General features: G+C 37.1%; 1 protein-coding gene across 2 annotated transcripts; it reads left to right on the forward strand.

Moving 5' to 3' along the window:
• Positions 1 to 46,267: 46,267 nt before the first annotated feature.
• On the forward strand, positions 46,268 to 83,456 carry PLPPR4 (phospholipid phosphatase related 4). Of its 2 annotated transcripts, XM_060085654.1 has the most exons (7): positions 46,268 to 46,360; positions 67,404 to 67,589; positions 73,459 to 73,588; positions 75,724 to 75,919; positions 77,787 to 77,844; positions 78,584 to 78,757; positions 82,131 to 83,456. In XM_060085654.1, the coding sequence occupies exons 1-7, from the start codon at positions 46,283 to 46,285 to the stop codon at positions 83,454 to 83,456; spliced, it is 2,148 nt and encodes a 715-aa protein (XP_059941637.1). In that variant the 5' UTR covers positions 46,268 to 46,282. The 2 variants fall into 2 exon arrangements, with proteins under 2 accessions (XP_059941637.1, XP_059941627.1); XM_060085644.1 differs by lacking the exon at positions 78,584 to 78,757 and having other exon boundaries at positions 46,283 to 46,360.
• The last annotated feature ends 60,723 nt before the right edge of the window (positions 83,457 to 144,179 follow it).

Here is a 144,179-nt window from a genome sequence, read left to right on the forward strand (position 1 = left end):
ACAGTATGGAGGTCCCTTAAAAAACTAGAAATACAATTACCATATGACCCAGCAATCCCAGTACTGGGCTTATATCCAGAGAAAACCATAATTCAAAAAGACACATGCACCACAATGTTCATTGCAGCTCTGTTTACAATAGCCAGGTCATGGAAGCAACCTAAATGCCCATCGACAGACACAGGGATAAAGAAGATGTGGTACATATATATAATGGAATATTATTCAGCCATAAAAGGAACGAAATTGGGTCATTTGTTGAGACGTGGATGGACCTAGAGACTGTCATACAGAGTGAAGTAAGTCAGAAAGAGGAAAACAAATATCGTATATTAATGCATATATGTGGAGTCTAAAAAACGCTACAGATGAACCGATTTGCAAGACAGCAATAGAGACACAGAAGTAGAGAACAAACGTATGGACACCAACGGGGGAAAGCAGGGAGGCAGCGGCGTTGGTGGTGGGATGAATTGAGAGATTGAGATTGACATATATGCACGAATATGTATAAAATAGATAACTAATAAGAACATGCTATTTAAAAATAAAATTAAATTAAATTAAAAAAGAAAAAGAAAGCATGTATATGATGGGTTGTATGTGCTTGTGTAAAAAAAGGGGAAGATTTCTGTCCTTGCAATCACTTAGCAGATTGCCTGTGATGTACATTACATTCTCGTTTAATGCTTATTTAATAATAAAAGTGGTTTGTTTCTCAACTATCTTTGTGAAGAGGATTTTTGTATTGGAAGATATTTTTCTTTTTGATTATATTTCCCTAACACAGGTAGGGTCCAATCGACTGCTTAGTTAGCTGGAGTTTCAGCAGGGAACCCTCAGCCCGGATGACAGAGCTAAGATGTTTATTTACCCATCTACCCCGATCCCACCCCATTTTCCCTGCCTCAGTGTGAAGGAGATTTTGAGCTGTTCCTCTTTTCCTAAAATTGTACAAATATATGGTGGTCTCTGTGCTGCCTTTAGACAGTAACCATGTTAGTTATTGTAGAGTCATTTATGAGCCGAAAAAAATTGAAGTAAAACTTTGTTTATGTTAAAATTTTTTTGAAAATAGAATTTTTATACTTGGTAAATCCTAATACCCTAGATTTTAATTAATTAATTAATTGATTGATTTTTGGCTGTGTTGGGTCTTCGTTGCTGCGCGGGCTTTCTCTAGTTGCGGCGTGCGGGGGGTACTCTTCATTGTGGTGCACGGGCTTCTCATTGTGGTGGCCTCTCCTGTTGTGGAGCATGGGCTCTAGGTGCGTGGGCTTCAGTAGTCGTGGCTCATGGGCTCTAGAGTGCAGGCTCAGTGCTTGTGGCGCATGGGCTTTGTTGCTCTGCGGCATGTGGGATGTTCCAAGACAAGGGCTCGAACCCATGTCCCCTGCATTGGCAAGCAGATTCTTAACCACTGTGTCACCAGGGAAGACCAATACCCCAGATTTTTAAGCAGAACAACAAGTATATCAACAACCACCACCACCCCAACCAGTTTCAGACCTATTCCTCTGGTCAAACGTGGAGAAAAATTTTCTCCCTTCTCCTTATTGTTTTTAATTGTAGTAAAAAACCAAACACATAATATGATATCTACTCACAACAATTTTTTAAATGTATAGTGCAATATTATTAACTACATGAGTATTGTTGTACAGCAGATCTCTAGAACTTTTTCATTGTATGTGACATAAACTCTACACCCAATGAACAATAACTTCCCATTCCCCCCTGCCCCCAGCCTCTGGCCACCACTATTCTACTCTCTGCTTCTATAAATATGACTACTATAGATCCTCATATAAGTGTAATCATGCAGTATTTGTCTTTCTGTTGCTGGTTAATTTCACTTAGCATAATGTCCTTAAGTTTCATCCATGTTGTAGCATATGATAGATTTTCTACTTTGTTAAGGATGAATAATATTCCACTGTATGTATATACCACGTTTTCTTTATCCATTTATCCATAAATGGACATATAGGTTTTTTCCACCTCTTGGCTCTGCAAATAATGCTGCCGTGAATGTGGGAGTGCAAACTTCTCTCTGAGATCCTGTGTTCAAGTAGGATTGCTGGATCATACAGTAGTTCTTTTTATAATTTGTTGAGGAAACTCCTTACTGTTTTCCATAGGGGCTGCACATTTTACATTCCTAACAACTGTGCAAAAGGGTTTCAATTTCTCTACATCCTTTCTCGCACTTATTTTCTGTGATTTTGATAATGGCCATCCTAACAGGTGTGAGTTAATATCTGATTGTGGTCTTGATTTGCATTTCCCTGATGACTGGTAATGTTGATCACCTTTTCATATACCTGCTGGCAACTTGTATGTCTTCTTTGAGAAATGTTTATTCAAGGTTTTTGATCATTTTTAAATTAACTTATTTGGGTATTTTTGTTACTGAATTGTATGAGTTCCTTATATATATTTTTTATATTAACCCCTTATCATATATATGGTTTGCAAATATATTCTCCCATTCTACAGGTTTCCTTTACACTCTGTTGATTGTTTCCTTCCCTTTATGCAGAGGCATTTTAGTTTGTTATAGCCTCACTTGCCTATTTTTGCTTTTGTGGCTTATGCTTTCAATGTCATAGCCAAGAAATTATTGCCAAGACCAATGTCATCAAGGTTTCCCCCTATGTTTTCTTCTAATTTTATAGTTTCAAGTCTTTCCCTTAAGTCTTTAATCCATTTTGAATTTATTTTTATGTATGGTGTAAGATAAGGGTCCAATTTCACTCTTTTACATGTGGATATTCCCAACACCATTTGTTGAAAAGACTATTCTGTCCCCGTTTATCAAAGATCATTTACTGTATATGCATGGGTTTATTTCCTGGGATCTTTATTCTATTTCATTGGTCTATGTCTGTCTTTATGACAATATCATACTGCTTTTACTACTCTAGCTTTGTAATATGTTTTGAAGTTAGGAAGCATGAGACCTCCAGCTTTGTTCTTTTTTTCAAGATTGCTTAGTTATTCAGGACCCTTCGTGGTTTCATATAAATTTTACAATTGTTTTGTCTATTTCTGCAAAGAATGCTGTTAGAATTTTTACAGAAATTGCATTTAAAATGTAGATTGTTTTGGGTAGTAAGGACATTTTAATAATCCTCAAACCCTTCCCAAAAAATTGAAAAGGAGGGAACATTTCCAACCTCATTTTATGGGGACAGTATTACCCAAAGCCAGACAAAGATACTATAAGAAAAGAAAACTATAGGCCGATAGCCCTCATGAACATACATGTGAAAATCCTAAATAAAATACTAACAAGCTAAATTCAACAGCACATTAAAAGGATCTTACACCCTGTGAAATGAAATTTATCACTGGGAGGCAAGGATGTTTTCACATATGCAAATCAATGCATGTGCTTCACCACATTAACAGAATGAAGGGTAAAAATCACAAGATCATTTCAATAAATGCAGAAAAAGCATTTGATAAAATTCAACACTATTTTTTGATTAAAAAAAAACTCAAACTTGGAATAGAGGAAATTACCTCAACATGATAAGAGTAATTTACAAAAAGCCTACGGGTAGTATCATACTCCACAGTGAAAACCTGAAAGCTTTTCCTCTCAGATGAGGAAACGTGTCACGGATGCTGATTCCAACCACTTCAATTCAGCATAATATTGGACGTCTTAGCTAGAGCAACTAGATAAGAAAAAGAAGAATTAAAATGATCTCTGTTTTATTTTATTTTATTTTTATTTATTTTATTTTTATTTTTTGCAGTATGCGGGCCTCTCACTGTTGTGGCCTCTCCCGTTGTGGAGCACAGGCTCCGGACACGCAGGCCCAGCAGCCATGGCTCACGGGCCCAGCCGCTCCATGGCATGTGGGATCTTCCCAGACCGGGACACAAACCCGTGTCCCCTGCATCGGCAGGCGGACCCTCAACCACTGCGCCACCAGAGGAAGCCCCGATCTCTGTTTTTAAATAACATAATCTTATGTGTAGAAAACCCTAAAGATTCCACCAACAGAATCATTAGAACTAATAAATGAACTTAGCAAAATTGCAGGATACAAAATCAATATACAAAAATCAGTTGCACTTATATACACTAACAACAAACTATCCTAAAAGGAAATTAAAAAAACAATCCATTTGCAATAACATCAAAAAGAATAAGACATATAGGAATAAATGCAATCACGGGGAAGAAAGACTTGTACAATTAAAAACTACAAAACATTGCTGAAAGAAATTAAAGAAGACACAAATACATGGAAAGAAATGTTCTCGCTTTTGTGTGGTACACATTGGTACCCTATATGTTGATTAATCCTTATATTCAAACACATGTTTAGCCTGTTCAGCTCTGTCCAGAGTCATCTACATGTTAATGGAATCACTTTGCAATTGTCAGTGGGTCAAAAAGGCAACCTCTGGATTAGATGAAGCAGGTTAGGTGGGTGGCTTGAGGTGGAACAGAGAACCTGAAGAGGCACAGTGGAGAAAAGTGATAAAGAAGGGACGGGGAAATAAAGAATCCAGGGAAAGTACTGAATCTTAGGAAAAGAAAGAATTGATAAAGTTTATCTTGCTGAACCCAGTGAAATGGTTGCAGAAAAGTAAAATTTTCAGGACATTCTAGACCAAGGATTCAAAATCAAAATAGCTTATTTAGAGGTATCAGGGGTAAGTTATGAGATTTACCTATTGCTTGAACCAGGAGTTATCACTGAAAGCAGCTCAGAAAGGGTCCTGAGTAAGGGAAGGAGCAGTGACAGGTATTACCTAACAGAGTAAAGCCCTAGAAAAGAAAATCAATCTTAAGTAGTAATATTAACTACAGTGATACTGTCGATCTAAAATTTGCCTGCTTCCATGTAGTTTATTCATAAAGAATCTTTATTCAATTGCAAAGTAATTTCTACTATACAATTAATTGAGATTGTGCTGATTCCCAAAGTCATTGAAAAGGAAGACCCAGGCCCTGTTCCTCAAATCTGAAGAGGCAAAGTGTCCTTAGTCCTTTGAATGATGCTTTTAGAAGAGACTAGTAGAAGAGTTGAATTTAAAAAAAAAAAAACAGTGTTTTCAGACACTTGACCTCATTATCTATTATGCCACATTTATCTCCATAATTTCCATCCTTCTCAATAGAGGTTTTATTGTTACCCATAAAACTGTGTCCGGAAGAGAGTGTGAAAGTCAACCTCTCCTACTGCCATGTCTGATAAGGAAAGGACACTGAGAAAAGGTACCATAAGGGGACTACAGCTGCAGTCGGCAACATTGTTTCTCCTCCTATCCCTTGCAGAACCCCTTAATGAGCAAACAAAACTGGTTCTTACTCTTTAACTGCTCTTTCCAAAGACCTCAGAATGAAAGAACCGCTGGCAAGCTCAGAGCCAGTGAGGATAATGGAGGCATTACTTACAAAAACAGCGTCAAATATTTGCTTCTCAAAATTGGAGGGTTAGTCTGACTTAGGAAAAATACCATATAATCAAAACCAAATTTGCTGTTTATGTTTGTGGCTAATTGAAATCTATTCATGAAAGAACTTTCTAGCTGCTAAAACAAAAATCTCTGATGTGCATTTGGATTTCTTATGACATATGTTTGTTATAGATATTATCTGACTTCCCAATTTCTCATAAGAAAGGCTTTAAAGAAAACACAAACTGCCATACTTGAAACTCTCCAACTGTGGTTTATTCATCATTCTAGCTACCATACAATTTCCAAAGTTCCAATTACAATGATTTATGTTCTAAGGAGACAGCTTTTTCACTTAGCAACTCTTTAAAAAGCATCAGTGACGCTGAGCAAACAGGTAACTTATTTGGCATGTGGGTTTTATGACTCATGGCATTTTCTGTATCGTGTCCATTGCTTCACAGAGAATTTATATTGAAGAACCAGCATGTAGCACTCAATCAAAGAGCATGCAATGGTGATAATTATTTTATTGGTGTCCATGTCATGAATCTCTCTAGAAAGAACAACCCTCATTTTTAGTCATAAGAAAAAGATATTGATGCCCTTGAATAGGACATTTTAATAATAGTTCCATTATGCAGTTGAAAAGCATCTTGTCTTCCTCAAATATCTTCCCACACCAACTCATTTAATTCTCAAACCAACTTTTTAAGATAGATGAGCAATTGTGACCTCTATTTTATAGATAATAATAATAATATCAACTTACATCTATATAGTGCTTTCTAGTTTGTGAAGTGCTTTTATTGTCCTTCACAATTACATCTGAGGTAGGTAGTATGCTCCGTATTTTCTCGAGTTTGTTGTTGAGAAAAGGCTTAAAAGGTTGCTCACACAGCAAGTTCCCAAGTATTTGTCCCTGTTACTGCTCCTACAGGTGGACTATTATATCCTCTGGGAATTCTTTGAAGGATCACATAAGTGTTTATCAACAATAGTTTAACTAACTTCAAATGTATTTGGAACTCTTTACTTAAGCAAACATTATCAGAAACTTTAAACAGTGTCTCAGTAACCCATGGAAAGATTGATTAACCATTCCAAGTGTGAATGCCAAATTTGTTAGATGTTAATCCTTAGGCAGAATTCCTCTTGGCCAGCAACTATTGCTTCTCCAATCTCAATGCTCCATACATATACGAATAGAACAAGAAAACTCTGCCTTTCCAGCGATCTGCAGATAAAGACTTATCAATAGCAAGGTCCAAGATTGGTCTGGGATCATAGTTTACATTTGTTTAATGTAAAATATATAATCTTATATCTGTTCACTCTAGGAGTGGTGATATTTGCTTCCTATAGAAGGTTGTGGTGAGTCAGTTGATGGTCAGGCCCTAGACATGTGTTCTGAATTCACAAAGCAGATGTTAACACCTGCCCTACCAATCCCTCAGCCAACAAATATTTGCTAAATTTCTACTATTTACCAGTTGAAGTACCAAGCATGTGAAAGATTTAAGCATGTATGAGCCAGAATCCTTGAATTGTTAAGAGGACCAAGAAATCATATATGTGAAAATCATTTGTATTCCATAAATACTTATTAAACACCTACCTATTAAACACAGGCCCTGCCCTCACAGAATTTATAATCCCTAAATAAATAAAATGCTGCTATTATTATTACTAGTAATTCTTATTATTACCATAATATCATTTATTGCTAATAGTGATATTTATGACAATAATTTATAAACTAATATTCAGATTAATACTCTCATCAGTATTTTTTCAAAAAAGCAAATAGTAAGAACTAACTAGTTAATAACAATCCACAAGATTTAATTCAATCTTTTCAAAGTACTACCCTAGGCCTTGAAACCATATCTAAATGTATTGGCTTTTTTTTTATACAAAAGGTGATATTTTGCTGTGGACCCTTGGATTAAATTCAATCTTTTCACTGTTATTTTCATGGTGTGTTGTGTTAAATCTTGAAAATATATTTATTTAATCTCTTGGCTATTGTTTGGTGGCAAAAGATTTCTTTCCCCTGCTATGAGCATGTATTTATTTGCTTTGTCAGACATGAGGGTGAGGGCACTGAGTGAAGAATAGAGGCCAAAGGAGTGCGGACATGAGTGGGATGCTGAAGTTCTAGTTCAACCTTGGTTAGAAGATGTCCTTGTGCCTGAAAGTAGGTGTAAGGATTTAGGCTGAATGCAGAAGCACAAGCAAGCAGGATGTAAGTATAAGGGAGACCAGCTAAGTAAAAGTGAAAAATAGCGCAGCCATATTTCCTCAGTGCAACGATCAGTCCCAGAAAACTAGAAACATTCAATCCACTGAGTATCATGCTGCTGGGGCTGTTTTTACGGATGACCTTTGCTCACCACTTGCCCCACAGCCTGCCCATTGAATCACAGTGAAGGCTGTGCACAATCTCTGCGTTTCTCGCTGAATTGTTGGAGATTGGGATCAGTCTCTATGGCAGGGGCGGGGCAGATGGGGACAGAGTAGGGGAAAAGAGGCACAGCCGTACTTCACTCAGCAGCAGGCATTTTTAGACCAGGCCCATGTACTTTTTGGTACCCTTCTAGGTCCCCCCAATTATTTACAAGCCTCTAATCATTCTTGTCTTCACTCAGTGAAGGAAAAAAAAAAGGATCATGTTTTAGTCACACTCCATGCTACACCAAAGTAGGGAAGCTAAGTCACTGTGCTTACAAGAGACTAAGGGTGGGCTTCCCTGGTGGCGCAGTGGTTGGGAGTCCGCCTGCCGATGCAGGGGACGCGGGTTCGTGCTCCGGGAGGATCCCACGTGCCGCGGAGCGGCTGGGCCCGTGGGCCGTGGCCGCTGAGCCTGTGCGTCCGGAGCCTGTGCTCCGCAACGGGAGAGGCCACAGCAGTGAGAGGCCCGCGTACCAGAAAAAAAAAAAAAGAGAGACTAAGGGCCTTCTAATAAACCAGCTGTCACCCTTCCGCATGCACACATGCACGCACACACACACACGCGCACATGCATGCGCACACACGTGCACACACACACACACTTCGGCCTTAGTGGAGGAGAAGGCTCAGGGTCTCCCCTCGGCCCTGGCTGCTGATGCATGATTGACAGCCCCGACATGCCCCCTCTCGCACTTCAGCTCTCTGAGCTTTGCTGCTCCTGCCCTGCCCTGCCCTCACACCTGTGTCTCACTTCTGTCGTTCCCCTGTGGAACTGCGCCCTGAATATGCATTTGACTCAATCTGACCTTGTTTGGTATTTATATAAACTCTGAGTTTCTGTTAGATGTCCTGAATTTCTGTTGACTTCTTCCCTATCTTTACTGCTAATAAATAACCACCTTTCCTCACAATACACAGAGACACACACCCACGCACACAGACACACACACATGCACACACACACAGAGACACTCACACACACACACAGACACATACACAGACCAAGAAGAGTCTCCAGTTTTCAAATCCCGAGCTTGTTTTCATGCCATTAATGTCCTCCTTGACGTCTTGATCCAAACGTGACCCAGTTGGAGTGCTGGCCAATTTTACAGCTTCTTTGAGTCACATTTTAAGCCTCATTACTGGGCTTAAAATGATTTGCAGCGCCTCCCACTCTGAAATATAAGCTTTTTAAAAATAAAGTTCCACTATAAATAGAACTGCTCTGAAATTTCATGTGGCACGTAATTAAGTGGTACACATTTAAGTACTCAGCTGTTTTGTAATTCTACAGGACCTGATGGTGTTGCACTGAAATCCAGAAAGTACACTGCCCTTATTCTGGGCATCATCAAACCTGGGAGGAGGGCAGCCACAGATTTAGTTCACTGGGGTGTGGTATGAATAAGCAGCACTTGGAAGCAGGGGACCCCACACCAAATGCATTTTCTTTCTCCAGCTCAGAAGCATCATGACATCAGTACCTAGAATCTTGGTTGCACCTCCTGATAAACAGGGCTGGGCCTGTCCTCCTGCTGTCACAGTAGGCTGTGCATCTGCTGATAAGGATCAGAAAAATTTATAGCTCACGGGAGAAGTGGAGCTTCTCCCTGGGCAGCAAATCTACTGACAGGCACATGGGCTTTTCTGTCTTTGGCAAGCTGGAAGCACAGGGCTAGAAGAGCAAGTAACAGATAGAAGAAAAAGCTGGCTAAAGTCTCTTACCTGCGACTGTACCTGCAGCTCCCTTTGCCTCTGCAGAGTGCCAACCACAGTTACATTAGCAGGCTGCTAGTGTGGTACCATTAATATTTAAAGGGGGAAAGGGAAAGGGAGGAGGGAGGGAGGGAAGCTCCAGAAGTCATTTTCATTTCTGAAAGAGGTCAGAGAGTATCTCGAGAGTATCTCCTTTCCTTCTCTCATGACTAATTGCTTTTGAGCCTTGGGACTGAATGCCAAGGCCTAAAATAGGCCTTTTCTGGGCAAGAATAGGAATGCAAACAGGAAAAGAATGGGGCAAAGAATAAAGGAAAAAAGATGTAAAGGAGAACAGACCAAGGAGAAGATGAAGGGAAGCGGAGGAGATGAGCATGTGGCAAGAAAAAGAGTAAAGCAAAAGGGAAAGAAAAAAAGAAGGTGACCAGATGGCGAAGCAGAACAGAAAGAGCTGAGCAGACCTGAGTAAAATCAAGCACTTGTTCAGTAGTCTTGGAGGAAGATTTTCCCATTTTCCTAAACAGGGGAAAAACAGACATGAATGAGCATTTACCACTGTGAACATTGCTGAGTGCTACAGCATCATGGGAAGTACCTTGACCTGCTTTGGCCAAGGAAAGAAATTATAGAAACATATTATTTAAGTGCTGAAAGGGAATTTAGAGGTCATTTAATTCAATCTCTTATTCAATGTAAGATTTTGCTATAACTTTTCAGATAATTAGCTCTCCGTCCTCTTCTTATAGATCTTTTAAAATGAGAGAGTCACTACCAGAAAAGTTGTTTGTGTCCATTTTAGATAATGTTCAGATATGGAAAGTTCTTCCTTCTTTTGAACAAGAAATTGCTTCCAAAAAATTGGGAAGCAAAATTTGTCACCCCAAAATGTGTCTTTTTGGCATGAGAGTTAATTTAGGTTGATTATTTTTAAGAAACAGAAGACCCAGGAAGTTTTTCTTGTTACCTCCTCCTTAACTGCCTAAAAGAATTTAGATAAAGGGCTTGTTGCAGGCATAGAGTTATTACCAGAGATGTATGTAAAGAATATGGGCTGGGCCTCCCTGGTGGCGCAAGTGGTTGAGAGTCCACCTGCCGATGCAGGGGATACGGGTTCGTGCCCCGGTCTGGGAGGATCCCATATGCCGCGGAGCGGCTGGGCCCGTGAGCCATGGCCGCTGAGCCTGCGCGTCCGGAGCCTGTGCTCCGCAACGGGGGAGGCCACAACAGTGAGAGGCCCGCATACCGAAAAAAAAAAAAAAAAAGAATATGGGCTGGTGTGGTGGGGAAAACTCAGCAGAGCCTAGAAATAAGAGTCCACTGTGTCCATTGTCTCTGCTTGGCTCAGGAAACATTAATTTACCAAACATTTGCTTTTCCATGTCAATGTGAATAGTCTTTCTCCCCTTTGAAGTGCCTAAACCACTACCCCTTACCTCCTCTTTTGTCTTTAGCTGAAGATGGTATTTAAGGTCAGGGTTTCTGCTATTTTGGCTAGTTACTCAGTTTTCCTGGGTCTCTCCCATACTTACATGTTATTATATTTTTGTTTGATTTTCTTCTGTTAATCTGTCTCATGTCAATTTAATTCTTAGAGCAACCAGAAGAACTCAGAAGGGCAGAGGAAAATGTCTTTCTCCTCAATACTTCCAATGGTGTACTTCTGTGGGCACAAAGAGAAAAAATAGAAAAGAAAAAAGTAGGAAGGAAGGGAGGGAAAGTATAGTGGAAGATCACATGATAACTAAAAAGAATGTATAAAGAAAATAAATGAATATTAAAAAGAGATGGAAATTGTGACTCTAAAGAGAAAGGAAAATTGAAAATAAAAGGAGGCTATACGAAGGTATCCACCATTGAAAGAGGAGAGATGATAGAAACAGAGAAGACTCTTTTGTCTTCTAATTAATTTTATTTTAATATTTCTCTCATGACTTTTATAACTTTTCCAAAATAGAACTTTATTGTTCTGGAGAATAATGGTAGCAGCTTAATTGTCTTTTTGTGTTATAATTCTGAAAGTGTTATTTTTCTCTGATTTTCCAAACACAGCCATAATCTCTACAATCCAGCTTTTGATTCAAGAATGATGAAGCTAAATTTGTGATTCTTCTGTCTAACACGGTCATTACACGGTTGGAGATACAGTAATTGCTTTTTTTGTTTTTCAAGTGTTAGTGATTTTCTGTACTATAAATAACTGGATGTTCTCTAGTTGTTCATAAACAACTTCCATCTGGGGTCCAAAATTATAATGGGTTTGGCTTGATATGTATTTATTTATTGCCAGCATCTGACATCTATTAAAAAGAGAGGTTTTATCTACTGACCTGTTCCTAGTCACATGTTCCTGAATTTCCAAATAATTTCAAAATGCCCTGTTCATTTGTGTTTCTTTAGAGCAAATACATCTTTACAGAAACAATATTCATTTTAAATTTATTCCCTACACAACAGTAAGGAAGCCATGAGTACATATTATTACTGTAGAGGGAATCTCTTCACATGTAGCACATTAGATAAAAGAATTGTGAAGACAATGCTGCAATAAGGAGATTATTGCTCACTTGTGGGGTTTTTAAAAAGTTCGATTTTCCTATTTGTCAGAAATCTTTGAGTTAAAGAAACATTTGAGAGGCCAGTACTGCTGATGAAGAAAATAATGTTCTTAATATGTTATCCAAAGTAAATGCTTTGTTATGAGAGCCCTCTAAATTTTATATAAAATTCTCTCTAATCAGCTTGAATAAACTATTTGACATGAAAATTACACAGAAAGCTCTCATTTGGATGTTAACTGAATGAGAAAATATCTCCTGTGGTCTTTACACTGAAACATTTTTCATCATTTGTTTTTAAATTTATAGTTTTTCATGAAAAATAGCAGCATATTGAGAAATCCAAAAAAAATATTGTCTTCTCCAATGTTAGGAGGACAGATTTGAAATCCAGGAGAAGAAAAACATTTTTTATCACCAAACCGAAATAAAAAGCTATGAGATGGGCTTCCCTGGTGGCGCAGTGGTTGAGAGTCCGCCTGCCGATGCAGGGGATACGGGTTCGTGCCCCGGTCTGGGAAGATCCCACATGCCGCGGAGAGGCTGGGCCCGTGAGCCATGGCCGCTGGGCCTGTGCGTCCGGAGCCTGTGCTCCGCAATGGGGGAGGCCACAGCAGTGAGAGGCCCGCGTAAAGCAAAAAAAAAAAAAAAAAAAAAAAAAAAAAAAAGCTATGAGATTTTCTTGTTTCAAGAGATATAATTCACTCACATGGATGCTAATGGTAAATGAGTACTGTCATCAGATAAAGAGCTGTTCATATGCTGTGATAACTTTTGAGACAGCTCATAAAGTGTTATCCATGATGGTGGCTGAAATTTTTCAGGTTAAAGAGTATCTATACTACTGAAAACTACCAACTTCAATAACAAGATCTGAGAGCAAGTAAAAGTCATATTCTCCCACCCCAGCATTCAATCTGTCTGCTTCTTTCTACATTCGTATTTCTGACACCCAAATTGGAGATCTTATTTATGAAGTGCATGATGATTAGTATAGAAACTAGATTAATCCATATCAACATGGATATTCTGACTTTTTCTTCTTTCCACACATTCTTTTCTCTGAGAGTTGAGTTGAATTATATTGAAGAAGAGACCTCCCTACATTTATCTCTTTCAATTTTCTACCAATGATGCTTTTTCCAAATTTTCCAAAATACTTTCTGCTGCCTTAGCTTTTTAGCCATTATCCACTTACCCTGTGACCTTGCCCAGCCATTCAACCTCTACAGCGTTTGTCTTCAAAGGACACCTTGCTAGGATTACACATTAGGCAAGAATCTTCAAGATCCTTTCTAGAGCTTTTGCCATGTTGTATCTTGAAGTCTGGTCTACATCCATAATTACTCATTCATGTTTTAAAAATCCAAAAATTACAAGTTATGATCTGTAAAAATGTTCAGGGTGGAAAAAAAGAAGAGAGATACAAAGGATAACTAAATATTCTTGGTAAGGAGATTAGGTTGATCTATACTCATAGTGGTATCATTTTTACAAACACTATGAAATGGTTATTTTTATTAAAGAATGCCATGATGTTTATTTTCTTAAAACAGAATAATAACTCTTAAAAAAGAAAGCAAAATTGTGACATCAGGAATAATTTCTTTTTCTACTGAAAAATAACAAAAGGAAAAGCATTTTTTTTCAGTAGAAGTACCCTGGAGTTGATATCTTCTTTTATGTAGGAGGCAACAGATAGGCTGCAAATCATTTAAGGAAAATAAATTATTTAACTCATTTTATATTGTAGGTATTTTTCTAGGAGTAGATGAAATAATACCTAATAGGACACAGTCCTGGCCATGGTTTCTTGGTATTAATAATGTCAGGGAGGAAGAAATTTTCCTCTACCCTTCTAGGTTTTTCTGGCTGGTCTAAGAATTGAATTGGTATGAGACAGATTAATTAGGAGAAAGTCAAAGAAAAATTTAATGAAATGTATACATAGGACAGACCCAGGAAAACTGAGTAACTCTCCAAAACAGCCAAAACCTTCACCTTAAATACCATCTTCAGATAAAGGCAAAAGAGGAAGTTGGGGGTAGGGTTTTGGGACTTCGAAAAGGAAGAAGCAGTTGACATGGAGATGGAAAAGCAAGCGTTTGGTAAGTAAATGTTTGCTGGGCCATGCCGGAGACACAGAATAGACTCTGATCTCTTTAGAGTTCCCTGTACCACACCTAGCCCGTATTCTTTGTAGTCTCTGGTGATAGCTCTATTCCAGGAAGAGACCCTCCATCTAAGTTATTTTTAGGCAGTTAGGGGGAAGGTCAAATTTTCTTCCTGAGTCTATTGAGCTTTAATTGTTTTCAGCCTGAAACAATCAGCATGCCAGAGACTTTTTGGGGTGGCACATTTTGCTCCCCTATAGTAAGAAGTTCTAGACACTGTCCAAATATTAAGGAAGATACTAGGCTTAATGCAATCAATAAATGGTAAATGAAAGAGGTTATGGATGGCTTTGGGAATTTCCATACCCATCAGAAAAGTTATATAATTCTAAAAGTCACTGGAACCAGAATTTGGAGAAAGCATTAGTCAGAGAAGGTGGTAGGTATTACTATTGTCTCTAGCATTCCCTCACACTGCTTTATGTGGATATTTCTATGTTCTTAAGCCTTGAGAATGCCTGTCTTGTAGATGAACAAGAGCTTCAAATTTTATCCTGCTTAGATGAAATGGGACAGACAATAGTAAAATGGCCTTAGATTTTAATTCCTACATTTAAAAAAAAGTGTCAAAATGAAGTTGATTTTTTTAAGCCTTCAGCAGCAATAATGTATCACTAGCAACTCGACTTGAGGTCTTTGGTCAAACTTGTGACACTGCAAAACCTGTTTCCCACTGAGGTATGATTTTAGAAAAAGGCCCAAACTCCATGCTGGATGTGAGGGATTTCAGAAAGAAGCTTGAACCAAAATGCCTGCTGTTGCAGCACTGGAAATCCATTTTTTAAAAATGTTGTTCTTTCATTCATTTAATCATAGTTCCACAGACATTTATTGATATACTACTGTGAGCTAGGCACTGTAGTTGACACTAAAAGTAAAAGATCCCATAGGACTGAGGGATGAAATACAGAATTGGAAAGATTTGGTAAAGATGATGATTAAGCTGAGTTTTAAAAAGTGCTTGGGCAAGACGACATATATATTTCTACCTTACTTCTGTAGGCATGAAAGAATCAGATGGCCTGTGCCGAGTGGCCAGAGATTCTGGGGCAGCTAAACCACATTTGGAATTTGTGCAAAGGAGGAAAGGAATAGTCACTAAAATTCAGGGCAAAAGCTTTGAAACGGAAAGTATAAGTGCTGCCAACTTGTTCAGCAACAGTCTTTTTTGAGAGAAAACCATTCCTAGTAGTGAAGTGTTCAGGAAATTAAAACTTATGATACTTTCCATACAAACTCCTCCTGTATCAGATGGGCATGTCTTTTGCTATCTACTCCCGGCTACAGTTGCTTGATTCCCTAGTAGCCTTGACATAAGCAGAGCTTTAACCCACTAATTCTTTTACACGTGAAAAGTCCTTCTCTGCTTCTAGATATATTTCAACCTCCAGGGGCCTGTCCCAGGGAATAGCATCTGACAAGGGCTTTGTCCACATGCTGCCCATCAGTTAGCCAGTGGGCACGATGGGGAAGGAGACCCTCTTGCTGTGCAGTCAGGTGCTTGTGTCAGACGTCCCTGAAGGAGATCTCGTGAAGTTGTACCTCTTTATTCCAATCCAACGATGAAACAATGGGGTTGCACCCAGCAAAGAAGCAAATGATCTTTTGAAAATAACTGGTTGAGCATCAAGATGATACCACCTAGTTATAAAGCTAATTTTTAAACATATTTGATTTAAAGTTATAGCTAAATATTCATAGTCATGGGGAAATGCTCATGCTATATGACTAAATGAATAGAGTGGCCTACAAAGCAATATGTAAACAACATTTTTTTTTTTAGAAATTGTACATATAATTTGAATGTGTAAATATATGTGATATTTGAAGGACTCACAAAATGTTTAAAGTGATAATCTTGGGCTTCCCTGGTGACGCAGTGGTTGAGAGTCTGCCTGCCGATTCAGGGAACACGGGTTCGTGCCCCGGTCCAGGAAGATCCCACATGGCGCGGAGTGGCTAGGCCCGTGAGCCATGGCCGCTAAGCCTGCGCGCCCGGAGCTTGTGCTCTGCAACGGGAGAGGCCACAACAGTGAGAGGCCCGCGTACCGCGAAAAAAAAAAAAAGAAAGTGATAATCTTTTGGCAATAGGAGTAAAAGTATTTTTCCTTTGTGAGGTCTTCTGTTTTCAAGTGGTTTGTGTTGTTGCATTGAGGACTTTAATATCAGAATGCTGTATACTTAATAATTTGATAGAATTAAATAATACAAGATTGGAATCATGCACAGGAGAAGCATATATCTGCATGTAGCAATGGTTATGGAAAAGTGGCCACCTGGCACCTTTAGAGTCATAATTTCATTTGGAACTGGAATTTTTTGTTATTAAAAAGTAAAATGTATCTGAAAACAATGTTTGCCTTCATGGAGTGAGAAGGAAACCATCTCTAAAATCTGTTTTAGGAAAAATAAAGTTATGGTCTGTTCAGTCTGGTGTCCTTTGCTAACAGGTATTATAATAAAACAGGAACATGAATATGCATTATCTTCTGATTTTCTCTTCCTCAAATGTGCCATCAAGCACATTTTGTAGACCTCTCTGTCTTTTCTTATTTCAGAACACCAGATGGACATGGAAGCACACAGTGTGTTGTGAAACATTTACTCCTCCCACTCAAGATTTGTTCTGACAGATTCTACTCCATAATTTCCCTTAAACTGCCATTATGGAATTAACCCACTGCCAGTAAATGTAATGGTTGGTAACTTATTACAACAGAAACTAAGCTACTGACACTGAGTCAGGATTCTCAGAATGCTAATTTGACTCACTTTGGACCCATCTTGTATTTTCTATTATTAAAAACCCAATGGAATAAGTTATCATTTTGAAAAACTTTAGTTTGACATGAAAACATGGAGAGGTTAATGGAATTCTTGCTGCAGGTACACTTGTTGATATTATTAGTTTATGCTCTTGGAATAAATGCTTACACAGCACTATAGATTTTATCCAAAGTTGTATTTTCCTGCAACTCTCTTGGGTGATGTTAAAATGCTATTCTGCTTGTATGGTACTTTCTCTTATATTTTTAATGCAAAATCACAAATAAAAGAGTGAAAATTTCTTTTTATTTGATTCATTTGTAAAGAATGCATTGTTCTTTGAAACTAGGTTGGAAAGAAATCTAGTACATATTATCTTTTCCTAGGGAAGAATATAATTTTAACCTCAGTATTAATTCTCAGCTATGGTTGATGCAAAATACTTTAAGCATCTTTCCTTCCAATATTAAAAACAGCAAATGCAGGTAATAATTTCAAGTGTGGAGCCATTATTATGTTTCTAATGTAAATTACTGCCTGAGAGATTGCTGAGGCTTTTTTATAAAACATTTAGGCATATAAAAACACTTTTTCATATATATATATGTATATATATACACACACATATGTGCGCACGCACACACACGACATACTCACAGATCGCCATGTAACACTTTGATTTTGCTACATATTAAGGCTGAGTCTCTTTTTGTGAACCATCCCTTTTGGAGCAGGAAGGGACTCCTGGGGATAATGCAATCCAACCCTCTTATTTCCAGATGCAGAAATTGAGAACTTGAGAGGTTAATGATTTGCCACAGCAAACAACCAGTTAATGGCAGAGTCTGGTCTAGAAATCACGTAGCTAGACTCCTGGGCCGAGAGCTGGTAGGCAAGTTTGACCCTGCCTGCAAGTTAAACACTCCTGGATCACCGAGGTATCATTTTGTAAACTATTACTTTAAGTCATTAAGACTCTTTATTTCTAAGCATCTGAGAAGCAATTTCAGGAGTGGTGCCCTAATAGGCCTTGAGAGTTAATGGAGTTTCCCAAAGTGTCCCTTTTGGTCCTCGAGGGAAGTACACCAGCAAGAATAATCTAGTTCATTGTGTGCAAAGCAGCACAAAACACCATATATTTTGAAAATAAAAATATCACCTTACATATGTATGCTTCTGAAAGAAACTCTAAAACACACACTGATGGTTTGTGTATCTTAGAAACACAAAGAGTGATAGCTTATTTTCTTTATGGAATTATTAAAAAGCAATCCAACACTACTATATTTTTTTCTTTAAAAGAGTATCTAAAGTTGTTGATGAGGGGAATGCTGCAGAAATTAATTATTTTTAGATGTCAGCAAAGCATTGGATGGTCTTCTGTGATATAATAATGGAGAAGAAAAAAATGAATAATAGTAGAGTTATGTAGATACATAGTTGATTAAATAATGATAACCAAGGAAATGGATTTATGTCACCTAAGGAAATCATTCACATCCAGCAAATTTCTTTGCTTGAAAATATAGAGACAATTTTTTATCAGACACTATGATTATTATTATTCACTCTTGTTCCAAAAAGAAATTTGGCATACTTTGTAATGGTTCCCATACTAGAACATGAAAACATTATTTAGAACAAGAAAAGAGAATTGAGATGTGAGAAAATTTAAGCCAGAATGAGATTAGTACTCCCAACACATGCTATAAATGCCACTCATTCTCCAGAGAGCCGTGGAAAGTTCACTTCATTTCTTAGTATTTCACAATTAAGAGAGAGAGTTTTAGAGTCAGGCATTTAGGCTTAGTTTCTCCATCTATGATAAAGGGATAATAATAATACCTACCTCTTATGGTGAGATTGAAGATTAAATGAGATAATGCCTTTAAGATCTTCAACACAGCTCTAGATAAAGAGTATGTAGTTCAATTAATATTTATTGAATCACCTCATTGAATCACCTCAAAGACATATAATCAAATTATATGTCTTTTAATTATGAGTCTCTCATACCTATTTTAGTACTTGAAACATAAAAGGTGCTCCATAAATGTGTGTTGAGAGAAAGAAATCTGCAAATTACATAATGTTTTTACAGATAGCCACTTTAGAAGATGGTAGATCAATGTCCATAAATTTTTAAATACACTGTAAATGTGGGCTTACCTGCTAAAGGGGAGTAAAATATGCCACCCCAAAATATGCCTCTTTGGCATATTGATTATTTTAAAGAAACCGCAGACACGGGAAAATCTCTGAAAACTGAGTAGAAGTTACCTTTTTGTACGAAACGTTTACATTTATTGGGGAAATATCCATTTGTAAGAGCATCTTCCTTGCTGTACCAGGAAGAGGAGTGTATCTAAATCTCTAGAAACTATTATCAATGAAGAAGACTACAACTTAAATCTACATAACAGTCATATTCTTGTTTACTGTTCTTTTCCTGATAACCTCTCAAACTGACTCCCTACTCCCAACATCTTCTTTTGTCTTTAGCTGGAGAGGTATTTAAGGTGAGGGCTTTGGCCATTTGGAGGAGTAACTCAGTTTTACTGGGTATCTCCTATGGATCCTAGAGGTATACATATTATTAAAGTTTTGTTTGTTTTTCTCCTATTATTCTGTCTCATATCAATTTAATTACTAGACCAAATAACTTAGAAAGGAAGAGGGGAAAACTTTTTCCACCCCTAAAGTTTTGGAGACCCAAATGGGACAATAAACCAGCTGAACACTGCTCACTCTGGGGTTGCTGTAACCGAGAGATCCTAGGACCTCTAACAGAAGCAGGCAGAAGGTAAGAATCCTTACCACATCCATCTCTCAGATCTCAGTCTCCAGAGTCTGATGTGAGAGTGGTGAAAGTCCTTTTCTTTATCTAAATTTAGATTAGCAGGAGAAAGTATTTGTGGAATTAGTTTCTTGGGTATAGCTACTCAGGTATTTGATGAATACTCTTGGCTTTTATTGATCCATTTTCTCTCAGAGATAGTCACTGTTTTTCTTTGTCTCTGTCTCTTGTGTTATTTGTCATCCTTTTCTATGTCCTAAGAGTTTGGCTTTGTCACCAGTGAGAATATCTCTCTGGTCTTTGCCAGCTGGTAGGTACACATATCAACATGCACCTGGTCTCCCGTCAAATAGACTGTGGTTCTGAGACATGAAGTCACAAGCAGCACTCTTTGTCCAACTGTGTCACAGGGAAGTTTATCATTAGAGGTCCTGATCCATAAAGCGCTTTTGTCATCTCAGCCTTTGTTGTTTGTTAGTGCTGGGAAAGTCCCATTTTAGTAGCACCTGCCTGGTGTCACAGATTAGCAGATTTGCAACTGGAGGCATATCACATTCTCATGGGAAACTGGAGACAGCATTCTCACTACACCATTTTTCCACCTGTAAAAATGAAGGTCTTTTTCTTTCTTAGACAATCTTTGTGAGTGAACTTCCTGGATCTTGTGAGGTCTGCATCTTTTGCACTCTGTTGTGGGATGCCTCTTATGTACTTGGTTAAGCCACTAAAAAGGCTTATTGATTTGGGTCACTATTAAGATCCTACTTGTCAATGGTCAGATGATGGATCCCTTGAATTGGAAATTTAATTAACATTTTTTTTGGAAGGAGGTCTTGTCCTAGACAGTTGTTTTATTGGTCCCTTGGTAAGACCAAGTTAAAAAATGAATATAAAGACATATAAAGGCTAGCTTCAGGGACTCCTTTAATAATATGAAAGAACAGAAATTATAGTTAGAACAAAAAAAAATAAACTCCACATTCAATGTAAATTCCCCCTTCTAAAAATACCAAGAGTCACCTTCTAGGGTACCTAGGATATTTTATATCTAAGAACTGCAATCCCAGAAACTGTAGATATCTACAAAAATGGCAAAATCTTACTAAGCTTATTTGGTGTCATGAGAACTTGGCTCAGTAATTGTCAGGTTGGAGGTTCCGAAATATGTCTAGACAGAAATGTGAATTGAACTTCATTTGTGGCTGGTGTCCTACCAAATTGTTGCTAGCCCTCAGGGGAATTATAACCTAGAATTACAATGGCCATTATGAAGAATGTTTCAATTAGATAAGATCATATAAGAAGTACACTTAAAAGTGAGGGCTTCTAAACCAAACAAACAGAATGTGATGTCTATTTTAATTGGTATGCAGAAGCCTCCAAAATGCTTCAAAATTCCAAAGTAGCTTCATTGAAAGATTTGTTATAAAAGGGTAATGAAAAGTTAAAGATATGAGGTATCTAAAACAAAGACTGTAAGATTGATATAAATCTTACTGTCCCTCTTCACTGCCAAAACCAAAACAGAATTAGGAAACCTGTAAATTTCTGTTTTTATTAATTAAAAAGTCTTTTGCAAAAGTACAGGTTGTGATTAATCTAGATTGATAACAATCCACATGAAAAATTTGGGGGTTTAATTAGACATCAAGCCAATACAGGCTAATAGTCTTAAACTGCTAAAAATGCACTGGATTATTATTAATAATAACAGCACTTATTGAGATACATATATTAGGCTATTCAACCCTTATGACTACACAGAGTTATTGATAGTTTGCAGATTAGGAAAGAGTGGATTAGAATGGATTATTTGTTTTTTAAGGACACACAGCTATCTTTCAAATTCTGCATCTAACCCCCACTGGCTTAATCACACACTACATGCACTTTGCATGTGACATGTTGTTTAGACCAAGGTGAGAAAGGCTTATTGCATGCTGTAGTGGTAGGTGCTCATTTAAAACTATACTGACATACTGAATGATCCAGAGAAGGGGTTACCTCACACGAGAACACTTGATCAGGCAGAGATTTAGCACTTAGAAGAGAAGATTTTTTTAAATTGGGGTATAGCTGATTTACAATATTATATAAGTTTTAGCTATACAACATAGTGATTCACAATTTTTAAAGGTTATACTCCATTTATAGTTATTATAAATTATTAGTTATATTCCCTGTGCTGTACAATATATCCTTGTAGCTTATTTATTTTATATGTAGTAGTGTGTATCTCTTAATCCCCTACTCTTATATGGCCCCTCCTTCCTTCCCTCTCCCCACAGGTAAACACTAGTTTCTTCTCTATATCTGTGTCCCTGTTTCTTTTTTGTTATATTCACTTGCTTGTTTTATTTTTTTAGATTCTACATATAAGTGATATCATACAGTATTTGTGTTTCTCTGTCTGACTTATTTCACTTAGCATAATACCCTCCAAGTCCATCATGTTGTTACAAATGACAAAATTTCATCTTTTTTATGGCTGAGTAGTATTCCATTGTGTATATTTGTGTGTGTGTGTCTGTGTGTGTGCACGTCACATCTTTTGTATCCATTCACCTGTTGATAAAAACTTAGGTTGCCTCTAAATTTTGGCTATTGTAAATAATGTTTCTATGATATCTTTTCAGGTTAGTGTTTTCATTTTCTTCATATATATGCCAAGAGTGGAATTGCTGGATCATATGGTAGTTCTAATTCCAGTTTTTTGGGGAAACTCCATACTATTTTTCACAGTGGTTGCACCAATTTACATTCCCATTAACAGTGTACAAGGGTTCCCTTTCTCCACATCATCACCAACACTTGTTATTTGTGGTCTTTTTGGTGATAGCCATTCAGATAGGTGTGAGTTAGTATCTCAAACTAAACAACTCTATTTGCCATCAAATACTGAAGTTCTACCATTTAGGAAGCACTTTCAGAGGTGCTTTCAGAAGTGCCTCTCTTCTTAGTGATGAGGAGTAGTTGAGTTCAATACAAGGGAGACAGTTTTTTTTTTTAATTAGATATGTCCAACAATAGATGATATTTCTTCATAAAGTAATACATTTCTAATTACTGGAAGTGTTCCTCCCCTATAGACTTTAGCTTTATATACTATATTAAAAAAAAACAATTTATTACTCAAGAATATTGCTTGTTTTTCAGCATTAAAGTTTTCTTTCTTCCTACTGGCCTTTACAATTTACAGTTGTTCTCCCACACATCACTCTATAGAGAATACTTAAAAGCCGACTTTGGCCACAACTGCTTGACCCCTGTATTTGCCAAGGACCAAACTTCAGGTTTCTCACTTATTCACAGCTTCCTGGTCTTCTGATTTTCTGGTTCTGTCTTGATTTTTGATGAACAGTTTAGACTTACCTTCTCTGATCTATGTCTTCAGTTTCCCGGCTCAGTCTGGCCTCAACTCAGGATAATTATTTGACTTCAGCAAATCCCTTGTCTGTAGGTAAAAAACAAGTGATTTGCCTGGGCACTTGCTCCCAGGCCCTTTCCACCAGATTTCCAAGAGCCAACTAGGATTCCATTAAATTACTGCCCAGGGCCTGGTGTAGCTGGCAACGGGGTTGGGCAGTCTCAGGGCTGATACCAACCCATGCTGGGAAGGGCCAGGTCTAGGGTGGCTGGTTTCAAAGCCCAGGGTTCCTAGGGCTGGTCCTGGCCTGCTGGTGGTGATGCCAGATACCAGGGTGGCTTGATGGGAGATTTGGGGGAGCATGAGCTTTGTGCCTGCCCCCTGGTGGGTGGGATTGGGTCTCCACAGATTGGTTGTTCAGCCTAGGGGGTCCTGGGATTGTTGCCAACTGCCTGGTGGCCTGGTGTTTGCCAGCACCAATGTCCTCATGGTAGAATGAGCTCTCCCAAATGGCTGCCACCAGCATCTATGTCCCCAGGGGATGTTCCAGTTGCCTCCTGTCTCTCTGGGAGGCTCTCCAAGATTAGCAAGTGGGTCTGACCTAGGCTCTTTTCAAATTACTCTCTCTAAACTAGGTCTTGGAGCATGCACTCATTAAGAGAGGAGTCTCTGTATGCTATAGCCCTCTGGCTTTACCATATGTGAGCCCCACTGGCCTTCAAAGCCAGATGTGTAGGGTTCATCCTCCTGGTGCAGGAAACCTGGACTGGGGAGCACAATGTGGGGCTTGGACACCTCACTCCTTAGGGAGAACCTCTGCAGTTGTGATTATCCTCCCATTTGTGTGTTGCCTACCTGGGATTGTGGGTCTTGACTATACCATGTCTTCACCCCTCTTACCTGTCTTATCATGATTTCTTCTTTATATCTTTAGTTATGGAAAATCTTTTCAGTTAGTCTTCACTTTGTTCTCACCCATAGTTGCTCTGTAAATATTTGTAATTTTGGTGTGCTCATGGGAGGAGGTAAGCTCAGGGTCTTCCAACTCTGCTATCTTGGCCACTTGCCCCTTAGAATTAGAATTCAAAATCCAATCAAACTATAACTCAAATACGGCAAAAAAGCCATTGGAAGGTTTTAGATAGAAAGTTTATATCTTAGGTACACTTTTTGGAAAAAATACTTAAGGATGTACTCTAACAAAATGAGAACTGTATTTTTAGGAAAGCAGGATGTGTACTACAAGAAACAGTGTAAATAACCTAGGAATGTGAGAAAAAGAAATCCCAGAAACAGCTCTGAAGCTAGCCTAGAAATCAATTTAAATTATAACAGAAAATCAGAAAGCCCTCAGAAGAATATCTTAAATAAGGAAGTGGATTTGAATATGTGAATTATATGTTCAATTAAGAATCTGGAATTATTAATGATAAGACAAACATATATTTTCTATGTAATATATTAAATAAATCCTGTCTACTAGTAAAGTATGAAATAAGAAATGCTGGGGAAAATGACAGCTGTAAAAGTAACCATTGTTCAAAACAATAAACCTAAATAAAGATTTTGAACACATTTTGAATAAATAATGGAGAATGAGAAAAAATAATCCATATGAAATTGCTCTTTGGAATATTCTCTTTTGATTAGCAAAAATAAAACAGTATAAGGTAATATTTTCTTCTTTATAAACACAATCACATTATTGGTTCTTCAATGAATAATTATTTATGTGTTTATAATATTGGACTTTTTCTTTCAATTTTTAGAATCACCCTATAGATAAAATACTGACATTTCAAGTATAGTGGTAAAAGAGAATGTAAATGTAAGCAATAATAATAAAATTGACAGAATTTAGAAGGAGAAAAGAGTTACAAAAGATGTAGGATGAAATCAGAATTATATGGATATTTTATACTGTCTAGAATTGATGGTCCAAGAAATGGAGGTTTAAATGTATCATTTATGTTATAAATAAACCCACTAGATGAACTAGAATGTACATATAACTAATAAAATGAGAAGAGAACAAGGGTCAATAATATTATCCAAAGTTGGTGAATCCAGAAATAGATGTGTAGGTGATATCAATAATCCCCAGAAGGAGTTTAAAACAACAGTTGAAACGGTTAACTCGGAGTTGAAGCGGGGGGGGGGGGGGCAGGTGGAGAGCTGCTTCTTTTCATTCTGAGTGCTTTTGAACTTTGGGGGCTTTGAGCATGTTGGTTAACTATATCTGGTTCCCCTCTCAGTGTCGAATCAACTGAGAAATAATATATTAGCTCTATTGCTGATGAAACTGGAATCAGAGAATATAGACGTGTGGACATAATGGGTTTCCCATTTCTCCATTCTTTCCTCCTTCCTTCCCACACAGTCCTTCACAGATAGGGAAGCTGCATAACCAGGGAGACAGCTTACTCCTGGGAGTTTACAACATATGAAAGAGAGAGAGAAAGGGAAAAAAATACACACTCAATGTCTTCCTCATCTCACCTGAGATGTCAGCTTTTTTTCTCACTCAGAAGAGTAGAGAAATGTTTCAGAACTGGAACTATTCCTTGGGAAGGTAGCTTTTCATCAATGGAAATAAAAATGAAAGTGCTCTATTTATCATCTATCATCTATCTATCTATCATCATAATCTATCCATCTATCGTCTGTCTATCTATCTATCGTTTATCTATCTCTGTACCTTGACAAAGGGCATATCTGTGTCCTACTGGAGGAAGATATCAGGAATTTGCTGGGGGGTGGATCAGCCGCCATCTTCATAAATCCACTCCCTAAATGCAAAATTTCTGAGACAACTGACCATATTTCAGAAATTCTAATTGGGCAAAAATTAATAAACGCCAAAGGCATGCTACAATTATACTGAAAATTCATGTGCTCTTTTTTCTCACATAAAATTTTTCTCAGTCATGTTTTCCAATATAGAGAGGCAATTCCTCAATTACTCTCATCACTGATTCTACACTTGTAGCTTTAAGGTCTTGCCTCCTAATAATTTCCTGTATCTGGCTCCTCCTGAGTGTCATTTACTCTCTGATATGTTGCCTTTTTTCTCTTAGGTTAGGCCATACTTGGTTCTAGCCATCCTTTCTGATTTATTAATGACCACAATCTGCCCTTTTTTGAAGTCTCATCGTTGAGAACGATTTGCTTTGAATTCATCTTGTTTTCCCTTTCATGACTGTGTAGCCTGGTTACTCCCAAACTTCTAACCTTGTCACTAAAATTTTAACCTTTTAAGAGGGTTACTACTTTATTTTTCTTTTATTCTCCCACTTCTGTTCTGTCTCTAATTTCAAAATTTACTTTATCCCCTTAAGCAATTTAGTTTCCTTTGGGAAATCTAAGCAAACTTGATTCCTACTGACACTGTCCAAACTCCAGCCCGCTTATAACCCTTAGCAGTCTATCAGTAATTATAATAATTACATTGACTTAATTCTGTCCCTGAGTCCAAAAAATGATATCTCTCTAGCTCCCCCCTCCCTTTTTTTTTTTTTTTGCGGTATGTGGGCCTCTCACTCTTGTGGCCTCTCCCGTTGCAGAGCACAGGCTCCGGACGCGCAGGCTCAGCGGCCATGGCTCACGGGCCCAGCCGCTCCGCGGCATGTGGGATCCTCCCGGACCGGGGCACGAACCCACGTCCCCTACATCAGAAGGCGGACTCTCAACCACTGCGCCACCAGAGAAACCATAGCCTTCTTTTTCTGATGTTGGCAAATCCCTTTGTGGTGGAACCCAAATACTTCAGACTGAATTGTCTCTCCAAAATTTATATGTTGAAACCTTAACCCCCAATGTGACTATATTTGGAATAAGGAAGTAATTAAGGTTAAACGAGGTCATAAGGGTAGGGCCCTGATCCTCTAGGATTTGTATTCTTGAAAGAAGAGATATCAGAGAGATCTCTCCTCACCTCCCTTCCATGCAAGTACACAGAAAAAACTGAACTGTCTGCAAGCTAGGAAGAGAACTCTCACCAGAACTGAATCTGCTGGACCTTGATCTTGGGCTTTTAGCTTCCAGAATTATGAGAAAATAAATTTCAGTTGTTCAAGTCAGCCAGTCTGTGGTGTTTTGTTATGGCAGCCCAAGATGACTAATACACAAAACTCTGGGTCTCTGATATAAATACAAAACATAAATAGAGCTTATGAAGTTAAAAACTTAGCTCAACATGAGCACACTAGTGATGAATTTAAGAGTTTAAGAGGTCAGCCTTTCCACAGTCCCTCCTTGACCCTGGATAAGGTTCAAGACAGGATAACGTAGAATGGAATTTGGAGTCATAACAAAGTGCCAACTACCTATGGCTGGCCCTCTACATTTAAGTTAGAATCTCATGCACTAGGGCCCTGAGGGACATATGAATCTTATCTGCCTTTGCAGTATAGTTTTGGCCTAAAGTTCTAAATAAGAATCAAAACAGAGCAAAACTGATTCCATCCTCCCATGCCAAGAAGATAAATTAAAAAACCTGCATAATGATATACTTCCTTTTCTGATATTCTAACCCTTGTCTCAGCTGAACTTGCTATAGAAGCCGTAGCCTGCTGTGCCCATTGAGTCATTTTGGTTATAGCAACCTGAATGGACTGTACTTACTAAGATCTACAGGGCCTTGGCTTGTTAAAAACATCTGTTGGGGCTTCCCTGGTGGCACGGTGGTTGAGAGTCCGCCTGCCAATGCAGGGGACGCGGGTTCGTGCCCCGGTCCGGGAGGATCCTACATGCCGTGGAGCAGCTGGGCCCGTGAGCCATGGCCGCTGAGCCTGCGCGTCCGGAGCCTGTGCTCAGCAACAGGGGAGGCCACAACAGTGAGAGGCCCGCATACCGCCAAAAAAAAAAAAAAAAATCTGTTGGCTTATGACTCCGGTCACCACAGTGACTTCAGAAGGCTCAGTTTCTTCATGTAGTATTTGTTCACCAAATCTTGTGACCACATCAAACTTTTCAAGAACCATGCATTGGGTTTTCAATGTCCTAAATAATCAAACTCCTCCATTTTTTCCTAGGATTTTATTCTAAGAAAGAAATAATCAGTTCTAGATTTTTTTTATGAGAAACAAATTTGATAGCAACTTAAATGTCCAATAAAATATAAAGAGTTTATACACTAATATGTTAATAATTATCACAGTGTAGTGGATTTTGTGTGTGTTTTCCTGGGTTTTCTAATTTTCATGTATTGAACATTTATTAATGTAACATTTGCTTTGTGAATAAAGAATATAAGATGTCAAGAAAAGGAATCATTAAAATTTTGGGTACATTTTCTTTATCATGTACCTCCTGTTGCCAAAACTGAGTTCAAACACTCTGCCTCCAATGATTGTGACAAACAGCTTGAAAAGCTCTTTACTTGGACTTAGGAAAACAATGGACTATCTGTGTCTGGCCAGATTATGCTTATGATTACAATGCCATCTTCTCTTAAAAGAATGGCTACTTAACCCAGATGAAAGGCCATTCACAAGCATGCCCTAAATAAGTGGACACAACTGTTTTGAAACTGTTTTGGCAATTGATGCTAAATTGTATTCTGTTGCATGTTTTAGACTCAGAAATATTTGAGAAAAAGAATACACAGACCAAAAAAAAGGGAATACAAGCTTAACAAAATTTCCATATTTTTAAATTTATTGAATCACTTTTCTAGCAATTATTTGTATTAGACTGTGGAGGCAAAGATGACTCATATTCTATGTATGTCCTCAAGTAATCTACAATCTAATGAGAAGTACCAATATGCATATAAACAATTGTACAACAATGAAATAGATGCTGGAATAAACTATGAAAATAGATACCAAGTGCAATGGGAAGAGAAGGGAGAGACTGACAAACCATAAACCTAAAACAAATTGTCCATGTTTTTTTCTTTCTTTCTTTGGTGCGTAATAACATAGTGGGCAAAGAGAAGTCTCACTGTACAATTCTAATATAGACTACTCTATGAAGAGTATCCCCTGCAGTTACGTATCATGGAAGCCCTAGAAAAGGAAACCATCTTGGCCTTTGGGGGTTTATAAAGATCTCCACATGGCAGCTTAGAATCCACCACTTCCTAGCCCTATCACTTAGTAATGTTTTCATTGCAAAAGCTTAAGTTTATGATTTATGAAAGACATCATTATCTCAAATTACAAAAACTGAAGTTAGACACTCTCTAATTCTTCTTGAGAAGTCTATTAGCAGCACTCTGATTCTCTGTTGTCATGGATGATCTGTTCTTTCTTCCGGAAAACTGAAGAAGGTGAGGGAGAAACCACGCAGGTAACTCAGGGAAGAGCATGCCAGCGGCAGATGCGCAGGCTTCCTCTCAGCAGGCTGGACTTCTTCCTGTAAATCACCTTTTCAAATGTATCGGTTGACCAAGAAGTTCATGCCAGTTTTCCCCCCACATCTTATGGAAAAAACCTGAACGAACTTTTGGCCAGCCCAATACTTTACCAAATAACCTTCCCTGGCCTTCATGCATGAAACAGTGACCACTCCTCGTACAGCCCAGCCTATCCCCCTTACCTTTCTTTATTTTTCACTCCATTATGTTCACTACCTGACATATATTTATTTTTTTATTTGTCTGTTCCCCTCCATTAGAATGTAGCTCCTTGCAGGGCAGGGACTTGGTTTTTTTTGTTTACTGGTCTATTCCTCATGCCTAGACTGTTCTTGCATGTTCAGTAAATATTTGCTGAGTGAATGAGTGAATGGAAAGCTAGTATAAGGGCATGGTTACTGTATCATTTTCATTGTGTACAAGGCATGCACTTTGTGCCCATTCTGCTGTTCTGAAGTGGGACTTTTTTAACTCCTGCTATCTGATTCTCTCTCTTAATTAAGTAATGGAATCCAGGAAAAACTGTGGTGCTTGGCATGTACTCTTATCTAGGCTTTTTTGATGTCCTCTGCTTCAGCGCATAGTATTTTACTTTGGGGAATTAATTTCCCAGCATGCAAAGCACCACTGTAAATCTCTCCTGGTTGGTTTTTGGGAGTTGTAGTCTCTGAATGAAAGTAGGAATATGGGGCTAGTTGTGCAAAAAGCATAAATTTACAAGAAAAGCAATACCCACTCACTTTCCTGGCTTGTAAAAAACTATTGCTTGAGCCAGGGGTCATTTGGCTGAAGAGGAATTTAATTTTTTTCTATCTTCTTTCAGGTGGGAAGAATTACTTGATTTCCTGAGACAAAGCCAAAGGTACTGATTATATTTTTCAACTAATGGTAATTCCACCCTGGTTCTAATGAAAGACTGACTGTTAAAATTGTCAATTTTGTATTTTTTTTATTATTCCATCATTTATTTTTCTTTTCTCATAGGTATGTTTTCTGGAAAATATGCTATGTTGCAATCCATTAACCATAAGATTTTTTTACCCTGAAGTCAGAAATGATCAAATAGAGGCTAGTAAACATTGGTTAGTGATGTTAAAGAAAAAAATAATTCTTAGACTGAATTAGGTAAAATATATAAATTTTCTTTCAACTTTCATATTCCATTTACAGTAAACACATCTGAAGTTGATTAAAAGAAAAGATGCTTTACAAATATAAAAATGTTGCCTTACATTTATATCTATATCTACATCATCGATCTCTATGTCTGTCTAGATCTATATGTAATCTATATCTAATTTATATAACTATATCATCTATATCTACATTACTTTTTAAACTCACCTTTCTTAAAGCTCACTTTACTCCTCTTCTAATTTTTTCTCTTCTTCCAAGACCATGGAATCTTCCTCTAGAGTTGGTGGGGTGCCAAGTGTGGTAGGGTAGACAGGGAAAATGATAAACTTTTTCTTTCTCATTCTAAGTTTCTTTTCTATACCAAGATCTGCCTTTTTAGTTCACCGCAATATATTTCATCTGTTTTCCAAATAAGTTAGTGTATAATATATTAGCTATTTTGAGTAGAAGAAAATATTATGAACTGTTATAAATTACTGGCAATAAAAAATGCATTAGAATATCAAAATTCTGATAGAAGAAAATATTATGAACTATTATAAATTACTGGCAATAAAAAATGCATTAGAGTATCAAAATTCTATCTCATTCCAAGTGTATCATCAGTCAGAGTTCTCAGTTGCAAGCAACAGAAACCATCTCTAGCTGATTTAAGCAGAAAAGGAATATATTTAATAAAGAATCTCAGTATCACCAGATAAGCTGAAAGCCAGGCTTGGGAAAGAAGAATGAAAGAAAGATTTTGCAGCCAGAATCCCAGGCAAAGTCGTTCCAGCTGAAATAGCTTTTGCTGTGTAATGAATCATTCCACAATTTAGTGGCAACCATTTGTTTAGCTTACAGTTTTGTGGTTTGACAGTTCGGACTGGGTTCCCTCACAGGTCTGTCATCAGCTGCCAATGAGCTACATGGCTCTGCTTCTGGTGGTTGGCTGGTTGTTGGAGGACACAATAGGGCTATGTGATTCTCATCAACCAGCAGACTAACCCAGGCTCATCTATATACCTGCTACATAGGGTTCCAAGAGAATGAGAATGTGACATTCTTTTGACTTTACAAAAGACAGATATAATTCCCACGCACCTTGACTCTTATTGTGGTGTAGCAGATCCCAAAAATGCAATTTACTGGTATTTACTATGTTGAATTTAAGCAACTAAATTAAATTAATTAATATCAATTTATCTTCCACAGATGGAGATGTGCTGGTCAAATTCATAATTATAAATGTAATAATGATTAACTGTAAAAATATTAATCACTTTATGTGTAATAATTATTTTGTCTATTTATATGGTCATTTGTTTCATATTTTAGTACTTTGAGTGATATTTGAAATAGATTCGGCACAAACATATAAGTTTTTACTTGAAGTTAAAGGGAAAACTCCAAAAATAAATAATTTCTCATTTTATAGTGTTCCTTTTACTTCCTATATCATATAAATTTCACTTGATAAACAGAGTGTTCCTAAGTGAATGAATAAGGTATGGTTTAGAGTCATTTGCTATGTCTTGGTACTATATTTTGATATATTTGTAAGAAATTGAGAAAACAAATGTGCTCATCTATTCAAGGAACTTCACCCAGTACTAAAGGTAGAGATAAATGAGCATAGTTCCATTCTCAACAAGTTCATACTAGGCTAAGGGAAGTTATGCAAAATCAAATGCTTAGAAAACAGATATCAGTCTTCAAAGTTTTTTTCTCATCTACCTCTTAAAATAATATGAAAAAATGCTCTTACTTGCACATTTTATGTTATTAAATTTTGATTTGATTAATTATGCAGAGGCAGATATATGCCAGAATGTGGCTACCTCTCTCGTACAAAATTGTATTGTGTATGAAGGCAATGAGTAACAGGTCAGTGGAATACAACATTATTTCCATTAAATCTAGTCATATTCCATTCTAGTCAATAGGATTCAGTGTTTAAATGACATTAAGACCAGGTTCCATCTGCTTTTCCTGGAAAATTGCTTAATTTACTCTAATTTGCATGCTGTTTTAAATAACTTTGAAAGAACTCAGCACAGATTGAACAAATTAAAGATATTCATTTAATGTGGCCTTTGCCATTTTATGGCATTTGAAGGCTTAAATTTTTCTCTGAATAATATTTGTAAAGGCACAGGAATATCTGAAATTTAAATGTAATATTAAACTAGTACTCTAATGTATTTTGTGACATATTAGGAAATATTTTTAATTTCTTTCAAATCTTTAAACATAAACTTTAGACTTTATTTTGTGTTCATATTTTTTCTGTGTGTCTGAAGTCATGTCAGAAATTCACTGTCCTCAGTGAATTCACGTCCCTAGAATGTGACATTGAAGAATCAAGCACTCGATATTGCAGCGGGGCAGGATGTTGTTTACAAACTCAGCCATAAGAGAGATGGGTGAAAATGGTATATGAAGAAAGAGTCATGGTCCATTATGAAGATAGTAAAAGCAACCACATGGGCTCAGAGTAAATGCAGAAACTAAAATTGGGAGTTAGAATAAATGGAGTGAAGCAAAGTTGTGAAAGCTGTTGAATATCAGGGGTCAGCAAAGTTTTCTGTAAGGGACATTAAGAGTAAATATTTTAGGGCCTCCCTGGTGGCGCAGTGGTTAAGAGTCCGCCTGCCGATGCAGGGGATACGGGTTCGTGCCCCGGTCTGGGAGGATCCCACATGCCGTAGAGCAGCTGGGCCCGTGAGCCATGGCTGCTGGGCCTGCGCATCCGGAGCCTGTGCTCCGCAACGGGAGAGGCCACAACAGTGAGAGGCCCGCATACCGCAAAAAGAAAAAAAAAAAAAGAGTAAATATTTTAGATTTTGTGGGTGATATAATCTATGTCACAACTACTGAACTCTGCCACCTGAGCACCAAAGCAGTCGCAGACAATACAGAAAGGAATGGGAGTGGTTGTGTCCTAGTGACACTAGAAAAGAAGGCTGGATTTGGTCTGTGAGCTGGTCAGTCACCAACCCTGCTCTGGAGAGACCAAGGCCCCCAGGGGCTGATTTGCTGCTCAAAGGGTTCAGTCCACTGCCAACACCAGAAGAGAGAGAATCACAAGCCTTACTTGTCTGTGGCATTTTAGATCCATCTGCTGCCACAACCTTGCCATCCACAGCCCAACTCGGATTAGCCTAAGGCTGCTGAGGTTCCCTCAGTGACTCAGAACACTGCACAGGGTACAGCAGCGCCCCACTTTGGGGTGACCAGGTTAGAGTTCTCTTATTTTGCAATTGCTCATCCATTGTTCCTCAAAGCACCACACCATGTCAGGGTCAAGTCCAGAAGGGCTTCCCACCTTAGTTACATACCCCTCCAAAACTAGCCCTTCTTCGACAACTCTTGGGTCCTATTATTTTGGACAGGGGTCACCAAATCAGAAACTCTTTCCTTCCAGCGTGTTCCTCCTGTGAGTTTTTATGTCTCCTCCTGCCAGGAGACCTCTTGTTTAGGGCTACATTAGGTCACCTGCAGAGTCTCCCTTAACTTTTATCCAGTAAAATAGGTGTCAGAGTCTGGGTCTCTTTCTTCCATAATGATCATTACTTTTTTTTTTTTTTTTTGTGGCTGTGTTGGGTCTTCGTTTCTGTGTGTGGGCTTTCTCTAGTTGTGGCGAGCCGGGGCCACTCTTCATCGTGGTGCGCGGGTCTCTCACTGTCATGGCCTCTCTTGTTGTGGAGCATAAGCTCCAGATGTGCAGGCTCAGTAGTTGTGGCTCATGGGCCTAGTTGCTCCACGGCATGTGGGATCTCCCCAGACCAGGGCTCGAACCCGTGTCCCCTGCATTGGCAGGCAGATTCTCAACCACTGCACTACCAGGGAAGCCCTGATCCTTACTTTTTATAAAACAGGTTCATCTCTCAGCATACCAAAGAAAACAGAAAAGCAGCTTTCCTGGCCACAAAACTTTGTGACATCCTTCTCTAAGGTTGTTGGATCCTGCTTAATTTACATTTGTATATGTCCACCCTTTTAAAGCAAAGATCTGCTCTAAGGTGACTTCTCTCTTTGCCTGTAGAATAAACTAGCAGTTTGTCATCATAAAAAGAAAAGTTAACCCTCTTACAAAGAAGCTCTTATTCAGGTGTGAGGTCATTTTCTTGGGATGCAAGAAGCTCTTTCTGGAAGGACGAGGCTTTCTAAATTGAATAAAACTAAATTATCCAAAATGCAAGTTAAAAGAACACTGCACATTTTGATTTTTTTAAATTGCTAGTACTCTACTTACCTTTATCCTGACATCACCTCACAAGTGTTAGCTCATCGCACAACTTGCACAATTCACCAGTCAAAATTTGCCAACTTCAGTTAACCCCAATGAGGTGTGTATGTGGACAAGTTATGTGTGGTCACAAGTAGTGAAGCTCCAGAATCACTACATAAGAGTGGTTCAGGGACACCTTTATCATCATCCCTTCCTACAAGTTATGCAGTGATGAATAACTTGTGTTGAGGCTTCCTTTGTAGTCCAGGGGTTCTCAACCCCAGGGCCACGAACCAGTACCGGCCTAAGACCTGTTAGGGACCGGGCCACACAGCAGGAGGTGAGCGGCAGGCGAGCAAGTGAAGCTTCATCTGCCGCTCTCCATCGCTCCCCATGGCTCCCCATCTCTTGCATTACCACATGAACCACCACTCCCCTCCCCATCCATGGAAAAATTGTCTTCAATGAAACCTGTCCCTGGTGCCAAAAAGGTTGGGGACCGCTGTTGCAGTCTATTGTGATACATTACAGGATGATGGCATGCTAGGACTGTAGCTTGACATCAGTTAGACACTGACTGCTAACACCTCTTTTTTTTTTTTTTTTTTTGCTGTACGCGGTCCTCTCACTGTTGTGGCCTCTCCCGTTGAGGAGCACAGGCTCCGGACACGCAGGCTCAGAGGCCATGGCTCACGGGCCTAGCTGCTCCATGGCATGTGGGATCTTCCCGGACCGGGGCACGAACTGGCATCCCCTGTATCGGCAGGCGGACTCTCAACCATTGCGCCACCAGGGGAGCCCCAACACCTCATATTTTATTCCCAGAGAACAACTCTTACAATATCATTAGTATCATTCTTATAGAGAATCTATTACACAGAGGTTTTTGGTTATAGGTGATGGGAATTCAATGAAAAGAAACTTAGGCAAAAGTGGTTGGGGAAGGAGCTGGTTACTGACTAATGTAACTGGATCTCCCAGAAGATTGTTTTGCAGCTGGTCTTGTGGGTAATTGAATTCAAGGACTCAAAACTCTCAGAAATCTCTCTGTATCTTTGATATCTTCTTCTGTCTTAATTCAGCCTGACTCTCTTCTACTATTGTAAGCCTTTCTTCATTTGGTCGAGGAAACATAACTACAGGCAGTTTGGGATTTAACACTCATTCAATCTTGCCACCAAAAAGGAAAGGGCATTCTTCACTCCTAACTCCAGTTAGGAAACTCCTGGGAGAGTACTCTGATAGGCTTCCACTTGTTTTATGACCATCTCTGGACAAATCTTCATTGCTAGAGGATAGGGTATCATACATGATAGACCTCACTTCAGTTGTGTGCTCACACCATGACCAATATGGTGAATTCTGTGACAGTAAATGCCCCAATGCCTCACAACCACACATTAGCTTGTGTTTGGAGATGTCCTATCTCAGGAGTGGGCTTAAACCAAAGCAGCACATGTTTCCTATGCCTAGAATCTATAAAAGCTAAAAATTGGATAAGATAATATTTCACTAGATTACAAATCAGTGACATAAAATTCCATGTGAAAAAGTGAGTCGAATCTGAGAATTCTAGAGTTTGAATGAGCACCATCTACACATCTGAAAAGACAGACAAGATCCTCTCCACACTTATGTGAAATCAAATGTGTATTAATTTTGCACATCAAATTAAAGTCCAACATGAATATGGTTATTTTTCAAATATCAATGAACAAATCTTTATCAAAGGTGTAAGTAAAGGAGTAAAAGTTGCTTGAAATGTATAATTTTCATGTAGTCTATATATTACTATGAAATTAAACTGTAATCTGTTTCATTTTAAAGTTCTGAGACATCTTCATTTTAAAAGCCTATCTTGCTTTAACTCTTTTCATAAGTGCTTCAAGTACATACTGCAAGAACAAAAGTGGTGTGAGTGGCAGCAAAGGTTCAAAACTTTTACACTTCATTACATCATTTTACATTGCTTTACATTGCTCCCATGTCTGGGAAGATGTTTCCTTTCAGTAATTCCTTCTAAAATCATCTTGACTCCTGCCCTAATTTTTCTTATAATTGGTTATAAAACATAGCATGGTGACTATAGTTGATAGTATTGTATATTGCATATTTGAAATATTGCATATTTGAAAGCTGCCAAGGGAGGAGATCATAAAAGCACTCATCGCAAGAAAAAAACCTGTAATTATGGATGTGTAACGTTAACTAGACTTATTGTGGTGATCATTTCACAGTGTATACAAATATTAAATCATTATGTTATACATCTAAAACAAATATAATATTATATGTTAATTAGACCTCAATAAAAAGAAAACATAATGGTTATCATTACGACAGGCAAATGAAGAGGGCACATAGAGAAATCATCATTTAGGATAACAAATAAAATAGAAGTTCTAGCCCACAGAGAAGTTTAACAGCTAAGGAGGCCAGGATAGGCCAGAGGATCTATGCAAGAACCACACAAGTGCACAGGTGCTCAGAGAAAGAAGAAGACAACTAGCGTATGGATTATGAAAGATGTTTGGAGCAGTTAGAGCTCGAAGACAAGCCGAAAAAGCTTCCTAAGAGATGTGTCTCTTCAGTAGAATTGAGGAGAATTTGATCTGCAATATTTAAGAGCGATCCCTGTTGGCTAGACACTGGGCAGAGAAGAGAGGAGGATGAAAATCTGCTGATTGGAGCACACTTCTTAGCAGCTACAGACAGATGCTCAACATCCTCTTTTGGACTAATTATTACACAAACTCTATGTTATCAATGAATAATTATGGAAGGATTGAGAGAACAGGAGTCACTCTGGACTAATTAAAATAAATTCTCTTTTGTGTGTGTCAGACTCATTTCAAACTTCTTGGGAGACTTGTCAGTGTACTCAAAGTGTTGGGAGAGAGGAGAGAGAATGGGGGAGAGTGATTATTCCTATGGAATCATGACTCATAAAACCCTAAATTAATCAATAAGTGTGTACTCAGAATCTCTATGTTGTTCCAGAGCTGTGCTAGCCACCGCAGGGGAGAGTAGATATTATGGAATTTATTCATTCAGTAAATATTCACTGAACTTTTGATATGTACAAAATATTATGCTGAAAGTTCAAGAGAAGAAAAGAAAGGTGAGTTATGCATGCTCCATAGTTCCAAGAAGCAAAATATCTTTGAGGAAAAATAAGACAATTAATACAGAATATAACATGATCTACAATGTCCAAGGAAGGTCTTAAAGGATCATAGACATGGAAAAGATTGAGGAAGCTTAATCAGGAAGTTGCTTTTTGTCTGCAAATTTTGAGGGTGGGAAAAGGAAGCACATATAAAAGACTTCAATTCAGGAGAGTATGGTTTATGCAGTACCATATAGGTTGGGGTATCTTGAGTGTAGAGTCTGCATAGGGGAGAATGGGAGGTGAGACAAAAAGATTGGTGGAGGCCAGACCAAGGAAGCCCTTAAATGTTAGAGTAGAGGCTGGAAAACCATGAAGCATTTTAGAGCAAATGAGTAGCATAATCAAAATTGTGCTTTAGGAGAATTATCCTGGTGCAAAAGTAAAGAACTGATCAGAAAATGAAGCGCTGAATCCAGGGAAATTGGCCTGGGGGCTATTATAATGTCATAGAGATAATGAAGAATTGAACAAAATGGGGAGATTAGAGGTGGAAGGGAAGGAGACAGATAGAAGAGAAATGGTAAGTGCCTCTCCCCCAGTTCACTCCTACAGTTGGGAGTACAAGATTAGAATGTATCAGATAAAACAAAAGAGTTCATAATCAAGGGCTAGAGTGTGCAGTGCAAAATAAGGACCACTGGTGTTCAGAGAGAGGTCACTGAAAGTTGGGGCAGCATGAATAAAATTCAGAAATGTGAGATGTTAATATATTTCAGGGGAGGGGAAGAGCCTATGAGGAGGCACAGGGACAGAATGAACATGGTCCAAGTATGGGTCAAACAAGCTCATCGGAGGAGAGGACACAGTCCGCAGAGGGGGAAACAAGGCTGTTTAGCTGAGACAAGTCAGGTCTTGTGGGGCACTTATCCAGAGGAGTGTGGTCTGGCAGAAGATCTTGGAGGTCACAGTCGACTTTTGTAGGAAACCAGACATTAATTGATGCCAGTGGAAATAGGTAAGAGATGAATATGAAAGAACAAAATTTCATTGGAAGTTCAAAAGGGTTTGGAGACTATAGGGGAAAAAGGCATGAATAAATCCAAGATGATGATAAGATTTTTAGACTGAGTGGTTGGATCTATCTTATACTTTAATTAGTTGCTGCTTGTTACATACGAGTAAGATGGTGGAGAACCATTTGCAACGTTTGACACTGAAAGAAAAGGAAGAGCCAATTTATGTTCATGTGTATTTCTCAATCTTTTCACACATGAAATTTTGTATTAATAGAGCACACCAGGGTAAACTAAAGAAACTGAGGGCATCTATATAAAACTTGGTGGAAAATTAATTACATTTTATAGTATGTAAGAATGAAGACACATCAAGTTTTAGGGAAATAATTTAAATATAAAATTTCCAAATAAAATCTATTCAATTTTTTAATAAGAAACGAGTTATTTCCATAAGATGATTTTTGTACAAGGAAAGGCTACATTTTCTGATCAAAAATTTAAATTTTGGGTACTTAACTTTTTGATAGTCATCATTGAAGAGAAACTTTGCACAAGTAGCTAATAAAAATCTAAAATCATTGCTTTGCAATCATTGAAAATATAGCAACCCTTGAAATTACAATACATTGAAAAAATCCAACAGCTCGGCTTTCACTGACAAAAGTAACCTTTAATTTTTTCGTGATAACTTGGATGTTTTAAAATTCAGTTAAATATTTTTATGTCAACTGTTTCAAAACAAAAATGATGCTCTTATTTGCAGAATGTGCATGTATTTGGGGGCAGTTGCTATGCAGATAGCTGGGGCACCCTACAGAAGTCACACTGGTAACCCATGGACAAAGTTAACAGACCTAAAACAAAGGTACTAGCCACTGACTTCAGCTGTACCCATGAAGAGACTGATGGTTCTTTCCACTCTCTCATCACCCCCAACATGGCACACCGAGGCCATGCCAGTAAACATGCTCTGCAGCTGACTGTCCAGGTGTGTGTTTAGTGGTTCTGTGCTCTGCTCAGTGGGTTTTCAGGTGGTGGGGCTCCTTCTTGTCTCTGTTCAGCGCATTGGGATGGAGCATCAAGTTCTGATGCTACTCTTCTGGTTTTCTCGATTGCAACCTTCTGGGCAGGCTGTCAGAGGATGCTCCACCACCCAGGATGCTCCCAGGATGCTCTCAACCAGAAGCAACCTGCACTGATGTTCTTGCACAGATCTTGCCATGCCCCTGAAGAGATAAATTTTTTGTGGGACAGTTGTGATCCATTCCCAACACATTAATATGCCAATGCACAACCAGAGCAAAGCTCTGTAATGCAATTTTGCTTTGTTCCTTGAGTCACTGCTATGGGATTTCTTGGGATAGCCACTACTGCCAGAACAAGGACATATTCTGTGGAATGACATTCACTAGAATTGTGCAAATCACCTTTGACCTTGCCCTGACAGTGAATCACAGGGGACCATGATGGGCCAGTCATTGATAGTAAATATAAGATTTGATTGAAAAGTATCTCCTGTATTTCCTGCCAGAGAATACTGTTAGGGGTTTTTTTGTTTTGTTTTTGCTTTAGGTCTTAAGTTAATCTTTTAGCAAATGAATGTCTTGTGATCTCTTCATATTAGTTAGGGGTTTTGGGTCACAGAAGTGGACTCTGGATAAATTAATGAAAGAATGAGAGAGGGAGAGAGGAAGAGAGACAGAGACAGAGAGAAGAATTTATTTGAAAGGATATGGGATGTGCCAAGAAACAAAACAAAACAAAACAAAAAAGGAGAAAAACCAGACTTCTGAAAGGAAGGAAACAAGGGCAGTTTGAGAATTGAAAGACCAACATTAATTGCTATTCTCTCTGCTTCTGCTGTGGATCAATACCAAGAACTTTCTGTCTCAGTATGTCTCCCCTCAAGTTTCAAGTTCCTGGGAATAGAGTCTAGGAACTCCAGAGAGGGCTGAATACCTTCATTACAGGCAGAGCCCTGACTGTGGGCAGTGGGATGGTCCATCAGGAAAATTCAAGAAATTGACTCAAGAAGAAGGAACAATGGGTCTTGGACAAACAGAAACAACAGATGTCCGCTTCACCATTTTAACTCCATTTTTCGGTGAGAAAACTGAGTCCCTGAGGTAAAATGTTCTTCTCCACATCCTCACAGTTAGCCAAGGATGAGGCCAGAACTGTAACATCATTTTACCATCTTCTGAAACTTTTCTCATTCCAGTACTTTTCCTCCTTCACACATCTGCATATTCAGTTCGTTTAAATCTCTCTCTCTTAGAAAAGTGAAATAAAAGCTTACATTGTCTTCTTGAAATGCTATGAAGTGAGCTGATTTCTGGGAAACACATTACTAAATTAAATACACCTTTTTATGATCTTAAATATAAATGTCAGACAAATATCCTGAGGATGAATATTTGCCGGGAAGCTGAACAAGAGCTTGTATTTGGCTGTGGGCAACCAAAGCCAATACATAGGAAAACTACTTTCTTATCTCAGGACTTTGACAGTGTTAATGATGATGTCAAATGCATTTTCAGGCATATTTTTTCCAGGTTATTTGTGCTGTGAAGTACACTGTCTTGTGAAATGTCAGAGTGCTGTTTTTTCAGTGGGTGCCATTTTTCATTTGAATGCATTGGAACAGGATTTCCACGGAAAATATTCAAGTTCTGTGAGATACATTAAATTGTTTTTAATGCCACTATTATTATGAGGATCTGCAGCTAGCATACCTGAAGCAACATTCCACATTCCACATTCCACATACAAGTTCTGTCCTTGGCCTAAAGGTGGATTTACATGGTGAAGGTGGGATGGAGCATGTTTTTTACTTCAGGAATGTCCTCTAGGAGCCTCGATGCCATAAGTGGCTTGAATGTCAACTCCTCCCAAGGTCTTCCTTGGTCACCATACTTAAGTTTCTCATGGTAATTACAACTGCATCCTAATGGTTTCTTCAGCAGTATATATCACAAGGTGTAATTATATGTTTTTTAAGAGAGGCAGTATGTGCAGCCTTTAAGATCACAAAGCTGTAGCAACCCACTGGGTTCAAAATCTCAGCTCCAATGATTATAGTAATTATACTTGTTGCACTTGCATAATCATAACTAAACTCTCCAACTCCCAGGTTCTTTTACTGAAGTCATATGACACAGTGGTACCCATTTTTAAGGATGTTGTGAGAATTAAATGAGGTAACATCTGGAAAGCATTTTTAACATTACCTTGTCAGCAGTGAGCATCATGTGTTTTCTATTGCTATGACTAGTGTATTATCTGTGTCTCTCCCCTCTCCACCTGTATTCGACTGTGAGCTCTCTGAAGGCAGGTACCATATCTATTTTCTCCTGTGAGTATCCAGAAAGAAAAATGCCTCTGGCATAGTGGGGAAATCAATCAATATTTGTAGGCTGAATGGATGAACGTATGAATGGATGGACCAATTTGACAACTTACCAACTGCTTTCACATATATTGTCACATTTGAGCTATGGAACATTGCTGTTAGTTGGTACCAATACTTTTCTCATTTTATAGATTAGGAAACCGAAGCTGAGAGCTATTAAGTGACTTGCTCAAGAGAAGATTTCAAACATAACAAATAAGGTTTTCTGACTCCAAATCTCATTCTCCTTTGGTTCAACTATTTATTTATTTATTTATTTATTTATTTATTTATTTATTTTCCATCTCTGAATCTTGTCTAGAAGATTTTTCTATAAAATAAGGAAACAATTTGCCCTGTTTACTGCATCGTTTTGAGCATCAAAAGTTTAAGTAGGTAAAACGCATCAACCATTACTCCAATGTAAGGCATTATTACCGTGTTTAGCATTTAAGGTATTGCATAAAGTAGCTTGATTGTTTTTTGAAATGATTTTAGATGGGAAAGAGAATGTTTTAAAAGAAGGAAAGAAGAAGGAAAGAGAATCTGGGCAAGGGAGGGATAAAGAATTTGCAATAGCAATTGGTTTTGAATTCGGAAGCATTTCCTGATCCCTGACCATGTGGTCAGGTCAAGCTGGTCAAACTACCTAGAGAGGAAAGGAGAGTACCTTTCTTATGTCTCAATACTTTCTTGAAGTTTAAGGTGTGGTCAGCATGCATCTCTGATATTTTATCACATATTTTCAGCTCCTGGCCAATGAAATTAAGGAGCTATAGTTTTTGCCTTATGTTTCACTTTCCCTTCATATGTAAATGCTGAGTTTCCAGGATGATAAATTCAGGAATGTTCTAACTTGTTTTTTACATCTACCAAGAACTGTAAATTCTGTTTGGATACTAAGAAAATGGAAAAAACAATACTCACACACAGTAACTTTGGTAGTAGTGAGAAGTATAGCTGATCGATAACACGATAATAAACAGAATCAGCTAACAATTCTTGAACATTTAGCATGTGGAAGAAGCTATGTTACATGATTTTATATGCATCATGTAATTTAACTGAGTTATTCATTTCTTTAACAAATATTTACTGAACATCTGTAATTTGCCAGGAACAGTTCCAGTAGCCAGACACATAATGATAATGAAATGCTTGACCTTATAGAGTTTACATTCTAGTGGGAGAGGAAAGCAATGAAAAAATTGGCCAATAAATACTTTATAAACTAGTTATAGATAGATAAACTAGATAGTTTAGATAAAATAGATAGCTATAAGTTCTATGAAAAAAAGGAATATAATGTGTAAGAGTAGAGTAACGGAGGCCTGGGGTGATTAATGCTGCTTAGGTGGAGCAAGTGGTCAAACAAACATTCCCTGAGGAGTTTAAACTTGAGCAAAGGTATGAATGGAGCCAGAGCTTAAACCATGTGATGTTGGCAGAACAGCGTTCCTGGGCAAAGGAACTGTAAGTGTAAAGTCCCTGAGGCAGTACAAAGCTAGAGTGGGACTGCCAGACAAATAAGGCCAAAAGCAATATGAATGAAGTCCATGAATCAGGCAGGGTCCTTGGATAGGGCTTTGAGGAAGAGGTGGGGAGTTTGGTTTTCTCCTGAATGTAATGGAAAGCTCTTGGAGGGTTTGGGCAGAATGACACAATTAGATTTACTTGTCAAAAGATCATTCCGGCTGCTGTATAGGGAGTGGTTTGTAGGTTATAGGGGTAGCAAGAGTGGAAGCTGGTAGAACACTTACAAGACTATTGTGCCAGTCCAGGACAGAGATGATGGTAGGTGTGGAAGGTGGAGGTTGGAGGCCAGTAGTCAGCTTTGGAAGATGGCATAATTCTCTCCTGATTACCTACATTCTCTGAGTGAAATAAAAGTAGAAGTCATTAGCTGAAAATGTCAAGATTTGAAGAGACTGGAGAAGGTATGAGTTAGTTCTCAGAGAGTGAGAACGTGAACAGACTATGGAAAAATTACTAGGATTGTGAGGTAGTGGGGACTATTTGAAGTTTGTCATGAGTCCAATGTGACACAAGATGACATGGTCGTGTGTTCTTCTCCATCCACCTTCAGTTATTCTGGTAAAGGCAGAGAACTGGGCTTAACTGGGGCTGGGATTTTGCCAGGTGAGTGTGGTGAACAAGGAGTGGGAACTGAGAGATTATACTGTTGGACTCTGAAACCTAAGCCTGGTAGAAGGTGAGGGCATGAGGTGGTAGTGGCTGTGGTAGATCAGAAATGTGCACATTGGTAGATCAGATTGTCCCGATGCTGCCAAAGATCTACTGGAGTATGCAATGGACTGAGTATTTGTTTCCCCTCAAAATTCATATGTTGAAACCCTAACCTCCAAAGTGATGGTATTTGGAGGTGGGGGTCTTTGAGAGGTAATTAGATTTAGATGAGGTCATGAGTGTGGTGCCGTCATGATGGGATTAGTGCCCTCATAAGAAGAGACCAGAAAAGTAGCTCTCTTTTTCCTCCATGTGAGCATATAGCCAAAAAGAGAGTCCTCACCACAACCTGATCACACTGGCACCCTGAACTGGGACTTCCAGCTTCCAGAATGGTGAGGGAAAAATGTCTGTTTCTTTTGCTACCCAGTCTATGTGTTTGTTTATTTGTTTGTTGGATAGAAGGCCAAGCTAAGGCTGGCAATTGAAGAAGTGAGTCAAAAAGTGAGGTAGGAATTGGCCCTCAGATGCTCGAAGTGGAGACTTTGAAGATACTGGAAATGACCAGGGGCATGTTATCATGGAAGTGGGTTATCTTAATTACTATAATACAACGTTTTATATTTTCTGGGCTTTTTTCTCTTCTGTATCCTTGGACTCTTCTGGGTTGCCAAAATAATGACAAAGTTGAGACAAGCCAAGAATATCACCAAAAAGTGAAGGACTTAATTTGTATTCTTAATGTCTGAGAAGTGCCTACTTTTACGGTTATGACTGTAGTACTGACGTGGTTCCGGGGGTGTGATGATGAGGTAACAGCACACCCTGGCTTTTGGGCTCAGTGAGGATGCGCACACATCCGCCTTCATTAATGTCTCACCATTCCCAGACAGGCAATAGTGAATGTTTATCAGTAGGTGAGTCGGCATATCCTAGGGAGCCAGAGAGTCTCCTAGGCAGAGAGTCCTCAGTCGGGGAAGTCATTCCTGGATAGCAGCCAGCTCTCAAAGAGTTCCCACCACGGCCTACTTTTCAGTATGCGATCCAAGTTTTAATTTCGCGCAGATAGAGGTCGGTTTTCGCGCTGTGGGTCAGTGCGCAAGATCCTGGCTTCTGCTCTCCAGCAATCCTGAAGTTAGAGTTCCTGGAGGGATCCAGGAGGCTTCCCAGGGGGGCGTGGGTGCCTTGTCTCCTCGGCCTCGCTGCTGCAGAATCCAGGGTTGCGTCCCTCTTTTCCGATTCTTGACGTCAAGCCCCGACCGCCGCGAAGCCTCGCCAGGGCGGTGGAGAGCAGAGGGAGGGTGGCGGGGAGGGGAAGCCATTGCAGCAACAGCTTGGAGGAAGGAGCTGGACGTCTCCGCCGAGAAAAACCGGGGGTGGGAGCCAGAGTAGGGGAGGCAGAGGGCCTGCTGTCTCTAGGAGCCGCTGGGTTGCTGCAAAGAGGGGCGGGGAGAGGCGGGGGCTCTGCCTGCACCGCGCTGGCTCCAGCGGTGCCCGCGGGGAATGTGACATCAGCGGCGCCGGGCGCTTGCGGGTGGAGGAGGCATCTCGCCTCGGCTGCGCTGTGCACACCTCGCCCCGGGGAAAACGCAGACCCGGGCAGGCGGCAGGGATGTCGGCGAAGGAGAGGCCAAAGGGCAAAGTGATCAAGGACAGCGTGACCCTCCTGCCCTGCTTTTATTTCGTGGAGGTGAGTTGGTTCAGCGCCTTGGCATAATGCAGATCCTCCGGGTGGCTCCGGAGCCAGTTCGGGTCCCGGACGGTGTTGGAGGCGCGGAACCCGTGCCTGGGTGCGCGCTGCTGCCCCTAAATGCCCCACGCTCCCCCTTCCCCCAGGTTTCTCGGGAGCTTCCCCGAGTGTGCCTGTGAGTGCCCGCCAGCCAGGGGTGATTAACACTAGCGATGCCACTGCTAGGTGGCCTGCAGCCGGGAGATACCTGTGTGAGTGAGTGTGGGGCTAGTTCCCTGGCCCTCCTGGACCGCCTGGGTGCACAGCGTCGTCAGTGGCCCAGAGGGGCCATGATACCGATATTTCGGGATTTGTGTCCTCACCCTGCGACTACGTACCTAGAACTCTGTGAGCTTTCTATAAGAATTCAAATACACACAGCCATGCCCGGGGTGTATGGGGGCTGGGGGTGTTTACATAGGATTAGGAATATTGATTGCTTTATTACACAAAAAACAAAACCAAAATCCCTATCCCTATTAAAATTACTATGGTGCTCACATCAGCTTCTAAAATTGGGTCCACATCTCTAGGCATCAATTGGTTGGCCCTTTTCCATGGTTAACAAAAATTATCTGCATATACACAAATATATGTATATGTATGCATATGTATATGTATGTATATGTAATATTTTTAAAATAAGTGACATCATCTGATTTTACATGATTTGTACGTGTGCATTTTTCTGTGCTGAGCAGTATTACAGATAAGCAGTTAACATGCAGATGTATTCATAAATGAACCACTAACTTACCAAAATGCAGCATTTAAGAAGGAAAAAATTATGGGAGGGTTATAAAGATTGACAGGTACAGTGATTCCAAGCACTGTGGTCCGTTGCATTAGGAAGACATTTTTAAGCAAGAGGTTTATTAAATCATAGGTAGAGAAGAGATGTATTGGATAGGTTTAGTGAAATCATATGGTTTTAAGCATAAAACTATTCTGTACAATTAGAGCCTGGATTGCATAGAGAATTATAAGACTGATGGTAATTTATAAATATCCTTCTTTGGCTGTCTTTTCAGCCAAATATGGAGGTTTAGCACTTCCAGGTACAGATAGTAGATTCTGTATTTGATGATTGTGAGGCTTATCTGTGTTGAGGGATAGTCACTGTCTTGAAACTTGGGAGAATAGACATTGTCAGATTGTTTTTATAGATAGCAGTATACGTGTAAGTTTCTCTTAGGTCTTGCAAATTTTAAAAATGGTTTCAGTGTTAAGAAAGATGTACGTGATTTGCATAAGTCTCAGAGAAATGATGGGTGACTCCTTCATCCATGACCCATAGAAAAGAAGGAAAAAAATTGACCTGTTTATTTAAAGTAATTAATTGATTCATTTATTTTTGCCCTTCCTCTTTTCACAAGGGATTTTGAAGCCATGGTTTAGATAATTTTGTTGAAAGTTAATGAAGAGTTTTATCGAGAAAAAAAATGTGGGCACAGAAGATTCCATGTTGAAAGGGGTAAAGGAATAGCGAGATAGGATCCCTGCCTTGAAGTTAAATCCTGTCAGGCCACTTGTCGCATTGCTAATCCACTGTGGTTTTGTCCAAAAGCACTTTCATTCACGTCTGGATCTATTACATCTGTCTAGGAGACATCAGTTAATTGCTGGCTTCTGCCTCCAGGACGGAGGACCTGAGGTCAGCTAGAAGCTGACCACATTTGGATTGCAGCTGTATGGCTTTGAGGAAAATACTTTCATGAAAGAGGACGCAAACCAGAGAATTAAGGATTTGCCTTAAAAGAATCTATGTGTGCACTTTTGAGGTACCTTTAACAGGAGTACATTATCTTTTAATCTAAAATTTTAAAAGTAAAAATGCCTCATAATGCATTTGAAATGTGTCTGTAGGAACAAACATCTCACAAATGTTAATTCTTTTCCATGAGTGGAAATAGCCCAAAATCATTACCTTCACTTTGACCCATTCAGATACCCTCTACAAATTCCTTAGCAGGGCAAGTTATAGAACAATTACTTGGGGACAGTTCATGGAGTTTCAACACGCATTTATGACATTATGTCTTGAGGGTAACAGATTTCAAAGGGAGAGCCACGAAATTGGATTGCAAATGATCTCTCTGAAATTTAAATGCATGATGAACCTCTAAAGAGCCTCCAGAAAATGGGGGAAGACATTAGTACACCAATTATTTAAGGGATTGACAGAATGCACTACTGAACTCCTTTGGAATGACTCATTTTGAGGCCAGTGAGAATGAGCTTTGTAGCTGCTTTGGAGGATGAATAAATATAGCATGAATTAACATGTCAGTAAAGTGCTCTAGAGTAATGGCACTTTGCTTCCAACATAGTTTCCCCAGACCTTTGTAATTAAAATGGAAAAGTGAAACATGAGTGAATCTTTCATCACATATCAGCACAAAGAACATATTTCAATAATTTAAGGAACAAAAAGAGGCAAAAAGGACCAGAATTTGAGGAGAAAATAGGACCTAAGAATTAAGTTAGGTTCCTACCATATACCATACGAAAATAAATTCTGGACAGACCAATGATTTAGATTTTTAAGAAACAGTTAAAAAACTAAATAATAGGGCTTCCCTGGTGGCGCAGTGGTTGAGAGTCCGCCTGCCGATGCAGGGGACACGGGTTCGTGCCCTGGTCCAGGAAGATCCCACATGCCGCGGAGCGGCTGGGCCCGTGAGCCATGGCCGCTGGACCTGCGCGTCCAGAGCCTGTGCTCCGCAATGGGAGAGGCCACAACAGTGAGAGGCCCGCGTACCGCAAAAAAAAAAAAAAAAAAAAAAAAAAAACCAACTAAATAATAATAATAACACAGAAGTATATTTTTAGATTTTACAGTGAGAAAGGCCTTTCTTAACATATTACCAAAGTCAGAAATAATACAGGAAAAGCCTAACACATCTTTCTACCATCCCAAATAAAGTTTCTCTGTAACAGAAGATGCTCTAAAGAAAGTTTAGAAAAGAAAACAGTCTGTGGATCTCAAGTCAGTGACACCATGGAGAGTTTAAACTTTGCCTTTCTTCAAGTAGTTCAGGCTGTTTCAAATTGCTATTCATGATAGACATGAAATATGAAGAAACTAACTGGGAAACTGAGGAGCAACTTTCATTCCAACCAGAGGAGGCTAAAATCAAGTTAGACTGAAGTAAGGCAGAAAAACCTGGGCCTTACAGACAGATTGACCCGGTTCATATATCCCCTATGCCACATACTACTTGGATAATTCTGGCCAAGTTACTTCTCTCATCCTCAGTTTCTACATATGTAATAGAAATTATATGAAGTAATATAAATATATATATTCATATATAATAGAAATTATAATAACCATATATCTCAGACTATATTATGAGGTTAAAGCACGAAAGATACCATATATCATACCTGAGCTAGAGTAGGCACTCAGGATGTATCAGTTTCTTTTGCATGGTGTCAGGGTATAGAGATTGTATCCTATATATAGGCCAAGGTGTTCAGTCACTAAAATCAAGTAATCATGTCCCAGCTGACCACCAAACTCGATGTTAAACAAACATTAAGTTAATGGATAGAACTAATTTTTTCTTACATCTTTGGTTTATGCTGCCAATTGTTTATGCTGATAAAGGGGTTTATGGTTGATAGTAATTAAAAATATCAATATTACATAGTGATTTGAACACACTGTGATTTCCAAGATGGTACCTCACTTTATGAACAAGTTTGACAATTCAGTTTTGCATTGTTCGATGTGGGAAAAGAAAAGTCAAATTATGAAAGGAACTCTCAAACAAGCATATCCAAAGCTTTATCAGGTTGAACAGAAAACAAGTTAAAAGGAACATTCCACTGAAGAAAAGGTTTCTCTTGCCTTTAAAGTTCCAAAGCACTCTCCAAGTGATGGCTGTATCATTTACAGTGCAATTGCACCCGGCAGCACACCTAGAAATAGCAAAAGGTCTTTCAGCTTACTAACCCAATATTATACGTGAGAAGGCTGGTTGTCTGTGTGCCTAATGAATTTCCTTTACGCCAAGCGTTACAATGGTCCCACCTGTGCTCAAACTCACGATTTCATTCTCATTAGTCATCCTGTTTCAAGATATGGGTTCACATTAACTCAGTATGTAATACAAACAAATGATAAATTACCCTTTAAACCAAAAAGATACAAGTTCTTAATAAATAAATAGGAAAAAGATTCTTCTCATTTAAACATTCTGCTTTATGGCATACATTTTTATTACTAATCTAATGTTTACTTTATGGAGGTAAAAGAGCAGTGTTTGACCTATATGCAAAGTATTTTTATAAAGCTATAGATGCAGATAGTTTGAAATTTCTTGTTTTTCATACACATACACGCACACGCACACGCACACACACACAGGCGTGCACAAACCCAGAGGGAGTAGGAATAGCCTCTCTCCACTGAGTGTAAAATAACCGTACCTGAAGTATTACAGATTCAAAATATTTTAAACACGACAGACTTGAAATTATACAGAGAGTTTTCACTAATTTGAATATTGTACTTAACAATGGATATGTTTCAGGATTTTGTTCATGCAGGTTAATTACTACAGTTTAGGGTCAGTAAACTAGACATTGTGTTCAGGAGTAAAAGCCATCATTTCTCTGTTACCATCCTGCCTGAAGAAGTTCAAAAAGCCTTTGTTTGAGCAAAGATAACCTGGTTAGTTCAGTCTGAACGTCATGCCTAGACATTATTGTGTCTTGACACACCTTAATATGTTTTTTACTTTTTTCCCACTGGAAAGTGTCCACTGTATCTTAATTGTAGCAAACAATAATTCACAAGATTTCTGTTTTAGCTCAAGATCTATGTGAAAATTATATAACTCATATGATCTTGCTGGGAAATATAGCTAGCTGATTTCCTTTTACATAAACTTTAGCATCAGTAGGAAGCACAAAATGACAACATTTCTGCATTGCACATACCAAAATAGTAGCTGTAGGTTTTTTCCCTTTTCTAGATGACATAGATAGTCCACTCAAAGAAGTAGTCCAAACCCACCAACAGAGATGAGCTGACAAATCTTTCCTCCTCTTTTAGGGTCACGATGTGCAAAGTCCTTTGGTGAAAAACAAAAATGAAGTTCAGATGATAATAGAGCCCTAAGTTTCACAGAGACTAAATGAGGACATTTCCACAAATACCGAGACCAAGTATTGAACATAGAACCCCCCGTTAGGGAATTCTATACTATTCCTAGGCTCCCCCACTACCTTACTGTGTCTTCATGGACAAATCACTCATAGTAATCTTTGCCCTACTTTCCTCTAGTAGGAAAAAATGGGTGCCTTCTACCAATCTCAAAGGGATATTAATAATAATGATAACAGTAAAAACAAGGAATAGTCAATTTCAAGCCTCCTTTATATGACAGACCCTGTATACATTATCTTTAATCCTGAGAACTGGATTATTTGTATTAAGGTAATATCGAGAAGGCATTATTATCCTTATATTTTTATTTATTTTTTTTTATTTTTTTCCTTGTGGTACGTGGGCCTCTCACTGCTGTGGCCTCTCCCATTGTGGAGCACAGGCTCCGGACGCGCAGGCTCAGCGGCCATGGCTCACGGGCCCAGCTGCTCCGCGGCATGTGGGATCTTCTCGGACCGGGGCACGAACCCGTGTCCCCTGCATCGGCAGGCGGACTCTCAACCACTGCGCCACCAGGGAAGCCCTACCCTTATTTTTTTTTAAATCAGCAAATTGTAACTCAAAGAGCTAAATATCTTTCTGGGGACACAGCAATTAAGTGAAGGAGCCACGATTTGGGTGCTTGTCCATCTCCATCTCCTCCTGCATTACCATTACCCCCACTCCACCTCACACATGACTCTAATGATAATGCTAAACTTAATGAGGGAGTGGGATGGGGAGACCTGTCTCTGCTGTGACTTGGCTAGCTTTGTGGTATCTGAAGGCATGTATGTGGAAGATGCCTGTTGAGGTTCTTTCTGTCTGAGTTGTGGAATATTTTCTCTTCATTCAGCTACTGAACTTGGCTTTGTTAATGCTATCTCTCACCTAGAGTAACTGAATTAATTCTAATATGGTGTGTAGATGGCACAATGACTGTCTACCTAAAAAGCTGCTTCTGGGCTTCCCTGGTGGCGCAGTGGTTGAGAGTCCGCCTGCCGATGCAGGGGACACAGGTTCGTGCCCCGGTCCGGGAAGATCCCACATGCCGTGGAGCAGCCGGGCCCATGAGCCATGGCTGCTGAGCCTGGGCGTCCGGAGCCTGTGCTCCGCAACGGAAGAGGCCACAACAGTGAGAGGCCCGTGTACCACAAAAAAATTAAAAAATAAAAATAAATAAAAATAAAAAGCTGCTTCCTTTGGGAAAACACAAATGGTACCCATGAGGCTTCCACAGAGGAAGACTGAACACGGAGCTCTGGGTAGAGTGAGAGTGAAGAGTTGGAACTGAAAGAAAATTTAGAAAAGTAGACTGTGTATGTCTATGAGAATGATAGAGCATGGAGGAAAGAATTCCTAAGAGAACAGAAACAGAGAGAGGCCAGGCCAAGGAGGATTAGGAGAAAAAGCATGAGAAAAATAGAAGATAGGAGTGAAGGGCATGCGAGGGTAATGGGCAGCTGTGAGCAAGCCATGGAGATTCCTTTAGGCATTTGAGTTGTCTTAAGTTAGCTTGTTAAATAAAAAGCATTTAGGGCACAGTTGTTACTGTTTACTTTAGGAATGTGTTACAAATATTATCACAAGGATTTTCTCCCAGTATGTGTATACCTCACAGGCTATTTCTCATGCAAGCGCTCAACAACAACAACAAAAAGTGAGGAAATGTCTTATTACAGAATTGTCTAATAAAATCATGTACTCCCAGGACATTTGGTTTGATTCTCCTATCACAACATTGGTTTGATTCTCCTATCACAAATGAGAAAACTGTGGCTTGAAAAGGTTAACTGAGTTACCTAAAAACACACTATGGTTAATATCAGACAAGAGTAGAGCCTGTCTCCCAACTTCTAGTGCTCGTTTCTAATTATACTATTTGTAGAATTCCTTACATTAGAGGGTTTCCCCCTGGATTATAACACAATACAGGTCATTCTAATCCTACACGTGAACAAATTGTGCCGGCTCTTTGAAAGTTCCATCTAAGTACTTTTATGTATTTCATAATACCACATTGCATTAAGCATGTTAAAGCAATTACAAATGGATCTTCTGCTTTTCTAAATTTTTAGGCTCTTTGAAAAGCATGGTTATGGCTAAAAATCATAAAATTGGAAGTGATATTTTTCTTTCTCACTGCCCGACTGTCTACCTATAATTTCATAATTACTTCTCTGGACATGAGGTCTCTGACAGACAGTAAAGGAAAGTGGAAACGTTGGAAGGAGTGTAGGTACAATTTACAACATCAGTAACAAAATAACTGAATTTTCTTTTACAGTTTAATGTAATTTCTTCATATACATTGATCCATTTGATCCTGAGGAGTAGATATTAACTCTGTTTTACAAATTAAGTAACTGAGACTCATGAAGGTCCAAGAACTTGCCTAAAACCCAAGCAGTGCTCTTCTCCCCTGTGGGCCACAAGGAGAAAAATGTTTGTATTTAAACTGTGAAATGTCTAATTATGAATCTCTCAGCTTTCTTTGGTTTCTTCTAGAATTAATTAGCTGAGACATGTACTTCCAGATTACTATGGAATAGAGTCATTTCCTCAGAGTGAAGTGGATTTTGGAATGTGAAAGCCTAGGACAGAAATGCTAATTTTGACACAATTAGTGTTGAGTTGTTTTCCCTTTCAGTAATTAGGCACTGAATCAATTGCCTCTTAGGTCCATCACTGTTTGGTTGTTTTTAATCAAAAAACATTTACGTTAATCAACATAAAGGAGGATAATTGCTTTCTTATTTGCTATCATAAGATGGCTTCCATACATTCTTCTAAAACCGACATTAGACCACTGAGGTATAAATTAAAGAGAAGGGGAAATACAGGTATTTAAAATCAATGTGTGTTCAGGAAAAGGAAAACAAGGTATCAGTACATTTAGTGGACTGTGGTTGGGGAGTGAGAATCATGGAAATATGTGTGGATATATTGTCTACAACTTAATGTCCTCACCAAAGCCTGTGCTGTAGGATTGCCTTAGTGGTAACATTGCCATTTAATAAAGTTCTAATCATGCTTCAGAAACTGAGCCTTCATGGATAGTCTAAAAGAGAAGAATCTTATATTAAATACACTCCAAAAAGGGGTGCCAAAGTAAAATACCAGGGTGTATTCTGATTGTACTTCCATGAAAATTCATTTAGTCATTGAATAAATATTTATTTATTTCTTATTATGTACCTTTTGGTTAAATTAATGGAAATAATATGGAATCATTACTGGCATACTTCCTAATCTATAGTAGGATTTCAATAAAGTTTGTCTGAATGGATGGAGTAAAACGCGACTGATAGTTATAAATTTTTCCTTAACTTTTCTTAAATAGTGGAGACATTTTTATCTATATAATAAGTGGTGATGAAGGTTAAATCAATCTCCGAGGTCTGTGAGGCTCATTTCTTAATAATGCTCATTTTATGATCTAGAGCATACCTATAGATTAGTTGAGATTTGAGGCATCATTCAAAGGATTTTGAGATGCCTTTTCAAAGAGAGGCATCATTTAAACAAAGGACTTCTAGTTTTAATTTTCATAGAAAATTATCTTAGTTATATAACGTATACATGCCAGCAAAGACCTTTTTTTTTTTGTGGCTATGTGGAACAAATGATAACATTTTTTTTAGTAAAAAATGTGCTTCTTTGTCAGATATAGTTGTATCCCATATTATATTGTATTTGTTTTATATATTTGTTCATGACTTTTTGATGCATCTCACAATGAAACATAGTACAATTATACTTAATTTAATCACAGCTTTAAGATGTTGGAAAATAAAAGTTCTTAATGTCCCACATTAAGAGCCCCTCTTCAATATGTCTTATATTCGTCAATCCCTTTCACAGATACATTCAAGTAAATAAGGTCTTAAGCAGCCTTGGAAAAGCATTAATCTTGAAGGTGGGCTCATAATTGCATTTAAGTATGATCTAACTATGTAGGAGACAAGCTTGGAAAAAGAGAGTGATTCATGATACATTGTTAAATTCTCATCTCTGAAAGTAGATTAGAAATCCTTCTCTGGATAATTTATGGATCAAATGAAATATATCAGGCACATAGTACACACTCAATAAATGTTTGTTAGATAAATTAATTATTACATAAGAGAAAATATAAACCTTTATAGTGCTTAAATAAAATGGTTTAAGGATAAACTTGATACCTGAATTTAGTAAACAACTCAAAAAAAGTAATTTAAAAATATTGATGTCTTTAATTGACTAATTTATGTGCATATAAGATTATCACATTAGATCTAAAAATCATAAATTTGTTTATCTTATTCCATATCTCAAATACAGAATTTTTGGTTAATTTCATTTCTCTGACATTATTACAATGACAATATTTTTTTTTCTTAACTCCTATTTTGTTTGGTATTAAGAAATATATGTTGGACCCCAGAGGTACTATGTATTCTTTTATAAGACTGTTCAGGTCAAAATATATTTGCTTTTTCTATATAAATAAAGTAATCCCACTAATAGTGAAAATAGTGAAAGTTGTCAGGTGACATTCACAGTATATAAAGAAAATGTACATTATACTATTTTCTGCTATTTCTCAATGTCTTGGGGAAGGTAAGGTCAGTGTTAAAAATTTTTAGCAAGAGGTAGTAGGTATAATGACTACAAATGTGAACTCAGCTGCTAGATTTCTTGAGTTTATAATCTAGCTAATAAACTGTATGATCTTTCACAAACCATGTAATTTTTCCATGTTTCAGTTGCTTCTTCTGTACGATGGGGATAATAAGAGTACCTTTATCGAAGGGGTATTGTGGAGATTGGATGAGTTCAGAAATGTAAAAGTATGAACTTTAAATGGTACCTGGCAAATATTAGTAGCATTAAATTGTGATTCATACCCATGTTCTTAAAAGACAGGTATATGTTCTAAGGGTAAAGAAATTACAGCTGTAAGGAAAGATTTCAAAGCAATTACTTTGTGTGTGTGTGTGTGTGTGTGTGTGTGATACGCAGGCCTCTCACTGTTGTGGCCTCTCCTGTTGCGGAGCACAGGCTCCGGACACGCAGGCTCAGTGGCCGTGGCTCACGGGCCCAGCCGCTCCACAGCATGTGGGATCCTCCCGGACCGGGGCACGAACCCACGTCCCCTGCATCAGCAAAATGCTTTCCAAGGCAATACAATACTTGTGTCTAATTATGCAAATCAGGACCTGAGGTTAAAGCTGGTGACGGCAGAGCTTACTACTCCAAGCTTAATGATAGATCAATATTCAGGTAATAAAACAGCCACATGCCATTATTTTAAACTTTACTGTTAGATCATTGAGTGATTGTAATTAGTCTTTTTAGAGCTGTAACGATGTAATTTATATTTGGGCATAAAGACATAGAACACATTTTTCCCATTAAACCTAACATATATGTTAGATCTGTTCTCTCTTCCCTATTAATTACTATTGCTATTTGGAGGACTCAATTTGAGCTTTTTGTGTTCTTTAATGTTAAAAAAATTATTAGAATTCTAGAAATTCACAGTAGGAGCATTTTCTATGGTGGAAGTAAGCAAGGATCTTTTAACTTGGGGATTTTTCTTTCATCATGTTAACCACACTATGAGAACTGTGTAAACAGTTCTGTTCAAATCATCATCCATACATGCATTAATCTGGTACATTGAGGGTACCCAGTATGTCAGGTCCTGCCTAATATAAGGCCCTGGGGATAGAGAAGTGAAAGAGACAATTTCCCTGTTCCCAGGGGTCTTTTCATTGAATATGAGAGAAAGGTGAAGGAGCAACTGTCATTCCATATGACAGTTGCTATGACAGAGGCATTCATCGGGCCACCTCTGTGCAGTTAGAGAAAGTGATCCAGAGGAAACACGACAGGAAAGCATCTGGAGCTTGAAATGTGCCCAATTCTTGATATTTTATATTAGAAGTCATTCACTAGGGAAAACAGAAGTGAAGATGAAAGCAGACCACATCCAAGATATAATTAAAGTTTCTTGAGATATTACCAAAAAAATTAAAGTGACATTGGAGAAAACTGCACAGGAAAGAACATTCAAGACCTTGGAATACCATAAAATTAAGAACATGGTTTGAGAGTGCCTGCCACCCCTTCGCTCTTGGTGCCATCAAACCCCTTGTACACATGGCTATCTCTCACTTCTGTCCTTTAAATTGGCATTTCCATTGAAGCCTGGGGCTACTTTTTCCTGAAAAGCACCAGACTAGTGCCAGATGGCAATGGTGAAATGTACCAAAGTCGCAGCAGGGTGTAGTGGGACTCATGCTTCCAGGAATTTAACAGATCATGTTCCAATTGCTATAAGCCAGGCATGCTGTTTACCTTATATGGAGCAGGGTCTTCATGTTAAAATGTATCTTAAAATTCCCAGAGAGGTTGTGAGTATTAAATTAGATAATTTATGGGGAAATGTCTAAATAAAAAGTCAATAAATGTTCTTTTCTTTTTATGTAAGAGGAGGTGTTCAATAAATTCTTTCAGTAACAAAGTGAAACGACCTCTAGAAAGGATAGATATTAGATTTGCACAAAAGAAGCAATTTTCACATTTGAGTGATAGGAAGTCCTCAGAGAAACTGTTTAATAAGAGTATTTAAGAGTTAAGAGCAAGGGAGACTTTTTTCAAACCATGCGCACCCTCTGCAAGCCCTCTTCCCATTTGGGAATTGCAACCATTGTGGCAATGTCGAGAGGGAAACCATTTTGAGACCCGTGAGCAAAGCAGTTTAGAACATGTTTCCTGGACTTAGGCACCTGGGTAGGAATCTGGGTGCTCTCACTCACCAGCTTTCTGACCACTGGCCAATTTATGTGACCTATCTCTGTCTCAGTTTTCTCATGTGTAAATTATGGATAGCAATAGACAATTTATAAGGTGTAGATTGAATGCAGCAATCTATTATATAACTTAGCACTGTCTCTGGCACCTAAGTCCTCAACACTTTCTATGTATTATTAAGAAATTGTCCATGTTTTCTGTTTATTTAATAGTAATGTCCTGATTTCTTTCAATTAAATTCAGCAAATATTTTCTGGACACCCCAAATTTTCAAAGCACTGTGTGAATTACAAAGGCCTCACTTTGCAGTATCAGATCTTAAGGGAAGGGCTGGTAATATACAGATAACTACAATTCAAGGCAGACTAACAGGTCTTACAATAAAGATATATATGGAGTCCATGAGGCAGAATCTTCAGTTCTGAGTGGAGAGCATGGGGAAGGTTTCAGGGAGAAAAAATTATGTGATCTTACCTTTTATGAGGACAGTTTTTATGGGAAACAAATGTGAAAATTTAATGTAGAGCAGAGACTAGAACATGTCTGTTTGGAACATCAATGTAATGGGAACATAGGTGTTCATGGGTTGAAAGAGTGGAGAGTAGGTAAAGAGCAAAATTAAACAAGAAAGGCAGATGGAGGCTATAATACAAAAGATCATGCAGAATACAAAAGGTCATTCTAGGAAATTTGTACTTTATTTTGTAATTAGTGGGGCACTATTAAAGGCATGATTAGATGTGAATTCTAGAAAAACTAGCCTGGAAGCATTGTGGAAGATGAAACAAATTGTAGAGAGAACAGTGGTAAAAAATCTAATACATTATATATGGTAGTGAGACTGTCAAAGAAATGTGAGGAATGTTTTTTACATCATGACAGCACATGGAGAATTCTAGAACTAAATGGCAATGTAAAAAGCCCCTCATTTCACTGATGACAAGTAAGACCCAGGAAGGTTAAGTGAATTGCTCCAAATCCCAGAAGCTAGTGGAATAAATGAGGGGAGAAACTGGGTTTTGCTGGTTTTGAGACCAGCATTGATTTTCCTCAATTACACTGCCCTGTTTTACTTGGTATCTATGCATGTCATATAAGCCACATCCATTCTATTTGTGAAAACTAGATTTTTAGACCTTGAATAATGTAATAGACTCATTCTGACCTACTCTTAATGACCCTACAAGTGTTAGTGTGCTTTTTATAATCTATATAGTTAACCTAAATATGCTACAATTATGCTGAAGTAGTTTTATAAACCACAAAGCCCTATATTATTAATTATTATTATTGTCCATGTTTAAAGGAAACATTGATCTGTATTAGCTACAAGGCACAAATGCTAAGGAATGTCATTAAAGATTGTACTGTAGGAAATGGAAAATTCTATCATCACTGTGTGTGTTGACCTATGACAACATGCTTATCAGCCACCAGCTTTAATAAAATTACTTTGATCTGCTAATATTTCTTCCTGTTTTAATTTCATTTGTATATAATGTATTTATGTTTTAAAGTTCACATTTTATATGACTTGGGTATACTTATCAGAATTGATTCCAAGCCTCCCATTTAAAATTTGTTATTAATATAAAAAACATTCTTTTTCTCTTAGGTTATCTCTTGCATATGAGTAGTATGAAGATACACAATTATATTCTTTGGTTCTTGTGACATTAGTCATATCAAAACCAAGTTAATTTAACTTTGAAGTTTCCTGTGCAAGTGTTGTTCTTCAAAAGTAAAGATGATATTATTTAAATCATCATACATCAATGATGTTATTTAAGTCATCATGTATCAATGCCTCTCAACCTGCAGCCTTGGACTCTCTTTAGCCCAAGATTGGTATCTTACTCTCTTTTTGACATTTTGGTAACTAAGAGGCATCTCAGTTTTCCTATTTCCAAAACAAAACCTTAGATTCCTCCTACTCAAGCTTCTCCCAGCCTTCCCCATCCCAGTAAATGACACCCCCAGCCCAAATGCTCAAGCCCCAAATCCTTGAAATCAACCTTTACTGGTTTTTCTTCAATATCCAACTCATCAAGAAGTCTGGTCTTTTTCTCTCCAAAGTTATATCCAGAATCTGGAAATTTCTCTACATCCTAGTAAAACCTGCCATCATCTCTTGCCTGGATTACTGCAATTACCAAGTATCCACTAGCAGGTAAACTCCAGAGTGCAGGGAGCTTTCTTTTGTTTACCATTATATTCCTCACCCTTAGGGCAGTGCCTAGCACATACCAGGCACTAGATAAGTATTTGTTGGGTTTTGAAGAGGCTTCTAATTTTTACCCTGCTTCTATCTTTGACCCATCACAATCATTCTCAACCCAACTGCCAGAGTGATCTTTGTAAAATATATTTCAAGTCTTACTGCACCTCTGCTTCAACTCTCCAAAGTTACTTCCAAACATACTTTGAATGAATAAAACACTAATTCTGCCATAGCCTTCAATTCTCTGCAAAGTCTGGTCCCAAATCCATCTCTCTGACTTCATCTTATATCACTGCTCCCTTTTTTTTTTTTATGACATGTCACTTTAAATTTTTTATTTATTAATTTATTTTTGGCTGTGTTGGGTCTTCGTTTCTGTGCGTGGGCTTTCTCTAGCTGCAGCAAGCAGGGACCACTCTTCATCACGGTGTGCGGGCCTGTCACTGTCAGGGCCTCTCTTGTTGCGGAGCACAAGCTCCAGACACGCAGGCTCAGTAGTTGTGGCTCACGGGCCCAGTTGCTCCGCGGCATGTGGGATCTTCCTCGACCAGGGCTCGAACCCGTGTCCCCTGCATTGGCAGTTACATTCTCAACCACTGCGCCACCAGGGAAGCCCAATCACTGCTCCCTTTTGACTATGCCTCTTACCTGGTTTTTATATGGCTAGTTCATTCTTGCGCACTCAAGTCTTTGTTTAAATGATTCCTGTTAAGTAGGCCTTCCTTGATCTAAAATAGCAATCCATGCACTCAGTTACCACAGCCCCCTGTTTTATCATCTTTATAATATATGTTCTTTCTAGTATTACAATTTTTAATTTTTTATCTGCCTTCTTCAGCAAGAATGAAATCTTCCTCAGATTAAGGACTTGGAGTTTTATCATAGCTGTATTCCCAGGATGTAGAACAACTCCTAGAACTAGTAGGTTTCAATAGATATTTGTTGATTGAATAAGTAAATGAGCCATAGATATCATATATAGTAATTGACCCTCTGTGACTATGATCCCACCAGTTTATGAGTATCTCAGAGCACTCTGAATTTACCATGGTTATGAAAAAGGAAAAGAATGAAATTGGCATGTCTATAGGCTAAGAGCAAGTGAACTACCTGAATGAGAAGTAAAAGTTTGTTATTATCAATATGCTAAAAGCAAGTAAGCTATATGACTTAGATAAAATGTCATGATAGAGTCCATAAAATGTTTCACTAACATTGATATATACCTTATATGTCTTTTTCAAACTGGCATCAGAAAAATCAATATTATCTAGCAAATGTCATCTTTTGAAACACATTTCATTTGCCCTGTTCTCTAAAACGGTTATACTTTTCTCTTTAAAAATTGCTCTATTATTTTTACTCACAAGTTCCTTAGCAGAAGACAATTATAAGAGTAAATCTTTTCTTTTTGAAACCTGTTTTCCTAATCTTCAGATAATTTCCCTTCTCTGTATTGCTGCATAAAAGTAGCATCGTTCACACTTTTTTCTTGGCTACAACATAACTAGAGAATAAAATTCCTAATGCCTGATTATATAGACCTTTTAAAATCTCTTTTTAAATCTCATTTTAAATGCAATCAAAAGATGATTTTATTACATATATATCAATTCTATATCTATGCCAAAGCTAGCACACACCGTCTGTTAAATTTCTTACATTCAAAAGAAGGTTGTTGGGCTTCCCTGGTGGCACAGTGGTGGAGAGTCCGCCTGCCGATGCAGGGGACGTGGGTTCGTGCCCCGGTCCGGGAGGATCCCGCGTGCCGCGGAGTGGCTGGGCCCGTGGGCCATGGCCGCTGGGCCTGCGCGTCCGGAGCCTGTGCTCCACAACGGGAGAGGCCACGGCAGTGAGAGGCCCGCATACCGCAAAAAAAAAAAAGAAGAAGGTTGTTGTGGAGTACCTCAAAAGGTAAAAGATACCTTTGAAAGACAAGGATGTTCGAAGCAAACATTGTCATTTAATCCATCACACTGACCAGTAGTAAAATACAGTATAGGAAAACAATGTCTAAAATTACTTTTTCCTCAAATATTATAAACATTTTGTTCAAATCCCTCTTTCTTAAACACCAAAATTGATGTAAAAGACAAAGAATAAAAGATACTTTTTTAATAAAAGTCAGAGAAACAAATGTCAAAAGGGAAGAAAAATATGATTCTTATTTTGAAGACAGAAGAAGGTCTTGAAACATGTTTCAATAGAACTATAAAAAATATTAATATATGGATAGAAAAATACATGGATAAAAAACTGGAAAAATTGGCAGTTTCAAGAAGTCTGATGTCTGAAAGGACTAAAATACATAATATTAATGAAGAACATATTTTTTTCATATGTTAATTTATTATATGTATGCATATATATTTGAAAGACACTATGATATATATTACTAGTTTAAATATTAAAACAAGTAAGCTTAGGTCTCTATCTTAAGGAGATTTTCGTTTGTGAAGCAGGACAAAAGCTATAACTAATCTATACCAGATAACTATAATAAAGAACAGTGTATAGAAATTTTGTAAAAAGAAGTACTGGGGAATTAAGAAAGAGGAAATTACTCTCAGAATGGATCACCAAGTAAGGCAAGTGAACAAGGTGACATTTGATGAGTATATTATTGTTAATAGTTATAACAGCACCAATAAAACTAACATTTACAAACTAGTCTTCACTCCAGGTATTGTTGAATATGACTTGTAATACTTCATTTAATCCTTTAAACTGCCTGTGATGATGGGTACTAACAATGTACCTGTTTCATAGATAAGAAAACAGGTTTAAGAAAACCATTTCCAAGGTCACAGTGGTAGTGAACAGAAGAGCTTATTTTCAAAGAACCTCCTAGGTGACTTGAAAACCATATGGCCCCACTGGATTCACTACAGTATGTAGAATTCTGAGTGTCTCTCCCCACTTACACACACACACACACACACACACACACACACACACACACACACACAGAATAGCACATTAATTCCATGGCTATGTAATAACTTCACTGGCACATTTGAGCAGATTCTGAAGTAATTGACAAAATTCAATGGTGAAGAATGTCCTTAATAGGGAAGATTTACTTAATTTTTAGATTTACCAAATTGATAAAGTTTTGTTCACCTTTCTATAGAAGACATCAAACTCACTTTACTAGGGCATGAACATTTAAAAATGAGGTTATCATTTGTTATCTGGGTGATGTCTTATGTAGAAGACCTAAAATATGAACTAATGGCATCAAGGAAAGAAGGTAGATCATCAAATCTGGTTAAATATTTAACATTCAAATTAAAGGAGAGAAATTTAATCTAAACTTATTGAAACCATATTTTCAAGATAAAGTTTATGCTAAGTGATACATATTTTTAACTACAGATTTGCAGATAGAAACTCTTCATCAAACAGAACTGTAGGCTACACTGTACCCCCATTCTTTGATGCTAATTGTATTTCATTACCCTAAAACTCTACTCCCATTTTTGGAAGGGTAGAGGTTACAATTCATGGCTTCAAAATCCAACTTCTGCCACTTGCTAGAGGAGACTGGGCTTATCTACCTGCAAAGTGTGGTTAATAGTAGCACTTATGTTGTAATAGAAAGTTTTTAGTTAAATGAGTTAATATCAATGAATAAAATTAATTGAAATTTCTAAAACAGAAAATTGTCTGGCACATTAAGTGCTATTTCAAGTATTTGTTAAATTAAAACTAAAATATATTTAAGTGGATTTAAATGGAAAATATGAATTGTTCACATGAACCATGAAGTATTGACTTATTGGTCAAGACTGGAAGCTACCATTCCTTACAGGAGAGGGAAGTGGTGAGGAGGAATGACCAGATATTCAGAGTGGTCAAATGATAATGGATTCTAATAAGAAAAATGTGTTTTGACATGCTTTTTGCTCTCTTTATTGGAAAGCATCCATCTGAAAAACAGAAAGTGCCAGATTAATCTTCATACATTATTAATTTTTCCAATAGACCTAATTCTCACCTCAAAAAAAAACCTCTTGGGAATAGAAGACATAATGCTGCCTTGTAAATTTGTTTATTTTTTAAACCAAATGAACAGAAATCATGGATGGTCAATAATATTTTTATCAAAATTTGCTCTGTTTTGTTAAATAAATATTGTATCCTCCACAAGCAACAAAGTCTTAAACTAGATAATTTTTTCAGTGTTACAGAAATCTGCATCTTCAGATTCTGGAAGGACTTGCATCAACAATATATTTGCAGTATTTTTTCTCTAGCCAAGAGCAGGTGTCTCACTAAGCTTACGATCCTTGATGACCAAGGCCATGTCTTGTTTGCCATATTATAGTAAGGGCCCACATAGTACCTGGCACACTGTAGGTTGAAGGAATGAATAACTGAATCCATAAAACAAAGTCTAAAAAGTAAATTGTGCCTAGTTTAGGTTTAGCAGACAAACTAGAGGATGTCCAGTGAAATTAGAATTTCAGATTAACAACAAATAATTTTTAGCATAAGTATCTCCCAAATATTGCATGGGGCACACCAACACTAAAAATGATTTATTACTTACCTGAAATTCTAATCTTATTGAGTGACCTGTATTTTCATTTGCTAAATCTGGTAAATCTTGTCTAGCTATGGTAATGAATTAATATTTACTTGTTTATTCAGTTAGTCATTTATCAACAAGTATTATTGCTTCATTAAATTGTTAAATGATGTATTGCATGCCTGCCATGTTCCAGGAACAATGCTATGCCTTGGGGACCCAACAATATATAACACTGGCAGACTCTTACTTCATGGAGCATGTATTTCAGTGAGAGACGGGGGGAGAAGAAAAATAAATAAGTGAAGTATTCAATTGACAAGACAATTTCAGTTATGAAGAAATCAAGCAAGATGATAAGGGTTTAGAGGGAAAGATGGATCAATGACTACCTTGGACAGTACAGGAAGTCATCATTAAAAGATGAGGAGAGGCCAGTCAGACACAGAGCTGGGGGACAGCACAAAAGGAAGAAGAAACAGCAAATGCAAAAACCCCTAGGTAGAAATGAATTTGACTGTTACAGAAAAAGAGTGAAGACCATAGGACTATATCAAACTAAAAAGCTTCTGCACAGCAAAGGAAACCATCAAAAAATGAAAAGGTAGCCTACCAAAAGGGACAAAATACTATAAATCATATACCTTATAAGGGGTTAATGTCCAAAGTATTTATAAGGAACTCATACAACTTAATAGCAAAACAAATAACCAAAACCCAAAAAAACAAAAACAAACTAACAAAACAAGCAATTTGATTATAAAATGGGCAGATGCTCTTAATAGACAATTTTCCAAAGAACACATATGGATGGCCAATAGGTATATGAAAAGATGCTCAACATCACTAATCATGAAGAAATGTAAATTAAAACCACAATGAGATACCACCTCACACCTGTTAGGAGGGCTATCATCAAAAAGACAAGAAATAACAAGTGTTGACAAGGATGTGGTGAAAAGAGAACCATTGTGCACTGTTTGGTAATGTCAACTGCTGCAACCATTATGGAAAACAGTATGAAGGTTCCTAAAAATATTAGAAATAGGACTACCATATGATCCAGCAATTCCCCTTCTGGGTATTTATCTGAAGAAAACTAAAACACCAACTGGGAAAGATGTATGCCCCCACTATGTTCTCTATAGTATTGTTTACAGTAGCCAAGACATGGATGCAACCTAAATGTCCATCAATGGATGAATAGGTAAGGAAAATATGGTACATATATACAATGGAATATTATCCAGCCCTCAAAAAGAAGGAAATATTGCCATTTAGGACAACATGGATGGACTTTTAGAGCATTATGCTAAGTGAAATAAGGCAGCCAGAGAAAGACAAATACTGGATGTTCTCATTTATATGTGGAATCTAAAACAACAACAGCAGTAAAAAACCGAATTCATAGCTACAGAGAACAGACTGGTGGTTGCCAGAGGTGGGGAATGGGCAGTGGGGAAAATGGGTAAAGGGGGTCAAAAGTTACAGACGTTCAGTTATAAAACAAATCAGTCCTGGGGATGTAATGTACAGTATGGGGACTATAGGTAATAATATTGTATTTATATTTGAAGGTTGCTAAGAGAGTGATCTTAAAAGTATTCATCATAAGAAAAAAAAATTGTAACTATGTGTAGTGATGGATGTTGACTAAACTAATTGTGGCGATCATTTTGCAATATATATAAATATTGAATCATTATGTTGTACACCTGAAACTAATATAATGTTTTAGGTTGATATATGTCAATTATTTCTCAATTAAAACAAAAGTGAAGTCCCATTGGATTGTAGTGAGTAGGGACCTGGGGAATAGTATAAATATGGTATAAAAAGATGTAAGAAACTGAAGCAAGAGCCAGATCATGCAGAAACTTGCATTCCATGGTGTGACATTTGGATTTTATTCAAGTAGAATGGGAACCACTGGAGTAGTTAAAATGGGGAGTGTTATGACCTAAAACATTTTCAGAATATTTGGAATGCTGGGTAGAAAATGGATAGTTGGGGTGGGGAGGGTAAGCATGAAAATGAAACAGCATTTAAGAGGTGATCCAAGAGCAAAGGGGAGGCATGACATGGGTTCAGAGCAGGCTGGTGACAGAGGTGGATGAATTGGAGCTTTATTTTGAAGGCAGAAGCAATAGTAAGTATGAACAATTTTAATTCTGAGATCAGAGAGGAGCGGTGAAAGGCAGAAATACATGTTTCTTATTTCAAGATGTACTGATTCTATGTATGACCTGTGTATAAGAATAAATTGATCTCCTATGTCCTTCATTCTCAGTTGCCTATATTGGCATCATCGGTGGTTAGTCTGTATTTCCTGGAACTCACGGATGTCTTCAAACCTGTGCACTCTGGATTCAGCTGCTATGACCGGAGTCTTAGCATGCCATACATTGAACCCACACAGGAGGCAATTCCATTCCTCATGCTGCTTAGCTTGGCTTTCGCCGGACCTGCAATTACGGTAAGAATTGCCCCCAAATTGTGTTTGTCAGCCCCAGAAGAGGAAGAATGACCACATTTATGTAATAATTGGGTTAAAAGTAAACCAAAAAAATTCTGATATGTTTCCTCATTAACGTATTTTTCATGTGTTCATGTCATATCTGAAGTCTGGGAAACTGAGGAAGAAACAATTCTATAGCAAACAAACTTTCTTCTCAAAAGTGCATGTTGCTCTCACTTTTTACCAGGTTAGCACTTTTTATTGATTCTGAGCACTGGGCATCCACAACTGTACAGTGAAGAGGGCACAACTCACATTCCTGCCCCCTGCCCCACACACAAAATAAAATACTTTAGATTCAGAACAAGCACTTGTATTTTAAAATATATGACATAAAGAAATGCCTTAACCTACTGAAATTGAATTAGAAACATAATTGTTTTTAGTTTGCTAACATACACATTGTGAATAACACACTTTTCAATAAATTCATTAATAAATAACACTGGCCTAGCTTTTACACCATCTCTTATACCCCCAGAATCTACCTAAAGGACAAGAAACATGTTTCAGCATTAACATTTATTTCTAACAGTAGGAAATCTTACTTTACTTTTATCATGCTCATGAATGACAGAGGAAGTGGTTCTTAAATAAAGAGCTGTATATGAATGGAGTTTTTATAAGATTCCCTAATGAATTGGTCTATTCTGGTTCAGTACAGCAGCAGTTTTAGAAAAGTCTCTGCACAGACCTATACTTTTATATAGCTATGGAGAAGCCACCACAATGAGAAGCTGGCACACCACAGAGAAGAGTAGCCCCCACTCTCAGCAACTAGAGAAAGCTAGTGAGGAGCAATGAAGATCTAACACAGCCAAAAATAAATAAATAAATTTATTTATTTATTTAAAAAATTCCCCTATATTAAATAATCATAACATGCTATCTACATTATAAATAAATTATATAAAATATTCTCAGAAGATAAAACTGGAACTTAATTTTCCCTAGAACTTTATCATACTTAAAAGATCTTAAAATACTTCATAAATAAATGAGTTATTTGAGCTTCAATAACTCTGGGGTGATTGGAACATTAATGATGTACTTGGAAGTAGCTGAGACTCAAACTAATAAAAACATATTTAAAGTGCATTATCTCAGAATAACAGCATTTGCTGGTCATTCCTCTAAATGACTTATAAGAAATCTACATCATCCAGTCATTTGACAAGAGCAGAAAGAATATATGCTTTAAATCTAGTAGACCAGAAAGCATTTCTCCTAGTTGGAATGTAATACAGAAATTTATTGTAATTGATATAGTATTTGAAATAAAATACATAAGATACTGTACAAATGCTCATGATTCTGCTGAAAAGGCTATGTTGATATTTAAGCATTTAAATAATTTGCTTTTTATATACCCAGAAGTCTTTCTTCCCTAGGGTGTTTTACTAAGTGGCTAGGAAAGCAAGTCTAACTGTGGCTCTCCCTGCCAGCATCGCTGATCTCACATTGATCCCTTTGCTGACACTGTTACATGTCCTGGAGACAATGACCTTGGCCTCATCATCGTGTTCCTTCTTCTCTGACTCCCTCATTTCCAGTAATAAATTCTCAGTATGCAATTAAGGATGCTTTCTGGGGGATTCTGGGTCAATGCTTTCTTTCTTGAGGCTTGAGAAGTGAAAGAAACAAATGCCAACTCCTTCCACAAAGACTGCCTGAAGTCCTGGGTCTCTACAGGGCCTCCATAGCTGCTGCAATGCCTCTCAATGGCACAGGAAGCAAACTAGGGAAATATTTACAGCACAGCATCCCTAATTTTCCCCATATCATTCAGGATATTCCAGGATGCAGTCATTCTTTTCTTCCACACTGGCTTCATGGATTTTGAGTAAACAACTTGATGGTAAAACAAATCCTGACTTTATGGGCATCGGATACTGTCTTCCACACCTTTCTCTCTAAACATATATGATATCTTTTCTAAATTTCTTTCTAATTTCATTTTCCTCTGTTTTTAAGGCCTTCTCCCAAAACACTGGTCCTATTGTGTCTGTAGTCATTCTGTTCTAGAACCATAATTCTGTCTCTAATCTTACTACATACGTTTCTGTTCCAACTCCTTTCCCCCCTCTTCCTGAAAGTGGAAATAACAGACTCTAATCCCTGACTTTCAAGGATGCCACTTTCTTTTTATCTTTATGGCATAGTATTAATCTGCTCCAAAATGGAGTGGTGGGGGAAGCAGAGAGGCAGGCTGAATTCTTCCTTTGGAAATGGCTTTCAGAGCCCATTTGCATGAGGAGAGGCACTTCCTATTTTCACTCATTCACATGAAGAGAAGACAAAGCAAAACAAAAGACCACACATGGGTAATATTCTTTAAAAGGACGTTTATATGAACAAAAGGGAGATCAACTGATTTTTTTATACAGGCATTTACATATAAATCATTTAATGTTTGCTTCTCAGTTTTTTTTTTTTTTTATGCTTTGAAGGGTGTTTTAAAAATACCTTGTCTTCGTGATGTTGTACAAGAAACTGAAAAAATTTCTCGGTGTCTGTGAAATGCATATTCTTATTTCTCCGAAATAGTACTTAAATTGGAAAATTTCATTCTTAATATTAACTTTTCATTTACTTTTAAGTGATAATGAAACAAGCATTTTGTTTAGTCCTTTGGAGATTGTTTCTCAGGGAAAATAGCACAGAATATCTAAGCTTATCATAAATCTTCATGAAGTCTACATGAATAGAAAACACGTATATGTTCTCTTCCTTGGAAGTAAAATTTTATTGCATATGATTAAAGGATAGGTATATCTAATTTTATAGAAGAATTGTATTGAAGTTTGATTATAGTTTCTAGAAGGTAACCTAAGCTTTAGGAGACTATACAATCTCCTTTAGGTGGCTATTCCAAGGGCAGTATCCATGTAATAATAAGCAATATATTTCCTCTCTACATCTCCCCTGAAGCTGAGTCGCTTCAGAATATCTTCCAAAAATCTGTCCATGATATATTTGACATGCAAAAAAATGGTACTGTTTCTTTTCAGGCTTTTATACAGCATAAATAGAATATTGTGAGAAGATGCTTGTCATAGACTGTTTTATATTTACAAATGACAAGATCAACAAATAATTTTCTTGTCAACACCTAATCCCTGAAACTAAATTGCATCACAACAGTGTGCCATTCAGAACTGGGAAGCAAGCAGGAGCATTTGGAAATACATCAGGAAGAAGCTCCCCTTTCCCTGAAGAGAATTCTGTCTTTAAAGCAAATTAAGGGACTTCCCTGGTGGTCCAGTGGTTGGGACTCTGTGCTTCCAATGCAAGGGGTGCTGGTTCAATCCCTGGTCAGGGAACTAGGATCCCACATGCCATGAGGCACAGACAAAAGATTTAAAAAAGTAACTGCAAATTAAATCATTTTGAAAATTCATACAATGACATGTAGGTCAAGGTTAAATGAATAGTAGTGTGAGGCGAAAATTAACGTGCTCCATAGAGAGAGGGAGAGTTGGGTGAAGTCAAAATACTGACAAGAAACCTCTATCCATAATCAAGCCAAAGAATATGAAAGCGCTCTCCTGACATATGAGTTTTGAGCATATTAAACAACTAAATTAAAACTCCTGAAGTCTCAAGATCCCTTGAGATAATAACTGTGGTGTTGTATAAGAAAAGTTTCCCTAATGGCACTGAACAAATAAATTCTTCTATAATTTAGCATTCATGGATAAGATGTGAATCACTATTTACATATATGATTACAAAGAAAGAAACAAAATTATTCACAGAATTATCATTGAGGAAGTGAAGATGAAATCAATCCCTTAATGCATTTCAGAACACATTTCAGAAATGAGTGGTTACTTTTTTTGAAATGATGAATTTGAGATAACCATGATATTATTCTACATGCATGGTGGGTCATGTCACGTCTTTCTGTGCAGAATAACCTGTTGTGTTTCTATGTCTAACTTAAAGTGATAATGCAATATGATATTTTTTAAGATGTATAAATAATTAACTTAGTATTCAATGATCTGAAAAAAATTCCTCTTGATTATTTCTATTTGATTGTTCATAAAGGAGTTTATCATGTATGCCACAAGATTTTCACACATGTATGGTGATTGGTAGAGTTTCATTAGGAAAATTATTTTTATACAAATAAATGTTCTTTATAATTGTACACATACCATATTGCCTATGGTACTAAATATAACAGATTGAACATTTGAAGCATAAGGTCATAGACTTACAGTCATTAGTTTAAAATAAGATAATTTTAAGTATTTTATAAAATAAGTGTTAAGTTGGTATTGAGAACTGGGAAGTTTCCCCTGGAAAATGTGTTTCAGCTCATAATCATAGTGATAATGTTTAAAATGATATGATCACATATCTAAGGCACTGCCATTCCCTACTTTTCTCAGTTCCACATTTTTACCCATATCAACTTTAATTTCACAATAATCTCTTTGGCACAGTAACCCCAAATATTTGAGATTTTTTTCATAAATAAAACTCATAATCTCAAATCTTGCTTTTCTTATACAGAAGAGCTACCAGCTCAAATGCCCAAGGTAATTAGCCAACGAGAATCCCACAGCGAAGGTAACAAAAGCAAATCCCACAATGCCAGGCACTTTGCTAGATAGTGAGGATAAAAGGTAAAAAAGAAATAAATGGTCTTCCTTCAGAGGGTCATAGCCAAGTGAGAAATAATCAAATGAATAATCAAAGTGCACTAATCAAGCTATGGCAGAGGGAAGGGCAAGATACTAAGGGAGCCACATAGAAGGGGACATAATTCAATTTAGGGTATAGTAAAGAATTTCAGGGAAAAGTTCCTGAAGGAAATGATGACTAAATATATTGAGTTTCTTCACTGATGTCCTGTGTCCTAGAATCCTACAGCAAGTGCCCTGTTCCTTATCTTAAGTATGGTCCTCTGTTCACTGTAAACACATTTTCTAAATATTTCATACCTAAGTCATATTACTCAGTATGAGTGGATAACTCTTCAGAAATTAGCCACATCAATTCCATTTCAATTGTCCTGGAGGGTTTTCACCCAGAAGTTCCTGCTTACCTAGATTCTCTTATAATCTACATTCTCTAATAAGATAGTTACTAGCCACATGTGGTTATTTCATTTTAAATCTAATTGATTTACATTTTAAATAATTAACTAAGTACAATGAAATGAAATTAAAAATTCAGCTCCTCAATTGCAGTAGCTAAATTTCAAGTGCTCAGTAGTGGTTACCATATCGGACAATGCAGAAAATATGTCCATCATCACAGAAAATTTTACTGGACAGCTCTGCTTTAGGAAGCACCTTTCTTCCCTCATGTTTGCTTCTCATGGGTTGGTCCTTCTGCTCAATCCCAAATTATTTTATTGAAACAATATGCTAATAAAATGTTCCTGATTCTAACTCTGGTACTTATTTTTTTCTCCCCTCAGACACCTTGTTTTCATGGTTTTAAGAATGAAATGTCAAGATTCTAAGAGTTACAGCAGAATCAGTCACTATGTGATTAATCAGTTAGGTGTCACTGGGTATTGCTAGGCATAGGGTCACAGTCTGAGTGCTGCAACTGTGTTAAAATGCCAGGATGCTGTCACACCCTTGACCAGTATGTAGGAGAACAGAAGATCCAGCAGTGCTCTTTACAGTGCCCAGATTGCTTACTTCTCACTGCTTCCTCAAATACTCAGGAGACATTGCTCACATCTTTAAAGATCTTACAAAAAATACATCTTGACTTTATTGAAAATATGGCATGTTAAGAGATAACTTATATTTCATTTGTACCCGTTAAATCCATTTTGAACAACCTCTTGTCTTTGCAGATTATGGTAGGGGAAGGAATTCTCTACTGTTGCCTGTCCAAAAGAAGGAATGGAATTGGCCTGGAGCCCAATATTAATGCCGGAGGCTGCAACTTCAACTCTTTCCTTAGAAGAGCTGTCAGATTCGTTGGTGGGTGTAGGAAACCACAAAGAAAGGAAATGGTTTTCAAATAGAAATGTTATATTTAATTACAGATATTAAGTCCTTAAAGCTATAATTTAGATGTATAATGTCAAATACATGATGAATTTTACATTATTTTTAAAAATCCCATTAAAACACCCAAAATTGAGTTTTGTATCTAAAATGTGTTATTTACAGTTATAATCTCTGTTTGAGAGCCAACATGCCATGCATTTCAGTATATTTTTGTCTTAGCTCTGGTAGAAGCATGAATTTACTTTAAAATAGTTCCTTGGATCTGTGTTCATTTTTTAAAATGGAGAATAAATGTCAGCAGGCCAGTATGAATGGATAACCCTTCAGAAACTCCTTTAGCCACATCAGTGATTCCATTTCAATTGTCCTGGAGTGTTTTCATCGAGAAGTTACCGCCCATGAAAATGTCACCATAGAGTACGGCATCAAGGCTATTTTTCCTTGGTTATATCGTCTAACTTTACCTCCTATTTTTTGAGACCTATAGGAAATCAGTGGGTCTGCATCAGAATCAAGCCAGATCTAAGCCTTCATGTCTTCTGATTAGCATGTGACTATCTTAATATTGTTTGAGTAACAGACCTTTTTTTTTAACTGAGTTGAAAAGTCAAGCCAAAGTACATCACCCCAATGTAAATGCTTTAATTGATTCCCCGTAAATCAGTAAAAAGTTATTTCTACCTTTAATGTCTCAGCTGAAAGGAATAGGTAGCTTCATTTAATACCTAGTAGATAATTAAATACAATCACCTCCCCCGCTAGAGGAAAAAATCTGGTCTAAATCATGCCCTAGACTCTGCCCCACTATGAAAGGCACATCTTTGCCACACAAGGACTATACGGCAAGAATAATCCCTTTACCGAGGTCATGAACTAAGACAAAGAAGTAAAACTTCAGGACATATAGCTGATCTCAGGAAAAGTTTTCGTACTGTAACAAAATGCTGTGGCAAAGGGGCACATAACCTCTCTGAAAAGCCTCATGATGGTGAGGATGGGCCATCCTTTCCTAGAGAAGCATGCCCCAGAGTCAGCAATGCCCATCCCCTGGGGGGCCTAGAGATTCTCATTCTCCAAAGGTAAAAATGAGTGGGTTTCCTCACTTATCCATACTCCTCTCCAAGATCGTACATGCTGCTAGGAATTAGAATGTATAAATAAAAGGCCAGTGTCATGAATCCAGGTGAGTGGGTAGAGAAATAATTGGGAGAGTGGTTTTTAGGTGACAATAAGCAGAGAAGGAAAATGCAAAAAGAGGTAACATACAGGCCAACCATCTTGGTCTAGAGGAATCCACTGATGAGTTACCCAGGTGCCTGTCACAGTGATTTCTATGAGTAAATCATAAATCAGAATCCAGGCTATCAAGTCAGAGTGACTCCAGGGTGTCTAGACAATGTAGAGGGAGAAGGTGAGTTCAAATCATGTGTATGTGAGCAGAGCTAGATTCCCAAGGATAAAGCCAGGCAAGGGACTTGAAGCAGGAATGGAGTTTGAGTGTACAAGCCTGCATCAGGGTTTGTGAGTTTATGGTTTCATACTGGGCCCAGGAGATAAAAGAAAGATAGAATTTCAACTGGGATATTTAAGAATATCATCTCCGAATTTCAAACATGAAGGAAGCCTCTCTACAGCTCTGTACTTGTATGATTATTGTTTCCATGACAAGGTTGGTCTGCCCTTTTCTCTGTTTTAATTAGAATTCCTGGTATGATTAACATTTTTGGCAACTGTGGCTGCAGATAGGGACTACTGGGGAGAGAGAGCCCTGGAAGCTCAAACATGCTAAGCAATTTACAACGATTTTGAATTTTGCTTCATTGCCCATATTTAATTCTTCTCAAATCACACAGTTGTCACCTTAACATTAAGCACTAGCTTGGTAACAGTTTCTTTCCTAGCATTAAGCACTAGCTTGGTAACAGTTTTAAGCATTAAGCACTAGCTTAAGCATTAAGCACTAGCTTGGTAGTGCTTAAGCACTACCAGCATTAAGTACTAGCTTAATGCTAGTGCTTAAGCACTAGCATTAAGCACTAGCTTGGTAACAGTTTCTTTAGCATTAAGCACTAGCTTGGTAACAGTTTCTTTCCTTTTGCTTATAGGTGTTCATGTGTTTGGACTCTGCTCTACAGCTCTCATCACAGATATCATCCAGCTGTCCACAGGCTACCAGGCACCATACTTTCTGACTGTGTGCAAGCCAAACTATACCTCTCTGAATGTATCTTGCAAAGAGAATTCCTACATTGTAGAAGATATTTGCTCAGGATCTGATCTTACAGTTATCAACAGTGGCAGGTTAGAAATGGAGATTATGAAAATTTCCATGTCAGTGTTTTCATTGTTCATTAATAGCTTGGGGTATCATCGCAGGCATATATTTTTCAATCATAATGATTTTGGTTTTATTTTTCTTTTCAATTCAGTGATCTCTTTAGGGATAATACCATAGAAACCCACTGGTGGTTCATTCTGAATCCTTCTGTCTGTCTCCAAATTTCAGCCTCACATTCATGCCACTCATCTTCATATCACCAAACCCCAATCATGTTCTGTGATTTACCCTATACTACTTATGATTTTAGGTTATCACAATTCGTTTATTTTAGATATTTATAGTTAGTCATGGCTTATAGTCAGTATGTGTCATGTAGTGACTTAAGTGGAAGGCTAAATATCTATGATATTTCCAGCTTCATTATAAATTTTATTAAAAAAAGAAATCATGAATTTTCCTTTTGGTAGAGTTTTAAAAGAAATAGCATCTAGGACTGCATATGTCTCCTTTGAGTAAACTCAGAAAATCTGTACAGCTTCTGACCTTGCATTTCAGAAAATAAAAACTGAAAAACCCAAGAAACTACCAAGACATTAAATTGTTTTCAATCAATAAAGTAAAAAAAAAAAACAAACTTATATGGAAAGAGAAGTTCAAAAGAAATAAATTACAGAAGGATGAAGGGCAACAAAAAAAGACATAAGAATTATATTTTTCACTCACTGAGTTCCCAAAAATTGAGTCAAAAATAAGTTAAGTAGGGCCTCCCTGGTGGTGCAGTGGTTGAGAGTCCGCCTGCCGATGCAGGGGATACGGGTTCGTGTCCCGGTCCGGGAGGATCCCATATGCCGCGGAGTGGCTGGGCCCGTGAGCCATGGCCGCTGAGCCTGCGCGTCCGGAGCCTGTGCTCCGCAACGGGAGAGGCCACAACAGTGAGAGGCCCGCGTACCGCAAAAAAAAAAAAAAAAAAAAAAGTTAAGTACACTTGAAGAATCAGAGCCTTATATTACATAATTATATACATTCACATTCTTACGATCCATTCAATTCAATAATTTTGAACCTACATTTAAGACCTATGCTCTCTATTCTTTCTCAGTTCTTTTACATTTTCTTGTCTGAATGGTGTTTCTTGTGTTGAATGGTAGTCCTTTTTATTGGGTACGAAATAATTAGGAGGACATTAATAAAATGGAATTTTATTTTTTCCATTTTTTATCCATTAAAAGAAATCTCTATTCTCCATCTGTCTGTCCTTTACAGTGTCTCTCTCACTATCCTCTGTTCTACCTCTCCCACCTTGCTTCTTATTTCACTAAATAATATACTCTGTGATTTTGGAGATAATGATTATTTTAAAGTGGGATAGATAGAGAAACATTTTATTAAAATTAGACTTTTTCAATGCTCTCTAGAGTGTAAAAAAACACATCTAGACCTGCCGCTGTGAGAAAATAATTTTGTCTCTTAAAGTTGTATGTAAATGAAACCATATATTTAAGAGCATAGAAAAAGTTTAAAAGCTTTAAAATCTTAGGTTTTATAAACCTTTAAGCTGACATAATTATAATACCAATAAACAATTATAATGCTTTCCATTCCATTTCTACTTTCAACCATCATTCCAATGGTATAAAGAAGTGATTCCTAACAAAGCTAACACTTTACATTGGAAAGTGCATCACTACTCTACTTTAATACTAATGGTGATTAGCAGTGTTTTTTTATCACTCAGATCTTTCTCCAGAAAACTAAACAGAAATTAAAGTTATTGCTTATTATCTTGAGGCTTTTAAGTTGAACACTGTAACCACCCAGTGCTCTTGAGATGATTGTTAGCAGTGTATCAGAAACAGAAGGCATAATTTGACTCTTTTCCTTTGGCAGAAAATCATTCCCTTCACAACATGCGACCCTTGCTGCCTTTGCAGCTGTGTACATTTCGGTAAGTAACTGGGTCTTTTTTGTCAAACTGCATCCTAGAGAAAATCAGAGAAATGAGTGTTGTCTCCAATGACTAATTAGATTATATAGCTGTGTAATAGCAGAACAGTAAACTTTAGCACAGCAGTCCTTCAATATAATGGCATCAGAAATAGAAATTGGATGCTACTATAAACAGTAAGATAATTTTTTGACACAGTCATAATGTTTATTTAGCCTAATATCTCTTTAATGTAATATTATACTTCACGGGAGGGTATTGTAAAGTACATGAATGTTATAAATTCTAAAATTGAAAGAATTGCCTTAAGTACACACACACACCACCACATTTTTGTTTCAGTTTTTATGTAACAGTGAGTTCTAAGTCAGTGTTGATAAATGCTATACAATGAATTGTCACCATATCTGATTAATAGTCCACTAGATCTTATGTGAAAAAAATGGATTGAAATTATGTGACAAGTAACGTGGAGACTAACCAGTTATCTGGCTACTTCTATGGCTTCAATTTTTTCCCAGACTTTTGTGTAATTATATGAGAGGTCTGTTATTTATTTGATGAATTTTGTCATGTATTTCCTTTTTTTCAGGTATAGAGTATAGCCATAGCATGGGGAATGGAACAGTAAAATTGATGTCACATGTATCAGACTTTTGAGTTTACCTTTTTATTTGATTATAATTGAATAGTAAAATGACCTTTCTTACATACTTAACCCAGTCCTTTCATTTTAAAGATGTACTTCAATTCCACACTAACGGATTCCTCTAAGCTTCTGAAACCTCTCCTGGTCTTCACCTTTATCATCTGTGGAATCATCTGTGGGCTAACACGGATAACTCAGTATAAGAACCACCCAGTTGATGTTTATTGTGGCTTTTTAATAGGAGGAGGAATTGCTCTGTACTTGGTAAATAATTTATTACTATTCAATAAAGCACAGTTTAAAATGGAAAACATGCAGAAAATTTGTTTTGCACTGTAATAATTTACTTGCAATATAGTTTCTATCTATGAGAAAATCTCTGACTGCATCTCCATTCTAAGCCAAAACATATATCTCACTTTCAGTAAAATAATTTACTAAACTCTTAACATTGGCCAGAAACTGTGATTTTAGAAAGATTATTGCATTTTACACTTACCCCTCCCACAAAAAAAAAGTCAGGGACTACTATTACTAGTATAATTTTATAGATAAGGAAAGTAAAGTTAGTGAAAGTTTAATGGAAAATTATATACTTTGCCCAACAACACAAATGTAGCATCTGGATATAACTATGATCCAACTAATATTGAATTCTTTAGCAGTACTCTATTTTCAAGCCCGATCTTCCTTCAAGAATATCCTCAACATAAGGAAACTGAGATTGTCCATTTCATTCATTCATTCATGCATTCATTCATTCATTTTACATTTATTAAATATCTGATCCATGCCAGGTACTATACTGAGCATCAGAACACTAATAAATAAGGTACATCTTTTATGAGTTTCAGTGCAAAGATTAATAAAAGTATAAATGATTACAACATGTTAAATTATGTATTAGGGTATGAACAAACAGCTCTGAGGATAGCAAACTGCCCAAGGAAGTTAGGGAAGTCTTCATAGAAGTGATACAGTTTTTTTTTAAAAATGAGAGTTTCTTAGGATAAAGATAGGAGGACATCCAAGCTGAAGAAACTGCATATGCAAAAAGATGGACATGTGAATGAGCAAGTCTAAGTGGAGGGTGAGGGAACAGAAAGAATGAGAGATAATGGCCAGGTTTCTAGCTTGGAAGACTGGCAGATGGTGACTTCATTAGCCGACCTGGTAAATGATAGAGGAAGCAAATTGGTGGAGGGAAAGGAGGTGGACAAACTCAATTTAAGGATCAACAGGCAGTTGAATAGTTGGGTCCGGAGCTTAAAGTAGCAATGCATGGTGGATAATAGATTTGGGAATCATGGACATTATCGGTGGAATTACCATTATAGTTACGGCAGTATATAAAATTGCCAGGTCCTAAGAACAAAAGGAGCCAGGGAAGCACCAATATGCAAGCCACATGCAGAAGAAAAAAGGCAATAATGAAAGAAACTAAGAGGATCTACAGAGAAATAAAAAATTAACTGTCTATTGGAGCCATTCTAAATCTTGTGGTCTTGGTGTACTTGTGAAAGGCATTATGAGAAAATGCTTACAAAAAATAGTAAACGTACTGAAGTGAGCATTGATTTTTTTTTTCATTTTTATATACTAGCATAGTCAGGATCGTCACTTCAAATCTCATACTGCCTCATATACTTTCTTCGGTGGAGGAGAAAGCCATCAAATGAAAGTTAGTGTGTCAGGAATTGTGCATAAGCCTGTGTTGCTCATGAGAGTGTTCATTGGCAACAGGTGTTACACAGTATGACTGAGAACTGTTTCTCTCCAGTTCATGCATTGCTTTTGTACATGTCTGATTTTCATGGTTTCCTGGAGTCCCAAGGGTTTGGGCTTGAATCTCAATTCTCCTGCTTTTGGCCAAGTTTTCTTCACCTATAAAATGAGGATAATAACTCTCTGCCTCATATCGTAAGAAGGATTAAACAACTATATTTATTAAGCCCAGTGCTGGGCACTGAATTTTGAACAATATAAGCAGAGGTTATGTACAGTCTAGTGGAGGATGGTCCTAGACTTACGAATTTAAATACAATCATTTTTTAAACTAATTTTTATTGGAGTATAGTTGCTTTACAACATTGTGTTAGTTTCTTGCTGTACAGCAAAGTGAATCAGTCATACGTATACATATATCCACTCTTTTTTATATTTCCTTCCCATTTAGGTCATCACAGAGCACTGAGTAGAGTTCCCTGTGCTATACAGTAATTATTAATGGAACATTAGGGAAGGACTGTTCATCCTGGAAACTCTGGCAGTGAGAGCGTAGATTGGCATTATTTAGAAGATTTTAAACAGGAATTAAAGTACTTGGAGAGGCAGAAGCTTGGCTTTATTCCATTCTTGTTTACATTCTGCCCTGAAATTGTAAATTTATCAGTTCTAAGCCAATGCTGTTGTTCATTTTTAGGCACTCTATAAAATGTCAAATCCATGAAATTCCTTCCATTTGATTTGAAAAGCAGACAGTGGCTACCTTCTATTGAAATTAGCTTGCAAATAGGTATTTGCTACTGGCTCTTATCTCTAAACTAAACATCTCAAAAACTGAAAATCCAGCAGGGATTAGAGCGTCTATGTGTCAAAAGCCTAGAATTTCTGAAGCTGAACTTTAGCCTTTTTCAGATTTTTATCCCCCAAATCTGAAACAAACAAAAAATTGACGACCTGAGTATGAAGACAAGATTAAATAAAGTTTGGTTCAAATTTACTGTAATAGTACTGAGTTGATCAAATATTGCTTTCAAAATTTAAGACCAGGTTTAAATCAGGAAAGAACATGAATGCCCCAATCTAGTGACAGTTTCTGCCCTCTCTTCCCAGAACATTCTGGAAAATGCTGAACAGAGGTCTGTGCTCCATGTGAGTTGTGAAAATATGTGTCTCTGGCCCCACTACAAAACTGATATCATGTTTTATGAATGATTCATTGTTCTGTATTTCCACATCTCTTCTGCTTTCCATCATGAGGTATGATTGAAAATGGCAGACAAAATAAATCAGTTAAGCCATTTGAGGTGTCACTCAACAAGTGGTTCATAAATCCAGAAAAATGAATTCCTTTGAAAAGGGGAAGAATGCCCTGATTTCTCTCATTGTCTGACTTCTCTTCTCAAAACAGAGGACAAGATTGTTAAAAAACATTCCAGTGGGATGGAGAAAGGAGAGAAAATCCAACTAATACTAAAAAGTAGTGGGGCTTCCCTGGTGGCGCAGTGGTTGAGAGTCCACCTGCCGATGCAGGGGACACGGGTTTGTGCCCCGGTCTGGGAAGATCCCACGTGCCACGGAGCAGCTGGGCCTGTGAGCCATGGCTGCTGAGCCTGTGTGTCCGGAGCCTGTGCTCCACACTGGGAGAGGCCACAGCAGTGAGAGGCCCATGTACTGCAAAAAAAAAAAAAAAAAGTAATGGACTCCATAGTTCTGAACAGTTAGTTCAGTGATATATGATATAACTTAAAAACTATTTCCTGAGTAATTGTACCTTTAGGTTTTGGTTATTTGTATTAGTCAATGGTTTATAGAGAACACACACTTATTCATATGCCTCAGTACATCCTCCAAGGCAAACTCCCAGTAACCATGTCTTCTAATGCATGATATTTATTGTTTCTTCCAACTTCAGGGTCTGTATGCTGTGGGGAATTTTCTGCCTAGCGAAGAGAGTGTGTTTCAGCACAGAGAAGCCCTTAGGTCTCTGACAGACCTCAATCAAGACCCCAGCCGAGTTTTATCTGCTAAAAATGGTAGCAGTAGTGACGGAATTGCTCACACAGAAGGCATCCTCAACCGAAACCATAGAGATGCTAGCTCATTGACAAACCTCAAAAGGGCAAATGCTGATGTAGAAATCATCACTCCACGGAGCCCCATGGGGAAGGAAAACATGGTTACCTTCAGCAATACCTTGCCTAGAGCCAACACCCCATCCGTGGAAGACCCTGTGAGAAGAAACGCCTCCATTCATGCCTCTATGGATTCTGCTAGATCCAAGCAGCTCCTCACCCAGTGGAAGAATAAGAATGAAAGTCGGAAGTTGTCCTTGCAGGTTATAGAGCCCGAGCCTGGACAGTCACCACCCAGATCCATTGAAATGAGGTCAAGCTCGGAGCCATCAAGGGTGGGGGTCAATGGAGACCACCATGGTCCCGGCAATCAGTACCTCAAGATCCAGCCTGGCACCGTCCCCGGGTGTAACAACAGCATGCCTGGGGGACCAAGAGTATCCATTCAGTCCCGGCCCGGGTCCTCACAGTTAGTGCACATCCCTGAGGAGACGCAGGAAAACATAAGCACCTCCCCCAAAAGCAGCTCCGCTCGGGCCAAGTGGCTGAAAGCTGCGGAGAAGACCGTGGCCTGTAATAGAAGCAACAGCCAGCCTCGAATCATGCAAGTCATAGCCATGTCCAAGCAGCAGGGCGTCCTCCAAAGTAGCCCCAAGAACACTGAAGGCAGTACAGTCTCCTGCACTGGCTCCATCCGCTACAAAACCTTGCCAGACCACGAACCCAGTGGGATCGTGAGGGTTGAGGCTCACCCGGAGAACAACAGGCCCATCATACAGATCCCGTCCACCGAAGGCGAAGGCAGTGGCTCCTGGAAATGGAAAGCCCCTGAAAAGGGCAGCCTTCGCCAAACTTATGAACTCAATGATCTCAACAGGGACTCCGAAAGCTGTGAGTCCCTGAAAGACAGTTTTGGTTCTGGAGATCGAAAGAGAAGCAACATTGATAACCATGAGCATCACCACCATGGAATCACCACCATCCGCGTCACCCCAGTAGAGGGCAGCGAAATTGGTTCAGAGACCCTGTCCATTTCTTCTTCCCGCGACTCCACCCTGCGGAGAAAGGGCAACATCATCTTAATTCCTGAAAGAAGCAACAGCCCCGAAAACACTAGGAATATCTTCTACAAAGGAACTTCCCCAACACGGGCTTATAAGGATTGAGGGATGGCCATTCAATCATTTGGGCCACCCCCAAAAGACCACGCGTAGATTCTACCAGTGCTCTGTTCCAGCGAATCGAGAACCTTCTCACCAAACTAGATTATACACCATTAGCCCGGAACTCAGTAACTCTTGAGAACTACTCTACCCAAGCTTGTAGACTTCACATCAAGGGGAGGGAAAAGCACAATGCAAGAACCTAACTAATGTGATAATGTGAAGACTCTTCTTAAGACCTAACTTCAAACTCAAATGGTATGCAGAGGGTAGTATCAAAAGAAAGTGGTTTCCTTCAATGTATACTATTGTACTTCCTGAATGTGCCAACTTTAGGGATCTTTCTTTATAATTAGCTGTGGGAATCCAGAACACATGTTTTCCCTATAGCAGAGGCCATGCAGTATTATATATTCATTTTGCAGAATCTGCACCAAAAGCTCAACACGGGTGGTGCTGATTATTGTAGTACGTATGCCATGTAAACTCTCAAATTCTATTTAGCTGTGAAATAGTGGTGTGCAACTCCTTGTCAGAGAAATGCTACTGTATTAAGAAGTTTTTGGCTTCTTTGTGTTAGAATAGGACACCCTGCAGCTTTTCTGTAGTGGCTCTGTCACAGTCAAAAAAAAATGAAAAGGTTTTGTGCATTTCTTCAAAATTATGCCTTCTTCAACAACAAAAATTGATAGGGATATTTTCAGTGAAAGAGAATACTTTTCTGCATAGCTTTTTGCTGCTTACTTTTTATTTAAATATAGTTACTGCTAATGAAAAATCTGTTTTTAGTGAGTAAATTTGCATAATTTAAAAAATACTGTTTTAGAGTCTTTTGAAATTGTGATCATATTTTGCATTTTATGCTTTCTCCTTTATTTATTGATTTAAGTTTTTTATGTTATAGATATGTTGTTCTATTTTTAAAGCAAAAATAACAGTTGACATTCTTTGAGCAAAATATACTGCTGTGAATTTATAAACAAGAAATATGAACCAAAACTTGACATTGTGGGTTACATTGACAGCAGTGTTGGTCATGTCTAACTTTAGATGTTTCCAGCCAACTGGCTTAAGTTGATATATATATATATATATATATATATTTGTGTGTGTGTGTGCAGTACACGGGCCTCTCACTGTTGTGGCCTCTCCCGTTGTGGAGCAAGGCTCTGGACGCACAGGCTCAGTGGCCATGGCTCACGGGCCTAGCTGCTCCGTGGAATGTGGGATCTTCCCAGACCGGGGCACGAACCCGTGTCCTCTGCATTGGCAGGTGGACTCTCAAACACTGCGCCACCAGGGAAGCCCAAGTTGCTATCTTAAGTAATCCAAAAATTTCTTTTTGTTCCAGATTATTAACTTTTTTTATATCCTAATAACCAGTAAATTAGAGTCACAGTAGTTGGGTTTTACCGTCTTCTCTAAAGTATTTTTGTTAATTGGATAACAGGGAGAATCTGAAAAAGATGTAAACTGTTAAGAAGAACATCACAGTATACATTAAGAATGTATTTCTTCAAAATATCTAGATAGACACAGTTTTTGTGCTCAACATACAAATGACAGTTTTTGCTACCTATCCTGAATGAAGCTTTCAAATTAAATCAAAGAAAACCAATATTATCAATAATAAGAAGATAAAACCAAAACATTTTGAGGTGTTTTCCACGTTAAAATTTTAAGTATGAAGAAATACTTGGTTCCTGTAATTTAGTATTAAACCTTTTTACACTATTTCTGAAGAATTCTAATGTGCATTTGATGATTGCCAAGGGGACAAAAGGTAACAACAATGCTGGCTGATCTGATCTCAGTTTAGTTTTCAGTGAGAACAGAAGTAGTTGTTTAGAGATGAGTTGTACCACATTCTTATCAACTTCTACTGGAAAAGGACAGAGATTTGTAGAGTAACCAACCTCCTAAAGCATTAGGGGTTTAGCTGAAACCAGCAGAATTGAAAACTCTGGCAATAAATTACAGATTCTACTATACCCCTTCTGGCAATTTCCATCTCAGAGAGGGGAGTGGGAGTACAATGTTGCCTTCCCCACTTCTTAACCACTACCACCACCATTATGACACTCCTACTGGCTTTTGCCAATTTATAGAGAGGAAGGGGGACTGGTTTTAGTGCTCTGAAGGAAAAAACAAAAGCTGCAGCATTTCAGGTGCAGTATGATATTTCCTAATCTTTCCTATTTCTTAACAGAAGATTTTAAAGTACTTCTCTAGTCATCGAAGTTTTTTTTTCTTTACATAAATATTGATATATTCATTTTCTACTCAAAGTGCCAAAGGCTACAGTTTTTAATGACTTAAATTGTACCACACTGTTAAGGAAATATAATGATAGTCGCTAGAACTCAGACCTCTGCATGTATATTTGATAACACATCTTTTGTAAAAAAAAAAAATTACAAAAAAATTGTTTACATTCCACTGGTACCTTAATTTAAAATAAATGAGACTAACAGGTGTTATCTCTTCTTAGTGTTCTATTTATCTTATTTGCTAATGAGAGCACTTCTTCCTTTGTTAGGCTGTGCTTTATTGATAAAATCAAGTATTGAATAAAGAGAGTTAATTATCTTTTTAAAGTAAATAAAATTATGAAAATATATATGATATATATAAAAATTATTGTGTTTAATAAAATGTTATGCAATGTTTTCCAAACTGATAAAGTTTGTAAAGTGCTATAATGTATTTTGTTAAGTACAGATCAGAGCTATTGTGTGAGTATATTGTACTAACATCATAGAAATAAAGATTAGATTTCTTCATCAAAATTGGAGCATTTTGGTCTTTTGCTTCAGATGGAGTATGAATGGATAATAACTTGACTTATAGGAAAATAGCTGAAGAAATAAGAATGACTCAGAACTGATTATATTCATAATTATTTAGAAGAAAGAGTATTGCACAAAGAAGGAAAAGCTTCTCAAACTATGATATAATGTTTCCTTATCTTTTAGAATTTTGATTTTATGCTTATAAAGAAGCTCTTAGATTTTTTAGACATAGATTTTTCACATATCAATGTTATAGAGTATTGAAAAAGAAAATATGAAAGAGTCAGGGTCAATTGTTCTCAATCAATTTTTTACTAAGAGTAGTTGATGTGCATTATTACCCTCTGAGTCAGCTTCTCTTAAAAAGAATGCTTTATTATTAACTCCAGGATTGTTTTCCAAGCCATTAACACCTGTTATATGAGTTGTACTGCTAATACTTTGTCCATCTCCCTAGAAGGTATTAACACACAAGTTTTTAGACCACAGCCAGGACTTATGATTTAATCAAATTATCCTTAAGTGGCTGGTTCACTAAAACATGAAGTTACAGTTGTCCAGTGATGCCACAAAGTTCATGCAAGTGCCAACAGCAACCAAATTCATGCATACCATGCAACTACACCATGATAGTCACCTGGCCAAGAGTCATTTTAATATGTTACTGATTATAGAAAACATACTTGGTTTAGAAACATTAACATGTGAAAAATTAATGTGTACCTTATAACGGTTGAAATATAATATTAAGCCTCTCTGGATTTTGAATTTTTCATCTCTGGAATGGGGACATTCAGCTATATTATCTTTTCTAAAGGATATCCTAATGTTCTTTCTATGTATTACTATTATGTATTTTATCCAGAGAGCAAAAACTGACAAGAAAATAGGAAATAACTTGCTGGTCTAAAATGACTAACAAGTATTATCATCTTTGACCACAAAGTTTATATAAGCAAGTCAATGGGGTTGCTAAAAGCCTACATCAACCATTTTACTGCATAATATATCAAAATAGGTGATTTATATACAGGTACCCCTGATCCTAGTACCTTTCTCATGATGTATCAGGTAAGTGGATTCTAGGTTATATACATAAGAAACTATCATTAGAGCAATATCTTTTCTGCCTTTTAAAGGTCAAGTCTTTACTTGATATCTATGGGTCATTTCATATTGCAGTTCAAATGGAATATGGAAATTTATGCATGATTCAGAGAGTAATTTAGTTAAAATAATTGAAGGAAACCAAAAGGAATTGAAATGGTTTAATCTAAAAGGAAAATGTGGCCTGGAAAATAGGTAATGGTCTGTTTGTGACTGGATATTTCATTTCCCCTGCTTATTAAATGTATCTCCTGTCTTTATTCTGTAGAAAGCTTCTAAAACACTCTAGGATCAAATGCTACAGTTTGAAGGAAATATAGATTTCAGTAATAGTATATGATATTACAGTTAAGACCCAATTATAGGAAATTCCCAGTGACCATGCTTCCTAATTGCAATATATATATATATATATATATATATATATATATATATATATATATATATATATATATATGAGTCCTCTGATACAGAAATGACTTCCATTTCACTGACCATACAATGGTCAATGAAAGTCCCTGATTGCTAGTGTTTGTGCACTATTGTCAATGATAAAGAGGGGCAAACTGAACAAAACTATAGCTCTGCCACCAATTCTATTTAACAAACTTGTTGAGTGCCCATCTTATCTCCTTTATTCCCCCCTACCTTAAGATTCTCAGCCATTGCCTATGAGAAAAATCCATCTAAACTCTAATGTTAGCTTTTAAAAATAGTACAATTGACAAGTAGGTGAATGAGTTTGAGGAAAAAAATATGAAAATTGTATTAATATAAATCTCCCTTTCTCTTAATCACCTCCATACACTTTGTACCTGGCTACTACCTTATAGAAAACAAGCTAGATATTCTCTATAGTAGGAACTTCCCCCTCTACCCCCCATTGTGTGGTTTGTACCTTCTAGCCTGTGATAGCCTTCTGAAAAAAGATATGAAGATATGTCATCTTTGAGTATTAGGAAAACTAATTCACTCCACCCCCAGCCCAATCTTTCCTATTCTGTGTCTAAATTAAATAATCACAGATATTTCTGGAAGTATAAAAAGAGGTATTAAAAAATAAACTCAAAATGAGTCAAGGACCTAAATGTAAAATGTAGAAATATAAAATTTTTAGTGAAAAACACAGGAGAAAATCTGTAGGATATAGAACAAAGACTAGCTGCTAGTCCTTGGTTGGATACAGTGTCTGCAAATGCTTTTTTCCAGTCTGTAGTTTATCTGTTCATCCTTTTAACAGGGTCTTTGAAAGAGCAAAATTTTTAAATTTTGATGAGGTCCAATTTATCTTTTCTCTTTATGTGCTGTTTTTTGAAAGTCAAGCCTAGAATAAAGTTAAAAAATCCTCAAAACTCAACAGTAAAAAATCAGTAACACAGTAAACAGTAAAGACTAAAAGAGAAAAACAGTAAAAATTAAAAAATGGGCAAAGGCATGAACAGACATTTCAAAAAGGATATGCAGATAGTAAATAAGCACACAAATAGATGTTCAACATTATTAGCCATTTGAGAAATACAAATTAAAGTCATAATGAGATATTACTACATACTTATAAGAATGACTAAAATTTAAAAAATAATGATAATACCAAATGTTAACAAGAATGTGGAGAAACCGCATCACTTACACATTCCTGGTGGGAATGTAAAATGGTATAATCACCTGGAAAATAGTTTGGCAATTTCTTTAAAAAAAAAAAAACTAAAAATACACTTACATTACCCAGGAATTGCACTCTTGGGCATTTATCCCACAGAAATAAAAATTTATGTCCATAAGAAAAATGGTACCTATGTATTCATCTCAGTTTTATTAATAATAGCCAAAAACTGGAAATAATCTAGATGTCCTTCCTTGGGTGAATGGTTAAACAAACTGTTATACAACCATACCATGGACCACTACTCAGCAATAAAAAGAAATGAACTATTGATACACACAACTTGAATGAATTTCCAGGGAATTATGCTGAATGAAAAAGCCAAAAGGTTACACCCTGTATGATTCCATTCCATATAATACAGATATGAGCAGCCAGTAGTTGGAGAAGTAGCTTTTCCCTCTGTAACTCATGGCTTCCAAAGTTTCTCTAGTTGTCATGATTTCCCAGCAGGATTGGCGGTGGGAAGGAGGGAGTCAAGGATAAGCAGCTTTCTCTTTAAGAAGATGACACTGAAGTTGTATCTGTCATGTATACTCTACCCAATTGGAGCAAACTAGATCATCTTGCTGCAAAAAAGGCTGGAAGGTGTAGTTAGTCTCTAGCTGAAAGGCCTTATTACCAGCTAAAAGTCTGTGTCTTCTCTAACTAGATGGAAAAGGATGAGAATATCTCCTAGATGAGAATGATCAATCTCTGTCATACAGCTTCAAGACTCTTCACAGTACAACCTACAGACCTTTATAGGCCACTACTTCTCCATACAAACCTATTGGTGCAACAGGCTTCACTTCATTTGTGTGTGTGTTTGCCTTTGTACATGTGGTTTATTTTTAACTCTCCTTCCAGAGAGTCTTTGCACTGCTTTTTAAATCTCTTTTGCCCTTCAAGACTAAATCTCTATCTTCCCTTATACAACTTTAGAGCTAGAAGGGATTTGAGATATCACTCATCCTTTTAGGTATAATCACTATAATTATCTATGTTTTACACATGAGAAAAGTAAAACATATGAGAAGTGATATACTCAAAGTCACACTACTGGTAGAGGTCAGGAGGGCACTGAGAGAGGGAAACAACTATCTTCTGTTCACTTTGTAATCCCTAATGTTTAGCACTTCACCTGCCACATAGGTTAGACACTCAATAAACATTTGAAATGAATGAATGAATGAAACATTATGACACCAGAGTTGGTACATTTTTCAAAAAGGTTAAGCTATCTCTCCCTTTTGAGAATATTTATAGATCTGTGTTTTGCATGGTCAATGTTTTCACAATTATATAGTTTGTACAATTAATCACCTTAATTAACAAGACATTGAATATTTACTACACACTAAACTGTAAGCTCTTTATAAGTAGCACCTAACACAATAGGTGATCAATAAATATAAGAATAATTGAATGAATACAGTATGTTCTACCTACTATGTATAAAAAATTTATGAAAATAAGTAAATAGAATATATTATACAAAGGAAAAAATATGAAGGTGTTTGGAAGAGAAAAAAAATGGTTGTCCATTTAATTGTTCCCTGAAGTCCCATAGTTCTCAGATATCCCTTCACGACTTTGAAGCCAAATTTATCTATATTTTTCTCTTTTTTCTTATTTGAAGCATCTTGTAAAAATGTTGACATGTTGTTTAGCCAGATTTCTTGGAACAAGCTGTCTCCTCACAATAGATATGATTTTGCAAAAGTTGTTTGTTCAAACGTTCCCACCTCCACAGTAATCTACATAGAGGCAAGTGCCAATAAAGAATACTTACTCTATCATTAAAAGAGAAATGTAGAAAGCCCTCTTTGTAGTCAGCATTCAAGGTTATTTTTCAAATTCAAAATTAGATATTAGAGTCCAAGGACTAGAGTATCAATAATTTATTTAGATCTGGCATGTCCACTGGTCTCGTATTGTCACCCAATTTGCCACTAGGATATCACAATTATTTTCAGAATTATGGCATAGTGAAAGAGTCTTTGGGGCCAGGCTGACAAGTATTCAAATTCCAGCTCTACCTACTGTGTGCCTCAGTTTTCTTTTCTGTATAATAAGGATAATAATTTAGCATTGTTATGGAGATTAAATGAATAAATATAGGCAAAGCATTTAAAACACAGTGTGGCAGTATATTAGTTCTTAATCTTGGGCATTATTTTTTGACTTCTTTATCTCTAGTCCTCATCTCTCCCTAGAACTCTAGAACCAAATATACAACTGCCTACTTGATTGATATCTCTACTTAAATATCTATAATTATCTCAGATTTAACATTCTCAAAATACATTTTCTGATTTATATTCCCAAATTTATTTCTCCATCTTAATAAGAGCAAAGTATCCTCCCCCACTACTATGGCTAAAGAAAAAAAATATCTAAACTATGACTTAATCCATTCTTTTCCCTTACCATTCATCATGGTACTGCCATGAGTAGTGAAGAGGAAACACATTTTAGAAATGGAGAGCACTGAGTACAGTCCTGGCTCAATCACTCAACAATTCTGTGAACTTGAGCAACTCTCCCACCCTTCCTGAGAACTCTGCATTTATTATTTTTTTAATTATAAATTTATTTTAAAATGCTTTGTTGTGAGAATTAAGATTATAAATGTGTACACCAACTGTCATTTTTGTCATCCTTTTTAAGAGTCATGTCCTAGTATTTTTAGGAAATAAAGGCTGATCGTTATCTCAGATCATGTCTTGAGTTTTCCACCCACCAGTTGCTGCTCAGCCTGCTGTGCTGTTATGTTCTTACTTCTCGTCTTGTCACCACCAAAGACGATTAGACATGGTGGCTTAATACAATACTGTTCTTTTCACTTAGGTTTAATGGGAGGAAGAATGAGGAAAGGCAACATTCTTGTTACTGCTCCATTCTTTTGTTCTCCACACTACCATACATGTGAGTCTATACTGATGTAACCAAGTAATCATAGGGAATTATCAGTATAAACATAGGAGGAAAAAATATTAACAATTTGTGCTAAAAATTAGTTTCCTATAATTAAAGAAAAAAATCTAGGAAGTTAAACTCTTCATAAAGGTCCATGATTGATTGCCTCAGTTTCTCACTCTGCCTCAATTTCTTTATTATTGAAACACCTTTTCTTTTTTCTAATCTCCTTTAGCGAATCTCTCATTTCCTACCAACAGGGGCCAGTTTCAGCCCATTCCATCTATCTTTTCTTAAGTTTTATGTGTTAGAATGAGGTCCTAGGAAGAGAGGTTCTAGGAACAGTGTGGCAAGGACTTTGCCTAAGTTCCACCAAGAAATTTAAATTTGGACCCTTTGAGAGTCAGAATGAGTTGCAGATAGGACAATTGATTCTTTCACCAGTTAACTATTGAATCAATCTCACTCTTTCTCTCTCTGTGTGTCTCTTTATAAAGTGAATATTTTTATATTTTATAAAGTGAATATTATCCTTCCTTTCTTTCCTGAGCACTGCTATCTGTTTTCATTCTCTTATGTTTTCCTATGACTCTTTGAGTTTTTATATCTCTTCTCAGAGAATTGTTTATTTCTTGATATTCAAGAACAAGTGTTCATTAATCTTTATGACAATATTTTCCTTGGTTTAGTCTTCACTGATCTTCAGTTTATCATGTTTCTTTCTGTCCTCCTGGATATCTAGTCCCCCTCTAAAAAACAAACAATAAAAAACAAAAACAAGAAAACCCAAACCTTTACATACGTCCCAGGCCGGTCCCTTTCTGATTAAGCCTCAAGTTAAAATCAGAGTTGTCTTTGGGAAACTACCCTTTGTTGAAAGACTGTGCAGAGACATCTTTACTGCCCTGTTATCTTAAACAAATATTCCAGGATTTTAAAAAATTAAACTATTTTTTTTACAGAAGTTTTAGTTTCACAGCAATATTGAGCAAAAGGTACAGGGATATTACACATACTCTCTGCCCCCCCACATATGCATAGCCTCTCTATTATCAATGACCCCCCAGTAAAGCAGTACATTTGTTACAATAGATGAGCTTACACTGGTGCATCATTATCACACAGAGTCCATAGTGTACATGAGGGTTCACTCTTGGTGATGTATAGTCTATGGGTTTACACAATGTATAATGTATAATGACATGTATCCACCATTATAGAAGGGTACTCCACCTATAAATCCTGCTCTCCCCCTTCCCCAACTCCTGGAAACCATGGATCTTTTCTTGGTTTGGTTTGGTTTTGTATTTTTCATTGCCAAATAATTGACATATAACATTATATTAGTTTCAAGTGTACAATATAATGATTTGATATTTCTATATATTGTGAAATGATCACTCACTGATCTTTTAACTGTCTCCATAGTTTAACCTTTTCCAGAATATCATATAATTCAAATCATACCATATGTAGCCTTTCAGATCAGCTTCTTTCACTTAGTAATGTGCATTTAAATTTCCTCCATGTCTCTTCATGCTGGATAGCTCATTTGTTCTCAAAGCTGAATGGTATTCTATTGTCTGGATTCCACAGTTGATTTATCTATTCATTGACTGAAAGATATCTGGTTGTTTCCAAGTACTGGCAATTGTGTACAAACTGCTATAAGCACCCATGTGCAGGTTTTTGTGTGGACATTAGTTTTTAAATCCTTTGAATAAATACTGAGGAGTGTGATTACTGAATTGCAGGGTAAGAGTGGGTTTAGTTTTGTAAGGAACTGCCAAACTGTCTTTCACAGTGATTGCACCATGTTGCATCCTCCTCAGCAATGTATAAAAATTCCTGTTACTCCACATTCTAGGCAGCATTTGGTATTGCTGCTGTTCTAGATTTTGGCCATTCAAATAGGTGTGTGGTGGTGTCTCTTTGTTGTTTTAATTTGCATTTCACTGCTGGCACATGATGTGGAGCATGTTTTTATATGTTTGTTTACCACCTGTATATCTTCTCTGATGAGCTATCTGTTAAGGTCTTTGGCCTATTTTCCAATCAGTTGGTTTGTATTCTTATTGTTGAGTTTTAAGTGGTTTTTGTATAATTTGGATAATGGTTCTTTATCAGATGAGTCTTTTGCAAATATTTTCTCCCAGTCTGTGGCCTTTCTTTTCATTCTGTTATTTCTAACATTCCTGCCATGCCTGGTTTTGATGCTTGCTCTGTCTCTTCAAATTGTGTTTGTTGCATTTTGGTATGCCTTGTAATTTTTCTTGATAGTTGAATACGAATTTTGAGAATCAAATGGATGATACATGTACAATTTCTTTTAAAACCACAGACTAATAAATGACATGAATATAAATTAGAGAATAATTTAGGGTTTGTTAAGAAATTTACTTTTCTTTGAATGAGCTTACATTTTTATTTGGAGATACTTTGTGGGTTTTTTAACCATTTTTAAAATTGAAATATAGTTAACTTACAATGTTGTGTTAGTTTCAGCTGTACAACAAAGTGATGCAGTTTATATATATATATATATATATATATATATATATATATATTCTTTTTCAAATTCTTTACCATTATTGGTTAATATAATATATTAAATATAATTCCCTGTGCTATGTAGTAGGTCCTTGTTGTTTATCTATTTTATATACAGTAGTGTGTATATGTTAATTCCACACTCCTAATTTATCTGCCCTGCTATCCCCTTTACATTTTAACTTCCTCATTATAAATAGTTGAGGTTGTAAATCCAATGAGTTGTGATATATTCAAGTAAATGGTTTCAGTGAACAGTTCAAGTATATCTGTGGCTTGACAAGGTATGTTCAATGCTTGAGTATTTCTACCTGTAATTCAGCTGGCTGCCACCAGGAGATAGGAGTGCCATTTGTGTTATGTAACTAGACTATCTCAGTATAGTAATTGAAATTACAATGAATAAGCTACTTGATATTTATTAAAATCATAATAAATCTACTGCTCAAATATTAAATAAATACATTTTTATAATAACAAAGAAAATGGCATTTAGAGCAGGACTTTAAGAAATATAAGATCCAGCCATAAAGCACTGTTGGTTTATTTACACTAATATTAGTCACTGTATAAATCAACAGTTAGGGGAGAACACAGTGCACTCCATTCTGCACCAGGAAGGAGTTGCTTTCCCAGCCCTTGAAGCCACTGCTGCCACCTCAATGTGGAACCAAAGTGGCTCCTTTCCTCTCCTCCTGTCAAAACAAAGGGACTCAGGGCCACGCAGGTTCCAGCACAACTGCTTTAAGAGGCACTGCAAGTGTTGCTGTTGCTGTCGCAAGCTGTGCTCAATGCTGTGACAAACTAGAAACCAGATAGCAGACATTCTTTGCACCTGTGCAGAACCCCAGCACCAACTCAACAGGTGCCTACCACCTGCAGTAGCAGTGTACTTGAGTCCTCAGGATGGCCTCATAGAGTAGACACTGTTATTCTTTCCACTTTACAGATGAGCAAACTGAAGAACTGTAAGATTGAGAACTTGCCCAATGTCATAAGTTAGGACTCAAACCCAGGCTCTTTAGGTGCAGAGCTTGCCCCACGACCGACTGCCTGTAGATAATATATCCCTTATTATTTTATTATTATTGGCTTATATTAATTTTAAAATGTATTAATTTAAAAAATATTATTAATTATAAAAATCATAAAAAAGATAATGCTATTATGAAAACATTCCAGTTCAAGTCCCCAAAATTGAACTGTACTCAGTTTATAAAGGACTCTGAAAATATCATGACCTGAGTCATTTAATAAGGCCTTTAGCCTTGTTTCAAAAAATTTAAAAATGGACTTCCGGGTAAGATGGCGGAAGAGTAAGACGCGGAGATCACCTTCCTCCCCACGGATACACCAGAAATACAGCTACACGTGGAACAACTCCTACAGAACACCTACTGAACGCTGGCAGAAGACCCCAGACCTCCCAAAAGGCAAGAAACTCCCCACATACCTGGGTAGGGCAAAGCGGAGAGATTCCCGCACAGAGGAGCAGTGCCGAGCGGCACTCACCAGCCCGAAAGGATTGTCTGCTCCCCCGCCGGGGCGGGCGGCGCTGGAGCTGAGGCTCGGGCTTCGGTCAGAGCGCAGGGAGAGGACTGGGGCTGGCGGCGAGAACTCAGCCTGAAGGGGGCTAATGTGCCACAGCTAGCCGGGAGGGAATCCGGGAAAACTCTGGAGCTGCCGAAGAGGCAGGAGACTTTTTCTTCCCTCTTGGTTTCCTGGTGCGCGAGGAGAGGGGATTAAGAGCGCCGCGTAAAGGAGCTCCAGAGACGGGCGCGAATCGCGGCTGAAAGCGCGGAGCCCAGAGACGGGCGTGGGACGCTGGGGCTGCTGCTGCCGCCGCCAAGAAGCCTGTGTGCGAGCGCAGGTCACTGTCCACACCGCCCTTCCGGGAGCCTGTGCAGCCTGCCACTGCCGGGGTCCCGGGATCCAGGGGCGGCTTCCCTGGGAGAACGCACGGCACGCCTCGGGCTGGTGCAACGTCACGCCGACCTCTGCCACTGCAGGCTCGCCCCGCACTCCGTCCCCCTCCATCCCGCCCGGCCTGAGTGAGCCAGAGTCCCCGAAGAGGCTGCTCCTTTAACCCTGTCCTGTCTGAGCGAAGAACAGACGCCCTCCGGCTACCTACACGCAGAGGCGGGGCCAAATCCAAAGCTGAGACCCAGGATCTGTGAGAACAAAGAAGAGAAAGGGAAGCCTCTCCCAGCAGCCTCAGAAGCAGCGGATTAAAGCTCCACAATCAACTTGATGTACCCTGCATCTGTGGAATACATGAATAGACAACAAATCATCCCAAATTGAGGAGCCAGGAGTCAGTGCTGTGCCTCTGAGTTGGGAGAGCCAACTTCAGGACACTGGTCCACAAGAGACCTCCCAGCTCCACACAATATCAAATGGCGAAAATCTTCCAGAGATCTCCATCTCAACACCAGCACCCAGCTTCACTCAACAACCAGCAAGCTATAGTGCTGGACACCCGATGCCAAACAACTAGCGAGACAGGAACACAACGCCACCCATTAGCAGAGAGGTGGCCTAAAATCATAAAAAGTCTGCAGACACCCCAAAACACACCACCAGACGTGGACCTGCCCACCAGAAAGACAAGATCCAGCCTCATCCACCAGAACACAGGCAGTAGTCCCCTCCACCAAGAAGCCTACACAACCCACTAAACCAAACTTAGCCACTGGGGAGAGACACCAAAAACAACGGGAACTACGAACCTCAAGCCTGCAAAAAGGAGACCCCAAACACAGTAACATAAGCAAAATGAGAAGACAGAAAAACACACAGCAGGAGAAGGAGCAAGATAAAAACCCACCAGACCTAACAAATGAAGAGGTAATAGGCAGTCTACCTGAAAAAGAATTCAGAATAATGATGGTAAAGATGATCCAAAATCTTGGAAATAGAATAGACAAAATGCAAGAAACAGTTAACAAGGACCTAGAAGAACTAAAGATGAATCAAGCATCGATTAAAAACACAATAAATGAAATGAAAAATACTCTAGATGGGATCAATAGCAGAATAACTGAGGCAGAAGAACGGATAAGTGAGGTGGAAGATAAAATAGTGGAAATAACTGCTGCAGAGTAAAATAAAGAAAAAAGAATGAAAAGAACAGAGGACAGTCTCAGAGACCTCTGGGACAACATTAAATGCACCAACATTCGAATTATAGGGGTTCCAGAAGAAGAAGAGAAAAAGAAAGGGACTGAGAAAATATTTGAACAGATTATAGTTGAAAACTTCCCTAATATGGGAAAGGAAATAGTTAATCAAGTCCAGGAGGCACAGAGAGTCCCATACAGAATAAATCCAAGGAGAAATACACCAAGACACATATTAATCAAACTGTCAAAAATTAAACACAAAGAAATCATATTAAAAGCAGCAAGGCAAAAACAACAAATAACACACAAGGGAATCCCCATCAGGATAACAGCTGATCTCTCAGCAGAAACTCTACAAGCCAGAAGGGAGTGGCAGGACATACTTAAAGTGATGAAGGAGAAAAACCTGCAACCAAGATTACTCTACCCAGCAAGGATCTCATTCAGATTTGATGGAGAAATTAAAACATTTACACACAAGCAAAAGCTGAGAGAGTTCAGCACCACCAAACCAGCTTTACAACAAATGCTAAAGGAACTTCTCTAGGCAAGAAACACAACAGAAGGAAAAGAACTACAATAACGAACCCAAAACAATTAAGAAAATGGGAATAGGAACATACATATCAATAATTACCTTAAATGTAAATGGACTAAATGCTCCCACCAAAAGACACAGACTGGCTGAAGATAAAAAAACAAGACCCATATATATGCTGTCTACAAGAGACCCACTTCAGACCTAGAGACACATACAAACTGAAAGTAAGGGGATGGAAAAAGATATTCCATGCAAATGGAAACCAAAAGAAAGCTGGAGTAGCAATTCTCATATCAGACAAAACAGACTTTAAAATAAAGACTACTAGAAGAGACAAAGAAGGACACTACATAATGATCAAGGGATCAATTCAAGAAGAAGATATAACAATTGTAAATATTTATGCACCCAACATAGGAGCACCCCAATACATAAGGGAAATATTAACAGCCATAAAAGGAGAAATCGACAGTAACACACTCATAGTAGGGGACTTTAACACCCCACTTTCACCAATGGACAGGTCATCCAAAATGAAAATAAATAAGGAAACACAAGCTTTAAATGATACATTAAACAAGATGGACTTAATTGATATTTATAGGACATTCCATCCAAAAACAACAGAATATACATTTTTCTCAAGTGCTCATGGAACATTCTCCAGGATAGATCATATCTTGGGTCACAAATCAAGCCTTGGTAAATTTAAGAAAATTGAAATTGTATCAAGTATCTTTTCCGACCACAATGCTATGAGACTAGATATCAATTACAGGAAAGAAGCTGTAAAACATACAAACACATGGAGGCTAAACAACACACTACTTAATAACGAAGTTATCACTGAAGAAATCAAAGAGGAAATTTAAAAATACCTAGAAACAAATGACAATGGAGACACGACAACCCAAAACCTATGGGATGCAGCAAAAGCAGTTCTAAGAGGGAAGTTTATGGCAATACAATCCCACCTTAAGAAACAGGAAACATCTCGAATAAACAACCTAACCTTGCACCTAAAGCAATTAGAGAAAGAAGAACAAAAACATCGCAAAGTTAGCAGAAGGAAAGAAATCATAAAAATCAGATCAGAAATAAATGAAAAAGAAATGAAGGAAACGATAGCAAAGATCAATAAAACTAAAAGCTGGTTCTTTGAGAAGAAAAACAAAATTGATAAACCATTAGCCAGACTCATCAAGAAAAAAAGGGAGAAGACTCAAATCAATAGAATTAGAAATGAAAAAGGAGAAGTAACAACTGACACTGCAGAAATACAAAAGATCATGAGAGATTACTATAAGCAACTCTATGCCAATAAAATGGACAACCTGGAAGAAATGGACAAATTCTTAGAAATGCACAACCTGCCAAGACTGAATCAGGAAGAAATAGAAAATATGAACAGACCAATCACAAGCACTGAAATTGAAACTGTGATCAAAACTCTTCCGACAAACAAAAGCCTAGGACCAGATGGCTTCACAGGCGAATTCTATCAAGCATTTAGAGAAGAGCTAACACCTATCCTTCTCAAACACTTCCAAAATATAGCAGAGGGAGGAACACTCCCAAACTCATTCTACGAGGCCACCATCACCTTGATACCAAAACCAGACAAGGATGTCACAAAGAAAGAAAGAAAACTACAGGCCAATATCACTGATGAACATAGATGCAAAAATCCTCAACAAAATACTAGCAAACAGAATCCAACAGCACATTAAAAGGATCATACACCATGATCAAGTGGAGTTTATTCCAGGAATGCAAGAATTCTTCAATATACGCAAATCAATCAAAGTGATACACCATATTAACAAACTGAAGGAGAAAAACCATATGATCATCTCAATAGATGCAGAGAAAGCTTTCGACAAAATTCAACACCCATTTATGATAAAAACCCTGCAGAAAGTAGGCATAGAGGGAAATTTCCTCAACATAATAAAGGCCATATATGACAAACCCACAGCCAGCATCGTCCTCAATGGTGAAAAATTGAAACCATTTCCACTAAGATCAGGAACAAGACAAGGTTGCCCACTCTCACCACTCTTATTCAACATAGTTTTGGAAGTTTTAGCCACAGCAATCAGAGAAGAAAAGGAAATAAAAGGAATCCAAATCGGAAAAGAAGAAGTAAAGCTGTCACTGTTTGCAGATGACATGATACTATACATAGAGAATCCTAAAGATGCTACCAGAAAACTACTAGAGCTAATCAATGAATTTGGTAAAGTTGCAGGATACAAAATTAATGCACAGAAATCTCTGGCATTCCTATATACTAATGATGAAAAATCTGAAAGTGAAATCAAGGAAACACTCCCATTTACCATTGCAACAAAAAGAATAAAATATCTAGGAATAAACCTACCTAAGGAGACAAAAGACCTGTATGCAGAAAATTATAAGACACTGATGAAAGAAATTAAAGATGATACAAATAGATGGAGAGATGTACCATGTTCTTGGATTGGAAGAATCAACATTGTGAAAATGACTCTACTACCCAAAGCAATCTACAGATTCAATGCAATCCCTATCAAACTACCAATGGCATTTTTCACAGAACTAGAACAAAAAATTTCACAATTTGTATGGAAACACAAAAGACCCCGAATAGCCAAAGCAATCTTGAGAACGAAAAATGGAGCTGGAGGAATCAGGCTCCCTGACTTCAGACTATACTACAAAGCTGTAGTAATCAAGACAGTATGGTACTGGCACAAAAACAGAAAGATAGATCAATGGAACAGGATAGAAAGCCCAGAGATAAACCCACGGACATATGGTCACCTTATCTTTGATAAATGAGGCAGGAATGTACAGTGGAGAAAGGACAGTCTCTTCAATAAGTGGTGCTGGGAAAACTGGACAGGGACATGTAAAAGTATGAGATTAGATCACTCCCTAACACCATACACAAAAATAAGCTCAAAATGGATTAAAGACCTAAATGTAAGGCCAGACACTATCAAACTCCTAGAGGAAAACATAGGCAGAACACTCTATGACATAAATCACAGCAAGATCCTTTTTGACCCACCTCCTAGAGAAATGGAAATAAAGACAAAAATAAACACATGGGACCTAATGAAACTTAAAAGCTTTTGCACAGCAAAGGAAACCATAAACAAGACCAAAAGACAACCCTCAGAATGGGAGAAAATATTTGCAAATGAAGCAACTGACAAAGGATTAATCTCCAAAATTTATAAGCAGCTCATGCAGCTCAATAGCAAAAAAACAAACAACCCAATCCAAAAAAGGGCAGAAGACCTAAATAGACATTTCTCCACAGAAGATATACAGATAGCCAACAAACACATGAAAGGATGCTCAACATCTTTACTCATTAGAGAAATGCAAATCAAAACTACAATGAGATATCATCTCACACCAGTCAGAATGGCCATCATCAAAAAATCTAGAAACAATAAATGCTGGAGAGGGTGTGGAAAAAAGGGAACACTCTTGCACTGCTGGTGGGAATGTGAATTGGTACAGCCACTATGGAGAACGGTATGGAGGTTCCTTAAAAAACTACAAATAGAACTACCATATGACCCAGCAATCCCACTACTGGGCATATACCCTGAGAAAACCATAATTCAAAAAGAGACATGTACCAAAATATTCATAGCAGCCCTATTTACAATAGCCCGGAGATGGAAACAACCTAAGTGTCCATCATCAGATGAATGGGTAAAGAAGATGTGGCACATATATACAATGGAATATTACTCAGCCATAAAAAGAAATGAAATTGAGCTATTTGTAATGAGGTGGATGGACCTAGAGTCTGTCATACAGAGTGAAGTAAGTCAGAAAGAGAAAGACAAATACTGTATGCTGACACATATATATGGAATTTAAGAAAAAAAATGTCATCAAGAACCTAGGAGTAAGACAGGAATAAAGACACAGACCTACTAGAGCATGGACTTGAGGATATGGGGAGGGGGAAGGGTAAGCTGTGACAAAGTGAAAGAGCGGCATGGACATATATACACTACCAAACGTAAGGTAGATAGCTAGTGGGAAGCAGCCGCATAGCACAGGGAGATCAGCTCGGTTCTTTGTGACTGCCTGGAGGGGTGGGATAGGGAGGGTGGGAGGGAGACGCAAAAGGGAGGGGATATGGGAACATATGTATATGTATAACTGATTAAATTTGTAAAATAAAAAAAAATAAAAAAAAATTAAAAGTGAGTATAAGACATGATATAATGTTATCCATCAATATAATAATTTTGATGGTAAAATATAAAGCTCATTGTGGAAAATATTGAAAGTATTAATAAGGACAATGATAAAACACCCCAAAAAAAATTTAAAAATGTTATCCAGGATCTATTCTAAACTAGGCTCTAGAGGAAAAAAAAAAAAAACAATGTGATTAAGAGTGGATCATTGCCCTCAAGAAACTTCTTATTTTTCCAAAACATAGGAAAGAGTTTTGTTAAATGGCCTCTTCTGGCTACTTCTAAATTATTGTTATTACTATTTGATTTATAAACAACGGAAAATTATTTTTTACAGTTCTGGAGGCTGAAAAGTCCAAGAAAAAAAGTGCTGGCCAACTTGATGTCTGGTGAGAACCCCCTTCCTAGATGGCTATCTTTTCCCTGTAACTTCACATGGTGGAAGAGGGGAAAAGGAGTTTTCTCAGTCCTGCATTTTAAGGGTGATGGTCCCATTTATTAGGGCTCCACCCTCATGACCTAAGCACTTCCCAAAGGCCACCCTCCTGATACCATCACATTGCACATTAGGTTTCCACATGTCAATTTTAGTGGACATGAACATTTTGGTGATCATAGTAACTAAAGAGCCAATTCATAATTCCACATATTGGAAGGTTTCTCCAAGAGAACATCTCAAACTATGAATTCTTTTTTAAACAATTTTTAAAGGTTTATTTCTAAATTATTAATTTTGTATATTTGATAAAAAGGAGATAGACTTTTACTTCCTGACTGGATTTTCAGACTTTTCTTTTACCCTTGATCATTCAATTCATCTTCTAACTCAAGGAAGAAAAATACTGAGAAAAAAAAATTGTTGCACATCTCTTTACTAAGATTTTAAAGTGTGTCTTTGCAACTCACTTTTCAATCCAAACGTGGTTACTGAAGTAAAACATATTTGTAAGGGGTACCCTTATTCTCTTGTCTCTTTGAGTAATCCTTCCTCCCCCAGTCTTTTTCTTCACTTTGTTTATACCAGTCAGTTTATATTAAACAAATGTCTTAAATTTTCTTGTCCTAAAATTTTAGTCCATGTCTAAAACACATAATATTACTGATGAAATTTTCTTTGAAAGGAATCATTTTTTTCATTAATTCATAACATAAGGAAGATGGCATTTAAAGCAGGACTTTAAGAAATATAAAATCCAGGGGCCTCCCTGGTGGCGCAAGTGGTTGAGAGTCCGCCTGCCGATGCAGGGGATACGGGTTCGTGCCCCGGTCTGGGAGGATCCCATATGCCGCGGAGTGGCTGGGCCCGTGAGCCATGGCCGCTGAGCCTGCGCGTCCGGAGCCTGCGCGTCCGGAGCCTGTGCTCCGCAACGGGGGAGGCCACAACAGTGAGAGGCCCGCATACCGCAAAAAAAAAAAAAAGAAAAAAAAGAAAAGAAATATAAAATCCAGCCATGGATCTGAAGGAAATTGCTATAAATAATTTCATACAAAACAGTGATTGTTCCATAAGGGAAAACTGTAATGTGGTTTACATCTTAATGATTCTACATTTTAATAAGTACTCAGGTGATAAACATTCACACTAGCATTTGGAAAACATTGCAGTGGGCAGTATTCACAGGAGGACAAGGACTATGTTTTTCCATTGTATTTCTAGTGTCAACTACAGGGCACTGGTGTTGGAGAAACTCAAAATCATCCATATGAATTTATTAAGTTATTCTCACAACTTAATAGTTATTATTATTTCAACTTGAAAAATGAGAAACAAAAATCCTAAGAAGTTAGAAGACTCTGTCAAGTTCACTAACTAGCTAGTGACAAGCCAGATTTTTAAATCCAGGTTCTGTTATTGCAGCTATATCTATGATGGTGCTCCCCCCAAGTCTGACTTTTTTCTTCCTTCTTGGTGAGTATCCGACTCAAAAATGTCCACTCATTCAGTCTGGAAAAGACATCCAGATTTGAAGGGAGGTGGAGCAAAGGATTTAATCCACCAAAATTCCATCAAAGGACTTTAGCTTGTAAAGTTCCTTATCAATAGCAGAAAAAGTATTGCTTCTTTTGATAATGGACTTTTGAACAGAGGCCTTGTTCTAACATGAGTTCAGTTTATAATTTACTAATTTTTTTTCACTTTTAAAAAAACACTGCAGTTTATTTAGAATCCCTTAGAAGTAGTCTTAAGGGAAAAAAAAATTAAGGGACTCTTCCAAAATCCAAGACTATCCAGATCAGGATTCCTATCTCTAAACTGAGCTTTTAATCAATTTCTAACTTTTTTGTTAATTGATGGATACCAGGAGCACGGCAGGAGCCTATGCCTTCATTACGGTCTCTGAAATGTTCCCAGTAGGTAACCATCATCTTTCAGCTCTGTTATCCCTGCTCTGTCCACTTCCACACATGGCTTGCAAGACCCTGGAGCATCATCATTGGGTAGTTTCATTACCAAGTCAGAGAAATTCTTTCAGTTCTTGTGGTCTAGATTGTTAGATATATATAAATATGTGGTGTGTGGGTTTGTGCATGCCTGCGCATAGCCTTTAAGAGAAAACATACACCTCTTAGTATGTTAGTTGAAGCTTCTAAGTAGTGGGTGTATGAATATTTCATGTTTCCTCCTGGCTGTTGCTTCTGTAACCTGTTTCTAAAGTGATAAAAAGAGAGAGAGAAGAGTGCAAGAGAGGTCGGTTTCCATAGGAACGAAGGTAACCATGGAAAAAAACCGGTTAAAGCTAGAGTATTGCCTGTAGGGAAACTGAACTCGCACCACCAGCATGTTAGGAACAATACATTTACTTAATTCAATTGTATTTTCAAGAGTCATATCTAAAAATCTTCCATAGTGAACTACCATACAAACATGAACTTCTGAACGTAAAAACATTTTAAATCAGAAAATTAACTATATTTTTATTTGGGCTAGTACAATTTGAATATGGTGTGTGTGGCGGGGAAGCCAGCTGAAGCATAAATGTTCTAGGAGAAAATTAAGGCATTACAAAATAATTACTTTTTCTTAAATAATAACTTTGTAGTACATCTAACTGCAAAACACACTAGGTACTTGATAGGGAGCCTGAAGAATCAAAAATAAGAATAAAGTAATATATAACTTGTAAAGCTTTTCTAAATTTACAAGATGAATTGATAGGAAAAATTCAATTTAAAAGAAAAATTGGTAACTTACAAATAACTTCTCACAATCAATATAAGAAAACAAGTCTGATCTGTAGTATATTTTAAGGGCCCAGAGGAAAAGTTCCATTTTAGAAAAATCTCTTATTTCTCACGTAAACTTTAAAATTTCTGCTTATAGCTTTTGAAGAGGAGTTTAAGTACTAAAATAATGACAACAGTTAAGTTCTGGAAACCTCAGAATTATCTTTCAATTCTTCTTTCCTCTCTCTCCATGCCCAACTCATAAAATTCTGTGTTCTGTCAATACTCATCCTTAACCCATGACCTCGCTCGAATACCCCTTTATCCCAGTTGCTTTAGTTCCCCACCCTGCAAGCTTCCGCTCCAAGCAGAACCACAATTCTTTCTTGTACTTACTTGCCCACGTTCCCAGTCCTAATTGGCCAGTTTCTCATTTGTTTGCCAGGAGAGACTGATAAAATGATTTTACAATATAATGTAAATGACTGATTGGGCAGTCAGTGTGTTACACTTCCCACCCAGGGTGATCTGAATTTAAAGGGAGATTTATAATCCAAAAAAAATTAATTTGTTGGTTCAGATCATTTAGAAATGGGAGAAACAATTTTTTACTTAAGTAAGTAAACAAATGAATATTCATAGGAAGAATAAATCAATGATGCTAGAATTTCAGCAATAACACAACTGTAGACTGCAATAGTCTCTTAATTTGCACATTTTTGGCAACTAGCTCTTCACATACAACCTACAGCTCTGCAACAAAATTTTGGAAACTTAGAAGCAACCTGATTTCTTCTTCACCACCTCTCCCAAAATGCTGAGCTTGAAGCACTGGGTACATTATTTTTTTTTTCCCGGGGGGTATCTTTAAAATGGAGACAAGGTGAGGCTGAAAACAAGAGGCTGTTTAAGAATCAGCAAGAGCCACCAAATACTGTTCCTCACAGTCCCTTCCCCACCTCTGCAGAAGACTGAAAATTTGTCCTTGAGATGGTGAGACAGAGGCTTATTTGAGAATAAGAAGTCTGTCCCTTGGACATATCACAGATGGAGGCAGGAATCACGTTAAAAACTCAAAGTTAAGTGAAAGTCTGTTGGTCATATACTGAATTTTGAAAACCCAACTTCTTCCCCTATTGGGATCTCAGAAGGATGGTAAATAGACTAATAATCTCCAGGTCAAAGACTGAAAAATTCATTTTGAGGAATCTGATTGGCACAAGAAAAAAGAACTAAAGGTACTGATGTTAACCCAGCCAGATGAACCAGGCCAGAGATCAATGGATCAAGAAGATATAATAACAAAAATTAACACTACTAAAAGGAGAAATTAACAAATCCCCATTCACAGGTGGTGATTTTAATATCCGTTTCTTTGTAATTGATAGAACAGGCAAAAAAAAAAAAGTAACAACATTGAAGTTTTGAATAACACTGCCAAACTTGACCTAACTGATACTTACACATTACACAAAACTGCAGAATATACATTTTTCAAGTGCACCATGAAATGCTCACTAAGAGAAATCACATGCTGGGCCATAAAACAAGTCATGATAAATTTTTAAAAAACTGAAATCATGTGTTTTCATATCAAAACTGCATTTAATTAAAAAAATCAGTAAGATATCTAGAACATCTACAAATACTTAGAAATTAATTAACTTCTAAATAATTGATGGAGCAAAGAAAAAATCACAGGGAAATTAGAAAATATTTCTTATTAAATGATAATAAAAACACAACAGACCAAAACTAGCAGGATGTAGTTAAAGTAGTATTAATGCAGTACTTAGAAAGAAATGTATAGTTTAAAATGTTCATATTTAACCACAAAGCCAATTATCTGAAACAAGGCACTCTGCTGGACACCAGAATACAATTGTAACAAAAATACAGTCCCTGTCCTGATGGTGGATACAGCCTGTGAGAAGGTTGCCATATATTAGCATGAAAAATCACTACCAGGGGTATTTATTAAAATGTAGAATCATTAATATGTAAACCAAATTACAGATTTCTCTTCTGAAGCAATAACTGTTGTGGTATGCCCTTCACAGCAAGGAGATCCATGTGGCTAACATACATATGCAGAAGTCTTCAATTTCATCACATATTAGGAAGGTGCTAATTAGAAACAATGAGAATTCACTACACACCCACCAGAATAGCTAGATGAAAAGGACAGGAAATGCCAAGTGTTGCAAAGATGTGGAACAACCAGAACTTTCAGCTACTGTTGGTGGGAGTTTAAATTGGTTTAAGCACTTTGAAGAGTTGTTTGGCAGTAATGGCTACAGATGAATATGTGCATAGCCCATGACTCAGCAGTTTACTTCCTTAGTGAACACCCTGCAAAAATGTTTACATATGTTGACCAAGAACTGGGTATGTACAATCATATTTGGAGTAGCGCTATTTGTGAAAGCCAAAATAAAAACCACCTAAATGTCTGGCAACAGAACAAATTTTTTTAAAAATATGACATAGCCACACAATTAGATACTATACAACAATAAATATGAAAAAAATACAAATGCATGCAAAAGTTGGATGAATATCATAAAGGTAATGTTGAGTAAAAGGAACCCCATAGATAAAGTAGTATGGACAGAATGATTCTATTTATATAAATTTCAAAAACAGGTAAAACTATTTCATGGTGGTAGAAGTCAGAGTAATATTAGTAATGTTTAGCCTTGGGAGTTGTGGGTAGTAACTGGTAAGGGGCATAAAGCTAGCTTTGGGATGCTGGCAATGTTCTGTTCCTCAGCTTGTGCACTGTTGACATTTGAGTGTCCACTTGGTGAAAATTCATTGGTCTGTACGTAGAATTTGTTCACACATACTGTCTGTTATATTTCAATTAAAATCTCAAATAAAAACAAAAGAAATATTTTCCTTTGTCTTTGATTCATAAAAGTCACCACCAAAATATCTTCATTATCAGGATTTCTTATGCTGAGAATTGCCAGCCACTGTTCTTTTACTCATTACACTTAGTTAAAATGGCCTCTATTGTTCTATTAGTTCTCATACTTACCATGTACTATTTGGGTGTTCAAATGAATGGGAGACCTTTAGCATTTTCAAATAATAAGTCAAATAATAAGTTTACTATTTCAGTAAGAGAATTATTTTTGAGGTGAACAACTGGCTCTGAAATTCCCCTGTCCTCCTATGTAATCTTTTTTGAATTACAATGTAATGTAGTTTATAGCTCCCTGAGTATGGTGGTAGCTACCTGAGCTGTTTCCCTTTGGGAATGGAATGCATTGTTTCTGCAGCTGAACAAGTCTATATTGAGTCATAATCCTACTCTTGACCATTGGAGATGGTCAAGACCATTAAATATCTATTCTTGAACTCTAATCATTTTCCTTTTCCTTTAGTAGACAGATGGGAAAGCAATCACTAGTCACTGGTTTTTCCAAGTCAACTTTTGTGAGGCCTTTAAATAAACAAAAGGATAATCACAGATATATGAATTATCTTATGCTCCTTAGTAAATTATAAACTTTCTTCACTATTTAGGAAAAAATTCAGGTACTCATATTGGTTTATGTGAGATTCAATTACAAGTTGCCTTGGAGTTTAGGGTAACTGATATTGACTTACTGAATAAAGAATCTTGACTCTCTGACATTCCCTTAATACAACTCCATGTTAAAACACTGAATACCCAAAAGTGAGAAAAATCCATTCGTTTAAATATTTATGAATGAAATATTTGCTTTCTTTTCTTTTACCTTTTATAAATTAAAAAATATTTTTAAAAGGGAAAATAAATGCCATTCCTATCAGAATTAGGTGTAATTCTTACTGCAGTCTTGTCAGTGAGTCTCAGTCATGAATTCAGGAATGATTGCATTAGTGCACCAAAAGTGCCCACTGAAAATACAAATGCAGTTAATCTTTATGGTATTTTATCACTTTGATGGTGGTATATTATGCTTCCTGACCTCTTCTTCAGTTTCAACCAGTGGATTTAACACAAAGTCTGTGTAATGGTAGTTGCAAGTGTGAGTTTGAGTGAAGATATCTCTCTGTCAAATCAAAATGATTTGGAAATTGCACTTGAGATAAGTCTAATATTGGAAATTAAGAGAGAAGAATAATAGTGGTTTGTCTTAAAATTTAGGCCTCTCAAAGTACAGTAGAGTTTTATATTTATCCAGTTTCTTAAAATAATTGATTTCTTGAGAGCATCTTAAAATGAGAGTTTGCCAAACTTCGCTGCAGTTACACGAATTTATACTAGTGGATAAACCATAATTGTAAACTGTTTTTCCTTCTGTTATCATCCTTTGAAAAAAAATTCTATTTTGCATTTTTTCTAATAATTATGAGGGATTTTGTGTTTTATTGCTTTCTATTCATAATACTCACATCTTTACTTACATTTTCATGGTTTCTGAATTGATTGCTGTTTTAGTTTCTATGGTAACTCTGCCAGTTGCATTTACCTATAAATAGATATTTTATAATAGCACTTATGAAAGTTCATTTCTTGAATACCCTTCTGCAATAAGAAGAATTGCTAGAAAAATAACATATGAATCAAGGTTTAAGGAAACAGATATCTTATACCTGTCAGTGTGTAAAAATAGAAAACTAAAATTAAAAATTCATGTAGATGCAGGCTGGCAAGTTACATGGTGAAAAGAGAGAATACACTGAATATTTAAAAAGAAAAATGTAGAGTTGGGATATAGTTTTTATTTTAGCCCCCACTACAAATTTCACAATACCTTTAAAAAAAACATTTAGTAACCCCTTATAAACTATCTAGACTCCATTTCTTTCACTGGCATCTTAATACGATTTTGTAGAAACTCTCTCGTATGAATATTACCCTTTGAACATATATATATAATCTCCCAATCTATTCTTTATCTTTTAACTTTCTTTGTATTATGCTTTTATTTGCCATATAGTTATCCTAATTTATGTAGTCAAAATATGTCAGTTTTCTTCTGTGGCCTCTGAATTTATGTCTCACTTAGGAAGTCTTTCCTACGGCAAGATTATTAAAAAAAATCCCCCTATATTTCATTTTTTCTTAAATAGTCTTTAAATTATATTATGCTTTTAATTGACCTGGCATTTTTTGTGTGTTCAGTGTGAGGTAGGAATTTTTTTTATAGAAAGTCAGCTGGATTTCAGCACTTATCCTTTTCCTGATAATTTTAAGTATCTTATTTATCATGAATTAAATTTCAAAGGTACATGGATCTATTTTTGGACCCTGTACTATGGTTTCTTCATTTGTTTTTCTGTTCCCACACTGACAGTCCTTAAACAGCATGTTTTAATATAAATGTTTTGAATGTGCATTAGTATCCTGTTTATTTGCTCATCTATATGAGCTTTAGAAACAGCTTGAAGTCCCATAAAATCCCCATTACTGTTTGCATTTAGTCTATTATTTAATTAAGGAAAACTTACATCTATAAAGCCTTTTGTCTTCCCATTCAGAGACACAGGAAGTATCTACATTTACTCTGCTCAGTTTTATGTTCAACAGTACAGTAACAAGTTATTCAGATAGAATTGTGTAGTTCAGATAGAATTGTGTAGTTTCTGTGCTTTTGTACATGAAATATAATAATGTTAGCATGCTTATCTCACATTACATTGTTCAACTGTACTCTGTTATTTCTTCTGTTGGCTTTTCAGTTTTATATATAAATATTTAAAGGCATGTCAAGATATGCTTTCCTTTGTTACCCATATAAGTCATGTAAACAATTTTTATAGTCCTCAAGTTTTTTGTAAACTTTTAAGAATAATCAAAAGTACCAAAATCTTGAGGAAAAATAAGGTTATACATGTACGTAGATGTATATGAGTCTGTATGTACCTGTCCCAATGAATATGTGTGTATCTAGACAGAGTGGGAAATGTAATTCTACAAAATACGTAACATTATCACTCTTTCTTATAAAAATTATTAACTTCAACTTTTTCCTAGATTTAAAATGCATTATAAATTTTCACATGATATAATCACTAATGGATTGCGAACTCAAGTTCTGTGGATCCACCTAATCTTGTTAGCGTCCCTAAGCACACCCAGTGATCTCATTCAATGTTGTTGGAAAAATCGACCAGTCCTTACTACCCTAACTACTTTTGGTCAGCAAAGAAAGCCACAGTTTGATCGAAGCCTATGCTTATGAAATTTTTCTCTGCTTTGAAAGAATTGTATTTTTGTACCACATTTGGTCTTATTCCTAAATGCTTTTTACATAACAGATAATTGTGCATTCAACTGAAGAAGGGGCTTTTTCACCTTAATCAGAATCGGAGGGCTATCTGTAGGTGTCTCACACGTAAGAGAACAGAAAGATCAAAAATGACTATGCTCGGACTTCCCTGGTGGTGCAGTGGTTGAGAGTCCGCCTGCCAATGCAGGGGACACGGGTTCGTGCCCCGGTCCGGGAAGATCCCACATGCCGCGGAGCGGCTGGGCCCGTGAGCCATGGCCGCTGAACCTGCCCATCCGGAGCCTGTGCTCCACAACGGGAGAGGCCACAGCAATGAGAGGCCCGCGTACCGCAAAAAAAAAAAAAAAAAAAAAAAAAAAGACTATGCTCAATCAAATATGTTTAATTTTCTAGAAAAAAAAGTTTTGAAACAAAACCTCAATATCCTTTGAATACTGGTCGTTTTCCTTTTCTTCTGAATTTGGACTGTAACCATCATTAACACTATACTTTCTGGGTAGATTCATGACACAAATCAATAAATTGTATTTCCTGTGCCCTTTTAATATAAGGAATGCATGTTAGTGTAGACAAATATAAATACTCCTAACAGTTAAAATTCACATTAATCACTCCTTTTGAGGTTTCTTCAAGAGCGATTGTAATAACATGAAGAAGTTGCAAGACAGTAACTTGATTTTATTGCATTCAGTACAATGTTCCATTAATGGATGCATTTTTGCATTCCTTTCAGGGGAGACTGTGTATTGAAATGTATGCCAGACGTTTAATGTCTGTTAGACATTTAAGCTGTTTTGTATTTAAAAGCGTAAGTTGACCTTATTAGATGCCTAATAAGTGAAGTAATTGTATCTTGTACTAATCAAAATATCTTCTATTATAATGGAAATGAGATTCAATTACTTCATGAAATTATTATTTCTGAAGTTCAGTAGCTTATAATTAAATACATATTTCCGGTGCTAAAGAAACTCAGCTGTTTCTTCAAACAGTTATATTTGATATGCATACAACAAACAATACTTTTAAAACATATAATTGTTATAAGTATGGGAAGGAAAACATAGCATAAAAAATCAAATATCAGCAATGCCTTCCATTTTCTGATCTGTTCAAACAAGTGGTATGTATCCAAAGTAGAATTTATTCCATCTAAATCCCTGTCAATGGTATTTTGTTTGAATAAATTATCAGAAAAACAGTGATTTTAAAAACAGGTTGTGATACTAAGAAACAGACCTTAATATCTGTGAGGAAATGGCTAGTTCTAGAAACTAGAAATTATAAGACATGTCACTACTGTAAATTAGATTCTCTAGTGCTCTAGTTATGTAAATGTTATCTCTGATGCCATATTTGCAAAGTTGTCAAGTTCTAGCTTGATCAAAAGCCTCCCATTTGTTCTGTCTCCAATTCACTTTCTGATTGACTCTGCACTGCTCCTGGTCTGTATATACCTGTAAGAACAGCCTTTCCATAACTCTGTGAATTTCTTACAATTCTTTTAAAGTTAGACATACTCTCTTTTGTATATGGTCCAATCCTTTAACTCTCTGAGGGCTTTAAAATATGGAAATATTAAATTCTAAATGAAAAAAACAGTATTCTCATTGGTACAAAAGTGTATTAATTATGGGAATTCTCTTTAAAAATATGTCCTATGAGGTCTTATCTAATGTTAAATGATTTACCTCTGATAAGGCTTAGAGGTCTTAGAAAGCTTACAGCATTTTTCTTAAATAGCTTTAATATACCTTATCTTATTTGTCTTTGTCCTAAGGCCAAACTTCAGTTCCAGGATTTGTATTCCAGACTCAGCCTCAGTTCTCTCAACCCGACCCTGTCATTCTTCCTTACAGGACAGCTTTTGCATTTTGACCATCCTACAATACAGGTGACTTTTGACCTTTTTGATATCCAAGTAGGAAGTACAGAAGAGAGGCTACCAGGTCAGTCTCCACCCTTCACCCTGACATGTACAATTTGCCATTATGTTTCCTCCTGCTCTGCATTATTTATTCCTATCACAATATTCAGACGGGTTCTCACTCACCCACTATCTTTGTAGTTAGGATCCTCTGACTGCTCCCTTCTCTCAAGATGTTCCCCAGCCTTCTCTAAAAGAGAGATCTTTTAACTCTGGTTGAGAACCCTGGATTCTGCTTCTGCCAACATGTAGACTCAGCTAGCTTTGCTGAACACACCTTTCAGACCCCAGTTTCCCCATGGAATACAGCATTGGTTACATCATATGAACTCTGACTCATTCTAAGTTCTATTTTGGACTTCTTATGGCTCATACACCTCTGGTTTTTAAGACTTACTTTCCAACCTGTGCATTTCTTTTATTTCTGGTATGCTGTCCTACCCCCAACTCCAGAGTCTTTTCCATTCTTTCTATTCACTTTAAATCAACAAATGTTCACTGAGCAACTTACTATGTACCTGGAATGTGCTTAATACAAAGACATGGTCCCTGGTCCAAGAAGCAGACTTTTCAAAACTTGTGTTCCCTCCAAAGCATTCCAAAGTCCAGTTTATGCATGTTTGAAGGATCGGTGTAACAGAAGGGAATGGAGAGATGTGAACCAATAATTTTCTTTTTTTTAAAGTATGTCTATCATGTACTCAAGTACTGAAGCTTGAAATTGGTGAACCATCCATGGTCATCCAAACTATTTTTAGATTGTATGGAAGAGGCAGAACTTAAATGAAAACTTTGTCTATAAATGTATAATCTAAAATTGTATCTGATTTTACTTAATTTTGAGCTACTGTTTAATCTGAATCTGCATATTGTGCAAGCCTCTAGGAGCACTGAAGTGAATTACACATAAGGGAAAATCAGAACTTGCCTGCATCAGAAAGCTCCAGTAATGATAATAATCTGTAAACGCAACAGGAGAGTCTAAAAACAATACAAATGACGATCCAAAGAAAAGACAGAAAACCTACTGGGAAAGAGGTTCACAAAAAAGCAAACAAAATAAGATAAATCTGCTTCCAACCCTCATCAAGTAGGAGGTGTGAGACAGTCCTAAATTACTGTACAGCTGTTTTTTGAGTGTGGGTGTTCAAGGGTTTTTCACCTGCACAAATGAGAGACTTTGAAACAAAGAATAATAATATCCGTTTCCATGTCTGAAGCACTTTTTTTTTTTTTTTTTTTTTTTTTTTTTTTTTGCAGTACGCAGGCCTGTCACCGTTGTGGTCTCTCCCGTTGCAGAGCACAGGCTCCGGACACACAGGCCCAGCAGCCATGGTTCACGGGCCCAGCCGCTCTGTCGCATGTGGGATCCTCTCGGACGGGGGCACGAACCTGCATCCCCTGCATCGGCAGGCGGACTCTCAACCACTGCGCCACCAGGGAAGCCCTGAAGCACTTGTTAAAAGGAGTTTCATATTTCTCATGACATCCTTACAAGAATTTTCACAGGAAGTCCTATGTCCTATGTTCATCCTGTAGGATCTGAAAAGGAAAAATGGACAGGAAAATGGTTTGAGGAAGAATGGAGACAACTTTCTCTGACCTCACAATTGTAACTGGAGGTTGCCTAGCTGTAATATAATTGCAGGAAAGCCTTTGGTAGGACCCAACACAGAAGCAAGTGAAATATTGGTATAGATCAGAGGATGCTTAGAACTAAGCGAACTTCTACATGGACTCTATAAGCACTTGTGCATAAGGAATGCCTATTATTTGTTTAACTAGTTAAATATACACTTCCCTAGTTTACTGTGTGCTTATATGCACAGACCTATTTGTTCTCTCAACAGGTCTGTGAGGAAGGAAATATTTGCCACTTTTTAAGCAAGAGAAAACATAACTCAGACAGGCTCCATGTCTTGACCACAGCCACTCTGGTACTAAGTAGCAGGTAAATCCAGGGATCTGAACTTCAAAGTCATGCTTTTTGCTACTTTGCCGGGGACTGGAAGGAAAACACAGAAAATGCTGTGTTAGGTATATAGCCCTGTGAATACATGATTTATTGAATTTTTTTCTTAAGTCAAATAACCATGAGATTAATTTTCTTAGTGTCACAATAATGAAGTTAATTGAGTCTATATTTTGCATCTTTCTTTCCTTGTGACTAAATTGTTATTTTGTTATTTAAGCAGCAGTGCTAAAGCAAAGTTAATATATTTAGAATTGACTAAAAATGTCCAATTAATTTGCTAATGATGCTCTCATTTTGGTCTCTCTTCATTATTTGATTATATATTGTCTTTGCCTGGTTTAAAATATAGTCTTTCACTTTCTCCTCTAGAGAGTTCAGCAATTTTTTGTTCCAAAATAGAATAATGAGGGAACTATGTACATAATCTCTGTCCTGGTCCACGCTAAGCTAAGTGACTCCACACTAAGCTAAGTGACCCTCATTCCTCTTTAGGAGAACTACTCAGCAGTCAATAGAAACACCTATTTGGGTCTTTTATCACCTTCCTCCTTATCTTAACAGCCAGTGAGAAAACCTGAGCTTTAAACAACTCATTTAAAGGTGATCGAGAACTAACACAAGCCAAATTAAGTGACTAACTGATAAACTACAATTATAAATTATAACTTACAATAGAGAACTTCTACTATATGTGTACCGGGTTTAGTATTCTTTCTGATGAATGGATTTCAGGGATGAGTCTAAATCCACCCAATTACCCCAAGATTGCAAAAGCCAATGTGCTTAGGTCAAATCCAGAGTTATGTATTTATGGGGTGTTTTTCAAAGTCAAACAGTTATATATATATATATATATATATATATATATATATATATATATATATATATATATATATTTTTTTTTTTTTGGCTGTGTTGGGTCTTTGTTGCTACACGTGGGCTTTCTCTAGGTGCGGCGAGCGGGGGCTACTCTTTTTTATGGTGTGCAGGGTTCTCATTGCGGTGGCTTCTCTTGTTGCGGAGCACGGGCTCTAGGCATGCGGGCTTCAGTAGTTGTGGCATGTGGACTCAGTAGTTGTGGCTCTCGGGCTCTAGAGCACAGGCTCAGTAGTTGTGGCTCACTCGCTTAGTTGCTCTGCAGCAAGTGGGATCTTCCCCGACCAGGGCTCGGACCCATGTTCCCTGCAACCCCTGCATTGGCAGGTGGATTCTTAACCTCTGTGCCACCAGGGAAGTCCCTCAAACAGCTTTTTATATTTAAGAATCTACCTCCAGTGCTGTTCCTTCAGTTATGCAATTAGTTCATAGCCAGCCAGAGCTTGTCACCCAAGTGACCTTTTTCCGAAACACACTCAGAAAATTGTTTCTTCTCTTTGGAAATGTGGATTCCTCCCATGGGTAAATGAATACCAAAAATATTGTATTTGAACTTGAACATATTTGAGTAATTGTGTTCATGGAGGGAACGTATTCCCTATATTTGGAACTTAATCCTACACATACTTAGACTAATGTATAAACAACCACATTTCATATTCATTTATTCATTTGAAATGAGGGAATGTGGTTACATTAAGCACAATCAACAAATATCCCCAATGAATTATTTTATTAAGTGGTTAAAGGCATCAAAGTACTAAGGTGGTAAAATTTCTAATAAATTTGTCACTTGGGTAGGAATTTCTAATAATGTACAGAACTGTAGGACATTTATCCATTTTTTTTTACATTTCTCTTTACAGCTGTGTTTGAAAGTTGTTTAGGCTGTAACTGAAGTATTAATATGAGTCTAAGCTACCAGATAAGGAAAATCAAGGGGTTTCGCAGACTGGTTATTATTTATAAGATGAAAGAGGTTATCTATCCACTATTTCTTCCTGTACTCGTCTCTGTTTAATTCCAATTAATTGATAATATGTTTGATTCCCTATCAAGTTTAATGTTTCAAATCTACAAATATTTCTCACCTTTAATTTCTTGGAAAGGCTTTGATGCATCATTAATTTTGCCAAATCTATATAAAAACTCAGACAAAAAAAAGTGTTTGTAACTAGGACTAAGAGGTATACCCTTGTCATAATTTACCTTTAATTAATATTTGAAATGAGTTGTTTTTATATGTTGGATATTAATCCCTTATCAGTCATACCATTTGAAATATTTTCTCCCATTCATTAGGTTGCCTTTGCATTTTATCAATGGTTTCCTTTGCTGTGCAAAAGCTTTTAAGTTTAATTAGGTCATATTTGTTTATTTTTGCTTTTATTTCCTTTATTTTAGGAAATCTTATAATGAACTTTTAAAAGCTTTAATAATAGCTAATAGCAATGCAAAGCACTATGGGATTAAAATTATTTAAATGGCAGTAGCATACATCAACATATGAAAATAAAAAATAAGATTTTTCACCCTACCCCTAAACACTAAATAGGATCAATTTAAGATATGAACATATTTTGAAACAATTTGATTTCCAAGAAGTAATTTTTATCATAGGAACTAAATTTCAATTAAATGTCTTATCATTATTTTTTTAAATATCTAACAATAGCTAGATATCTTATAGAATATGAGTGAAAGTCTAGCAAGACCAAAGAAAATGTGGTTTATCAGTGCCACACAGAGTCACACTTAGATTCCCAACTGCTGCAAAGTGCTTTTCTTCTTAGGCCTGGCACATGATTAAGAATCAAAAACCTAAAGACTTTAGCAAAAGAAAGACCTTGGCAGTAGAAAGAGCAAGACCCCATTTTCCTTTTCCCCAAAATCCAACTCTGGCTTCCCTCAGCTCTCTAGTAGAGCATACATAGGTGCCATTCCTATTCTACGTCCTACTGTCTACAGTGTCTGATGAATTATAATGACCAATGATTTTTTTATTTGTAGCCATAGTTTCTCAAGGTAACAATATCAAATACATTAAATTTACTGCTTTAGCACAAACATTCAGAAAGGATAAAGGTCATAAATGCAGAACAGTTCCATGATGAATATAAAAGGAAAAGTTCATAAGAATGCAAGAGGGGGAATGTTATCATGCATTAATTAGTTCATTTAAGCAGTAAGTTATTCTAATATACATTTTAGAAACACTTAAAAGTATATTGCTCTTTATTCTGACCAACATCCAAATGATTTTGAAAAGGGATTATAGTTAATAAAATTAAAAATAAAATTACTTCCCACCCAGCAAAGAGAAATGACTTAATTGCCAAACAGGGTAATCGTCTCTAGGGTTATTTTATTTCAGCCCTTATCCTCCTTAGGTTTATTTTCCTTTTTTACCACATTCAGGACTTCTTTTCACAATATTGTTATTAATCTAATTCACCTTTTTAGCAAAAGTTTCCAATTATTTAACTTTTGATTCTTTCATGTTGTGTATTCTGCTGTTTTGTTGACATTAACTTAAATTTTAAAATCATCAATAAAACATTTTGGAAGCAATGTTTGTGGAATATATTTTTCTCAGTTAGTTAACATATCCAAATCATGCCGTTTTCTTTAAAGAAATGTAATAACAATCAAAAGGAAGAACTGCAATTGCTTTAAACCCTTAACGATAAGGGCTATTGGAGGTTCCAGCCCATTACATCTTTCTGTAAAAACAACTATTTATAAATACAAGAGTTGTGACTTACCAGCTTCTCCCCTGGGTGGCGATTAATAAAATGGGTTAACTTGAATCCAAAATTTCTAAGATGGGAGGATGGAGAACAGAATAGAAAAGCCAATTTATCTTATTCTCAAGTACATTACCTTTTTAGTCTGCCAAAGGCAACTCAAAGTCTAAAGAAAAAAATTCAATAAATGTCAATTTAACTCCTACTCTGTGCCAGAATCCTTTCTGGGAAACATGGTATTTACTTTTTTAATATTAACATGCAAGTGGCAGGTACTATAAAGTTAGAAGGAAGTAGGTATTAAAACATCATGGTATTGTTGCAGGAAGAGACCAATGGATTATTGTAATGGCATAGAGTCCAGAAATGGGCCCACATATGGATAAATGCACAATAATTGATAATGGCAACAAAACAACTCAGTGGGGAGAGGATAGATATGTACTGAATTTTTTCTCAAATTTAGAGAAAAAATTAAGTTGAATGTCTATTTTACACCATTGGTGAAAAATAAATTCCACATGAATTAAAGCTATAAAGGTAAAAAAAAACCCTCAAACACATTATAAGAAAAATTATATTATACATTATAGAAACATATGCTTATGCCTTTGGATAGAAGAAGCTTTTAAAAACAATATAGAACCACAGAAGCCATAAAGAAGCCATCTGAAATCTTGACTACACCAAATTTAAACTTCAAAAAGTAAAAAGCAAAGCTACCAATTGGGCTTCCACAACTTGATCAAGAATATCTATTAAAAAACTATAGCTAACATCATACTCAATGAGGAGAAACTTGAAGCTTTCACACTAAGATCAGGAACAAAGCAAGGATGTCTCATTTCACCACTCCCTTTTAACATTGTACTGGATATACTAGCTAATGTAAAAGAAAAGGATATAAAAGGCATATAGATAGGGAAGATAGAAGACTTTGTTCATAGATGACATGATGATCCATGTAGAAAACATACAAGGATTAACGAAAAAAAAACCTCCTGAAACTAATAAGCAACTATAAGCAAGTTTTCACAACATAAGGTTAACAAAGAAAAGTCAAAGTCTTTCCTATATACCAGGAATGAACAAAAGGGATTTGAAATTTAAAAATACAATACCATTCCAACAGGTACATGAAAAGAGTATCAATATCACTAATCATCAGCGCAATGCAAATCAAAACCAACATGAGATAGCACCTCACACCTGTTAGAATGGCCATCTTCAAAAAGGCAAGAGATAACAAGTGCTGGTGAGGATGTGGAGAAAAGGGGACACTTGTGCACTGTTTGTAGGAATGTAAATTAGTGTAACCACTAGGAAAAAGAGTATGAAGATTCCTCAAAAAATTAAAAATAGCACTACCACGTGATCCAGCAATCCTACTTCAGGGAATATATACAATGGAAATGAGAACATGATATTGGACATATAACTGCAGTCCCCAGTTAAATGACGCATTATTTACAATAGTCAAGGTACAGAATCAATCAAAAGTATCCATCAACAGATGAATGGATAAAGAAGGTGTGATAGATGATAGCTAAGTAGATAGGTGATAGATAGATAGATAGATAGAAAAAGAGATAGATACATAGATACATAGATGGATAATAAAATGCTACAGATTGGGAAAATGTACTGTCAACCTATATAACAGAGAGGGGATTAATATCCAGAATAGAAAAGCTAAAGATGAGAATAATACATTTTTCAATCTTTATAATGGGAAAAGAATTATTTCCAACAACAGATACAGAGTTCATACAAATCAATTTAAAAATAATAGAAAATTACAAAAACACTTTAAAGTTTGATACTATCACATACTGGGTTTGTGGGATATTTGCTATTGTCAACACTACTGGTAGGAGTGTATATTGGCACAGCTTTTTAGGAAATAATTCATAAGTACTATTAGAAGTCAAAATATACTTTTAACTATCCTACGTTATCACTCAGCAATTGTACTCTTCAATATATTCTCTAAAGAAATACCTATCTGTGTGTAGAAGGCATATACAATGACATTCTTTGTGACATTGTCTGTGACACTGAAAATTGAAAACAAATTAAGTACTATCAACAAAAGAATGATTAAGTAAAATCATTCAATGTAGCTCTTGAAAAGGATAAAATATATCAATATTTACAGAATGTGGAGAGGGCAGACAGCAGAATTAAGAAGAAGCACGATCCTGCAGCCTGTGGAGCAAAAACCACATTCATAGAAAGACAGACAAGATGGAAAGGCAGAGAGCTAAGTACCAGATGAAGGAACAAGATAAAAACCCTGAAAAACAACTAAATGAAGTAGAGATTGGCAATGTTCCAGAGAAAGAATTCAGAATAATGATAGTGAAGATGATCCAGGACCTCAGAAAAAGAATGGAGGCAAAGATCAAGAAGATGCAAGAAATGTTTAACAAAGACCTAGAAGAATTAAAGAAAAAACAAATGAGATGAACAATACAATAATTGAAATGAAAACTACACTAGAAGGAATCAATAGCAGAATAACTGAGGCAGAAGAATGGATAAGTGAACTGGAAGACAGAATGGTGGAATTCACTGCTGTGGAACAGAATAAAGAAAAAGAATGAAAAGAAATGAAGACAGCCTAAGAGACCTCTGGGACAACATTAAACACAACAACATTCTCATTATCGGGGTCCCAGAAGGAGAAGAGAGTGAGAAAGGACTAGAGAAAATATTTGAAGAAATTATAGTCGAAAACTTCCCTAATATGGGAAAGTAAATAGCCACCCAAGTACAGGAAGTGCAGAGAGTCCAATATAGGATAAGCCCAAGGAGGAACACTCTGAGACAAATAGTAATCAAATTGGCAAAAATTAAAGACAAAGAAAAATTTTTGAAAGCTGCAAGGGGAAAATGACAAATAATATACAAGGGAAGTCCCATAAGGTTAACAGCTGATTTCTCAGCAGAAACTCTACAAGCCAGAAGGGAGTGGCATGATATACTTAAAGTGATGAAAGGGAAGAACTTACAACCAAGATTACTCTACTGGACAAGGATCTCATTCAGATTCGATGGAGAAATCAAAAGCTTTACAGAGAAGTGAAAGCTAAGAGAATTCAGCACCACCAAACCAGCTCTACAACAAATGCTAAAGGAACTTCTTTAAGTGGAAAACACAAGTGAAGAAAAGCACCTACAAAACCAAACCCAAAACAATTTTAAAAAATGGTCATAGGAACATACATATCGATAATTACCTTGAATGTGAATGGATTAAATGCTCCAACCAAAAGACACAGGCTTGCTGAATGGATACAAAACCAAGACCCATATATATGCTGTCTACAAGAGACCCACTTCAGACCTAGGGATATGTTAGATGAAAGTGATGGGATGTAAAAAGATATTCCATGCAAATGGAAATCAAGGGAAAGCTGGAGGAGCAATACTCATATCAGATAAAATAGACTTTAAAATAAAGAATGTTACAAGAGACAAGGAAGGACACTACATAATGATCAAGGGATCATCTGAGAAGAAGATATAACAATTATAAATATATATGCACCCAACATAGGAGCATCTCAATACATAAGGCCACTGCTAACAGCTCTAAAAGAGGAAATTGACAGTAGCACAAAAATAGTGGGGGCCTTTAACACCTCATTTACACCAATGGACAGATCATCCAAAATGAAAATAAATAAGGAAACAGAGCTTCAAATGACACAATAGAACCGATAGATTTAATTGATATTTATAGGACATTCCATCCCAAAACAGCAGATTACACTTTCTTCTCAAGTGCCCACGGAACATTTTCCAGGATAGATCACACCTTGGGGCACAAATCAAGCCTCAGTAAATTTCAGAAAATTGAAATCACATCAAGCATCTTTTCTGACCACAATGCTATGAGAGTAGAAATGAATTAGAAGGAAAAAATGTAAAAGACACAAACACATGGAGGCTAAACAATACGTTACTAAATAACCAAGAGATCACTGAAGAAATCAAAGAGGAAATCAAAAAATACCTAGAGACAAATGACAATGAGAACACGACAATCCAAAACCTATGGGATGCAGCAAAAGCAGTTCTAAGAGGGAAGTTTATAGCTATACAAGCCTACCTCAAGAAACAAGAACAATCTCAAATAAACAATCTAAAATTACACCTAAAGAAACTAGAGAAAGAAGAACCAACAGAATCCAAAGTTAGTAGAAGGAAAGAAATCATCAAGATCAGAGCAGAAATAAATGAAATAGAAACAAAGAAAGCAATAGCAAAGATCAATAAAACTAAAAGATGGTTCTTTGAGAAGATAAACAAAATTGATAAACCATTAGCCACACTCATCAAGAAAAAGAGGGACAGGACTCAAATCAATAAAATTAAAAATGAAAAAAAAGTTACAACAGACACAGCAGAAATACAAAGCATCCTAAGAGACTACTACAAGCAACTCTATGCCAATAAAATGGACAACCTGAAAGAAATGGACAAATTGTTTTAACAGTAACACCTTCCAAGACTGAACCCAGAAGAAATAGAAACTATGAACAGACCAATCACAAGTAATGAAATTGAAACTATGATTAAAAATTTTCCAACAAACAAAAGTCCAGGACCAGATGGCTTCACAAGTGAATTCTATCAAACATTTAGAGAAGAGCTAACACCCATCCTCCTCAAACTCTTCCAAAAAATTGCAGAGGAAGGAACACTCTCAAACTCATTCTATGAGGCCACCATCACCCTGATACCAAAACCAGACAAAGCTACTACAAAAAAAGAAAATTACAGACCAATATCACTGGTGAAGATAGATGCAAAAATCCACAAGAAAATACTATCAAACAGAATCCAACAACACATTAAAAAGATCATACACCATGATCAAGTGGGATTTATCCCAGGGATGTAGGGATTCTTCAATATATGCAAATCAATCAATGTGATACACCATATTAACAAATTGAAGAATAAAAACGATATGATCATCTCAATAGATGTAGAAAAAGCTTTTGACAAAATTCAACACTCATTTATGATAAAAACTCTCCAGAAAGTGGGCATAGAGGGAACCTACCTCAACATAATAAAGGCCATATACGACAAACCCACAGCAAACATCATTCTCAATGGTGAAAAACTGAAAGCATCTCCTCTAAGATCAGGAACAAGACAATGATGTCCACTCTCACCACCATTATTCAACATAGTTTTGGAAGTCCTAGTCACGGCAATCAAAGAAGAAAAAGAAATAAAAGGAATACAAACTGGAAAAGAAGAAATAAAACAGTCACTCTTTGCAGATGACATGATACTATACATAGAGAATCCTAAAGATGCCACCAGAAAACTACTGGAGCTAATCAATGAATTTGGTAAAGTTGCAGGATACAAAATTAATGCACAGAAATCTCTTGCATTCCTATACACTAATGATGAAAAATCTGAAAGAGAAATTAAGGAAACACTCCCATTTACCATTGCAACAAAAAGAATAAAATACCTAGGAATAAACCTATGTAGGGAGACAAAAGACCTGTATGCAGAAAACTATAAGACAGTGATGAAAGAAATTAAAGATGATACCAACAGATGGAGAGATATACCATGTTCTTGGATTGGACGAATCAATATTGTGAAAATGACTATACTACCCAAAGCAATCTACAGATTCAATGTAATCCCTATCAAACTACCAATGGCATTTTTTACTGAACCAGAACAAAAAATCTTATAATTTATATCGAGGCACAAAAGACCCCAAATAACCAAAGCAGTCTTGAGGGGAAAAAAATGGAGGTGTAGGAGTCAGACTCCCAAATTTAAGACTATACTATAAAGCTACAGTAATTAAGATGATATGGTACTGGCACAGAAACAGAAATATATATCAATGGAACAAGACAGAAAGCCCAGAGATAATCCCATGCACCTATGATGAACTAATCTATGACAAAGAGGCAAAGATATACAATGGAGAAAACAGTCTTTTCAAGAAGTGATGCTAGGAAAACTGGACAGATACATGTAAAAGAATGAAATTAGAACACAACCTAACACCATACATGAAAATGAACTCTAAATGGATTAGGGACCTAAATGTAAGACCAGACAGTATAAAACTGTTAGGGGAAAACATAAGAAGAACACTCTTTGACATAAATCACAGCAAGATCTTTTTTGATCCACCTCCTAGAGTAATGGAAATAAAAACAAAAATAAACAGATGGGACTTAATGAAACTTAAAAGCTTTTGCACAGCAAAGGAAACCATAAAGAAGATGAAAAGAAAACCCTCTGAATTGGAGAAAATATTTGCAAATGAATCAATGGACAAAGGATTAATCTCCAAAATACATAAACAGCTCATGCAGCTCACTATTAAAAAAACAAACAACCCAATCCAAAAATGGGCAGAAGACTTAAATAGACATTTCTCCAAGGATGACATACAGATGGCCAAGAGGCACATGAAAAGCTGCTCAATATCACTAATTACTAGAGAAATGCAAATCAAATCTACAATGAGGTATCACCTCACACCCGTTAGAATGGGCATCTTCAGAAAATCTACAAACAACAAATGCTGGAGAAGGTGTGGAGAAAAGGGAACCCTGTTGTACTCTTAGTGGGAAGGTAAATTGATAAAACCACTATGGAGGTTCCTTAAAAAACTAAAAATAGAATTACCATATGATCCTGCAATCCCACTACTGGGCATATACCCAGAGAAAACCATAATTCAAAAACACACATGCACCCCAATGTTCATTGCAACAGTATTTACAGTAGCCAGGTCATGAAAGCAATGTAAATGCCCATCAACAGACAAATGGGTAAAGATGTTGTGGTATATATATACAATGGAATATTACTCAGCCATAAAAAGGAACAAAATTGAGTCATTTGTTGAGATGTGGATGGATCTAGAGACTGTCATACAGAGTGAAGTAAGTAAGAAAAAGAAAAATAAATACCATATATTAATGCATATATGTGGAACCTAGAAAAATGGTACAAATGAACCAGTTTGCGTGGTAGAAATTGAGACACAGATGTAGAGAACAAACGTATTGACACCAAGGGGGGAAAGCTGCAGGGGGTGGTGGTGGGGGTATGATGAATTGGGAGGTTGGGATTGACATGTATACACTGGTGTGTATAAAATTGATGACTAATAAGAACCTGTTGTATAAAAAAAAAAATAAAATTAAGTTAAAAAATTAAAAAAAGAAAAGATAATGTAAATCAGTGCAGCCACTACTGAAAACATTACAGAGGGTTCTGAAAAAAAAATTTACACAATGTGGAATGATCTCCAAGGTGTATTATAAAGTAAAAATGCAAGTTGTAGACCAATAGTCACATTACAGTACTGTTTATTTTATAAACTAGTTAAACAAAACTATATATTTTTATATATTCTTTATGCATGCAAAACTATATATTCTTTATGTACATATATATGTAACAAGTACATAGAAAACAATGACAAATTAAACTATTTCTTTATCTGAATTAAAAAATATTTATGAAAATGCATTTATTTAATATTTCTATAATTAAAATATGTAATTTTAAAAATATTAAAATGATTATAAACCAGGAATTTGAAAATGATATATTAATATGAAGCTGTCAGAGCCATCTTGAAATTCATCTTTGGAATAGTTTTATTCCACTAAATGAAATAAAACTATTTCTACTCAAATATGGCTTTTATTATGCCAATAATTAGAATTCTTTCGACTAATCACACTATTTAGAAGATATTTCAATAGCTAACTTTTCTTATTTTCCATTTAATTTTTATTTTTATAATGCTTCTCACACTATGAAATTTTCTAGACTTCTGTCCTGGCTCATCGCCTTTACCATTAAACTAAAGATCTTCTGCACACTTTATATAAGAAGGTATATTACTCCACTTTTCAAGGGATCATTTGTGCTTTGTTTGATGTCAAATGAAATTTTTAGATATTTTCCTTAAATAGTATAGTGAGCACTAAATTAAATCTCTAGAACATAATTCCTAATTAATCCTATTAGCTCTTTTCTCACCCTAGAACATAAACCCTTTTACAACACTTTTATAGTTCCAGCACTTTTTCAAAATTCCTGGGTTATGATACATACTCAATAAGTAAGAAAGGGTTGATGGATGGATGCATGAATGGATGAACAGTTGACTTGGTACCAGGATGCTTTTGAAAACCAGTATAGAGATAAATATATCTTACCTTAGTCTTCCATTCTGAACTGTTCCTTAAATCTTTTACAAGAACCATAAAGGTATCTGCTTCCAATGCAAGAGTTTTATTGCTTCACTAGAAGACTTTATGGACCAGGGTTCAGAGACACTTGTTGAGTACACAATGCTTACGTAGGTTATTCTGTCCCTTTGTACATTCTTCATTACAAAATTACATGTTCCCACCTTGAAAAACAGATGCCTATATTGTGATTCCCCCAACCAATAAAAAAAACCCTAGCCTTTGTATGATGTTTTGCCATATAAAAAGTAATCTTACATATACACATATATTACTTGGAAGAACCCTTTTTAAAGTTGCAAACCACTTCTCTACATAGCTCTCATCTCCCAACCTTTCTTTATTTTTCCCCATAACACCTGTCATCTTCTAGCATATCATTTACTTACTTTTTTTAAAATTGTCTGTCTCTTCTCTATCTTCCTCCGCCCAACCACCCACTTTCATATATACTAAATATAAGCTCTATGAGAGAAGGGAATTTTGTTTATTTTCTTCACTACTGAATTGCCAGTGCCTAAAACAGAGCCCGGTACATAATAGGCACTTAATAAAATGTTGTTGAATAAATGAATAAATATAGTCTTTATGCTATTTTTACATTGCTTGAATGGATGAAATTTGAGAATGAGAGAGTTTAGCTTTTTGAATAGTAAGAGGACACCTCCAATTTTCCCTATTTTATTGATGATGTAATTGCTTTGGCAAATAAATTAAACGGCATGATAGTAATATAATAATCTTCAAGTACTACACAGACACAGACATTTCTCTCAGATTCTAAGATGAACAGCTCTTTATCATGAATCAGGCTGTTTCATTTCACTTTACCTTTGTCTGCATGACTTGGGGCTCATAACAGATTGAAACTGAGGGTGAAATGGGAAACTACATTGTATACAGTGAATAGAAACACCAGTTTTCAAAGAAGAGTTTTTAAACTTAAGGTAAATTTATTTGCAAAGGAATTTATATAACATGACATGTAGTCAATACTACCACAAAACATGTTTTGCTCAACTTGTTTAATAAAATGTTTTTGTAGCATCTCTGTATAATCAGATCTACTTTATGGCATTATTCCACAGTAAAACTGATTCACATTCTCTAAGTTTGTGATGCCTATGAAGGAGAGAAATTTGAACTTTCTCTCAGCTTAAGCAGGCTCAGGACAATTGAAGGAACTAAGGTGAGAAGCAGGCTGGACTTATCTGTCCTGTCTTTGCTTGCCCTCATTCTGTCTCTGCTCCCCTCCAGTTTGCCACTTCCCCCCACATACATACAATTTCACTTTTATTACATCTCTAGCAGTGTTAGGGCTGGGCTAAAGTAGGAAACATTAGAAAAAATGAGACACTTAAAAATATACCTCTGTTACTAAACACCTTTCTTGGCTGTCACTGTCTTCTATGTGGCAGGTGTCCCAGCATTGCCCCACCACCCCACACACATCAAGGGGTACATGTGTAGGTTCTTCAGGAAAATGTATAAGTCTCCACGAGGTACAGATTGCTGATATAAAGGATACTCTTCAGCTTCACCTCCCTCCATTTTCTCTCCCCACCTCTTGCTTTTTGGAGCTCTATCTCAGCAGGCAGCTCTCTGCCATCACGTACTCACACAATAACTGCAGCCCGACTTCCTTCCACAGGGTCTACCTAACCCCTCCATCCTTGCCACACGAAGCATTGAGAATCCACCCTGCCATCTCCTCCCTACTCCTTTCCCCCTGTTCTACTAGGTGTGGGGGACAGAACAACAAGCATATGTACCGTCTCAGCAGATATGCAGCCACGAGCTGAGCTAGCTGCTTCCCTTCCTTATGGATGAGGCAGTGTAGTAGTAAAAGAAACAAACACATTTGCTAGACTGCTTCATTTCAAATCCCAGTGCCTCTATTTACCAGTCCTGTGACACCGGGCATGTTTTAAAATTTCTCTGTAACTCAGACTGAGTCTGCAAAACAGAGATAAAATAGCTCTTAACACATAGGGTCATTATGACGACTGAACAAATTGATACATGTACTACTCTGATAATAGTACCTGATAAAAGTATCAATCAATATGTGTTGTCTCTCATCAACCCAAGTTTCTAGTAGTGGTTGTTTTAAAAATGCTTTTGGGGATCAGGGGAATGTGACTTCCATCCCTGACCACTCTTGTCAAGGGTACGTGGAAAAGGTTCAGCATTCTCCTTTCAGGCAGAGGACCATTCTGACACTCCTGCCCATTTCTAAACACGATCTTCTCTTGCCAGGATACCTGCAATAGCACTCTCACCCAACCCCTCGCCATCCTACAATCCATTCTCCCTCCTACAATTAGGACAGTTTCATAAAACAGAGGTCAGCACAATTTTTTCTATAAAGGGTCAGATAGTAAATATTTTAGGTTTTGCAGGACTAGAGGCAAAATCAAGGATATTATGTAGGCACTTTTATAACAAGAGAGATGGCAAAATTTCACAAAATTTTTACTGACAGAATTCAAAATATATTGATACAGGTACACTAATGAAAGGAAAGTAGTTATTGGGGAGGGGATAACATTCTCTTAATTGGGATTTAAATTAGTGTTCTCTAACATCAAAATGATTGCAAATGTTTATTTGCTAAAGCTGATCTGAAATGGAATTTTACATGCTTCATCTTTGAAAATGTCTTTTCACAGAAATTGATACTGAAATGACTACCCAATAAATTTATATATATTGAAACGTAAAGATTATTTAAAGAACCCACAGATTTTTTTTCTTTTAATATTCAGTCAGGTCTATAGAATAGACAGACGAGAGAAACTTCACAGTAAAGAAGACTGTTTCTGCACTTACCAGTGCCTCAGGGTAGAATCCGTGACAGTAGTCACAGTGAGACAGATTACCATGGCTCTTCCTCACTCGAGATAAAACATAGTGTCACAAAAACAGAAATATAGATAAATGGAACAGGATAGAAAGCCCAGAGATAAACCCATGCACCTATGGTCAACTAATTTATGACAAAGGAGGCAAGGATATACAATGGAGAAAACAGAGTCTCTTCAATAAGTGGTGCTGGGAAAACTGGACAGGTACATGTAAAAGAATGAAATTAGAATCCGCCCTAACACCATACACAGAAATAAACTCAAAATAGATTAAAGACCTAAATGTAAGACCAGACACTATCAAACTCTTAGAGAAAAACATAGGCAGAACACTCTATGACATAAATCACAGCAAGATCCTTTTTGGCCCACCTCCTAGAGAAATGGAAATAAAAACAAAAATAAACAAATGGGATCTAATGAAAATTAAAAGCTTTTGCACAACAAAGGAAAACATAAACAAGACAAAAAGACAACCCTCAGAATGGGAGAAAATATTTGCAAATGAAGCAACTGACAAAGGATTAATCTCCAAAATTTACAAGCAGCTCATGCAGCTCAATAACAAAAAAACAAACAACCCAATCCAAAAATGGACAGAAGACCTAAATAGACATTTCTCCAAAGAAGATATATAGATTGCCAACAAACACAAGAAAGAATGCCCAACATAACTAATCATTAGAGAAATGCAAATCAAAACTACAATGAGATATCATCTCACACTGCTCAGAATGGCAATCATCAAAAATTCTACAAACAATAAATGCCGGAGAGGGTGTGGAGAAAAGGGAACCCTCTTGCACTGTTGGTGGGAATGTAAATTGATACAGCCACTATGGAGAACGGTATGGAGGTTCCTTAAAAAACTAAAAATGGAATTACCATATGATCCAGCAATCCCACTATTGGGCATATACCCAGAGGAAACCATAATTCAAAAAGAGTCATGAACCACAATGTTCATTGCAGCTCTATTTACAGTAACCAGGACATGGAAGCAACCTAAGTGTCCATCAACAGATGAATGGATAAAGAAGATGTGGCACATATATACAATGGAATATTACTCAGCCATAAAAAGAAATGAAATTGATTTATTTGTAGTGAAGTGGATGGACCTAGATATGTCATACAGAGTGAAGTAAGTCAGAAGGAGAAAAACAAATACCGTATGCTAACACATATATTTGGAATCTAAAAAAAGAAAAAAAAGAAAGGTCACGAAGAACCTAGGTGCAAGACGGGAATAAAGATGCAGACCTACTAGAGAATGGACTTGAGGATACGGGGAGGGGGAAAGGTAAGCTGGGCTGGGACAAAGTGAGAGAGTGGTATGGACATATATACACTACCAAATGTAAAATAGATAGCTAGTGGGAAGCAGCTGCATAGCACAGGGAGATCAGCTCGGTGACTTGTGACCACCTAGAGAGGTGGGATAGGGAGGATGGGAGGGAGGGAGATACAAGAGGGAAGAGATATGTGGATATACGTATATGTATAACTGATTCACTTTGTTATAAAGCAGAATCTAACACACCATTGTAAAGCAATTATACTCCAATAAAGATGTTTAAAAAAAAAACAAGTAAATCTCTGTAGTTTGATGGTAGGCCATCAGATAGAATCCAAAATGTAGTATATTAACTTGGGCTTCTATGTCTAATGAGACTGTTTATGAGAGTTCTCATAAAATTTATAATAATTCTAGAAAGAAGTCATAGAGAATATACATTATGACAAAGTACTCAAGAAAGAGACAAGAAAAGACTAATTGCTATTAACAAATTTTTTCAAACCAAATCAACACTGTAATATCTATGTAAAAATATGCTCTCAGCAAGACTAAAAGCAATAGTTTTTTACTAGTAAGCCCAGTACTTTCTTTAAAATATAATTGTACGAGACAAAGCTTTAGTTTCTAAAGATCTTCTAAAATATTCCTATTGCTTCCTCAAATACAGACTGCCTCGTTTCCTGCAAATTGTTTTTCTAATTCTGTTCAAGAATATCAACTTCATTAAAATTTTTAAGACTTAAAAAAAATACTGCCAAAGTGTTTAGGTGTTTCTAAGAGTTGTTACTGTACATTTTACAATAATCAAGCCATTGAAGATTTGGGGTAACATGTAAAGACACAAGGCAAGAACATTAAAGTAAGCATGATGCACACCTGCTACTATTAAAAAATTCAACAATGCTATTTTCAATGTATTTTCAGTAAAGTGTCATAGATAATAGGACCAACAGATGTTGCAGACACTATCAAAACTTCAAAAGTAGAATCAACAGTCTTAGAAATCTCCTTTTGAAGCTGGAAGGTTAAGTCAAAAATAATAGAAAAATTTCTTAATCAAAATATAATAGGAATATTTTTGTAACATGAACATATGTTAGAATATATGTTAGAATATAATGAAAATATTAGTCAGACTAAATTTAACGATCTTATAACTATTACATATGCCCAGGGTTTTTTAAAATCTTTTTTTCTCCTTTTACTTTCAAATAATTTTTTACAAAAATGTTAAATCATAGCATTTAATGATTATAGTTTCAATTGCCATTCAGCAATGATTTGTTAAATCAATTTTATTTTAATGGGGTATGTAGGTTCACTTGGAGTTCACCAGAATTCATTGTGGTGGGGAGATGCATCCTCTCCCTCTGTCTTCTGAAGGAGCCATTGTGCATGGAAACGGAGAGATGGTCCAGTCTTTGCAGCTCAGGCCAGGAGAGACACTCAGTTTCACTATGGTCACTTGTGCAGAAACAGCCAGTGAATCCAGCTGTGGGGAGTATCAAGATCCCAAACATCGGACTCTGAAGAAGGTGTCTTACTGTCCTTAGTGAACTTTCTCAGCAATTGACCTTCCTCTGAGGCCATGGCAACATGAGGTCAGGCAAAACCAGGCTGATGTGGAGAACAGCTTTCCCCAAATCAAAGCCCAAATAGGACTGACGACTTTGTAAAGATATCTGATGGGTTTGCTCCTTGGCTAAAGTCAATGTGATCTAGACCTTGAGGGAACCAGAGTGTATGTTAATTTCCATTAATAAAAGTGGGGAGAAATGTTTACAGAAACAGTACCACTTCCTTCTCCCTCCCTGCCTTTTGTCTCCACTGTTACCTATCAGTCACCTGAAAGGAAGATCCTCCTGAGCTGACAACGTCCTCTAGCGAGAAGATAATGGTATCCTCTCCGTAGATCAATGCTCTATTTGAAAAGCAAACCCCACTGTCACCCACTGCAGAGCCACACCACTACTTTTAGTGTGTGTCCTTGTGCTTCTGCGTGATGAGTCCTCCCATTCAGTAGGTGGTCTTTTCATTCTGTCGATGGTTTCCTTTGCTGTGCAAAAGCTTTTAAGTTCAATTAGGTCCCATTTCTTTATTTTTGCTTTTATCTCCTTTATTTTAGGAGACAGGTCTAAAAAATATTGCTGCAATTTATGTCAGAGTGTTCTGCCTAAGTTTTCCTCTAGGAGCTTTATAGTATCTGGTCTTACATTTAGATTGTTAATCCATTTTGAGTTTATTTTTGTGTATGGTGTTAGAGAATGTTCTAATTTCATTCTTTTAGATGTAGCTGTCCAGTTTTCCCAGAACCACTTATTGAAGAGACTGTCTTTTCTCCCTTGTATATTCTTGCCTCCTTTGTTGTAGATTAATTGACCATAAGTGTGTGGGTTTACTTCTGGGCTCTCTATTCTCTTCCATTGATCTATGTGCCTGTTTTCATGCCAGTACCATTTGGTTTTCTCTTTTGTTTGTTTGTCAGTTTTTTAAGAGAGGTATACTTTTTTATTCTCACAAAGTCTCTATTTCTAAATAGACCCATAATACAGAATCTTACCTTGAGATCTATACATAAACATCAAGGATATTTTACTTTTATTTTTAAAATTTTTATTGGAGTATAGTTGAGTTACAATGTTGTATTAGTTTCAGGTGTATAGCAAAGTAAATCAGTTGTACATAAACATATATCCGCTCTTTTTTTTTTAGACTCTTTTCCCATATAGGCCAGTACAGAGTGTTGAGTAAAGTTCCCTGTGCTCTACAGCAGGTTCTTCTTAGTTATCTATTTTATATATGGTAGTGTGTATATGATAAAGAAGTTGTGGTACATATATACAGTGGACTATTACTCAGCCACAAAAAGAACAAAATAATGCCATTTGTAGCCACATGGATGGACCTAGAGATTATCATACTGAGCGAAGTAAGTCAGACACAGAAAGACAAATATCATATGATATCACTTATATGTTGAATCTAAAAAAAAGGGTACAAAAAAACTTATTTACAAAGCAGAAATAGAGTCACGGATGTAGAAAACAAACTTATGGTTACCAGGGGGTGGGGGGGAGGGATAAACTGGGAGATTGGGATTGACATATACACTGTACAGTTTTGATTACTGTAGCTTTATACTATAGTATAGTATGAAGTCAGGGAATGTGATTCCTCCAGCTCTGTTCTTCTTTATCAAGACTGTTTTGGCTATTCAGGGTCTTTTGTGTTTCCATACAATTTAAAAATTCTTTGTTCTAGGTCTGTGAAAAGTGTCATTGGAATTTTGATAGGGATTGCATTGAATCTGTAGATTGCCTTGGATAATCACATTGAAAAGGAAACACTAAGTTATGATACTAAAAGTACTCTAGACTTTTTCTAAGAGCTCTTTCCACAATTATCACCAGGAATTCCTACTGGTCTTTACACAAGTAATCCAAATGTAACCCACTGTAGGATTCTAGGTCCAGTCATTTTAAATAGTTTGAACTTGGGTCCACTTAATGATATATTACAGCTGCCACTCCTTATTCTTATATCCCTCTTCGAGTCTCTGAAGAGGACAGGTAAGCACTGCTTGTGGCTCTGCATTCACTGCTGTCCTCATCAACCTTCTACACCATTGTCTGCAGCCAAGTAAGCTACCAGAGTCCTCTAGAGGATGGAGTGTTCCCACAATTTGGTACTTGCTTGCTGGTGAATCCATGGTACCCTTGAAATCAAAGACTCTCTTCCCATATCCTCTAGATCCACCTCTAAGTTCACTTGCAGTTGCATTTCCTGTTCTCTGACATTCCCCTGTATTCTGACAGCTTTCTATATCAAGTATCCACATTTTCTGGCCACTGCTTTAGGACTTTCTTTGGAACCAAGGTAGAGCTTGCTCAGTCTACATGCAGGGTATCCCAGAAGGCCTGGGGATCTTACCCATTGGACTTCGTCATTCATAAGAACCTTCTCTAAAAGGCTGTGCTATTTCTGTCTGTTAACTAGGCACAATGCCTTTATCTCCCTTTCCCCACCCCAATGAATAGATGAATAGATCAGTTGTGTCTACATATGCCCAAAGCCAAATTGTAGCAATGGGTAAGTTTAAGTTCTTTCCCAGCAGTCTGAGTTGTCCTACACCAAAGGCAGGTTAAAACCAAACCTGGGATGTTCTCAGACTTAAAATAGACTGACTCTATAGAATGCAAAGAAGATCTAAAGTGGGGTAATGAAGTGGAGTTGTCTAAGCACATAAAATCTTATGTGAGTCTCAGCTTCAGTCCCTGCTATATGTACATTTTTTCAATTAGCCCTCATAACACCACTATGGGATAAATGATATCCTTGTTTATGAATGAAGATGCCAAGATACCTTGACTTGTCTAAAACAGCACACTTAGTAATGGGAAGACATGGATTTGCACTTCAAAGTGGGGAAAAGAAAGATACCATCTATCTGGTGTCAGTATTATCAAAATTATTAACTAGAAAAGTATCCAAAGCAAGAATTGACTAAGACTTTTAGCAAATGTGTGGATACAGTATAGTTTCATCTTCTTCAGCACTAACATAATATTGTCAAGATAAATGCATTCCTTCTTCAGTATACTCTTAGGCATGTAGAATATACATCAATATATTCCTAAGCATAGCACTATTTATAATGGTATCCAGAAAAGTTTTTTCTTTTCCCATGGGACAGAAGATGGTAATCTTTTATTCAGGCTGAAGACTTTGTGCACATGTATAACATCATTGCTAGAAGCTGTTTGGGGGAAAGCCCAGATAAAATTAAGTCATCTTTCAAATATTAAAATTAATTCCAATTTCAGGCTTTCAAGACATATGCCTAACAAACGACCCAAATGCTTTCATCATCTGCATCTTTAAAATGTATTTTAAGTGCCACATGCCTTAGCTAACAAGATCCCTAAGTTTAAGACTCTAATCTAAAATGTTTATGTCAGTAGATCCTTGTAGTGTTATACATATTAAACTATTATTGAGGTTCAGAGGCCCATTAACTCTTATTGCCAGAGATTTCCCATGTGAAAGATGGAAAGAATATCATAAGATTACTGTCTACTTCAAAGATCCACATGCAAAGATCAATGAAGCTGTTCTGACTCCTTAAATTAGGAAACAAAAATATTCCATTCTTTTTATACTTGGAATCTTTAACACACTTCAGGTAAACAGACTAAATGCTCTTTGAAATGGTTTGTTTATTCTTTACTTAAAAGAAAATTTCATTTGCAGATTCAAAGGCAGCATATAAATACAACTCTCTGAGTCCTTTTCAATATGAGGCATGGAATTGGAGAGATCATTTTCCTTGGCATGTGTAGGGTCTAAGCTCAAAGAAAGGATCCTGTGTTCACTTCCTTTAATCAAATTATATGTTTCAGTCTGTTTCTGAGCTGTCCTCTGCTATCTTGCACTTGGCAAGGATAAATCTAATATTAACTTTCTGTTTGGGGCAAAACACTAAGTTTTGTTTCTATATTTTTATCTGTGCTTTATTTTCTACACAAACAAGCATGTGGCTTAACTTACATTTACATGTCACCCTTACTAAGTCCAGTGCATCATCTGCTGCCCAAGTCTTTGTCCCAGTCTTTCTCTACCTCTGCCAGACGGTGAGCAAAGAGCCTTTGGCCTGGTCTCACGCTCACTAATAATAATCCCTTTCTTTGCTGGGTCTGGGCCCTGGGAGCAGTCCTTTGCCTTATCACAGGACTCCTCTGATTTTATTATTTCTCTTTTCATTTTTCAGCAACATGCTACTTTCTCTTTTTAATAATTGATTATATTCATGATTTCTGCCACTGGATTGAACATGAATCTCTTTAAGCAAAGAATGTTAGATTTTGAAAGACTTTAAATTCCCTCAATAAATTCCTAACTATCATAAACTGCCACTCACCTGCATCTGATACACAAATGTGTCGTCCTTAACTGTGACTCAAGGAAGGTGAAAGATATTGAAGCAAAGCAAGCCTTTTATTTATTTTTTAACTTTTTATTTTTATTTTATTTATTTATTTTTAAAATGAAGTATAGTTGATTTATGATTAGTTTCAGGTGTACAGCATGGTGATTCAGGTTTATTGTTGTTGGAGTTTTTTTTTTTTTTTTTGTATTTATCTATCTATCTATCTATCTATTTATTTATTTTTACATCTTTATTGGAGTATAATTGCTTTCCAATGTTGTGTTAATTTCTGATGTATAACAAAGTGAATCAGCTATATATATACATATATCCCCATATCCCCTCCCTCTTGAACCTCCCTCCTACCCTCCTTATCCCACCCCTCTAACTGGTCACAAAGCACTGAGCTGATCTCTCTGTGCTATGCAGCTGCTTCCCACTAGCTATCTATTTTACATTCGGTAGTGTATATATGTCAATGCCACTCTCTCACTTCATCCCAGCTTCCCCTAACCACCCACCATGTCCTCAAGTCCATTCTCTACGTCTGTGTCTTTATTCCTGTCCTGCCCCTAAGTTCATCAGAACCTTTGTTTTTTTAGATTCCATATACATGTGTTAACATACAGTATTTGCTTTCCTCTTTCTGACTTACTTCACTCTGTATGACAAATCTAGGTCCATCCACATACAAATAACTACAATTCTACAAATAACTCAATTTTGTTTCTTTTTATGGCTGAGGAATATTCCATTGTATATATGTGCCCTACCTTCTTTATCCATTCATCTGTTGATGGACACTTGGGTTGCTTCCATGTCCTGGCTATTGTAAATAGAGCTGCAATGAATATTGTGGTACGTGTCTCTTTTTTAATTATGGTTTTCTCAGGGTATATGCCCAGTAGTGGGATTGCTGGGTCGTATGGGAGTTCTATTTTTAGTTTCTTAAGGAACTTCCATACTGTTCTCCATAGTGGCTGTATCAAGTTACATTCCCATCAACAGTGCAAGAGGGTTCCCTTTTCTCCACATCCTCTCCAACACTTATTGTTTGTAGATTTTTGATAATGGCCATTCTGAACGGTGTGAGGTGATACCTCATTATGGTTTTGATTTGCATTTTTCTAATGATTAGTGTTCTTGAGCTTTTTAAATATCCCTAGATTGGCATCAAGTTCAGCAGCATTTAATGTTGGCATCCAAAATGAAACATCCCAAAGCTATTTAATGGGAACAGCTATTAGTACTGCACAGAACCCGAGCCTTGACTCTGCTTCTTTCTGAATACTAGACCTGCCATAGTTAACCAGGGGCCTCCCGGCATCAGATAAAGCCAAAAAATATTAGAAGTTAGAGTGCTAATTATAGACTAAATTTTCTGCTCTTTTTTGTGACTAAATTTTCTTCAGGATGCTGACTCTGAAGCCATAAAATCTTGGCACCTGTTGTTTCACACTGAAAAGTGTTATGCTTTTCTCTTACATACTGAAGTAGTTCATGATCTTAAAATAGATTTAGTGAAAAGGCCGCAGCTTTCTATTATTTTTTCCCATTCGTTCCAACAAGGTCACAGGAACAGAGCAAGACTAACCTGTATTGTTATACCAATTTGGTTTGCCTTATGTTACATATAAGAGGGCTTTCAGAGACATAAATTGCTTTTTCCTCAACCTTTCTTCTTAGTACTTAATGGAGATTGACAAGCTTAGGCATCGAGCTCAGTCTTGCCAAAGTGGTGCTTGGGCCAAAAGCTACTTCTTCTTTCTGGGCTTCCTTTGCTCTTTCTAATTCCCAGCAGTTTACCAAGAGTTTGGTGTAGCAAGATAGTGTCTCTCCCCAGAGACTTGGCATTTAACTGGGTTAGGATTCCAAGGCAAATAAAATGCTTCATGGCCTGGGGGCTTAATTCAGCTCTTGTTAATTAACTAGTCAGTGGATTGATGACAAGAAGTTTAGTTTTACCAGGGAAAAGAGAAAATAGAGACTTCTGGTTTTTCCCATTTTGTCATATGTGCACTTTAGAAAAATTGATAAACTACTGAACCCAATCTGAATGCTAACTTCCTAAGATATCTACATTCTAAATAATGAATGTCAAGGTTAGGACTGATGCTGTATATTGGTGGGTTAAGTATATTGTGTGATTTCAGGAGCAGCACACATTCTCTCACCAGTCTATAAATTCCCTCTGCCAACCCTCTCCAACCTTGCCTATTATAGTTAGATTTATATTATAGGCTCTAAATGCCTGACTCTTTGAATTGCAGCACAAATAAGCTGTTTCCTGAAAAGTGATTTTAAGTATCATGAAGGTATAGCCTCTTAAATTAATGGAGTGGTTCATGTCAGTGAATTCCCTTATTGGATGGTAGAGAGCAACAGGGAGAACATCAACACCCATGCTCTCCACTGGGGTAAACTCACAAGGCTACTCTCAATGACACATTCAGGGTCACTAATCTGTTAGTTGGTAAGGAAGAATGACAGAGAGTGAATAATTTCCCTAAAATTTAAGAAGGCAGTTTATGAGTGATAATGAGAGTGGGCCACTAAAGGAACTAACATATACATACATAATAGAACAATTGTATTTAACCCCTTTCCCTAAAAAACATTTCTTTTTCATTAATTCAACAAGTATTTCTTGAGTGCCGACTACGTACCAGAAAGTGCTGCAGGCACTTTCAGCCGTGATGTAGTGTGATTTCCACATTAGAATTATCACTCTGGATCTCACGAGAAGATACATCAGGGTGACAAAGTCAAAAGCAGGGGAGTGAGTTAGGAACCTATCCCAACAGTCCAGGAGAGAAATGATAATCGCTTGAAGGATGATAGTAGTCATGGAGGTAATTCGGGATATAGATTGAAGGTAGAGCCAACGGGACTTGCTGACGGATTGGAAGAAATGTAGGAGAGACCTGAGCAAATGGAGGAAGAGAAACGACATTTACAATGAAGGAAAGACTAAGAGAGTTTTGGGACAGAATCAAGAATTCTGGTTTTTAGATAAGTGTTGATATGGAGTAGATAGTTAAATATATTAGTCAGAAATTCAGAGAAGAGTACTATCTGGAAATATGAAGGTGAAAAATATTTGCAGATGGATGGTATTCAAAGCTGAGTGTCTGGATGTGGTCAACTAGAGAGTGAGGATAGAAAGAAGAAAAATTTCAAATTTTGGGTCACTCCAAAACCTAGAATCCAGGAAGAGAAAAGGAGCTAGAGAAGGAGGTTGGAAAAGCCTATCTAGTGAGAACCAGAAGAGTTTAGTGTCCTGTAAGCTGAGTGAAGAAAGGATTTCAAGAAGAAGGGAATGATCAATGGTGTTGAATGAAACAGAAGGTAGAGGAAGATGAGAAATTTGACTTGACTATTGACTTGGCTAAGTAAAGTCAACGGGGAGAATGACTTTGGCAATAGCAACTTCAGTTAAAGGCTGGCAGTAAAGGCCTGATTGTGATGAACACTCAGTGAGTGAGAAGTGAAGTAGTGGAAGCAGGAAATGTAGACACTAGTCTCCCAAAACATTTATTAAAAGAGAACAAAGATATGAGACAGAAGCTGGAGAGGGACATTTGGCCAAGCTAAGTTTTGGTTGTCTGCTGGTCTGTGTTTAAAGAGGTTGGGATTCTTCAGGCGGAGAGAATGAGAAATGACCTAGAAGAATAGGAACAAGAGTACCTACCCTGCCTCTAGCCAGGGCCAGTGCAGGAGAAAACAATAACCTAGTGAGAAGGTTGTGATGGAAGTCGTGTCCTCAGGGAACTGAGAAGTTCTGCTATCTCATCCAGCTGAAGGGAACGTTGAGAGAAGAGGCTGAGGGTACAGATTTTGCTAATGACAGACCATGAGCTCCAAAGAACACAGGGGAAGCAACTAGCAGATTGGGGTTTGCAGGGGTGAAACTGTGAACCATAAGATGATGGACAAAGCTTACAGAGTAAGATTTGAGAAAGTCTGAGCTTCTTCTGTTGAGTGTGGTCCATAGGAGTGTAGAAAATATTGATAATATGTGACATTATGTTCCTTACTTTGCCACTTCCAGGCTGCCTTGAATATTTACTTTATGATATTTTATATTTTAAATAAACCGGGGTGAGGATGGTAGAGACAGAAATATGATCTACAATGTGATATGGCCAGGGTATCAGATGGCACTGAGAATTTGGAATATGTTTGTTTCTGGTTTAAAAGAGGGAAAGAGTCAGAAGGGGGACTGAGTTTCTCATGAGGTGAATTTGTAGGGTTCTACCAGGCAGAGTCTGTAGTATATAGGGGTCTGCTTCCTTAGCTACCATTAAGGAAGAAAAAACCTCACACATTTTTTTCCTCTTGCCCATCTATCTTTTCTAAGATTAGGCAGGGGGGTGGGAAAGTAGACATTAAAGAATCAAGAGAAATCCAGAGAACAGAAGAATATAAACTTTAATACTCACAGTTATTTTAACTCATTTTCCTTTACTTCAAATAATTATCCATTTGAATTTTCCCATGTTTATCCTATTTTCAAGACTTTTTTTATTTTTAGAATATGGAAAAGGAATTATATTTATACCTGAGACCTTAATGAGATCTTAAACTTATTTATATTTCTTTTGCCCTTCAACTTATCTTTTTCACTTGCTTCCATTCTTATTTCAAATAGAGTGACTGGAATCTTATAAAGCTGTATCACTGGTTTGCACAGAGAAGTATAGTACATACATGAATAAAGACGAGAAATAGATTACTTGCAAGTAGAACAGAAATATATGGACAGTGAATCTAACACCTAGAAAAAAAATCAATGCTAGCTCTTCTAGTTGGAACTCTCTCAAGATTTCATGTATGCTTAATTTCTCTGAGTTTTATCCAGTATAATTTGATGAGAATTTTACTATCTTTTCAGCGCTTGAATATCTCTACAGTCATGCTTACTAGATGTTGTTTTAAAACCCTCAGATTACATTTTTTTCTTGATGTTCTGGTAAATATTTTTTCTTCAAGTTACTAGGTTGCTCACTGAAATGACATGATTAACCTATGTGCATTTCTCTTAAAGCAAAGGTTAATGTCGAATGTTAATAAATTGTCTTTTTACTCAGACATGCAATTTGTTCCCAATAGCATCCTGGTGCTATTAGGAGAAACAGCCACACATCATTACCTCAAGCTCATCTCCTTTTCTATGCTACTAAGTGGAGTTGCAACTTGCGTACTTTAGATAAATGGCCACTTGCTCTTGTGCCAGATTGTTAGTATTTTTTAATTGGGATAAATATCAAAACCACTCCATGTTTAAAAATCATGGGTAAGAAAGAAGGTGAGGTTGGATATTAAGTTTTCCATTTCTCCCATATCTTAGGGACGCAGCAACAACAAAACTTGAAAGGAGGAAACTGACATGTCAGCTCCAAATGTTTAAAGAAATGTGTACCAGCTCAGTACAGCCAGAAAGATCAGTATAATTCAGCAGGCTCCTAACCTTACCTCCCGTCAGAGAAAAAATTATAAACAAAGAAAGAAGATAAATAGACCATAGCTTAAAGAAAACCTCATTGAAAACACACGCCCAATCACTCTGCAAAAAAGCAGATGATGGGGAGGAACCAAGATGGCGGAGTAGAAGGATGTGCTCTCATTCCCTCTTGCGAGAACCAGAATCACAACTAGCTGCTGGACAATCATCAACAGGAAGACACTGGAACTCACCAAAAAAATTACCCCACACCCAAAGACAAAGGAGAAGCCACAATGAGACAGTAGGAGAGGAACAATCACAGTAAAATCAAATCCCATAACTGGTGGGTGGGTGACTCACAGAGTGGAGAACACTTATACCACAGAAGTCCACACACTGGAGTGAAGGTTCTGAGCCCAACATCAGGCTTCCCAAACTGGGTGTCTGGCAATGGGGGAGGAATTCCTAGAGAATCAAACTTTGAAGCCTGGTGGGAATTGATTGCAGGACTTCCACAGGACTGGGGGAAACAGAGACTCCACTCTTAGAGGGCACACACAACGTAGTGTGCACATCAGGACGCAGGGGAAAGAGCAGTGACCCCAGGGGAGACTGAACCAGACCTACCTGCTGGTGTTGGAGGGTTTCCTGCAGAGGTGGGGGGTGGCTCTCTTTCACCGTGGTGACAAGGACACTGGCAGCAGAAGTTCTGGGAAGTACTCCTTAGCATGAGTCCTCCCAGAGTCTATCATTAGCCCCACCAAAGAGCCCAGGTAGGCTCCAGTGTTGGATTTCCTCAGGCCAAACAACCAACAGGGAGGGAACCCAGCCCCACCAATCCACAGTCAAGTGGATTAAAGTTTTACTGAGCTCTGCCCACCAGAGCAACAGTCAGCTCTACCACCACCAGTCCCTCCCATCAAGCCTCTTAGATAGCCTCATCCACCAGAGGGCAGAGAGCAGAAGCAAGGAAAACTACAATCCTGCAGCCTGTGGAACAAAACCCACATTCACAGAAAGACAGACAAGATGGAAAGGCAGAGGGTTACATACCAGATGAAGGAACAACAAAAAAAAAACCAGAAAAACAACTAAATGAAGTAG

The sequence above is a fragment of the Mesoplodon densirostris genome, chromosome 2 (genome assembly GCF_025265405.1).
Source record: "Mesoplodon densirostris isolate mMesDen1 chromosome 2, mMesDen1 primary haplotype, whole genome shotgun sequence".
Taxonomy (NCBI): domain Eukaryota; kingdom Metazoa; phylum Chordata; class Mammalia; order Artiodactyla; family Ziphiidae; genus Mesoplodon; species Mesoplodon densirostris.

Coding starts and splice junctions, on each gene's coding strand:
- PLPPR4 (XM_060085654.1), top strand. CDS start 46,283: ATGTCGGCGAAGGAGAGGCCAAAGGGCAAAGTGATCAAGGACAGCGTG. Junction 73,589..75,723: donor AAGAGCTGTCAGATTCGTTG/GTGGGTGTAGGA, acceptor TTTTGCTTATAG/GTGTTCATGTGTTTGGACTC. Junction 77,845..78,583: donor TTGCAGCTGTGTACATTTCG/GTAAGTAACTGG, acceptor TTCATTTTAAAG/ATGTACTTCAATTCCACACT.